Here is a 144179-nt window from a genome sequence, read left to right as displayed (position 1 = left end):
GTCTCTCATTCTGGCTATTCATGTTTGCTCCTTGCTTAGATTTGCCAGCAGTCTGTCCAGTCTGTTGATCCTTTCAAAGAACCAGCTTTTTGCTGCATTGAGTGTTTGCATTGTTCCCTTGTCTTCCCACTCATTAACCCTATCCTGATTTTTATTATTTCTTTTCCTATTGGAGGAGTTGTTCTGTTGACTCTGTTCTATTTGCTGGAGCTTTTGGGATAGCATATCAGTCATAAGCCTCTCTCCATTTTTCATATTCAATAACTAATAACTGCTTTTGCTATATCCCCTAGGTTTTGCTAAATTTTTCCCATTCTCATTCGTTTCTAGAAAATTCCTAATTTCCTCTCTAATCTGGGTGAGTACTCATTCATGTCACAGGAGATTGTTATTCATCCTCTCGTTGTTTGCCCTTGTTTTTCTGTTTGGTCTTTTGTTGATCTCCAGTTTTATGGTGTGATGGTCTAAGAGGGACATCGGTGTGATCTCTCTTTATTTGAATTTACTCAGGCTCAACTGTGTCCCAGCATGTCTTCAAAAATGAGCCATGTGCACTTGATAAATATGCGAATTTTTTTTGCATTTGGATGGAGAGCTCTATAAATGTCTATCAGGTCCAGTCGCCTATTTGTAGTCGTGTCTTAGCTCCATAGCCCCCTTGCTTCTTTCCCAGTGATCTACTTTTCTCTCATAGTGGTGTATTCAAGTCATTACTATGATTGTTGAGTCTGTGATTTTATTTTTACTCTTGAATAGTTTGATGAATTTCACAGGTTTCTCTATAGGCATGTATGTATGTATTATGCTTACTGGTCTAGGTTTGTGGATCCGTTGAACAAATATATAGTGCCCATTCTTGTCTCTTATGATGGTTAGCACCTTCAGGTCAATTTTGTCAGAGATTAAAATTGCAACCCATTTTTTTCAAAGATGCCATTTGCCTGGTGTATTTTCTGCCAGCCCTTTGATTCTTAGTTCATTTTTGTCTGCAGACAACATATTGATAGGTTATGTTTTCTGAGCCAGTCTGCTAAACTTTGTCTTTTACTAAGCGAGTTCAGGCCATTGGCATTCAGAATTATTATCACCATTCATTGTTGTCATCTTGTACCTTTTTTTTTGGATGTTTTCCTATCTCCTGTCTTATCAGTGTGCTGTGTTTATGTGGCATCATTCTTGTCTTCTTTGCCCTCTGAGACAATGTTATCTTAGTTGTCGTTAGCATGTTGACTTCTGGATGGAGTTGCACTATATGGCAGTCTCCTTCTTCTGTTTGGTGGATGTTGGTCTTCTGACTACAGTGTGGTCTGGTGGCTAGTTCTTGGAGGTTATCCATGAGCCTGAGATTATGACCACTTCTGGACAACAGCCTGGAGGAATGATTGCATACTGCAGGGCTTGGATTTGGGACATAGGAAGGGTTGGCTGATGCCATCCCTTTAGGCCTCTTAATTTTCTGATCTAATAACAAGAGCACAGGGCAGGCGATTCTACCTGGACACCATTTTGACTCTCCTCCCCACAAAATAAGTCTTAATGGACAGAATTAGGGTTGTCTTGCAGATTGTGTGTTTACCACAATGTTTTCATAAGTCTTTACTATACTTTAATAATGAGCAGGTACATTGTTGTGAAGGGGTAAAAAGGTGTCAGTACAAATTTCCTGGCCTTTTTTTCACCAAAGCAATTTCTAATTTCTTTAAAACTTGTTTTAAATCTCTGTAATCATCCTGTACCCTTAGAAAAGATCTATCAAGATTAATCCTTTGGTATCCACAAAAACAGTTATTATAGCTTTCTAAGCTGACCTATTTAAACTTAACTGGCTAAGAGATAACCATGGAAGCCTCTGTTTAAATGAACATTTTTTAAGTAACCTAAAAGCTTAAAACAAGAGTATTACTAAGATATGTTGTCCATAGCCATCTTCTGATCACAGAGACATGTCTCAATACATTTTGAAAATTAACCATTGTCAAGAACGAACTGGAATACAAGTAGCAATATTTTTTTGCTTTACTCTCACGCGTGTCCTTTGTTCTGTTCGTGTAGTTTTTGTGATATTTTAAGAACAAAGAGATGGCTGACAAATTGCATGGGAATTCAATGTGAGTACAAGTTGAATATGCTATATCTTTAACTGATTAAATGGGCATTGACAGCACCAACAAGTCATACTTTCTCGTCCAATCAGCACCTACTTGGGATGCAGAAAGGTGATGGCATTCTAAGAAACACAAATATCCCAGAAATTCTATAATATCCTTTCTTACTTTTGTTACTCTCCTGTAGTCAATAACATATTGAAAATAATGATAATAGAAGTAAAAAAGAAAAACACAGCCGTGCTTTATTCCTTGTTCTTTCAATCCTGACTTACTTATTAACTTTTAAGTTGAAAGTAGAAAAAGTAAAATGAACATGTATTAAAAAAGAACAAGAAGTTATTTGAGTTCATTGTAAATAGCATTTACTAATTTTGTAATTTCTGTCATTTCTTATATATGTTAAATGCCTTTAAAGTAATATTAAAACTGGCATTGCAGAATATAAGGATGAGTGTGGTAACACATGCTAAAAATTTTAATGCTTTACTTAGAATGACACTAAGCAGTAAATAAAAAATTACAACAATAAGTTAAGAGAAAAAACAGGAGAAAATTGTTTTGTAGTTTAACACTTTAATGACATTTCCCCTGCTTTTTGAAAGGGGACATTAAATTTACATTTTGCATTTAGCCCCTTAATTTATGGAGCAGGCCTTCCGTAATTAATATCATTACATCATATGTTGTTGATATAATAACAATATGGTGCTGTGGATGAATAAGAACTTGGTTTCCTATAACCACCTATTAAAAACACACATTCATAGATTTAATATTTCTCATTGATTTCTTGATGCAAACATTAAAAATAGTGTATAAAAAGAAACAGTAAATGTTGATGCAGCTCAATATTTGAAAGAAAATACAGTATGAGTGGATCTCAATAGTTTATTTCCTGAACAAATGTGAAGGGTGGGCACTACCTTACAGGTAAGTTCTGGGAAATGGAAAGATTAGTAATTTTAATGTTTCCTTGGTGACAGTTCTTTCTTTTCAGGTTCATTGTCTTTGTAAAGTCACAGTTTAGGCTTTGGATGATGACCACTTTCTCATTTCACTGGCCTCAGATATTTCATGGTGTTAATAATTTAGAGGTCAAAATGAAATAAAGAGAAGGCAACATTAAATAAGATGTGATAAAACTTATATGAAAGAATGCTGAATGCATCAAGTTCTACAGGCAATTGTGGACTCAAATATTATATTTATACTTGAAAACTCAGGATAATTTAAAACTCTGAATATACTTTTCACTCCGACAAAACACAAATTAATTGGATTTAACAGTACAAATTAGATTGTAGGGGGGAAAAATAGGGGATATTCTTCCAATGATGATATTGAGCTTCTCTACCAACTCTTTTCTTTCTGTTTTTATTATTAAATACTCTTATTAGTGGCTCTTACATCACAATCCATATAGTCATCCATTGTGTCAAGCACATTTACACATATGCTGCCATCATCATTTTCAAAGCATTCTCTTCCCACTTGAGCCCCTGATGTCAGCTACCCATTTCTTCCCCCTCACTCCATTACCTGCTCCCCTCACGAACCCTTGATAAGTTATAGATTATTATTTTCATATCTTACATCGTCCTTCATTGCTCCTCACCCATTTTTCTATTGTTCATACCCCTGGGAGGGGGTTATAGGTTGATCCTTGTGATTGATTTCTTCTTTCTCTCCTCTAATCCTTCTGGTATATCTACTCTCATTTTAGCCCCTAAGGGGTCTATCTATCCTATATTCCATGTGTTGCAGGCTTTTATCTGTTACCCTGTCCACATTCTGATTTAATCTAATTTGTAAGGTAGAATTGAGGTCATCATAGTGGGGGAAAGAAGCACCACTAGAGGAAAGTTGTGTGTTTCATCAGTGTTATACTGCACCCTGACTGGCTCATATCTTCCCTGTGACCTCTCTTTGAGGAAATGTCCAATTATCTACAATGGACATTGGGTCTCCACTCCTTATCTTCCCCTCCATTCACATTGGGTATGATTTTATTATGGTCTTAGATGCCCGATACCTGATTCCATCGACACCTCATGATCACACAGGCTGTTGTGCTTCTTCCATGTGGGCTTTGTTGCTTCTCAGTTAGATGGCCACTTGTCTATCTTCAAGCCTTTAAGACCCCAGGCACTATATCTTTTGATAGCCTGGCACCATCAGCTTTATTCACCACATTTGCTTATGCACCCATTTTTCCTTTAGCGATCATGTCTAGAAGTTGAACTTCACAGAATGCCAGATTATTAGAACAAAGTGTTCTTGTGTTGAGGGAGTACTTGAGTGGAGGTCCAATGTCTACCTGCAACCTTAATTCTTAACATATAGATATGAGCACACAATTCTATTCCTGTCTCATTATATGTATTTACATATGTACATGCCTGTATTTAGACCTCTATAAATGTCGTTTGCCTCCTGGTTCTTTCCTCTATTTCCTTTTACTTTCTTCTTGTCCCACCATCATGTTCAGCCTTCATTAAGATTTAGTAATTCCTAGCTGCTACATTGCCATCCATTAGGCCCCCTGAGACATCTTACGCCCTTCTCTCCATTGATTTTAAATCACTTCTTGGTTCCTTGTCCCTGGGTTGGTCCACCCTGGCTTGGTCCCGCCCCCCCTTTTTTTCCTCCCACCTCCCCTTCTCCTACATTCCCTTTGAACTATTACTCCAGTTTTTCCATCTTTGAATGATATATCCAGCCTATCTTATATAGAGACATGCACATACATTAATAAGGGCAAAAACCAGTCAAAGTCAAATAAAAAAACAAAGGAAGTCAAGACAAACAAAACAATAACAACAAAAAGAAAGCCACTGCCAAAAAGGAAAAAGCCTATGAATAGTTCAAGGTCTGTTTGTTGGCCTTTAAAAGTGTTTTGTCCAAGCATGATGGGGTCAGATTGTACACACTTCCCACACTGTGTCCCCCACAGTGCTATGGTTTAGTTAAGGATACCGTGTCTCTTTGTGGGGCTGGCCCTATGGTCAATTCTGCTCATTGTCTGCTCTGAGCAGGAATATCGTCCTTGGAGCATGGTGGGCCAGGATGTCCTCCCCTCCCTCTCCATCCCTTTTCATTTCCCCCATATTCTCTAATCAAATGCACCCCTCTCCACAAGCTGTAGCCCCAGTGCTGTCCTCGGAAGTGCATTCTTCTAGGGGTGGGGATGTCCACATAGTTGGGTTGGGGCCAGCCCCACAGACCTCTCCATTGGTTCCCTGATACATACCAGTATGTGTATTCATGTCTTAGCACATTGGGTTGAAGCCTGATCTATCTCTCCCTCTCCTGTGGAGCTATAAACAATACCCTCCCTAGGGTAGGTTAGTGCTCTGCTCCCCACCTACCAATGTATTTTTCTCTCTTTCTCTTTCCCCCTCCTATTTAGTTGGCTCTCGTATGTATCCCTGGATTGGGTTTGGCCCCTGCCATAGTAGCTGGACCTCACACAAGGGATGTATGTATATAGTAGCTTTTCCCTTATGCCCTATTGTTTTAAGCTTACCTCAGTGGACTCATGTTGTACTTGTCCTTTTGTACTTTGTCTATTTCAGTTAGCATGATTTAATCCAGTTCATCCCATGCGGCAATGAGCTTCATGCATTCATCACTGCTTTTTTAGGGATGAGTATTACTCTATTGTATGTACCACCGTTTTTTGTTTGGTTTTTTTTTTTTTGAGCCATTGATCTGTTGATGGAAATTTGGGTTGTTTCCAACTCCTTGCAATTGTGAACTCTGCCGTGATGAACATCAGAGCACAGATGTCTGGCTGTGGTTTGTATCTTGTCTCTTCTAGGTATATTCCCAGTGGGGGGGATTTCTGGGTCATATGGTAGCTCATTTTCCATCTGTTTTATCACCAAATAGATTTCCATAATAACTGTACATACCTAAAGGTCCACCAGCAGTGGAAGAGAGTTCCTATCTTCCCATAGACCCTCCAACACTTCTTATTTTCTGATTTTTAAAATTGGGCCATCTTTGATGATGTTAGCTGGTATCTCATACTTGTTTAATTCGCATTTCTCTTATGGCTAATGATCAGGAACATTTTCTAATATGTTTATTGGCCATTCAGATGTCTGCCCCTGTAAAGTCTCTGTTTAGGTCCTTTGCCTACCTCCTTAGTGGGCAGTTAGTTTTTTTCCTATTGTAAGCTTTCAAAGTATCATAGATTTTAGTGGCAAGGCCTTTGTCTGATGTGTCATTGCTAAAGAGGTTTTCCCAGTCTGTGGACTCTCTTGTTAATCTCTTGGTAAAGTCTTTTTATGTACACAGGTGTTTTATTTTCAGTATATCCTACTTGTCAATGTGTGACTCCTCTGTATTTGTATCCTTCCCTATTTAAGATAGCCTATGTATTCCTTGTGCCAAGGTCCTCAGGTTTGTCCCAATTGCCCCATTAATGGCCTTAATAGTTTGGTTTTTTACCTCAAGGTGTGTGATCCACATTGAGTTCCTTCTTGTGCATGGAGTGAGTTCATTTTTCTGCAGGTAGATATCCATTTGATCCTGCACCACTTATTGAAGAGGGCATCCACTTCCCATTTGATATTTTGGGGCACCTATCAAAAATCAGTTTTCTGTATGCTGAAGATTTTATTTCTGGAGTTTCAACCCTTTTCCATTGTTTTGAATATCTGTCAATATGCTAGTACCACACTGTTATGACCACTGTGGCTGTATATGTTCAAAATTCAGGTAAAACAAGACCCCCCCCCACACACACACACACTGTCCTTCTTTAGGAGTTCTCTGCTAATTCTGTGTTCTTCCCTCTCCATATGAAGTTGGTAATCAGTTTTTCCAATTTTTTGAAAAAGGATGATGGTTGTAATACCGGGATAGCATTAAACTTATATAGTTCTTTGGGCAGAACTGACATCTTTACTACATTGTGTATTCCAATCCACAAGCATGGGATATTCTTCCATTTGTGGAGGTCACGCTTGGTTTCTTGTAAGAATGTTCTGTAGTTTTCCTTGTACAAATGTTTTGTTTTTTAGTCAGGTTTGTCCCTAGATATTTCAATTTATGCTTGGCTATTATAAAGGGTAATTACCTCTTCTGAGTCTGATAGACTTCTGTTTGTTGATCTTGTATACTGCCACTCTGCCATACTCCTCTATTGCTTCCATCACTCCACGTGGGGAGTGTTGGAGATTTTTGATATATACAATCATAACATCTGTGAATAGTGATAGTTTTGCCTCTTCCTTCCTCAGATGAATATTTTAATGTCTTTTCATTGTCTTATGTTGTTAGCTAGGACCATCAGCATGATGTTAAATAGGTTTGGGAATAAAGGGCATCCATGTCTGGTCCCTTTTTTCAGTGGAATTATTTTCATCTTTTCTCCATTGATTACCATGTTGACTGTTGGTGTTTCATGTATAGCTTGTATTATATTGAGGAATTTTCCTTCCACTCCTATCTTCTTGAGTGTCTTAAGCTGGAAAGGGTGTTAGATGTTGTTGAAGCCTTTTCTGCATCTATTGATATAATCATGTGGTTCTTATAATTTTTCTTGTTAAAGTGGGAAATAATACTAATGGTCTTTCGTATGTTGAACCATCCCTGCATGCCGGATATAAATCCCACATGGTCATGGTGAATTTTTTAATATACTTTTGTATTCTATTGGCCAGTATTTTGTTAAGGAATTTTGAATCGATGCTCATTAGGTATATTGGTCTGTAGTTTACAATTCTTGTGGAATCCTTGCTCATTTTAGGTATCAGAGTTAATACTAGTTTCAAGGAAAGAGTACAGAGTTTCCCATATTTTTCTATGTTCTGAAGAGTTTGTGTAGGATTGGTGCCAGTTCTTCCCTGATTGTTGGAAGAATTCTCCTGTGAAACCATCTGGCCCAGGGGATTTATTTTTGTAATCTCTTGATAACCTTGTCTATTTCTTCTATTGCTGTGTGTCTGTTGAGGTTCTTGATATCCATCTGGGATAGTAATAGGAGGGATTGTTTTCCCAAGTATTTGTCTATGTCTTCCATGTTCTTGAACTTGTTAAAGGCCTTCATAGTACTGTGTAATTATCCTTTTGATTTCATTATTGTCCATTTTAATGTCTCCTGTTTCATATCTCATCCTTGCTATTGAAATTTGTTCCTTCCTTTCTTTGGTTAGGTTTGCCAGTGGTCTATCAATTCTATTAATCATTTCAAAGAACCAACTTTTAGCTGCATTAATTTTCCCATAGTTTTCTTGTTTTCCCTCTCCTGTATCTCAGCTCTGATTTTTATTATTTCTTTCCTTTTGTTATTAGTAGGATTAGTAGGATTGTCCTGTTGACTCTGCTCTAATTGGTGTTAGTTTTGTGCCACCATATCAACTATAAATCTGTCTTTCTTTCTAATGTGTGCATGTATTGCTATCAGTATTCCTCTGATAAATATCATTGCTGTGTCCCAAAGATTTGGTACATCATATTTTCATTCTCATTGGTTCCTAGAAACTTCCTGATTTCATCTCTGCTCTGGGTCATTACCCACTACTTTTGCAATAGAGTTATTCATCCTACAATTGTTTGCCCTTGATTCCTTCATTGTCCTTTTATTGATTTCTAGCCTTATGGCATAGTGGTTGAAGAGAGAAGATATCTGTATTAACTCTATGTGTATGAATTTACTCAGGTTCGACTTGTGTCCCAGCCTGTGGTCTATCTTCGAGAATGGGTCATGTGACCATGAAAATAATGATTTTTTTTTTTTGCATTTGGATAAAAAACTGAAAATATCAATCAGGTCAAGTCATTTAATTGTGCTGTTTAGGTCTGTAGCCCCTTTGTTAAGTTTATTTCCCTGTAATCTGTCTTTTTCAGAGAGGTGTATTAAAGTCACTATAATTGCCGAATCTGTGATTTCTTTTTGCATCTTTGGAGTGTTTGATTTATGAATTTTGTGGGTTTCTCTTTGGGTGTGTATCTAATTATTATGCTCACTGGTTCTTGGTCTACAGTTCCCTCGAGCATTATGTAGTGTCCCTCCTTATCTCTTGTTATGACTTGTACCCTGAGATAAATTTTGTCAGATATTAAGAATGCTACCCTGATTTTCTGCACTGCGATTTACTTCATATATTTTCTCTAGCCTTTACTTCTCGACCCATTTTTTGTCCTCAAGCTTGAGACGTGTCTTTTGTTGGCAGCAAATTGGTGGCTTATGTTTCATAAGCCAGTCTGTAAGCCTTTGCCTTTTAATGTCTGAGTCAGTCTATTGATATTCGGTATTATTACATCCATCTGTGCACTCTGTGAGGTCATCTTGTACCTTTTGTGTTGGGTGGTTTGCTACTTACCTATCTTATCATTTTGCGGTGTATATGTGTTTCATTCTTGCCTTCTGGAGCTAATGCTATCTTGGGGGCTGTTTTCTCCTTGCTGCCCTCTGGTTGGAGTTGTTCTATGTGACAGTCTGTTATCTGTGCTCAGTGAGTGTTGATTTTCTACCTGTACTCGGTCGACAAGGATCTTTTGTAGTGCTGGGTTTCTTTTTACCTATTCTTGGAGTTTTTCCCTTGTCTCAGAAGACTCTCACTTTTCCATCTCTTAATAGATAATTTGGCCAGATATAATATTCTTGGATTTGCCTTATTTTACTTCAGTTTTTGGAATATGTCACTCCACTCCCTCCTCTTTTTCATCGTGTCTGCTGATAGGTCTGAACATATGCTTATTTGGGTAACTTTATAAGTGAATATTTGTTTTTCTCTTGCTGTGTTTATGATTTTCTCCTTTCCCCCATAGTTGTATAAGTTAGCTATTATGTGTCTTGCTGACTTCTCTTTGGGATTTAGTCAGGCTGGTGTTCCTTTGATCTCCTGAATGGTTGCCTGATTTTCATTTCTTAAGCTCAGAAAGTTTTCCATTAAGAATTCCCTTGCTGTTTTGCTGTTGACTTCTTTATTGTGTCTAGTTCTTGTTGCCCAATTATTCTAATATTGTTCCTATTCATAGCATCAGACATGACTCTTAGGTTTTTTTCATGTTCTCTGGTTGTCTTATTTGACTGCCTTTCCCATTTGTTGAAGTCTGCCTATTTATCCTCTAGGTCACTGGTGCAATTCTCTGCCTCCTCAAGTCTGTTAGTACAGTCTGTTACTTTGCTATTGGATTTTGTTATTTCATCCCTTAGGCCTTGTATTTCCCTTTGGTGCGTGGCTTTTAGTGCATCTATCATTTCATTCTTTTCCTGTATTGTTTCCCTCATATCCTGTATGACTCCAAGCAGCATTCTGAAGATGTCTTTTTGTGGCAGGTCAATGTCTGCTTCTTCTATTCACATCATTAGGTTCATGACTTCTTCGGGGATTGTCTTCTGTTTCTCCTGATTTTTTCATTGAGGCTGTTGGGGCTGGTTGCTCTTTACATGTTCTTTGAGAGGAGCCCTGCACCACCTTCCAGAATCAAAGAGCACCGGACTCTCTTGGGAGATATATGTGAGTGTTTCTTCAAACTACATACAGGTAGCATCATTGGGGGGTCAGGCTACCGCTGTATCTTCCTGTAGTTTCACACTTACCATAGTCAACCAGTGTTCTGTTATTTTTAATGTGAGTTGGATAGTCCACTACCAGATGCTGATTGATCAGCTCTGGGCACATGAGGATGGCATTTCACTGGCTGATCTCCCAGAAAGCCATACTGGTCTGTCCCATGTGAGATGGAGCATCTCGGATGGTGAGTGGGGTGTTTCCTTCTGCAACTGGAATGCCATGGAAGGCTGGCAGGTGTACCCTCCTTGGTGTAGAGCATCGTGGGTAACAGGCGGCATTATTCTAGTCAGAGAGATTACCGTGGAGGTTGAACAGATGTTGCCGCAGCAGCAGGGAGAAGCACAAATAGTGGGAAAGAGATCCCCCCAGTCACTTGTAGGTCCTTGGGGTGTAGGCAGGAATTCCCCCAGCTGTTTTTAGTTGAGATCCCATCCACTTGTGGTGTAATGGAGGTCTCGTGTGATTTCCACAGCTGAGTGTAAAGCCAACAGTGCAGGCTGGAGCTCCCCTAACTGGGCCCTGAGAGTTTCCCTAGGCAGAAGGGAGTGGCCTGGAGACTGGTAGTGGCTTGTGAAATAAAATACAGGGAGAAGATAATAAAAAGTGTGAAAGGGGAAAACAAAGACAAGAGCAAAAATAAACAATCTAATACAAACATACACAGACAAAGCAAAGACAAAATAAAAACAAAGAGTCAAAAAAGAAAACAACAAAAAATTAAAACTGCATCTGCTAAGACTTGGTGGGAAAGAGACACGAGATAGAAGAAGAGAAAAAAAGAATAAAAAGTAGAAGAAGAAGAGAAGAAATAAAAAAATAAAGAGATAGCTGAGCCCCATGCTGTGCTTGTGTAGCATTGCCTCGTGTCATGTGCAGCACTGCCACAGGGCGCAGGCTGCTGCTCTCCCTCTGGGTGGACGGAGTTGTCCTTGGCAGAGGGTAGGTGGCTGGATGCTAGCGATGTCATGTGGAAGAAAAAGAGAGGGAGAAAAACAGAAATGAAGAAGAGAGAGAGAAGAAAAACGGAAAAAAGAGAAAGAAGTTGAAAAAACACTATTGCGATTGCTGAGACAGACTATGGTGGGAAAGAGACAAGAAAGAGGTGAAATAAATCAAGAGTAAAGAGGTAGCTCATCCCTGATCTCCTTAACATGGGGCTGGAGGGATTTAAACCCTGCCCCATGGTGGCAGGTTGGTGTGTCGTTTTGATTTGGGGTCACTCCGGTACTGGGCAGAATTTCCCTAATTGGCAAGACCACTGTAGAAACCAGACAGAGGTTTCTTCAGCAGCATGCAGGGCTATAGAGAGCTTTTGCAGCTGCCATGTGTGGTGTCATGGGCTCCCACAGAGGTCTGGCTGGACTTCCTACTGCCACTTGGGCAGAGTTACCCTACATGGATGGTTGTGGCCCGGAAGCCAGCAGTGGCATGTGAAAGGAAAGACAGGGAGTGAAGAGGAAAAAGAAATAAAAAGAAGAAAAAAGAAAGAAAAGGAGGAAAACAACTAAAATAAAACTGGGCCTGCTGAGACCGACTGCAGTGGGAAAGATAGAAGGGAGCGAGAATAAAGGGAGAAGAAAACTCATAGTAAGTAAAGATATAGCTGAGGCCTCATCATCTGACCGTGGAACTAGAGGAGTTCCAAGCATGCCTTGTGTAGCAGGGTGCTGTTCCCACTTGGTATAGGGTCCCACAGATGTTGGGCGTAATTACCCTCATAGACATGATCACAGCAGAGGCCAGGCATCGGCTCTCCCAGCAGTGTAGAGCACTGGAGATCACTGTATAGCTGCCTATGCCAGATGCAGCACTGCTGCAAGAGGCCGGGGAGTTCTGTCAGCCACATGTAGGGCTCCAGGACAGCAGGGGTTCCCCCAGCCATATGGAGGACAGGCAGGACCTCCCCAGCTGCGTGTAAAATCACTGAGGGAGGACAGTAGCTCTCCCCCATTGAGCTTGCGGAGCTGCTCTAGCTTGTACTAAAACCGCTGCTGCCCCAATAGCTCAGAGTTTGTTTACCCTGCCCCCCTGGCCAACCGGGTTTTAATTAAATTAAATTGGTCCCTTGGCTCTGGGCTTTGCATTTGTGCTCAGTGAAATATTCTGAAACTGAGGCTTGTTGCAGAGACTTATTTTGATAGCCTCCAGGCTCTGTAGCTAATTTCTGGCATTCCTTAGCATTGGTTCCCTTATGATAATGTATGTTAAAGGACTTGTTCTGACAATTTATCTTGGAATTAAACAATTAGTCTGGGATTTTGCACCTCTTTCCATGAAAGTATTTTTTTCTTTTTTTATATTGGTCTTATGGGGTGCCCTGATTTCAGGGCTGTCACGCTAACCCCAGGGGAGGATATCTCACTATTAAAAAGGTTGTTTTCTTCTTGGGCAACTGGAACTGAATTCACACCCCAGGGTATGGCTACCCACTTATGCTCTGCCACACTGTGATCTGATTCAGGTAAATTTCCTGATGTCCTTTCACTTGCTCCAAATCGATGGCTAGGATATGAATGCAAGGTAGCTAACAGCGAAGGGAGCGCTGGTGTGGGGTCTTTGAGTAGCTTTCAGAGGTTTTCTTGGAGTCTGGGATAATGACCCCTCTTGGATGTCAGCCTGAGGTAATCACTATTCGCTGCCAGACTATGGCACTTGCAGAGACTTGGTCAAGAACCCAAGAGTCCAGTACAATGAACCTAGAGCATTTCTGTGTATTCTAGGTTTCCTTTGTGAAAGAAAAAATATTAATATAATGGGGGTAGGGACATATTCTAATTTTAGCACTCCATTATCTAGTCTCCTTCACCTTACCTCTTAATTTTCTGATCTGACAGTAGGAGCTCCAGGGGGGTAAGTCTACCTGGATGCCATCTCCATCCTCCTACCACCTCTTTCCCCAGATGTCATTGATTTAACTCCTATTTCAGTTAGCACTGTTGGCATGTATAGCTGCTATTTATGTTGCTGAAAAAGATTTTGTAATGAATAAGTCACCATTTTATTAAAAATTCAATATCATTAGCCAAAACTAGACCCGAGGAAAAAATTGCATTCATTGTTCATATACAAGTTCAATTTGAAATATAAGAAACTTAAATTAAGTCCGAGACCAATATTGAGCATGTATCACCTAAATTTAGAGACTGTGACGAACAGATTTAGTTTAGAGACTATCTTAAGGATAGATTTGACACATTTAACACTAACGACTGAAGGCCAGCGGAGTTGTGAGATGACATCAAATATATCATGTACATGGAAAACATAATGTCCTTAAAAAGATAGGAAAGAAAGAAAAACAAAAATGGATATCAGCGGGCATTCGGTAACTTAGTTTTCAATATAGAAAGCTAAAACAAAGAGGAGAAACATTAAGTAAAAGAGCTGGGGAAAAAAGATTCTAATGAAGAGCTTAAGAAGACAAGTAAAATAATATAATTAAATGTGCTGTATTAGTCTAGGTACTTTAGAGAAACAAATCCACAGAAACTCATGTATAAGAGAGAGTTTATGTAAAGGGTATGTGTGCATCAAGAAAATATCCCAACCCAGTGCTGCCCAAGTCCAACATTAACCCATATGTCCAACACCAATCCACAAAGTTCTCCTCCATCTCACAAAATGTATGCAATGATGCCGACTGCATGAGGAAAGCCGAGTCAGTGAATGTGTAAACATCTCAGAGCTGGCAGGGTTCTCCACACGGGTGCTCCAGCACCCAGGGCTGCATCGGGATATGTCCATGTGACTTCTTGGGGATGTCTTGCAGGAAGTCAGCCTTGCAAGCTGAAGCAGGGATGGTGTGACCATCACAAAGCAAGAGACCTGAGAACTTGAAAGTCAAGGCTTACTGAGCCATTTATCCCTCCACCCTTCAGTTAATCCCACATATGTTTATTGGCCAGGTTGGCACAACAAACTAACTCATGTGCCCAAACTTGTAGTTACATCTCAAATAGAAAGAAAACACGCAAGGCTGAAGTCTATTTTTAAATATTGAATGATAGAGGAAAGATCAAAAGAATATGGAGGAATATAGATAGCCAATGCTCTAAAAAGAACTGGTTGACAGTCAATCCTTTCAATAGGTAGGGTATGATCAAGAACTGATTGTATTAAAGAAATAAGTTCCAGTAGTAATGAAGCAATAGTGAAAAACAAGGATCCAGTAATTGATGCAATGTTAGTTGAAATGTTTTGACCAATTGGTGCAGTACACGTAAGAAATGGTTGTCTATGCCACAAAATTTGAAAAGCAACTGACTTTAAGAGATTTATATTGGGGACCATTCCAAAGAAAGCCTTACAAAACATAAACATTATTGAGCAATATCATATGCACGTAAAATTTTGTTAAAATAATTCAAAAACAGCTATAGCAATACATCTGCAAGGAACTGCTGGACATTAAACCTGGATTGAGGTGAGAACATGCAACAAGGGATATCCTTGCTCATGGCAGATAGCTCTTGGTCAAAAGTTGAGAATATCAGAAAGATATTTACCTACATTCTTTTGACTTCACAAAGGTATTTTATTATGTGGATCACAGCAAACTATGGTTAATTTTATGAAAAATTGGAATTCTGGAACTCTTAGTTGTGTTCATGTTGACCTCTACATAGAACAAGGAGCAGTCATTCAATCAAAACAAGGGGATACTTTGGTATAAAATCAGGAAAGGTGTGTGCCATATTGTATCCTTTCAACATACTTGTTCAATTCATATGCTGAGGAAATAATCCAAGTAGCTGAATTATATGAAGAAGAACGTGACATCAAGATTGTAGGAAGACTATTAACAACCTAAAATATGCAGACAACACAACAATTTTGCTTGTGGAAGAAAAATTAAACACCTATTGACAAAAATAAAAACCTAAAGCCTTTGGTGTGGATTGTACTGCAACACAAGGCAAATAAAAATACTCACAGTTAGACCAATAGACAATGATGACGAGACTTGTCTCGTGTACTTTGGACCAGCCACTAGAGAAGGACATTAAGATTGTCCTTCAGACAAATAGAGGAAAGCCTTTGACTGGGTGATTGACACAGTGACTAACAATAAGCTCAAATACATAAGAACAATTGTGGGGATGGCTCAGGTCATGGCGATGTTTCATTCTATTGTACACAGGGTTGCTATGAGTTGGAACTGACTTGACAGAACCTAACAACAGCATCTTCATTGGATGTTTTTTTCCTTCTTTTTTCCTTTTTCTTTTCCATTGGATGTTTTATGGTAAATAACTTGGTATAAAAATCTCAGTTCTCACAGGTCATAGCAGCCAAAACTTTAAAGCATACTTCTATAGTCTGACCCACTTGTACAAAAAATATTGGAATCAGGCTTTCTGAAAGTTTCCGTTATTTCACAATATTCCCAGGGAGTGTACTTCATCCATCTGGTTTCTTCCATTTTGGCTGTCTTCTCATTTTGTTCTCTTCAATTAATTGGGCTGCTGCTAATACCACCTGTGCCAATACTTCTGGGAAGAAGTACTCAGTGAGTACTATTCACGCCAAAGTCAGATTAATCATTTCAGACATTATCAAAGCTGCCAACACCTGCTATCAGCAGTGGTACAACATTGTGCCGATGTGCAGAACTGAACAATGACTATTATCTTTAGAACCTTGAAGGGAGCTCACCATTAACTGAGCCCACCATTAACCCCACGCAAGTGCTGGGCATCACCATCATCAGATGAGCCCTAAAAATAAGGCAGCACTGGTCAGAAAGTAGAGAATGTTTGGTTCCCCTTTTTGACTCTTGTATGTTTATAAAGGCAATATATCAATTGGTTTTCCATTTATATAAACAGAAACTATTAATATTTAAGACAAATACCCTTAGATTTCCTCAAAAAGTATGAGGCTAAGGACTGGACTGAGATGCTTTATTAATATACAATTACTCTTTGATATAAAATTCTCTCTTACACATATATGAGTGTCAATGAATTTATTAAGTGTACTTTGCTTAAAATTGTCAAAAATCAAAAGAGTTGTTTTTCTCAAAGACATTACAGTGTTCACATTTTAAAGAGCCTTAGAGTATTAAAAAATCTCTCACATAATAATTTCCCACAATAAATGAGAAGCAATGTAATTTTCTTTCTTAAAGCTGCAGAGCTAGTAATTTATAAGGTTCAGAATTTTGACTTTTTGGCTTCTTCCTACAAAGCTGATATTGAGTGTACCATACCAGATTGCCAAGAAATTCTTCAAAGCAAATAACTTACATTTACTTTATTTTCCATTTCATATTTGAATCACCTAGAACACTGTGCACGCTACTATTTATTTTAAAACTAATCATAAAGAAAATAATGATTTGTGTAATTTTTAAAGAGTCATGATCCAATTTAAGATGAAATACCAAATTTAGATATTATGTTTTTGTCTTTTCTCTTTCTTTCATTACCTTGACACTATTGACATGTATGGATTATCTATTTTCTTAAATGTTTCTAAGTTTGGATTAATTTGACATTTATTTTGTTTAAAGTTGCATTATGCACTTTGGCAGAAAGACCACAGATATGATGTAACGTATACCTATTAATGCGTACACAAGATTTTGATTGATAAATACAATTCTTCACTAATATGAGCTAATGTCCTTGGACAAATGTACTATAACAGAATTAATATGGGGAATATTCAGGATAGGTTTCTTAAAATATTGCTATGCCAGGAAGTAAAGAAGTGGCTTAAAGAATAGTGATTATCATATCATTGTGAATGAGGGGGGCTGCGGACAAAGCCCATTTTTAGGCAACTGAACATCCCCTTACAAAAGGCACAGAGAGGAGACGAGCCAGTCTGGGTGAAGTGTAGCAAGGATGAAACATGCAACCTTTCTCTAGTTCTTTAATGCTTCCTCCTCCCCACTATTATGGCCCCAATTCTACCTTACAAATCCGGCTAGACCAGAGGATGTATACTGGTACAGATTAGAGCTGGAAACACAGGGAATCCAGGACAGATAAACCCCTCAGCACCAACAATGAGAGTAGCATACCAGGAGGGTAAGGTGGGGTAGAAAGGAGGAACCGATCACGAGAATCTACATATAATCCTCTCCTTCAGGAATGGACAACAGAAAAGTGGGGGAGACGTTGGACAGTGTAAGACGTGACAAAATAGTAATAATTTATAAATTATCAAGGGTTAGTTAGGGAGGTGGGGTGGGAGGGGGTGGGAAAATGAGAAGCTGATACCAAGGGCTCAAATAGAAAAAATGTTTTGAGAATGATGATGGCAACAAGTGTACAAATGTTCTTTACACAATGGATGTATATGAATTGTGATTAGAGTTGTACGAGTCCCCAATAAAGTGATTTTTAAAAGAAGAAAAAAAAGGAATGGTGATTATAAGAAAACAGAAGCCAGTTTTAAACTGTTCATACTAATAAATTTATGAAAGTTTGAGCATTTTACAGTAAAGAATAATAGTGATGAGTTATAACCTATTTCCTAGATCAGAATTTGTGAATCAGTGACATACAAAAAAGATAAATACCAATACAACAGAAATATTCACTCTTAAACTATGTAGAAAATACTTTTAATCAAAAGTAAAAATATTAAAACAAAAAATAAAATTAATTATGTAGAAAATGTTTTTAATTAAAATTATGAGGCCAAATAATATTTTTTACTAAAACCCAACTACATTTTCTACATATCTTATGAGGACTACTATTCTGTTGAATCTATTTGTCAATATTACTTGATATTTGAGCATCAAATGGGTAAAGGGATGACTAGATAAATCAGCTAAATGAGTATGTATATGTTAGTTGTTATTGAATTGACCACATCTCATGACACTAGAAAAATGGAAATGAATGCTGTCTGGCCTTGAATCATTCCAATGATTTATTATCTATCCGACTAAAGAGTTTTTGTTAAATATTTTCAGAAGCTGATCACAGGCCTGTTTTCCAAATGTGTCTAAAAGACATAAATTATTGTCCTCAACTTTGAGAAGGAGCCCTGGTGGTGATACCGGATAGGTGTTGGACTCTGACTACAAAGCCAACCCTTCAAACCCACCAGCCACTCCGTGGAAGAAAGATGCGGTTATAAAGAAGATGAGGTGATGGAGAAAGATGAGAGTATCTGCTCCTATAAAGATTTACAAAGCATCATAAACCCTAATTAGGTTCACTGTTGACTCTGGGTAGGTTTATCTTTGAAAAGCAGTATATCCTTAACCAAAATTTCACTGCTATCAAGTCAATGCTGGTTCACAGTGACCCCTGTGGGTTTTCAAGACTGTAACTGTTTACAGGAGTAGAAAGCCCATTGTAGCCCAATGCTTAATCACTACACCACCAAGGCATTTTACAGTCCTCACATCACAATTAACTATAGAAAATGAAGGCCAATGACATCTTAACTACTTGAAAACAAGAATCTGAACCACATACTATTTGTGTGTTCTTTCTTTATTTCGAAGTATGCAATACAGTTTGGTCATAACATGAAGATAGATTTTAGCATTCCAAATCAGTTTCTATGTTTTTTTTCATTATTTGAGATATTCAAGACACAAATTTATGCTGAGCAATTAGTTTTTGCACTTTTTATTTAAGTGCAATTGAGTTGCATCTGTTTCTATGGCCAACTGTTAATTTTTGTTGTTGTTCCATTACAAAACCCGTTATGTATTTACATATTTCAAGCCGATTGTTAAGTTCTGAATATAAAATCTGAGCCAACAACAGGATTAATTTTCATTACTTTTTCCTGGCAAAAAGCTACAATATAATTAAAGTCATATATAAAGATGCAGAATTACAAGCAACCATGTAAGTGGTAAAAATCTTGCAAAATATATTCATTAAAGAAATAATTTTACTGATATTTCTAATTATGCTGAGTTTTACATTGAATACCATAAAAATCAATATATTAAAATGTATTCTCTCTTTATGACTTCCATCATGTTGGAAAGTGAGACAGTAAATCATTATCTGAATTTAAAAATGAAAATGTATGAGATATAATTTTTAAGGTAACAAGGAAAAATAAGTTTTAAGACAAGATAATATGATTGGAGTGTAATATTTGGGTTACAAAAGCCAATCACCAGTTTAAACTAACTTAAGGTAAAAGAGAAATTTATGAAAAGAATATGAAGCGTCTTGTGAAGCTCTTAGAACACACACAAAGCAGGTTTGCAGAAGAATTGAATCCAATAAATTAGATATTATTAGAAGTATTTTGGATTTTGATAATCTATATTCATTCTCTCTCCCTTTCCTAGAAACGATAACACACCAAAATCTATGCGATGCAGCAAAATTAGTTATCAGAGGTCACCTATTAAAATACATGCACACATGAAAAAAGAGGAAAGAATCATGTTCAGCGCCTTAACACAGCATCTCCAACAATCAGAACAAAGTCAACAGCATAATCCTTCCAACAGCAAAAAAAAAAAGAAATCATAAAAAAATTTGTCCAGAAATAAATGAACTGAAAATAAAAATGATGGGGAAAAAATCAACAAAGCAAAAAGTTGTTTCTTTGAAAAGATCAACAAAATCTACAAACTGCTAGTAAATTTAACAAAGGAAAAGAAGGAGCAGATAACAATATCTAGATTAGGGATGAAATAGGAGACGCTACAACAGACTCTAATGAAATGCAAAGTTTAATAACATCGTATTACTACAGAACATATTTCAACATATTCAATTTTCTGGTGATATGGACAAATACCTAGAAAACCACTCTCTCTCCAAATTAATGCATGTGGACTTTAAAACTTGAACAGACCCATAGCCAAAGAAAAAATTGATAAGGCCATCAAGAAACTCCCATGTAATAAAAGCTCTAGTCCAGATGACTTCACGGGAGAATTCTACCAAGTATTGAGAGAAGCGCTGATACCAATCCTACACAAACTCTTCTGGAACATAGAAAGGGACATCAAACTTCCAGACTCACTCTATGAAGCCAGCATAACCCTGATGCCAAATTTGGGCAAAGACCCCACAAGAACAGAGAAATACAGACTGATAGTTCTCATGAACATAGATGCAAAAATTCTCAACAAAATCTTGGCCAATCCAATCCAACAACATATCTAAAAAACAATACATCATGACAAAATGGAATTCATACGAGAGTTGAATTGCATCACTTGTGGTTCAACATTCAAAAGTGATTGACATGATCTACCTTGTTAGCAAGAACAAGAATAAGAACCATCTCATCATATCAATTGATTCAGAAAAAGCATTTGACAATATCAAATGCCTATTCCTAATAAAAGACTCAAGAAGATAGGATTAGAGGGGGAAATCCTCAAGACAATAAAGGCCATTTATGAAAAACCAATAACTAATATTATACTCAATGGGGAAAAAAGCTGAAAACATTTCCACTGAATAAGGGAACCCTGACAAGGATGTCCCTTTTATATAAAATTGGAGTGAAAGTCCTAGCCAGTACTGTAAGAAAATAGCAACAAATCAAGGGAGTACAATTAGGTAACGAAGTCAAACTTTCGCTATTTGCAGATGATATAATTTTATATATTGAGAATCTTAAGGTGTCCACAATAGGACTTCTGGAAAAAATAGAGGAATTTAGTAGAGTAACAGGATACAAGATTAACAAGAAGGAATCAACTGCAATCCTACATACCAGTGATGGGAATAAAAAAAAAAGATATCAAGGAATCAATAACATTCACAACAGCCACTCAAGGGCTAGGAATAAAGCTAACCAAAAAAAGTAAAAGACCAGTATGGAGAAAACTCCAGAACATTAACACAGGGAACCAAAAGGGATCTACACAAATGGAAGAATGTCCTCTGTCCAGTCCGTGGACCAGAAAACTCAATATTGTAAAAATGTCAATACTACCTAAAGCAATCTACAAATTCACTGCAATGCTGATTCAAAGTCCAACATCATCCTTCAAATAAATGGGAAAACTGATTACCAACTTCCCATGGAGAGAGAAGAAGCCCAGGATGGGCAACAACTCTTCCAAAAGAACAAAGTAGGTGGTCTTGCTCTATGTGAGCTCAAAACCTACTACATAGCCACAGGTGTCAAAACAGCCTGGCGCTGACAGAGACATGGCCCAGTGGATCACAACCCAAAATCCAGAAATAAAAATATCCATATACAGACAACTGATTTTTGCCAAGGCCCCCAAAGCATTAAATGGGAAGCAGATGCCCTTTTCAATAAATGGAATCTGGAAAAACTAGATATCTACCTACAGAAGAATGAAACAAGAGCAAATTCAAGGTGGACCAAAGACCTAAATCTAAAATCCAAAGCTATCAGGATCATCATTGAAAAAAATTGGGACAAATCTAAGTGCCTTAGTGCACAGAATACACAAAGCTATCAGAGGTAACAAAGGAAAAATACCCCATGGAAGACAGAATAGATGAGTGGGGCCTATTAAAAATAAAATGCTCATGTACATCAAAAGACTTCATTAAGAGTAAAAACAGCCCACATCCTAAGAAAATATATTTAGTAACAGCATAGTAGACAACAAAGGACTAATGACTGAAATCTACAAGCCTACATCTAGAAATCTCCCCCCCCCCCAAAATGAATCACCCTCTGAGGAGGTGGCAAAAGACATGAACAGATAATTCACAAAGGATGACACTCAAATAGCTATTAAATACACGAGGAAATGCTCCTGTAACTGTACCCCAGCTTAAAATTACTGAGAACCAACAACTGTTGGAGAGGGTGTGGTTAGACTGGAACTCTTTTCCACAGCTGGTGGGCTTGTCAATACATACAGCGATTGTGACAGGTGGTCAGGTGATACCGAAAATAGATGGTAATTGAAATACCATACAATCTAACAATACCATTACTGGGCATGTACCAAAAGAAATAAGAAAGATATTATGACCAGATGTTTGCTTCTCCATGTTCATTGCACCACATGTTCACAATAGCAAGAAACTGGAAACAGCCTAAATTCTCACCAGTAGAAGAGTGGATAAAAAACTATGGTGTATACACACAATGGAACATTACACATCCCTAAAAATAGCAATGAAACATCCAAGATATGGAGGAATCTGGAAACATTATGCTGAGTGAACCGGCACAAACTCAGGATTGTAGGGTATCAAGTCTGTGGGCTGGTGAGTCAGACAGCCTGGCAGAGCGCCTGACTGGTGCCAATGTACCATACACCATCTGCTGTAGTTAGTTAACTCTTTCGAAGGTCACTTGGCTGGGGGTTGCTTCTCATCATCTGGGATCAAATAGCCAAGGGAGAGGAAAGGGAGCTTGTCTACTGCGTGGCTGCCATGTAAATCTATGATGAGCCCCCATCCCCACCCCCGGACAGGTAGACAGCCCTATCAGAGGGACGAGGGACACCGATGGGAAAAGCAACATAGGAGAGAGGAAAGGGAACACAAATGTCTGGGGGAACACAACACATGTCTGTTGGTAAGAGCAGAAGGAGGACTCACCCAGTCATGTGGAAGAATGACTGAAAATGCTTTGGGGGAATCATGAGGAGAGTGCCTTTGATATTATGCACCAAATGGGCCACACTTACCTGGGCTTCTTGGTGCATCCCGAGGATCCAGGATGGGTGCCATTGAATTCTGGAACACTGAATAATCTTGGATCTTCAAAGCATTAGACATCTAGAGGTTGCATCAGTGACATGAGGAAACTCTACTGGTCTCTACCTCAGACACACTTGAAACTGGAGGAAAGTATATGGTATTTGAGGAAGCGGAAGACAGCTGTACCAGGATTGTTGAACTGTTGGTACGTGGACAAATATTGTCTTCCTATACCACTACATTATATGCTGTATTCAAGTATGTATTATTCTGGCGAACTGTGACATTCTGTCTTAATTATATTTGCTCATTCAGATTAGGATATATCTCAGAGGTATTATGTAATTGGGGTTCACCCTCTTAAAGTTGTGTTATATGTTTTTTGATTTTCAGTAAATGAAACCGGGGTTGATGAACCTAAAGGGACAGCAAGTAGGCTAAATGTATCTTGGGGCGGAGGTTACAGAGGTGGTGATGGGGTCCAAGGGAAACAATATCAAGGACTCCAGGAAGAAAAAGTATGTTTGGAAACTGTTTGTGGAAGCAATTGTGCAATTCTGCAGATAAAATTGCACCTGAGGGCTTAAAGACTGGTCTCCACTGTCAACTAAGCTCACATGGTAGAAGCCCACCTTCATCAGTCACCAAAGGATTGCAAATCATATAATCTGAAGTCAAAGGAGGGATTAGTATCAGAGCCAAAATTGTGAGAATCTGGTTTGCAGAAGGCTATGGATGACAGTGGGAACCCAAGAATCATTTGTGGAACTATTTAGAAAATAAGTCTCTGGTGAACTCCCTCTGCACAATTGAGGGACAGGGGGAAAGTGGTCACTAAACAGAGTGCATTGGAGAGATGCGTATAGAAGATCAAAGGCATAAATCTGACTGGAACAGTTAAATCTCTGTCAGTTGATATCCCCTCCAATGCACATTGGACCTGATCTGGTTATCAACATTCTCTGTATTTTTGTTTGTACATATTAGAGTGTATCTCAGACGTTTTATGACATTGGTGGTCACCCTCTTTAGGTTGTACTATGTGTTTCCATATATGAAACCCAGGATTGATGAACCTATAGAGACAGTGAATTTTGGGGGAATGGGGTCAATGCTGGAAGGGGGTTTAGGTAGTTAGTTTATTCTACCAACCTGGCCAATAAATACATGTGGGGTTTATTGAAGGGTGGAGGGATAAATGGCTCAGTGATTCTCGCCTTTCTAGTTCTCGGGTCTCTTGCTTTCTGCTGGTCGGACCAGGGTGCAGCTGCTTTAGCCAGTTCCCTGCTTCAGCTGGCAAGGCTCACTTCCTGCAAGACACCCCTGAGGAGAAGCCACATGGACCTAGATTGATGAAACTGTGGGTGCTGGAGCAGCCATGTGGAAACCCCTGACAACGCTGATATGCTTACACATTCACTGATTCAGCTTTCCTCCTGCAGTTGGCATCATGGTGTGTGTTTTGTGAGATGGAGAAGGATTTTGTGGATTGGTGTCGGACATATGGGTTAATGTTGGACTTGTGGGCTTGGACAACACTGGGTTGGGATGTTTTCTTGCTGTGCACTTATCTTTATATAAAACCCTCTCTTCTACATGAATTTCTGTTGATTTGTTTCTCTAAATTACCCAGACTAACACAGGGTGAAGAGGAGACAATATCAAGGCACCCATTTAGGAAAGAATGTTTGGAAACTGATTACGGTAGTAATTGTACAATTCTGCTTTATGTGACTGAACGATGTAATGATATGTATATGTATTTTTAAAATACAAAATTATAAAACAAACAAAGAGAAGGAAAAGATGGTGAATAAACAAAACGGTGAGTGGGAAAACAGGAAAGTAAAAAAATATTGAGAAAAATGGAGAAAAAGAGAAACAGAAGAATCAAGAAAGACGAAAAAGAACAGTAAATAACAATGGGAAATATACAAAATTTAAAGGGGACAGAGAAGGGGTAACAGAAAGGAGAAAAGTAGGGGACATTGCACCCCATATAGGTCAGCATCCTATGTCAGTGATGGGCATCACTGAAAGGAGGTATGAACATTGTGAGGGTGAACTTCCAACTCTCAGCAGAGTAAGAATAGTACAAGTGGTGGTGTCACTGGTCTTTGGGCAGATGAAAGTGGGGGCCTGTCACACTCAGACCACCAGGGTAAGGTGGGGAACAAGGGAAGGATTTCAACTCTCTGGTTGCCAGCCACCAAGGTAAACCTTTATATTGGCCTGGGAGATTATCAAGTCACTGCTTATAAAAGTCCTAAATTGTTGTGCTGTGTCAGAACAGTTGACTGACAATTCGCCATTCCATTTGCCTCTTCTGCTGCTTCTGCTTAGTATCTTCCAGTTTTTAGTCAGTCCATTTCTCTATCCTTCCTTTGAAGTTCAGAAGTCTAAGAGAATCATCTGCCTCTGTTTACTTCATTTTTCATGTCTTTATTATAGGAACTTTTTACCTGCCTACTCCACTATCTTGCCATAAGTATTCCTATCCTTTAAGATGTCACTACTTTCAAATTACTTTAAAATCCAATCAATCAGAAAATTTTATGTTTTCCTCATTTTAAAATATATTTTTTAAAACTTTTAATTTTCTGGACAAGTTTATTTACTACTTGAAGATCAAGACCAGGAATTTTTCATATCAAAGTTAGTAATCATTCAGAAATATGTGTTAACTCAACAACAACATAATAGAATCCCCACCCACCCACAATGAAATAGTTTCTAGTACAGACATAGCCTGAGCCGTTAAATGAAAAAGAAAAGAAAAATATGTTTATATGTTTGAAATAACATACTCATTGCTTCTTCCTTATTAATATTTAAAAGAAAATGTATATTCAAAGTAAGGAAAATGAAAGAAATGTTTTTAAATTTTTTCAATAGAGTTGAAAACAGGAAAACAATAAATTTCATGAAATTAAAAACTGATTTTTTGGAAAAAAAAAGGTCAACAAATTGAAAAACTTCTAGAAATACTGACCAAATAAATAAAATAGAAATAACACATGCATTAACAACATCAGCAATAAAAAGGATATATTGCAGAACTTATAACCATTTAATGAGTAATAAGATTTTATTATTAACAAATTTACACTCATAAATTCCTAAAATATAAAAAAACAAAATAAAGATGGAATTGATAACATCAGTTGTTATATCCTCTTAAAAGTTGGATTTGTCATTCAATACTCCCCAAATTGAATACTTCAATTCATTGAAGAATTTTAGCAGATATTTAAATAATTAATTCCATTTTTACACAATCTCTCCTCCAAATGGAGAGAATATTTCTCAATCCAATGGGGCTAGTATTACCATGATACCAAAATCAGACAGACACAAAAACAAATGAAAAATAGAAAACAAAAGAAAGTAAGAAAGAAGGCAGGGTAAACGAAAAGGACAAAGGAAGCTATATTAAAATTTCACGCCTGAGAATAAAATCATTGACTAATTAGCAAATATAATTCATCAGTAGATGGCTTTAAGAATTACTAGAAGATCACAGAAAGCTTTATTAAACAAGAATGTAAAGCTGTTAAGCCATGTTTTTCTCAATATATCCATCAAGTGTAAACACTTCTGAAGGCAGTGTTTATATCTCTGTAACCCTTCCCTAAAAAATTGTGGGGATCTTCTATTTTTATCATGCCAAATGCTCTTTGGGGCTACTCAGGGATTCACATTAAGTTCTATATCAATGCTCTTTGAATCTGAGGAACAAAAGAACTATGCAGGGCAAGATAATGGCTGAAGGGGGAATAAAGATTTTTTTTGACAAAATTCTCATAGTACAACTGTTTCTATGTTCAAAGAATGAGCAAGTGTATTGTTTTGATGGAGAGCATTTCCCAAGCACAGCGTTTCCATCATGTTTCACCAAAGGAGTTTTCAATTTTCTTTGAATTGCTTTGTTATAAGCCTCTATGACTGTACTATGTCTTTCAAGAAAATCTTTCAAGATCACCCCTTTGTAAAAACAAATGAACAAACAAAACACTCCTAAGGAATCATTAATCCACTTACTGCCTCTATAGATTTGCTTATCCTGGTTTCACAGACAGAAAAACATTAAAAATGAAAACCAAAGACTAACAAAAATAAATATAAAAACTTCAATAGAAAAGATAGAATATATTAAAACTAGAACAATTTTAAATGGATAAGGAAGGTTGAATGATAGAGTCATAAATAATATCTAGCTGCATCTGAAACAATCCTCTTTCCAATGCATCCTGCATGTTCACATGTCAGAGGAGTTCCACCCATGGCTTAATACATGGAAAGACACTTACATGTATTATGCAATACATCTTCTATGTTACCTTAAAATTTGGTTACTTCAGTTTGAATATCCTATAAGGAAACATTGTACTAATTAAATGTAAGCAATTCCTTCATTTAACTTAGAAAACAATTAGAATGTTTGATTCTGCCAAATAAAAAAAGGAAAATAATTGAAGTAAGTGATTATCTGAGTAAAGAAATGCAACTCTAAAACTTCACATTTATATTTTATTTAGTACTAGTGACAATTTTCAGAATTAATCAGATCTCAGATGCAGAGTACTTAATCCCTTCAGATGAAGAAGAGCCAATGACTATAATGTTATTTCAAACATATGAAAATAATTCATTTTACCAGATGTTAAATAAAAAACATCAGATGATCAACTCCAAACCTATTATAAGAAGCTGGGAATAAAACTCTATATAATAATAGTCTAATACAAAATGTGCTCAGGGTTCATTGTTCTCTCCTTCTCCTTTCATCATAATATTGTTAAATAAAAGGCTCAACAACTAAATGTCAAAATGGATTGAAATGGAGAATAGTCAAATAAAATTTGTAAATATGTAGTAAACTGGAAATCATTTGAAATCAACAAGCTACTTACTCTGATATTAGGTTGAATTTGCAACTGTGTCGAACACATTAGTTCTTGTATTGCCTTTTTAAAAAAATTTTGAATTATCAAAGAAGACAATCATATTATCTTCAAGTAGGGACATTTTGATTTCTTCCTTTCTAATTTGCATAACTTTTTGTTTCTCTTTCTCATCGTGCACGGTTTAGAGCTTTTAGTACTTTGTTGATCAAGAGCAGTGAGAGCAGACAACCTCACTTTGTTCCTTACCTTCCAGAGAAATTATCAAGTTTTTCGCCTTTAGATCTGATGCTAATTGGATAATATTGCAGACACTTTCTAACAAATTAGGCTCATATCTTTCTATTCCTAAGTAGGAGCCCATGCTCCATTTGCTTGTCCATGGGGTGTGCACATCTCAAATTTATTTTGGCAGTCATAACTTGACAAAACCAAAACCCTTTAAGACCAACTGTATCAATAGTTGGTTAATTTTTCTCTATCATGAAAATGCACCTTCAGGAGTAGCAGACTTTACATCTATAAACTACTGAATTATGTGAGGCAGCATTCTAAAAACAATTCTAGGGTGACCCAAATAGGGTTGCCTTGAGACAACAAACACATTCAGACGTAATCACTATTTCATTGATTCTCAAATTTATTTAGCCTACCACCTCCTTTTCAGAAAAAATAATTACTAAGCACACCCACCCCTTGCCAATGAAAACATTTGTACTATAGCCCGTAAACCAGGATAAAATGTAGGTGTCTAATTTTTCTTCCCAGTAGAAGGTTCCAGTGTCTTCCTCATTTTGGGGCCAATATCACCCACTTTGGGAAACCCTACACTATTTGAATTTTAATAACTTTATCCAACAGTAGCATATCAGTGTGCCATAATGTAGTGGCTTACATGTTGCTGTGACACTGAAAGCTATACCATCCCTAACAGTATCATCCATGATGGATTAAATTCAGTAAAGTTTCCAGATTAGGACAGACTACTTGTCTATCAGTTTTCACACTTGCCTGTCAGCTTATCCTATGGTGATGACTTTCCCAGTGTTAGGATGCTGGAATCTGTGCTACAGGTATTTCATCACTAACAAGGTCACTCATGGTGAATGGTAAACGGCTTTTAGTGGAGTTTCCAGACTAAGCAGTGACTAGGAAGAAGGAAGAGGTAACTTTCTTATGAAGATTTAGTCAGTGAAACACTACTGAATAGCAGAAGAACATTGGTATAATTTTGGAGGAAGAGCCAAAAGGCTGAAAAGTACTCCAAATGTAGCAAGTAAGACCTACTTTCTCAAAAAGTAATATTTTAATGACATGAATGAAGCAACACTTATAAGATTTTCATTACAAGACTGATATCCTAGGCATTAATGACCTGAAATGAATTTGTTCTTTGATGACTGATACCTCATCCCTCATGTGGGCTTTGTTGCTTCTCAGCTAGATGGCCGCTTGTTTACCTTCAAGCCTTTAAGACCCCAGAAGCTATATCTTTTGATCGCTGGCACCATAAGCTTTCTTCGCCACATTTGCTCATACACCCATTTGTCTTCAGCAATCATATCGGGGAGGTGAGCACACAATGATATGAATTTTTTGTTCTTTGATGCCCGATCCCTTCGGCACCTCATGATTACACAGACTGGTGTGCTTCTTCCATGCGGACTTTGTTGCTTCAGGGCTAGATGGCCACTTGTTTACCTTCCAGTCTTTAAGACCCTAGATGCTATATGTTTTGATAGCTGGACTCCATCGGTTTTCTTCACCACATTTGTTTATGCACCTATCTTGTCTTCGGCAATTGTGTCAGGAAGGTGAGCATCATGGAATGCCAATTTAATAGAACAAATTATTCTTGCATTGAGGGAGTACTTCAGTGGAGGCTCAATGTCCATCTGCTACCTTAATATTGAAGCTATAAATTTCTTTCTTGTTTTTTTAAATTACCTCTTGCTTTCTTCCTGTGTGGTATTCTTGATGTCGTCCCACTGCTAAGCAGGCCTTCTTTCTAATGTATTCAATTTAATTTGTTCCATCCTCTACATTCACATGGGACCTGCACAAGGCAGTATTTTAGCTTTGGTGGGCTGGTTTTAATTTTATTCAATCTCAACCTGAATTTACATAAGTGGAATTGATGAGATGGCTTGTCTTAGTTTTCTCTGGGCCTTTTTTTTGGCACTAATATTTAACTTCCCCATCGTCCCTTCCCACAGATGTAGTCATTTTGATTCCTGTGTGTGGACTCCATTTGGTTTGGTCTATGTATACAATCACTGTTTATGTTGGTTTGGGCAGTTATATAATCTCCTGTCAACTTGTGAAGGGTGAAGCTAGCCTATCAAGAGGACTGTGTGTGGGCAGTCTTTTCCTAAAGGATTCTGGGAACTCCAATCTTCCTCCCTGGTAGCAGGACACACACTCTGTTTTGTCTTCCTACTGACCAGACACATGGAATTACGCTGATGGAGCCAGAATCCTGGAGCCAGAGAAGCCATGTGGAGACCCACACCAGCACTGAGATGCTTCTACAACCACTGGATCCACAAAACTTTTCACCCACTGGCTTGTGATCTTCCTGTACTCCGTGTCATTGTATGTGTTGCATGAAGAAGAATTTACAGACAAATGGGCTAATATTGGACTTATGGACTAGGCTAGAGTGTTTTCTTAATATAAAATTACTCTTTTATATACAGCTCTTTCTTAAATACATATGATTGTCTATGAATTTGTTTCTCTAGTCAACCCAGCTAACACATTACTAAAAAAGTATTTTCAGTAAACAAGTTATTGGTCTTTCAAAATTCTACCCAACAATCTCCAGCTTTAATCCTGTTACCAAGACCTTCTTTTCCAATTATTACTATGTTTCTCTTAATTTTTAACTTTAAAATCCTAGTCACTAATAATTACCTACACACCTTTGTTATATGTTTGATAAATTTTAGACCCAAAGATTTGTTAGAATTATTTAATTCTTTCATCACTAGTTCTAGAGATCAGTTAATACCTTTGAATAATATTTGTACTAACTAGCCTTCCTTGTAGGTGTGTCGCTATTATCCTGAGACAACATTGTATTTCAAGCTAGATTTGGATTTATTTTGTGTGTGTGGATGAATGTGATAGTATTACTCACGAAACTTCCATTCCTGGCATAGTATGACTCTGACTCAAAATGGCCAATAACAGTCCATTTCCACTCACTCATGCCTTTTGAGTTCCATTTCTTTTTATTTCAATCCTTTGGAGTTCAATACTTTTGAGTTCCATTTCTTTTTGACAACCTCCAATATTCCTATATTCATACTTTATACTTTGCACATTAATGGATAATTGCAACCATTTCTGCTCATTTTGAGTCAGGCTTATCAGCCAAAAGCTTTAATACATCCACATCATTCTGGTCAACTCTACTTTGAGAAGGCAGTTCATTCTCAATTGTATTTTGAGTATCCAAAGGAGTATTCTTGATAGATTTTATCAGAGGACATTGGACAAACATGAGGGCTAGTGCGTTTTAAGAAATTTGCGATCTGCATTGATAAGAAAAGGTGAGGAAAGTTACTGTCTGAGGACATTTTCCCCGGCACAGCAATATGCATGCTCCTTAAAGAACAGCAATGAGGGTTTTGTACCGATTATTTTGGAAAACTTTTCCTATCCATCCTAAAATCCATGTCTTGACCCTTCAAATTTGTTTTCATTCTTGAACTTGAAACAAACACTGTAAAGGACTCTGATGAAATTCCCTCAAGGATGCCAAAATTGTTGCTCCCATTGGGGTAAATCAGAGTATAGAAATCCGTGGGGAAGTTAGTGGATGAAAACACACAATCTTCGGATGTATTGATCTAGATTAAGGCAACACCAACAAAATAAATCATTTTGTGTTTTATTACTTCTGTTTAATAAAGGTGTCTATGTTTTCTAGCAACTCTTTTTGACTCAGCCCACTTGAACAAAGTTTTAGGCATGAATTAGTGATTGATGAATGAATGAGTCTTTAAAATAATCTAAACACTTTCCACTCTTTATCGTGCAGATGATAATTAATAAGGGAATAACAAACCAGTGACCAATTTACAGGTGCCAAGAAAATATGGCAATAACAAAATAAAGGGACCAGATGGAGGTGGGAGTGAAAATATGGACATACCTAAGCCTTCCCAATGTTCCACACCAAGCTTAGCATGCTGACAGCACTCAGTAAATGTTAAACAATATTAATAATGGGTACCATCTGTATGCCAAAGTTAGACTGGTACAAACATACAGGATTGACAGCCCCAAAGGCCAAGCTTTGCTTACTGATTATTCGCAACAAGTGCAGCAGTTTTCTTAGCTCATTTAATAGCAGAGACATTCTATCAGTCACTCAGGCAAATAGCCTTTGTTATTTTTAATTCTACCTCTCTAACATCGCTTACACACCTTTTAGAGACCTTTTCCATTTCTAAATTTACCTTCTCATTTTGTTAGTAGTTTTTATGTAAATGTAAGTCTAGTTATTTTAATAGTTTAATCAGAAAAACCTCTATAATTCTTCATTGAATAAAAAGTTAATTTCTTTGTTTGATATATAACATTTCTTAGAGTTAGATTTACCCACCCAGAGCTCCAGGTGCCAGACAAAAAAATTGGGAGGCAAGGTGAAGGGGACTGGGAGGTAGAGTCCTAAAATTAGAATCAGGGTACTAGGGTCTGTCCTGAACCCCATTTTAAAAAAAAATTCACTCACCAAGTAAACTGAGAGCACACTGAAATGGTCTAGGTTCATTGGGAAGGCTCGTGGGCTCCGGAGTCCACCAGTGAGTAGTTATTTCCCCCTGCTGACTTCCACAAGGGGTCTTAATCCCAGACTTAAGAAGAACCTCTGAAAGCTACTCACAGGACCCCACCCCAGCGCTCCCCTGCTGGTCACTACTTTGCACTCATAGCCTGGGGAAGGGTCAGTGCAGCTAGCCATAGATTGAAAACAACACCAGGATATTTACCTGAGTCAGATCAAAGTGTGGCAGAGCATAAGTGGGTAGCCAAAGCTCAGGGAGTGAATTCAGTTCCAGTTGGCCAAGAAGAAAACAATTCTCTGTTAAGCTAGGTCTCCTCCTCTGAAGGGCAGCATGACAGCCCTGGAATCAGAGCACCCCATAAAAAAGAGAAAAAATGTTTTCTCAGTAAAAAGTGCAAATCCTAGGCTCATTGTTTAACTCTAAGACAAACTGGCAGAATGAGTCTTTTAACGTACATTAGCATAATAAAGAGGAGTTAATGCTAAGGAATGTCAGAAATTAGCTACTGAGGATTTCAACATAATAAAGACCCTCTAGAGGGAGCCTCAGTTTCAGAATATCTCACTGAGCACAAACCCAGAACCCAGAGACTGGAGGCCAATTTAATTTCATTCAATTCCAGCTGGCAAAGGGGGATGGAGGTGGGGGGGGGGGAACAGCAATTCAACAAAATGCTGAGCTGCTGAGGCATTAGTGGTCTGGCCACAAGCTGGGGTAACTCTGTAAGCCAAACAGGGGGAACTACTGTTTGCCCTATGTGACCCGACATGCAGCTGGGGAGGTCCTCCCTGTCTTCCTTGCGGCTGAGGGAGCTCCTGCCTGTTCTGGGGTTCTGAGGGAACTTCCCCCACCTGTTGCAGTGATGCATATGGCACAAGGCAGCTATACCAGTCATTTCCAGTGTTCAGCACCTCTGTAGGAAATGTTGCCTGGCCTCCTCTGTCTTCTTGCCTTCGAGGGTAATTCTATCCAGCCTCTATGGCACCCTATGCCAAATAGGCACCACCACCCTGATACCTTGAGGCAGGCTTGGAACTCCGCCAACTCCAAGGTCAGACGAGGAGGTCTCAGCTATCTCCTTACTTACTATTCTTTCTCCCCTCGCTTTATTCTCTCTCCCTTCTGTCTTTCCCACTACAGTTGGTTCAGCACGCTCAATTTTGTTTTGTTTTTTTCTTTTTCTCTCTTTTTCCTCTTTTTTCCCTCTCTTTCTTTTCATTCGCCATAGCTAGCTTCTGAGCCACTATCCTCTGCCTAGGAAAAGTCTGCCAAAACAGCAGGGGGAACTCCAGCCTGCCCTCTGTGGGAGTGCTGCACACCACACAAGGCAGCGTTGACAGCCCACCACAGAGCTGCATGCTCTGAGGAACCCTCTGCATGGCCTCTACAGTGGTCTTGCCAGCTAGGGCAATTCCTCCCAGCTCCGCTGGGACCTTGCACCAAAAGGTCCACCTTGAGGCAGGGTTTAAACCCCTCTTGCCCTGTGGTCAGGCAATCAAGGATCAGCTATCTCTTTACTCTTTATTGTTTCTCCTCTTCTATCTTTCCTGCTACAGGCACTCTCCATGATCATAGTTGTGTTTTCCCCCTTCTTTCTTTCTTTTCTCTCATTTTTTTCTTATTTCCTATTTCTCTGCTTTACCTCTCTTTTCTTCCACACACCACTGTTGTCGTCCAGCCACCTACCTTTGCCTAGGGAACCGAGCCCACCCAGTGGGAGAGCTGGAGCCTGCCTCCTATGGAGTGCTGAACATGACATGAAGTATTGCTACACATGACACAGCGTGGGACATAGCTATCTCTTTATCTTTTTTCCCTTAGCTTTCTACTTTTGTTTTTTCTTCTTTTTTCTCATCTTCTATCTCTTCTCTGTTTCCTACAGTTTCAGAAGATATAATTGATCTTTTCTTTCTGGTCGTTTTCTATTTTGACTCTGTTTTTGCTGTTATTTTGTCTTTGCTTTGTGTGTGTGTGTTTCCTTTTTCTCCTTTCTCTCTTTTTCTTTTCTTGTCCCTCTATTTCCTTGCACAAACCAATACTGGACTCCAGGCCACTCTCCTCTGCCAAAAGAAACTCTGATTGTCCAGTTGGGGGAGCTCCCACCAGCATTTGTTAGCTTTACACATAGCTGGGGAAATCATTCCCACACTCCACTACACCCTAAGTATCAGGGGATCTCCCCTTCAAATGGCTGAGGTAATGCTCACCTATATCCCAATGCCCTACACCTGAATGGGGGAAATCCTGCCCGCTGTTTCTGGTGCTCCATGCTACTGCGGGAACATCTGCCCAACCTCCAGGGTAAGCTATCTGACTAGGGTAATTCTGTATGCCATCCATGGTGCTCTAAACCAAGGACAGTACTTCCACCTGCCCTCCATGGCATACCAGTAGCAGAGGGAAACACCTCACACCATTTGAGGTGCTCCGAGCCCAGTGAAACACACCACTATGGCTTTCTAGGAGCTCATCCAGTGAAGTTCCATCCTTGTGGACCCACAACACTTTACCAGCATCCCATGAGAGGAATATCCAACTCACATTCCAAGTAACAGAATACAGGTTGTCTAGGGTAGGAGAGAAATCACAGGTAGGTACAGCAGTAGGCTGATCCCCGCACCCCCACAGTGCAGCTACCTGGAGGTAGTTCGAAGAAGCACTCTTATGAGTCCCCCAAGAGAGAGCCCAGTGCTCTTTGACTCTGGGAGATGGCGCCAGACTCCTCTAAAACAACACATAAACAGCAGCCAGCACCAACAACCTCAACAAATAACCAGGAGAAACAGAAGATAGTGCACAAAGAAGTCATGAACCTAACCATGTGAACAGAAGAAGTAGTCATTGACCTGCCACAGAAAGAAATCAGAATGCTGCTTGGAGTCATATAGGATACGAGGGTAACAATACAGAAAAAGGATGAAATGATGGAGGATAAAGGCAACACAACAAATTGAAATACAAGGCCCAAAGGATGAAATAACTAAGTCCAGTAGCAAATTAATAGACATTGCCAACAGAATTAAGGAGGCAGAGAATCACATGAGAGACCTAGATGATAACTAGGCAGATTTCAACAAACCAGAAATGAACTCAAATAAGACAATCAGAGAAGCTGAAAAAACCTGAATGTCATGTCTCATGGTATGAAGAGGAATAATATAAGAATAGTTGGTCTACTGGAACAAGACACAGCAAAGAAAACAACAGTGAAAATATCTAGAGAATTCTTAGAGTAAGACCTCCACAGCTTAAATAAATGAAAAGCAGGCAACCATTCAGGAGGCTGAAAGAACACCAGCAATACTGACACATAAGAATTAAATTATCCAACCATGAAGAAAGGGAGAAAATCATAAGATCAGCTAGGGAAAAACAAATAAAGGTCACTTATAAGAAAATGTCAGAGTGGAGTAACATATTCCAAAAATTGAAGGAAAGTAACAAGCCCAAGAATACTATATCTGCCCAAATTACCTTTTAAGATAGATGAAAAAGTAAGAGCCTTCTAAGACAAGGAAAAACTCAAAGAACAAGTAAAAGGAAACCCAGGTGTACAAAAGATCTTTGTCGACCCAGTATGGACAGAAGATGAACACTCACAGAGTACAATTAAGAGACCATCATATAGAACAACTCCACTCAGAGTACGAAAAAGAGAAAACAGCCACCAAGAGAGCATTGGCTCAATAATGGAAAGAAGGCAAGAATGAACCACACACACACAACACAAACTGATAAAATGGATAGGGAGCAAAACACACAACACAAAACTTACAGGATGACATCACAGAGTCCACAGATGGATGAAATAACACAGAATATTAATGGCCTGAATTCAGTCATTAAAAGGCAGAGGCTAACAGACTGGCTTATAAAACATAGCTCATCGATCTGCTACCTAAAAGAGACAAATCTCTAGCTCGCTGACAAAAACAGGTTGTGAATTAAAGGCTGGAGAAAAATATACCAAGTAAATGGCAATGCAAAAAAAAAAAAAGAAGGGGTAGCAATCTTAATCGCTGACAAAATTGATCTCAAGGTACAAGTTATAACAAGAGTCAAGGAGAGGCACTACATAATACTCAAGGAATCTGTACATCAAGAACCAGTGATTATAATATTTATCTACGTGCCCACTGAGAGACCTGTGAAATTTGTAAATCAAACACTACAAAAGACGAAATAAGGGGACTTTATACACCACTCTGAAAAAGACTGATCACAGGGAAAGAAAGAAACTTAACAAGAAGGCTGCAAATCTTAGCAGCATAATTTGATGACAACTTGGTACATGTTTTCAGAGCTTTCCACCCAAACGCAATAAAAATCACATTTTTTTCCAATTCCACATGGCACATACTCGAAAAGAGGTCACAGTCTGGGACACATGTTGAACCTGATTAAATTCAAGCACATAGATGTTATACTGACTTATTTTCTCACCAACCTCTCGCCACAATGTGGGAAATGAACAAAAGGATGATGAAGAAAATAAGGGCAAATAGTTGTAGGATAAATAACTCTCTATTGCAAAAAGAGTGGGTATTGGCCCAGATCAGAGATGAAATCAGGAAATTTCTAGAAACCAATGTGAATGAAAAGATGACATACCAGAACCTTTGGGACACAGCAAAGGTATTTATCAGAGGAAGGCTAATAGCAATACATGTACACATGAAAAAAGAAAAGACACTATGATTGATTTGCTGGCATAAAACTTACACCAATTAGAGCAGAGTCAACAAGACAATCCTACTAATAGCAAAAAGAAAGAAATAATAAATATCAGAGCTGAGATACAGGAGAGGTAAACAAGAAAACTATGGAAAAATTAATGCAGCTAAAAGTTGTTTCTTTGATATGATTAACAACATTGATAGACTACTGGCAAACTAACCAAAGAAAGGAAGGAAAAAATTTCAATAGCAAGGATAGGGATGAAACAGGGAACATTACAATGGACCCTAATGAAATAAAAAGATAATTATACAGTACTATGAAGGCCTGTACTCTAATGAATTCAACAACTTGGGACATGGACAAATACTTGGAAAACAATTCCTCCCTAGACTATCCCAGATGGCCATCAATAAACTCAACAGACCCATAGCAATAGAAGAAATAGACGAGGTTATCAAGGGATTAGCAACAACAACAACAAAAATCCCCTGGGCCAGATGACTTCATAGGAGCATTCTACCAAGCATTCATGGAAGAAGTGACACTAATCCTACACAAACTCTTCCAGAATGTAAAAAAAGATGGAAAACTCCCAAACTCGTTCTATGAAGCTAGTATAACTTAAATACCTAAAGTGGGCAAGGATCCCACAAGAATTGGGAACTATAGACCAATATCCCTAATGAACATCAGTGCAAAAATCCTTAACAAAATACTGGACAATAGAATACAAAAGCATATAAAAAATAACTCACCATGACCAAGTGGGATTCATACCAGGAAGCAGGGATGGTTCAACATATAAAAGACCATTAGTATTATTCACCACATTAACATGAAACCACATGATAATATCAATAGATGCAGATAAAGCATTCAACAACATCCACAGCCATTCATGATTAAAGACACTCAAGATGATAGGAATGAAAGGAAAATTCCTCAATATTACATAAACTATATATGCAAAACCAACAGCCAAAATGGTACTCAATGGAGAAAAGATGAAAACAATTCCACTGAAAAAGAGGACCAGACAAGGATGCTCCTTGTCCCCACTCTTATTTAACATTGTACTGGAGGTCTTAGCTAACAACATAAGACAAAGAAAAGACATCAAAGGCATTTTTCTGGGGAAGGAAGAGGTGAAACTAATGTTATTCGCAGATTATATGATTTAACATTCCACACATGGAGTGTTAGAAGCGATAGAGGAATATGGCAGAGTAGCTAAGCACAAATTATAATATCTAGGGATATACTTGACTAAAAAAACCCAAAACATTTGTACAAGGAATACTACAGAACACTCTTACAAAAAAATCAAGTGTGACTTTTACAAATGGAAGAATATTCCATGATCATGGATTTGAACACTCTATGCAGCCAAGACGTCAATTCTGCCCAAGACACTATATAAGCTTAAGGCTATCCCAATATGCATAACATCATCCTTCTTCAAAGAATAGGAAAAAATTGATTACAAACTTCATATGGAGAGGGAAGATCCCCAAATTATCAGATACCTCTTCAAGAAGAAGGACAGAGTGGGAGGGCTTGCTCTACCTGACATTAGTACATATTATACAGCCATGGTGGTCATAAAAGTATAGCACTGGTATAACTGAAAACCCAGAAATAAAAACATCAGCATATAGACAACTGATTTTTAATAAGGACCCCAAAAATATCAAATGGGAAACAGATGCCCTCTTCTATAAGTAGTGCTGGGAAAAAGATAGATTCTACAGATATCTATCTGTAGAAAAATGAATCAAGACCTTTACCTCACTCAATGCACAAGAAAAAAATTCACGGTGGATCAGAGACCTTGAGGTAAAACCCCAAATTATTAGTGCCATCAATGAGAGAATTGGAACAAACCTGAGACCCTTAGCACAGGGAATACATAGGCTATCAGAAATCAGGAAGGATACAGATACAGCGGAGTCACAAATTGACAAGTAGAATATACTTAAGATAAAACACCTGTTTACATAGAAAGAATTCACTAAGTGAATAATAAGAGAACACACAGACTGGGAAAACATCTTTAGCAATGACATATCAGACAAAGGCCTTGTTACTAAAATCTACAATGCTTTGCAAACTAACAATAACATAAAAACTAATTGCTCACCAAGGAGGTGGACAAAGGACCTGAACAGAAGTTTCAAAGGGGCAGAAATCTGTATGGCCAATAAATATATGAGAAAATGTTCTCAATCATCAGCCATAAGAAAAATGCAAATTAAAACAACTATGCCATACAAATTAGCACCCTCAAAGATAGTCCAATTAAAAAAAATCAGAATGTAAGAAGTGCTCAAGGGTCTGTGGTGAGAGAGGAACTCTCATCCACTGCTGGTGGACTTGTAGGTATGTGCAGCCATTATGGAAATCAATTCGGCATTATCTAAAATGGATGGAAATTGAGCTACCATATGACCCAGCAATCCCCTGGGCATATACCAAGAAGAGACAAGAAACAAACCATGGCCAGACATCTGTGCTCCAATATTCATTGCAGCACAGTTGCAAGGAGCTGGAACCAACCCACATTTTCATCAACAGGTGAATGGATCCAAAAACTGGTACATACATACAATGAAGTTCAATGCATCCCTAAAAAGCAGCGATGAATACATAAAGCACATTGCTACATGAGCAGAGCTGGAAGAAATTATGCTAAGTAAACCAAGAACAAAAGAGCAAGTACAACATGAGTACACTAGGTAAGCTTAAAAAAATGGGGCATAGGGGGAAATCTACTAAATACATACGTACCTGGTATAATGTCCAGCAACTATGGCAGTGGCCAAACCCAATCCAGGGATACATATAGCAACTAACTAATAAGAGGGGGAAAGAAAGAAAAAAAATGTCATGGGTAGAGGGAACGGGACACTACCCACCCGAGAGGAGACCAGGTTTAAACTCAATTCTCCAAGACATGAATACAACATACCCACAAGTACCAGGGAACCAATAGAGAGACCTGCGGCTCCAACCCCAATTCCAACTATGTGGGCACCCCACTTCCAAGTAGAATGCACTTCAGAGGCCAGCACTTGGGCTACTGCCTGGGGAGAGGGGCACATCTGATTAGAGAACACGAGAGACTGAAAAGTGATGGACAGGGAGGAGAGGACATTGTGGTCCACCAAACCACAAGGATGATATTCCTGCTCGGAGCAGACAATGCACAGAGAGATCATAGGGCTAGCCCCACCACGAGACACAACACCCCTCACTAAAGCAAAGTGCATGTGGGACAATACTGTAGACACAGTGTGTGAATTGTGCACATTCTGACCCCAGCACGCTGGGACAAAACACTAAGGGCAAACAATAGAGCAGCAAGGGAGCAAAGCGATGAAATTCCTGAGGATTACCAAAAATACTTTGGAGACAGAGTACGGCGCCCCATCAGATTCTACTGGAAAACACTCGTAAAGACCAACAAACAGACCTTGAACTAATATAGGCCTTTCCATTTCTGTCAGTGGCTTTCTTTTAGTTATTGTTGTTGTTATTGTTTTGTTGGTCTTGACTTCCTTAGTTATTTTATTTGGCTTTTCCTGGTTTTTCAGATTTATAATATATTTGCATGTCTATCTAGATAAGATAGGCGGGATAAATAATTTGGAAATGAAAAGAACGGGGCCAATGTTTTCCGGGGGATATGGGAGAATGGAAGGTGGGAGAAAGGAAGGTGGTGTGGGGAACCACCCCAGGGACAAGGGAACAACAAGTGAACTAAAATCAATGGAGAAAAGGGTATAGGATGTCTAGTGGGGCATAATCAAGGGCCAAGTAGCAGGAAGGAATTACTCAAATGGAATGAAGGATGAACACGATGGTGGAATAAGAGGAAAGTAAAAGAAACTAGAGGAAAGAACCAGGAGTCAAAGGACATTTATAGAGGTCCAAATACAGTCATGTACATATGTAAATATATATATATATATAGCAAGAGGGGAATAAAACTATGTACTCATATCTATATGTTAAGAATTAAGGTTGCAGATGGACATTGGGCCTTGACTCAAGTACTCCTTCAACACAAGAACACTTTGTTCTAATAATCTGGCATTCTGTGATGCTCATCTTCCCAACATGATTGCTGAAGACAAAAGGGGTGCATAAGGAAATGTGGTGAAGAAAGCTGTTGGTGCTCGGCTATCAAAAGATATAGCATCTGAGGTCTTAAACGCTTGAAGATAAACAAGCGGCCATCTAGTTGAGAAACAACACAGCCCACAAGGAAGAAGGACATCAGCCTGTGTGATCATGAGGTGTCGATGAGATCAAGTACCAGGCATCTAAGACCCAAAACAAAATCATATCCAAGGTGAACGGGCGGGGGGCTTGGAGTGGAGACCCAATGACCATCTGTAGACAATTGGACATCCCCTCACAGAGGGGTCACAGGGAAGAAATGAGCCAGTCAGGGTGCAGTACAGCACCGATGAAACACACAACTTTCCTCTAGTCCTTGGTGCTTCCTTTCCCTCACTATCATGACCTCAATTCTACCTGACAAATCAAATTAGACTAGAACATGCACACTGCTACAGACAAAAGCCTGAAACACAGAGAATCTAGGATAGATAAATCCTCAAGGGCCAACAGTGAGAGAAGTTGATATCAGGAGGATTAGGGGAGGGTGGGGGGAAAAAGAGGGAACTGATCACAAGGATCAATCTGTGACCCCTCTCTCCGGGGGACAAACAACGAAAAGTGGGTGTGGGGTGATGGAAGATAATGTGAGACATGAAAATAATAATCTATGTTATCAAGGGTTCGTGAGGGAGTGCAAGTGGGGGAGGGAGGGGAAAGAAATGAGGAGCTGATATGAGGAGCTCAAGTGGGAAGAGAATGCTTTGAAAATGATGAAAGAAGCATATATGCAAATGTGCTCAACACACTGGATGAATGTATGGATTATGATAAGAGATGTAAGAATTCCCAATAAAAGTATTAAAATAATTTCTTGGGGTATTGATTCAACTCATGTTTCTAACATAATACCATATTATATCATTTGAAAACCTATTCCTGACACTACATTAATTGGTATTGTACAAACATGCTATGCAATTTTCCATTTCATGCATATTTTTAAGTATTCTTGTGCTCTCTTCAACATGGAATAATCTTAACTATACATATTGGTTTCCTAGACACATTTCAAAGTCCATTTTAGTTATCTTCTCTATGAGTACATCATTCGCTCTCCCTAATGAATTTGACTTTTCTCTGTCCTTCATGTTCTTTTATACATTATTTTGTTTCTTTTACACCTTTTGTTAGTCTGTATTATCTTAGTGATTACAAACAAAGTTTATTAAAAATGTATCAGGTATTCTTTTTATAATATTATATAATATTACTTATAATATAAAATAATATTTTATATATTACTTTATAGTATTACATAAATATAATATATAATTTGTGAAAAGGAATGAAAAGATAATTTTCCATGAGCCTTATAAAGCCCTTTCATGTATACATTAACTGATATAATCTTAATCAAAACTGTATAAATGTATTATTCACTTTAGAGATGGGAGAGCTAAGGTATAGATAAATTAATTAATTTGCTCAAAGGTAGTAAATAGCAAGTCTGGGTTGTAAACCCAAAGTCTAGGCACTTAATCACTAAACTATTGAAGAACTATCTGCCTTATCAATTGCTCTTGAAGGGATAACAATTAAGGATTGAAAAACAAAACACAAAACCAAATTTCACTGCTACTGAGTTGATGCTGACTCCTAGAGACCCTATAGGAAAGGGAAGAATTGGTCCTGTGGGTTTCTAAGGCTATACTTTTCTACCAGAATAGAGAGCCCTCTCTTTATCTCATGGAGTGGCGGTGATTTCAAACCGCTGATCTTATGGTTAGCAGCCCACTGTGCTGTGTAACCACTACACAACCAGTGCTCCCAAAGGAGTACACAGCTATGGGTCAAAAGACGACCATATAACATGCCATCTTACATTATAAATTGGCAGCAAAAATAAAAACTTGTGCATAAAAGGTACTTTTTAGAGTGAATGGCAGCAATGAAAATAGATAGCAAACATTTATTGATCATTAACTTTCATAAAACAGGATTACATCTTGAAAACGAAAAAAAACAAACTGGTCATAGTAACCATGTTGCTATGAAAAACAGTGGTAATGGTAACCACTTCGTTACATTAATTATATTCTGTTTATCAGAAAATCAAGATCATGCATACACAATATTTATAATATGATAAAGAGTGAAACATAAATTCAGTTCAAATAAAAAAATCAGTACTCTCCACAGGGCCCATAGCAATGAACAAGACCGATTGTGCCTTTATCACACGGAGCTTAAATTGTGGTGACAGACACATGTGACACATCTACAGTGTAATTCCAATCACATAAAAATTGTTAGAATCTCCGTCACTCATTTTAAAAATACAACTAGTACTTGACTTTTATGATAGTAAGTAAATATTGGGTGGGTTTTTGTCCCCTTTACTTAGGTTTTTGTTGTAGTTTTTTGTAACATTGCTTTCCTTTTAAAGAAAATGTTGCCTTAAAGTGACTATAAAGTGTTTACTCATTTAGCTGCTAACTGCAAGGTCAGCCGTTTGAAACCACCAGCTGCTCAGCAAGAGGAAGAAGGGGTTTTCTACTATTGTAAAGAGTTACCACTTCAGAAGCTCACAGGGACAGTTAGTTCTATACAGTTGCTATGAGTTGCTCTTATATCGATTTGGTGGCAGTGAGTTTGGAATTTTGCTTTGAACACCAAAATAGAGGTCTTAAAATCCTACTAATTATTCAAGAAAATAAGCCCTGGCGGTAGTGATTACAGGTGATTAGCATGGTCGGTGGTTTAAAGCGGGAGTGGGAGAAAAACTGGGATTTTACTCTCCTAAACATTGATAGTCTTGCAAACCCACGGATTGTCACTGTGGGTCAGCATTGACTGGTGGCAGTGAGATTATTATTTGAGAATAGGACCTTGCTACAATAAATATTATTTCTTTAACCAGTCACATGTCATTTTCTCCTCAGGATTTTATGATTTTCATATCTTCCTTATTTTTATTTTACCTAACAATTTTTAATTTACAGTCACTCATTGTCTGGGAAAAAGTGAATTTTCTTCTCCCAGTAAATGTGTACAGACATAGTTTAATTCTCCATGCCTTAGTATATACATAACAATATGAAAATGTGGATGAAGTCCTGGCAACTATGCCTCTCATCCAGATGTTGGGACAAATTGCTTAAGTGTTCAGCCCCTCCAGAATCAAACTGATATGACAGAGCTTGGCTGAAAAATCCACCCTAAATGATACTCTCACCATGATCTGTCTCACATGATCTATGGCCATGTATCCAAAGACCCTCTTAGCAGGCAGGTATTCCAAGGGTTTTGAAATTATTACTCAGATGATAGCTAACCCTTTATTGGGAATATGCAGGAATGGAATACTCTAAATCACCTGGATTACTAAACATCAATTAAATAAACTGATTTATAAACCTCTGTGGGAGATATATAATAGTTTGTCAACTTGAGGGGTGGAGTCTATCTTGTCAATCAGATCGCAGTCAATGAGGTCTCTGTGTGGGCATAGCCTTCTCCTGAGAATTATGGGAAATCCAGTACTTCCTCCTTGAAGGTGGGAGACACTTTTCTCTCTGACACACTCTGGGAGACATAGCTGCTGACAAGACACATGGATCCACTCTCTACCACCCCGTGTGCAGAGAGCCATGCAGAGACCCCTGCCAGTGCTGAGAAGTTTCCAATGCCACTGGATCCAAAGTCTTTCTACTCGTTGGCCTGTGATCTTCTACATTTGGCATCATTGCATATGTTGCATGAGTCTGAAGAGGACTTTATAGAATGGTTTCGGTCATAAAGGCTAATATCAAACTTAGGGACTTGATCTGGATTGGGCTGGGATGTTATCTCAATGTTCAATTGCTCTTGTACATAAATCTGTTTCTTATATACATCTGTGTGTCCCTGGATTTGTTTCTCTAGTCTATCCATACTAACACAACCTCCCCTACCCACCTAACCATCTTCTTTTGTCCACTTACTTTTACCCCTTCCCAAGTTTATTTCTTACCCCTACATTTTCATCTGATCCCTCCGAGTGTTGATATAGCTATTTCTTCTCCCTGAAATTAGCTTTTTGTTTCTTGTTACGTTCACCTAGAACATTTTATGTATGCTTCAAGCAAAGGAATCATGCTGGTAAGGCAGCAGGTGGTCTGTTTACTCAACTGGATCCTAAACACTTATGGACACCCTTTGGTCTTTTCTGAAACAGGACAAAGATCTTGGTACATGGCTGTCAGAGATCATTAACATCAGTCTTAAATCTGGTAGCCTGAGAAACCTTACCTAATTGCTTTAAGATCGAATTTCCTATTCTGCAAAAGTATTTTTAAAATAATGCATATCTTGCAGTTCAGTGTGAGAATTAAAGGTATTAATAGGCACAAAAAGGCTTACTATCATGTGATTCATGCTTATTATCAGTATTTCCCATCGCACACTTTGCAAACACACCACATACCACACACATACAGAACAAGCCCTTTAAGATACATATGTTTTAAGAAGACTACTTACCTATTTTCATTTTTTCCCCAGTCTGTGGAAACTACTACATGGAATTGAATATCATTAGGGTTATCTAATACATACATTTGTTCTTTAACTCACATTTTATAAAGATAACTAACAAAACTAGTTTAAAATGACTGAATATATACCCTCTATTTCTTGCTTTGAATAATTACAGTTTTGTTGATTGATTTCTATGGAAGTCTTTCATTTTCTCCTGTGACACTTGACAGTAATGGCTATGTCTGTGTAATGATGGAAGTCTCTGTTTTTCTCCCACTAGCTCTCTATGCCCACATCTATTTTCTCTTTGGTGATTAAAAGACTCTCCACCCCTAAACTCCCAAACTTCACTCTGAGTTTGAATTTTATCAAGAGAAACACACTTGAATTGAGCTGAAACATGAACAAATATTTATATACTAATATAGAATGAAATGTTTAAAATTATCCCCTCTCTAAGCTCCAAAGTATTTGCCTTAATGGTGGTCCATATATTAATTTGATATACATGTTACAGATATCATGTGTGGATGCTTACAAAGCATGAAAATTACTAAACAGAAAAAGGAATGTGTGATCCTTCCCATTTAAGAGAATTTACTAAAGATTCACTTCAGAGAAATGTCTTTGAATAGTGTGAATCATTATTTAAAAATATTAAACAGTCCTTCCTCTGTGTATCTGATAAGATTGCTGAAAAGAGCCATCAAACAGTAAAGCTTAGCATTAAAAAAATTAGAAAGGGACTAAACATGCAAATAATTACTATAAACTCATTTAAAATAGTTAATGGTAATTAAGCATTACATTTAGCTCAGTTTTAAGGAGAACATATATTTTTGCTTCACATTAAAACTTGTATTGAAATGATGTTGACTCCAACTTCTAAAGAAAAATGAATATCTTCTCTGTATTTTAATGGTGACAAAAATCTCTGTTCAAACCATTAAAGAAGAAATTATCTTCAAGTTTTAGCAAACAGGAAGGAAGGAAAGAGATTGATATGTGTGCAGTGAGAGAGTTATAACTGGTCCCAGGGGGAGAGTTGTACCTCTGAGAACATAAATTCTAAAGGTGTCATTCGGATTTCAGAATAACAGAATGCCTTACTCTCATACAAAGTACCATGCTTTGTGCCTTAGATTTTCACCAACAAATACAAAGTAAAACAAATTAGCATTGAACAGTGGTGAGCTCTTCTGGCTCAAGGAGCTGATCTAACGATGGTCATCACATTACAAATAAGACTAATCCCCTTTATCCCGACATCAAGTAAACCCTGACAGTACCAAAATCAGCAATATGGATATTTTTCTCACTTGAGTCTCAGATTCAGGTTTAATTTCCCCTAGAAAAATAAGGTCTTTCTCATACATAAACTTCATAGAATAAATCCCTACATGCTATATGTAAAATGAATTATATCATTATTATTTCCACTGAAATTATCGTATTACATCTACCCAAATGTTTAATCCTCTTCATCTGCATATCTGTTTAAGAATTTTAAAAAACGCAGCTGATTTGGAAGATTTAGAAAATAAAAGCTGAAGGTAAATAGGTTACATGCTTAACCCATTGCCATTGAGTCAGTTCTGACACACACAAACCTATAGTGGATTTTCAAGACTGTAAATCTTTATGGAAGCCGACAAGCTCATCTTTTCTTAAGGAACAGCTAGTAGAATTGAACTATCAACTGGATAGTTTGCATCCCAGCACCTAAAACACCAGTTCAGTGGAATACCGTAGAAATAATAAAAAGAACAGTAAAAATATTGTGGAAAAAATTCCATTATAGTTTAATTCTGTAACTCTTATTTTTCCACAAATGATTTGAAACCTCCTCCTCTTTCTAAAGGAGAGTGATTTGAATATCAACAGTTTTTCAGTTGGTGTTTGAATCTCTCACTGCCTGGTAAATTATTTGCATGACCACTCGCTTCATAATTTCAGTTATAGATCCTCAGACCACTTTTTCCTAAAATCTTTGTGCGGAAACTAAGACAGTTGGCTGTTAGACATCTAAGTGAGAAGATATGAATTCCAGAAACTTGTCATCTTGTACTTTAGTAAATTAATCATCAATATTGACCATCTCTATTCAGTCAGAAAATTGGTAAAAAGAATAATGATCAAAATGTCTCTGATTTTTAGGAGGGGGTGGAGGATTAGTGAAGTTTGGTAAATATTTATGCAAATATATTTTGTGCATGCTACATGTGATACATCATCAAAACATATTATTTCACTGTGTAAGTATACACAAATCCCCAAATCAGTACTACTGAGTCCAGCTGAAGATACCTCATCTATGCCACATCATATATTCCTTTGTTTATGCTTCTGCTATGTTCTCCTAGCAGGTGGTCTCTTCCCTGGGTCACGCTCTTCTTGTTTTCTACTCCCAGATTTTCCTGTTGATTAAAAGATGTGGAAAGCAATGCAATCCAGCTAAACATGCATAAAAAGCAACTGAGAAGTATTCATTTTGGGGTAAATCTTGATAAGAGGGAATTGGAAACCTATAATTCTTTTCCCACCATTCTCTCATATAATCTCTCTTGAGATGTCTTATTGATGGCTGGGATATCAGCAATCAGGTTCATCCAGCAGCTGCCAAATCAATATCATGTACCTATACTGGCTTTTTGTCTTCTTTCACTTACTTAACCTGTTCACTTCTACTCTTTAGTATTAGACTTCCAAAAATGCACTTGTGTGATGATCCTTCACCTCTGTGGAACTCAAAACTTCCAATCAATTTTTTGGTCATGTTTTTCATCAAATTATTCAGTGTCACTATAATATAAAGTATATTTTGAATTTATCCTTATTTTTTAACATGCTACGTGTATGTATTACCTTGTATTAGGAATATTAATATTTTTTAAAAGATGGCTTTTATTAACAATATATGAGTACCATATTTTGATGTGGGCCTTTTTATATGAAGTTTTAGTTTTTTAAAAGTATGCTTTTCTTAAAAAGTGCTCGCTGCTTTTGCAAGAAGTTTCCTTGACACTCAATGTCCAAAAAATGAGCGAGGTAAATAATTAATTATTATAATATCTTTCATCATCCTTTCAGTCATCACAAACAACCACAACCAAAGTAATAGCGTGAGAATCATAGGTTTCACTTCTCAGGTCTGTTTATTCTTTCTCTTACAAAAAAAAAAAAAAGCCCCAAGCTTCCACCAGTCTGGGGCCATTGTAACAAACATTGCTTCTAACGCCAACTATAAAAAATGATGCGTAGTCCCCGTCCTGCCTCCTGTGAATTCATACGAGGGAAGCACAATCAAACTCAACATCCATCTAAGGCAGATTGCTATGAAGTAACCACAGTCAGACCTGTCTTCTTCCTTCAACTCTCCCATCACACGCTCTACTTCTTTGCCAGGTTTGGTATTTCATTGCAATGGCCACTCAGAAATCACAGCCAATACTGGGTATGATATTTATTAGGGAAGTTAACAGATTAAAATGGAAAGTCATAAATGCTCAGGATATAGTTCTTTAGGAAGGACAGCCTCTTCTCAGCCATGGTCTGTCCAAGGCCTGTCTCTCTCGGGCCTCATCTCCGCCTTGCTTGGGAATTGTTACCGAGTTCTTTTAGCGCTGCGAACGAACCTCCTAAAGGTTCTTTACTGAGCCTTGAACACCTCTGCTTGAAAATGCTCAGATCTATCCCTGGATTGGGAAACCTTGGTTCCCATGATTAAGGTTTAGAAATATTCGCCTCCTGCCCAAAGGCACTTACTTGCCTTCACTAGGGAATTCACCTCTGTGTCTTATGCTCTCTGGTCTGCTGCTACCACTCCTTTGTCACTGTTGATTGTCGCAGCTGTCTCATTGGTTGAGGAGGTTCAATGTGCAGGGATCTCAGGATTCAAATGAAGTTGTACACCGGACACTTTTCTCTCTTTTTTTTCTGGGTACAGTGTACTTTATTGATGGTGCATGACAAGGTTGGGATCTCTAAGCCCCTCTCCTTCCTTCAGGGGTCTGGATGGAATATTCTCAGTGTGTTGGGGGATTGAATTGGGGGCAAAGACTCCTCAGCAGCTGAGGGTCTCTCTTCCTCTAGTGCTGTTGCTGGGGATGGTGGTCCAGGGGGGCTCTCACTCCTTGGAGGCCTTGTGGACCATGAGGTCCACCACCCTGTTGCTGTAGCCAAATTCATTGTCATACCAGGAGATGAGCTTGACAAAGTGGTCGTTGAGGGCAATGCCAGCCCCAGCATCATAGGTGGAAGAGTGGGGGTCACTGTTGAAGTCACAGGAGACAACCCGGTCCTCAGTGTAGCCCAGGATGCCCTTTAGGGGACCACCTGACACCTAATCCATCACCTTCTTGATGTCATTGTACTTGGCAGCAATCTCCAGATGGCAGGTGAGGTCCACGACAGACACATTGGGGATGGGGCCACGGAAGGCCATGCCAGTCAGTTTCCCATTCAGCTCCAGTATAACCTTGCCCACAGCCTTGGCAGCACCAGTAGATGTGGGATAATGTTCTGGGCAGCCCCATGACCATCACGCCAGAGTTTCCCAGAGGGGCCGTCCACGGTCTTCTGGGTGGCAGTGATGGCATGGACTGTGGTCATGAGTCCGTCCACGATACCAAAATTGTCGTGGATGATCTTGGCCCAGGGGTCTAAGCAGGTGGTGGTGCTGGAGGCATTGCTGACCATCTTGAGGGAGTTGTCGTACTTCTCGTGGTTCACGCCCATCACAGACATGGGGGCATCGGCAGAGGGGCAGAGATGATCACCCTGTTGGCACCGCCCTTCAGGTGAGCCCCAGCCTTCTCCATGGTGGTGAAGACCCAGTGGACTCCACGACACACTCGGCACCAGCCTCACCCCACTTGATGTGGGTGGGATCTCCCTCCTGTTTTTTGCCAAGGTCTTCCATAAAGCTTGGACTTTTTCTTTCAATACTATAGGTTCTTGATTATATGCCACTTTCTGACCAATCATTTTTGTTGTGACTCTATGCATTCCTTCCATTGTTTTAGTTTTGTTTTAAAAAAATTCCAGTGTCATTAAGTATTTACCCATAGAATTCTCAATAATGAAACAAGGTGTTTGAATTTTTCTTCAGCTCTTTCAACTGCACTATAAAATTTAAATAATATTTTAATGACATATCTTACTCATTCCAATACATCCCTTCCCTTGCCATTCAGTTCTATTGCTTAATCCCATGGGGTGGGCGATACAATCATCAATGCTGTCAACTCCTCTCTCCTCCTCCCTCACTTCCCGTACCTTCAGGGAACCCTTACTCTGTCTCTGATGGGTACTCTCACTTGACTACCATGTACCAAGTTATCTTGAAGGTACAAGTGAACATATGCAAATCTAACATGACTAATGAGGTAGATCACATACGGGCCTTAATAAGAAGGGAGGAAATTTTTAAAAAATGGAGAATAGGATAGTTATGTGGTTCATCATTGTCATACCTTGGATTTATCCTCTGCTTCATGAGGCTGTTTTAAGAGAGGTGAACAACAGACAAACATAATAGTGGGGTAGGAAGAAAACACAAATACACACATATTTGTATGAATATATGTGTATTTGTTTATATATGCATTTATATGAAAATGCAACAAGGAAGCAGATGGACTTTGGGCCTCTACTTGAATCTTAACTCAGCAGAAGAAGGGTTTGTTCTAATATTGTGGCTTTGTAGTACACCCACCTTCGTGAAATGATCGCAGAAGACAAAATGGGTACATAAGCAAATGTGGTGAAGAAATCTGATGGTGCCTGGCTATCAAAAGACAGAGTGTCTGTAATCTCCAAGGCTTGTAGTTAAACAAGTGGCAATCTAGCAGGGAAGTGACAAAGCCCACATGGAAGAAGCATGGCAGCCTGTGTGATCATGTGGTGATGGGAAGAAGTATCAGCAGTTCAAAAAACATGCAACCAAATCAATATGAAGTGGAATGGATGGAGTGGTGACCCAGTGTCCGCCAGCAAGATAATAGGACAGTCAACGTCACTTCTGATTTTCTAACTATACGTTGTTCCCAATTCCTTATCATATACTATATGTTTCTTCTCATGTCACCTTTTGAGATCACTTGTGTAGCTCTTCATCATTTCTTCTGGTTAATTTGATTATGCTATGTTTCAGAGGAAATTTGTCTCTTCGGATATTTATTTGTTTTTTTCCCTTCTTTATTGTCTTTTTAATGACCTTTTCCTTTCTTTGTGATGGATGTTATCCCACAAAGGAGCTGATAGTAAAAGAATTAGGTTTGAGGCCTGCAAGAGAGATATTTGCTTGTCTTCGTGCCTTAGAATCTCAAAGCTGTAGGTTTCCTGCACTCTCTAGCCCCCTAAAAACAGCTTCCTCCCTCTTCTAAGAAGAATGAGCCTCTTCTAACCTGGAGTTCTTGCAAAGGCACTTGATCCAAGTGCCCAACAAGATGATGTTTGTTATCATTAATAAATGTCCCTGCCTCCCTCCATTGGTTCAATACTAATAAATGCAGTCCATGCGAAAATTATACCATTTCAAGAGAAAAGAGGGTGAAACAGAGGGAAACAAGAAAACAAATGCATTAAAATTTAACAATAGCTTATCCCAGGTAAAAATGATATGGATATTCTTTTTTACTATTTTCATGTTTGCTGTTTAAGCTTATTTTTTTCAAATAAAAATTAAGTACTTTGCAAATTTTACTTGAAACAAATCATGAAATGAAAGATTTTCCTCTTGAGATTCCTAAATGCTGAATTTCTAAGAAGAGTCAGATAAGTTTCCTTTGATTAATTTTAAAGGGATTTAAAATCTTTGGATGGACATCCACATACAATATCTTCAAACTCATTTTAGGAATAAGTCTTAGATGATTAGTTGAATGAGTCATTCTTTATTACAAGTGAAGCCACTTTCCTTAGACATGCCAGAGCAGGGGATTGTGAAATTAGTAGGAACTGGTTCAAAAGTAATCCGAATCCTGGCTTGCATTATAAAGAAGTAAGATTTAAAAAGTAAGCACAAAGAGCAAATTCTTCTTTCAAGTTTTTAAGTTATTTGACTTTAAGGAATAGCTGGACTAGAAGGCGAAAGAGTCTGTAACCAATGCCTTCAGTGAAAGAAAGATGCAAAATATATTATATTCTTGAAGCCCAATTTTTAAAACCTTTACTCTATAGGACTTGACAGAAATATTCAGTGTGAATCTACTCTCCTAGCTTTAGCTAAAAATGGTAGGTAAAACGCTTTAGATTATTTTCATTTATATGATAGCAAAAAATTATTTTAAAAGTCTGTCTGAGGTGGTTTTATTATGCCACCTGATTCATTATTTTCTACACACCTCTGTAATTTCATGCCCAGGTTAAAATGATAAAAATCCTTTAATTAATGTGTAGTGTTACTCTATTGTAATCCTTTGGGATTACTATTTATTTCTGTGATCTGATCACTTTCTGCATCCCCAGGGAAAATAAGCATTCTATTTGTATTGTAGCACTAAAGAGATAGTTTCCGTAACTCTTTAGTTGGGCAGAAAGCCTTGTCTTTTTCCCGTGGAGCGGCTGATTGTTTTTTTTTGCTGACTTAGTTTTAGTGCCCGGTGTGTAACCACCAAGCTCAGGAATCCATTTTCACAGTTCAACTCTGTCTTATGGGGTTGTTATTAGTTGGAATCGACTTGATAAGAGTGAATTTTTGAAGAGACACGTAAAACTTCTTTGTGTCTCATCTGGCTTACCATGCAGATAGGGAAACCTGTTCTCTGTACAGAAATGTACAATTCTTGAGAAATTGCTTAAGCTTTAAATTTCATGCCCCTTTCCTCCACTTTCCAGAAGCTGCAGCATAGAATTTTGGGGTTTAATCATGCAAGGCCACCATATTATCTGAGCTCTCCTTGAAAATTAAGACTCTTAAATTTTTCTAGAATTACCTATCTGATGTAGATTTATCATATGTGTCCTTCAGGTCATGTTTTCAGGGACTAAACTTTATTTGAACTACATACATATTATATCATAATAGCGTGTGTTTTACTGTGTGTTCTGGGAGCTATGCCACGAAGATTTCAAATACCCGAAAGATCATTTAGCTCAGACAGGTTTCAGTAGCTATTAAAAACTCAGAAGAAGATTATAAACTTCAGCACGAAGCCTGGTGTTCTACTTCTGTAAATTCTCTCACCACCATCAAGTCCCTGTTGACTCATATTGATCCTTTAGGATAGGGTAGAACTGCCTCTGAATTTCTGAGACTGTGACCATTTACAGGAGTAGGGTGTTAGTCTGGCTTGACTAGAGAAACAAATTCAAAATACACTCATATGTGTATAAATGAGAGCTTTATATCAAAGAGTAATTGTATATTTTTAAAAAATCCCCACTGCTGGTGGAGCTATAGGTATGTACAGCCACTATGGAAATCGATCTGGCAATACCTAAAACAGATGGAAATCGAGCTACCATAGGACCCAGCAATCCCCTTACTGGACATATAACCAGAAGAGGCAAGAAACAAACCACGGCTAGACATCTGTGCTCCAGTGTTCATCATGGCACAGTTCAAAATTGCAAGTAGTTGGAAACAACCCAAATTTCCATCAACAGACAAGTGGATTAAAAAGCCGTGGTACATACATACAATGGAGCACTACACATGGCTAAAAAGCAGAGATGAATGTATGAAGCACATTGCCGCATAGGAAGAACTGGAGGAAATCATGCTAAGTGAAGTAAGCCATGCACAAAAGGACAAGTACAACATGAATCCACTGAGGTAAGCTTAACAAAAGGCAAAAGGGGCATAGGGAAAAAGTTACTATATACAAACATTCCTGGGTGAAGACCAGGTAGAATGGCAGGGGCCAGACCAAATCTAGGGATACATATGGTAGCCTGTCAGGGAAAAGTCAGCCCCCTCAACTAATTGCGGGTTTGATAGGCACAATTGTATGGTTGAAATATATATAGAGATTATAATATCGTAATAGACAGCATGAGAGTTAGAAGAGATTGACATAATGGAGTCAGACACATTTCATAGTAGCATGCTCACTTCAGACCCACTTGGTGGTCCACTTGGAGATGGGAGACCGGAGGGCAGGAGAGAGGGGGAGAGGAAAGAGGACAAGGGAAAGCGAACAGGGGCGAGAGGACCAGAGAGGAGAGGGAGCCAACAAGATGCCAAGGGGAATCTTTATTGCTAACCCAGGCTTATATATCTTTGGGGGAGTGCAAGCCCACTAATTACGGGTAAAGACATACATCACAGGAAGGGGTAGTACTATAGGTAATACAGCAATGAGAGGGGGCTAATGTAGGGATATACACACAATAGGAAGAGGAGGGATTTGGGGTATACATGTGACAAGATGAGCGGATCCCAGATTAAGGATGGCAGCCTAACTTTGGATGGTACTGAGCAGGTTTGAACTGTTCTCTGGATCTCCATAGAAACCATTATCTGTACTGTGTAAACCCCACCTACAGGGACCAGACTATTGGTCACAAACCCTTAGGGAGAAGTAGCCCATTGTCCTTAACAGCAGGGAGTGAGCCCTACCTGTGATGGAACCAGACAGTAGTTTGGCAACTGACTGCCTTCAGGAAGATAACTTGACAATCATTTACCATTAGCTACAAGCAGTGTCCTAAGCCTAATATGTATTTGGGGAAGGCGACTTTGGAGAAATCTTTCTGTTTCCCACAGTAGCCAACTAAAAAGGAGGGGGGTGGGAGAAAAAAACAAGAAATCGGTAGTGGGGGAACAGGGCACTAACCCACCCAAGGGGAGGGTATTGCTTATATCTCCACAGGTAAAGAGGGACCAGACTTCAACCCAGTGCTCCAAGATGTGAATGCAACATTCCAGAATGAAGTAGGGAACTGGTGGAGAGGTCAAAGGGGCCACCCCCAATTCCAGCTACATGGACACCTGCCCCTCCCCCCAGAAGAATATTTCAGAGGACAGCACTGAAGTTGCAGCTCAGGGAGAGGGACATAGTCTAAGCACATGGGAGCAAATGAAGAGGGAGAAAGAGAGAGTGGAGCACAACATGGCCCACCAAGCCTTGATGATGATATTCCCGCTCAGAGCAAGCAATCCACAGAGAAGAATATATGGGAGGCCCCACTATGAGACACCACATCCCTCACTGACCCACAGCCCTACCCACAGAGGACAACAGTGGAGACCCAATGTGGGAATTGCGCCTAATCTGATCCACCACACCAAGACAAAACACTAAGGGTGTGCAACAAAACAGCAAGGGGGACAGAGCAACAAAGTCCCAAGGAAATACCAATAATAGACTTTGGGGCCAAGGCTTAGCACCCCATCAGGCTTGACCGTAAAACACCCCTAAAGGCCAGCAAACAGTCTTTGATGTCACTACAAGCTTTTCTTTGTTGTGGTGTTTGAGGGTTTTGTTTTTTTTTTGTCATTGACTTTTTGATGTTGTTGTTTTGTTTTGTTTTGTTGCTTGGTTTGCTCTGTCTTATTTTGTGCATGTTATTATCTCCGCAGGCCTGTCTAAATAAGATAGGCTGGATGAAAAATCTGAAGGCGAAAACAACCGGATTGACAGTTCAGGGGGGACATGCAAAAGGGGGAGGTTGGGGGAAAGGAAGTGTTGTTAACAAACCCAGAGACAAGGGAACAACAAGTGATCCAAATCAGTGGTGAGGAGGGTGTACTCCTACTCTGGTAGGATGTGACCAAGAGTAGTGTCACGAGAGGAATTACTGAAACCCAAATGAAGGTTGAGCATGATAGTGGGGCAAGAGGAAAGTAAAAGGAAATAGAGGAAAGATCTAGGAGGCGGCGAAGGGCATTTATGGAGGTCTAAATAAAGGCATGTACATATGTAAATATAACTATATATGAAGTCAGGGTGATATATCTATGTGCATATATTTATAGGTTTAATACTGAGGTAGCCGATGGACATTGGGCCTCCACTCAAGTGCTCCCTCAATGCAAGAATACTTCCTTCTATTAAACTGGCATTCCATGATGCTCACCTTCCCAACATAATCACTGAAGACAAAGTGGGTGCATAAGCAAATGTGGTGAAGAAATCTGATGTTGCCCAGCTATTAAAAGATATAGCGTCTAGGGTCTTAAAGACTTGAAGGTAAACAAGTGGCCATCTAGCTCAGAAGCAACAAAACCCATATGGAAGAAGCACACCAGCCTGTGTGCTCACCAGGTGCCGAAGGGATCAGGTGTCAGGCATCAAAGAACAAAAATCATATCATTTTGAATGAGGGAGTGTGTGCAGTGGGGACACAAAGCCCATCTGTAGGCAAATGGACATTCCCTTATGGAAGAGTCATGGGGAGGAGATGAGCCAGTCAGGGTGCAGTGTAGTAACAATCAAACATACAATTTTCCTCTAGTTCCTAAATGCTTCCTTACCCACCCACCCCCAATATCATGATCCCAATTCTACCTTACAAATCTGGCTAGTCCAGAGTATGTATACTGGTAACAGATGTGAACTGGAAACACAGGAATTCAGGATGGATGATCCCTTCAGGACCAGTGGCAAGAGTGGTGATACCAGGAGGGTGGGTTGGAAAAGGGGAACCAATTAAAGGGAATTACATGTAACATCCTCCCTGGGGGACGGACAATAGAAAAGTGGGTGAAGGGAGATGTCAGACAGTTTCAGATACGACAAAATAATAATTTTTAAAGTATCAAAGTTTCATGAGGGAGAGAGTGCTGAGAGGGAGGGGAAAAATGAGGCATTGATGCCAGAGGCTTAAGCGGAGAGAAAATGTTTTGAGAATGATGAGGGCAAATGAATGTACAAATGTGCTTTACACAATTGATGCATGCATAGATTGTGATAAGAGTTTTATGAGCCCCCAATAAAATAATTTTTATAAAAAAAAGACACTCTATGAGATTAAGACAGGTGCATTCCTGGAAAAATGTGTCTGCAGTCCTGCACTCATCACAGAGCCATGTTTAAATATGTTTTCTTTGTAATAAACTTAGACGTGAACTGGAAAAGAAAACAAACAAAAAATCCCAGCCCAGTCCAGATCAAGTCCATAACTCCAATATTAGCCCATGTCTGATACAAGTCTATAATTTCCTCTTCAGAATTACCCAACGCATGCAATGATATTGAGTTCAGGGAGATCACGGGCCAGTGGGTGGAATGTCTTGTGGCTGCAGTGGCAGTGGGAGCATCTGAATGCTTGTGTGGGTCTCCACATAGCTTCTCCAGCTCCAGGAATCTGGCTTTATCAGGGTTCTCCATGTGGCTTATCAGCAGGAAGATAAGCAGAGTGTGCCTCCTGCCTGCCAGGAGGAATACAGGAGTTCACAGAATCCTCAGGGGAAGGGTATGCCCACATGGAGGCCTCATTGGCTATGGGAAGATTGACAGGTTAGATTCCACCCCTTCAGAAGCTGACACCAGATTTTGTAACTACCACAAGTAGAAAGCCCCATATTGATCCCTCAGAGTGGCTGGTGCTTTCAACCTTTTGGATCGCAGGGCCTTATGTAATCACTACAGCTCCCAGGGATCCTACACTTTTGTGTTAGGCCAGGTTCATTAGAGAAAAAAAATCCAGGGACACACACATATATATATGAGAGTGCTATATAGAAAAGAGTAATTGCATGTCAAAACAGCTCAGTCTAATCCAGATTAAGTCATCAAGTCCACAAATTTTCCCATAAGTCCAATATGAGTTGTGATAGGTAGGTTTGTTGTGCCCACATGGCCAATGAACACATGTGAGATTAGTCGATGGGTGGAGAGATAAATGGCTAGGCGAGCCTTGCCTCCCCCCCTCACCCCCACCCCTTGCTGTTTGATCATCAGACAAGTGTGCGGCTGCCTGGCTTGTTCCGTGCCTCCATTTACAAGCTACACTACCTGTGGGTCAGGCCAAAGTGGAGAAGGGTTTCATGTGAACAGCTGCAGATGCTATGCGAGGAGTAGGAGCGCCACTGCGGTGAGTCTTTGAAGCCTAGGCAGCAGGCCTGGGTGGGCCACTGCGGGTGCAGATCTTGGTGGTAGTAGCAAATATTCAAACGAGACCTTTGAACCGACCTGTGGACTGTGTCGCTGTAACTTGAGGTTCCTTCAAAACCTGCTTCGCCACACTCCTGGAAGGTACATCTCTTGAGCTGAGGACTGTCGGAACCTGTCATCTGGCTGACTGTTGGTGACCTGCTTGCTGTTTGCTGCCTGTGGCCGGACACCCTGAATTGCTCCATGGAGGACTACCCCTCGGCCCTCAATACTTGAAAGACTGCCAGAGTACTAGCTGTCTCACGGAAGTGAGTTGCACTGAGCCATGTGTACTTCTCTATAGATTAATGAACTGTTTATTTCTTGTGTTTTCTATCATCTATCTATCTATCTATCTAGCTATCTATCTATCTATCTAAATATATACAAAATTATTAGTGTTCTGGTTTTGTTTCTCTAGCAAACCCTGTCTTACACACTAGTCCATAAATTCCTCTTCAGACTCATGTAGCTACTTGCAAAGATGCCAAATGCAGGAAGATCACAGGCTGGTGGGTGAAAGGTCTTGTGGATACAGACTTGTGGAAGTTTCTATGCACTGGTGCGGGTCTCCACGTGGCTTCTCCAGTTCCCAGAATTCTTATGAGAAGGCCACATCCACAAGGAAGCATCATCAGGCTGTGACTTAATTGACAGTCCAGACTCCACCTCTTCACTCTTAATATCCTCAAGTTGACACAAGATTATGTAACTACCACAACTTCTGTAAATTAGCCAATGGGGCGGAAAATACTAAAACATCACAACCGAACATTGTCCAACTAAGTTGCTACATATACATTATCAGGAAGGATCAATTTCAAAAAAATGGCATCATGTTTGGTGGAGTAGATGGTCACTTGAGACCAAAGAAAATCCTCAGTGACATGATTGACACAATTGCTAGAAGAATAGACATGAACACAATGGCAGTAGCTGTGAAGATGATGGAGGACCAGAAGATGCTTTGGTCCATGGAACATTAAGTGCTCATGAGTTCAAATCTACAATTTGTTTTAATCCCATAATAACAAAGAACAGGGTAAAAGATTGCCCAAAGCAGAGTTATACTTTGAAGGTATTTTGCTCTCTCACAATCCAGGGTTTTTGGCACAGCACTGGAAAATTCCTTTTGTTTACCCTGGGTTACCTTGCTGGACTGGCCACTTCAGTGGCGATGTTCAGAACCCATTCCCATGAGTCAATTCTGACTCACCGAAAACCTATAGGACAGAATAGAACTATTCTGTCGGTTGCCAAGACTGTAACTCTAAGAGAGAAGGAAGGCTCATTTGCTCTCCAAAGGAGTAGCTGGTAGGTGTGAAATGCTGACCTTGAGGTAAGCATCTCAATGCATACCCCATGAAGCTACTACCATGGTTCCTTGAATTCACAGAGGTAGGTTGAGAATTTCACAAGGATGATTGTCTGTGTCAGTTTTAATGTGAAATAAGGATGTTTCCTGGTGAAATCTGGTTGTTTCTGCAGACCTTACATTTCTTGTAACTTTTTGATTGGCTGATCCTTGACTTTGGCTCCAACTATTAAATATATTTTCTTCATTCCATGTGTTTGTTTTCTGCATGCACATATAGTTCAAAGATGATGCCTACCTTTTAAAAATGTATTTCAATCCTTAGTAGCCTTTGTTATTGTTGGTAGTGCCTTCCCATCGGTTCTGATTCACAGTGACCCTGCACACAACAGGATGAAACACTGCCAGGAGGTGTGCATCCCTCACAAGTGCTCTTCTCTTTGAGCACATTATTGCAGGCACGCTGTCAATCCGTCCTTGAAAGCCTTAACCTTTTCCTGTTGTACCTCTGTTTTAACAATCATGATGTCCTTCTCCAAGGACTGGTCTCTCCTGACAACATCTCCAAAATAATGTGAAATGAAGTCTCATCATCCTTGACATTGAGGAACATTCTGGCTATACTTCTCCCAAGATCCATTGGTTTGATCCATTGGCAGTCCATGGTACTTTCAATGTTCTTCATCAGCACCATAATGCAAATGCATTAATTCTTCAGTCTTCCTTATTCAATGTCCAACTTTCACCTGCACTTGAGGCCATTTAAAACACCATGGTTTGGTTCAAGGTGCACCTCACTCCTCAAAAGAACCTCTTTAATTTACAGCACTTTCAACAAGTCTTGTTCAGTAGATTTACCCAATGCAATGCATCCATTTATCGCTCGACTGCTGATTCCATGAACCCTGATTGCGGATCCAAGGAAAATGAAATTCTTGACAATGTCAAACTTTCCTCAGTTTATCCTGCTGTTACCTACTGGTCTGGTTGTGAGGATATGAGTTTTCCTTACTTTGATTTGCAATCTGTACTGAAGGCTACAATCCTTAATCTTCATCAGAAAGTACTCAAGTCTTTCTCACTGCCAGCAAATAAGGGTGCGTTTCCTTTATATTGCAGGTTGTTAACAAGTCTTCCTCCAATCCTGATGCCACACTCTTTATATAATCCAACTTCTCTTATTATTTGTTTCACTTAGAAGTTGAATAAATATTGTGAGGTTACAACTGTGACACATACCTTTCCTGATTTTAAACCATGCAGTAATCCCTTGTTTGTTTTTTACAATTGCCTTTTGATTCGTTAACAGGTCACATGAGCCTAATGAAGTGTGGAATTCCCATTCTTCTCAAGACTATCTATAATTTGTTGTGATCCCCACTGTAGAAGGTCTTTGCATAGTCAATGAAACACAAGTAGATACCTTTCTGGTATCCTATGCTTGGAGCCAAGAATCATTTGACTGCTGCAATTGTTCTTGGATGATTTTCAACAAAACTTACATTTTACTTACATATGATAGAAAAACATTGTTTGATAATTTTGAATGATGTTAGATTACCTTTCTTTGGAATGGGTACAAATATAGATATCTTCCTGTCAATTGGCCAAGTGGCTGTCTTACTAATGCTTTAAGTACAACTTGACATGCTTCCTTCAATACCATTATTTCTTGCTCATATGCTGCTTATTGAAATGGTTGACACTGCTTCTGATAATGTTGAGCTTCTATGAGGTTTTAATCATTTGACAATATTTCAATTCTACTCATAAGGCTTTTGGTGGTTAATTCCAAAGAAGTGGAATTAATTTGTTCGTAATTTGAAAGCTTTGCTGAAATCTGTTCAGCTTGAGTGGTCCTGCTGAGACTTAAAATACCAGTGACACACTTTCTAGCATCATTGCAACACACAAACCAAGCCACGGCAGTATGACACAATGACAGAACTCTGTTGGCAGTATGCCTTCACTCAATCACTTTTCACTTCCATCAAGTCAACACTGACTCAGAGAGAACCCTTGTGAGTCTCCTAGACTGTAACTCGTTTTTTTTTTTTTTTTACATTTTATTAGGGGCTCATACAACTCTTATTACAATCCATACATATACATACATCAATTGTATAAAGCACATCTGTACATTCTCTGCCCTAATCATTTTCAAAGCATTTGCTCTCCACTTAAGCCCTTTGCATCAGGTCCTCTTTTTTTTTTCCCCTCCTTCCCCACTCACCCTTCCCTCATGAGCCCTTGATAACTTATAGATTGTTATTTTGTCATATCTTGCCCTATCCGGAGTCTCCCTTGCCCTATCCGGAGTCTCCCTTCCCCTCCCTTCTCTGCCGTCCGTCTCCCAGGGAGGAGGTCACATGGGGATCCTTGCAATCAGTTCCCCCTTTCCAGCCTACTCACGCTCTACTCTCCCAGTATTGCCCCTCACACCACTGGTCCTGAAGGTATCATCCACCCTGGATTCCCCATGCCTCCAGCTCCCATATGCACCAGTGTACAATCTCTGCCCTATCCAGTCCTGCAAGGTAGAATTTGGATCATGGTAGTTGGGGGGAGGAAGCATCCAGGATCTTGGGGAAAGCTGTGTTCTTCATCGGTACTACATCGTACCCTGACTGACCCATCTCCTCTCCTAAACCCCTCTGTGAGGGGATCTCCAGTGGCTGACAAATGGGCTTTGGGTCTCCACTCTGCACTTCCCCCTTCATTCACCATGGTGTGTGTGTATATATATTACATGTGTGTATATATATATAGTGTGTATATATATTGCATGATGCCTTATACCTGGTCCCTTTGGCACCTCGTGATCACACAGGCTGGTATGCTTCTTCCATGTGGGCTTTATTGCTTCTGAGCTAGATGGCCGCTTGTTCACCTTTATGCCTTTAAGACCCCAGACACTATCTCTTTTGATAACCAGGCACCATCAGCTTTCTTCGCCACATTTGCTTATACACCCATTTGTCTTCGGCGATCGTATCATGGATGTGTGCAGCCAATGATATGATTTTTTGTTCTTTGATGCCTGATAACTGATCCCTTCGGGACCACGTGATCACACAGGCTTCTGTGCTCTTCCATGTGGACTTTGTTGCTTCTGAGCTAGATGGCCGCTTGTTTATCTTCAAGTCTTTAAGACCATAACTCTTTGTGGGAGTAGAAAGCTTAGTCTTTCGCCTGCCAGGCTGCTAGTGCTTTCAGACTGCCAACCATGCAGATTCCTGCGCAACATGTAACCACTACACCACCGAGATTCCTTAGGACTTGAAAGTTTTATTCTTTCCCATTTGTGCAGTTTCCTGCTTTGAATTTAATCCAAAACAAGAGACAGTTATAGATTCTAAGTTAGAAATTCAAAATTATGTTTAAAAATAGTTTAAGACAATAAGAAATACACTAGAACATTAAAAGATCACACACACACACGTAAGCCAAAAAGCGTTGCATCTGGGACTGCAGTTGACACATGAACAGGTATAATGAAACAGTGACTCCTTAGGGGATTTTCAATGCCTGGTGAATTCACGGTAGAGAAGTCAGCTCCGAAGGTAATCTTGATAGATTTTCTCAAAAGACATAGGCTAATCATGGCCACTAAATTTGAGAAGTTTTAAGAAAATTGAAAATTTTTTTGATGAGATAAAGTACAGGAAATTTGTCCAAAGGGGGATGGGGGTGGAGGGCATTCCATCATGACAAGGCAGTAAATCATTCTTTTAAGATAGCAAAATTCATCTGAATAGAATTTTGTTGGGAAACCTTCCTCATCCACCCCACTGTCTTCCCCTAATCCTTCCGGGCTTCTTCTTTGCTCCTACAAACTCAAATGATATTTAGAAAAAAACCTAATTTGAGTCTATTGAGGATGTCCAAATTGCTGTTTTGACATGGCATAAGTTGAAACCGGCAGAATTTTTGGAAGAAGATTAGAGAATGCAACATTGCCTTTAGTTAGAAGTGCATACAGATGGAGGATATACTGAGAAACAATAATTTTACATTTTGATATATTTAGTTAATAAATATTATGAATAGTTAGAGCAATATTTTGCAATGTACCTTTATGTTTGTGTGTGTAGAAATATCTAAACTATTTATAAATGTGTGTATGCATTCATATGCATATGTATATAATGCACATCTCAATCTATGCATATAGATACATTATCTAGATACATACATGCATATCTAAATATATACATGCACCTTCAAACTCTTTATAGGAAAAAATCCATTAATTTTCATTCTATATCTCCCTAGTTTTCTGAAGTGCTCTCATATAAAAGCATATTCTCAATAAGAAATGTCAGTTATTCCGTCAACTAAATACAAATACTGTCACGTGAAAGCAAAGTTTGCAAAGCATTGAGTCAGATTTATACTCAGTTACCCTATAGTGTATCTGCACCTCAGTTTATTTTGAACTCTTTATGGACCACAGTTTGAGGAATAACGATAGAAAAATTGTATAGGATTTATGTGTGGTGGCTCTCTTTGCGGGAGGGGGAGCAATGATTTGAAAAGTGGTGATAGTAGCAAATACATTAATAAACTTCTTAATCTATTTAATCATAGCTTTAGTTTAAGTAATCTAATCTCATTTACAAAAGGCCAGAAAGAGTATCATGTTATATATTTAATTTAGCTCTCAAAGAGTTAGCATTCTGGAGAATAAATCTTTTGTGTAAAACAACTAAATCCAACCTTCAAAAACAGCAAAATCATACATTCCAGATATAAATTTTTTCAAAATACTACAGATTAAAGATCCCTATTGATAGTATGATTATGTTGTTCCTAACATTTTATCTGAGTTTGGATGGAATCCAATTCATTACTCAAAGTAGTCATAAATTTCTATGTATTGATTTTATTAACCAAATACCTTGAATTAATTAATTTGGGAAATTTCGTTCTTTCTAATATTTATACAATGCAATGATGTATGCCTGTATGCCTACTTGAATTTAATTCTATTTTCACTAAAATGAATAAAAATATAGTCTAATATCTTCATTAATTTTAATATAATCTAACATTTTCAATAAATTTTATTAAATTTATATATAATTAACATATATTTAATTATACATTTAATATTATGTAACACAAGTTTAATATAACATAATTATAAAATTATGCATTATAATAAATGCATTTAGGTTTAACTTTTCTGAATCAACAGAACAACCTGCCATAGAAATGTTTGATTTTTAGATTATATAAAAAGATACAAAAATCCAATATTCACTCCTTTGAAACTCAGTTTATAAACAACTAGTTTTGGAGATAGGGGTCTTTTAAAAAAATCATTTTATTGGGGGCTCTTACAGCTCTTATCACAGTCCATGCACCCATCCATTAGGTCAAGCACATTTGTACATATGTTGCCACCATCATTTTGAAAACACTTGCTTTCTACTTGAGCTCTTGATATCAGCTCAGTCCCCAACCCACAACACTTCTTCACTCATGAACACTTGATAATTTATCTTTTTTTTTCATGCCTTACACCACTGTCTCCTGTCACCAGCTTTTCTGCTGTTCATTCCCCTGGGAGGGGATTATATATTGACCATTGGGATTGGTTCCCCCACCTTTCCCCTACCCTCCGGATATGAATACTTTCATTGTTGGGCCTGAGGGGTTTATCTGTCCTATGAAGGTTGAACATGATAGTGGGACATGCGGAAACTAAAAGGAAATGGAGAAAAGATCTAAGAGGCATATGTTTACATATAAGGATGGAGAAATAGATTTATGTACATAATTCTTATATGTTACATATTAAAACAGAAGATGGACATTGGGCCTCTACTCAAGTAATCCCTCAATGCAAGAACACTGTTCTAATAACTTGGCATTCTGTGATGCTCAACTTCCCAACACGATCACTGAAGACAAACTGGGTATATAAGCAAATGTGGTGAAGAAAGCTGATGGTGCCCAGCTATCAAGAGAAAAAGCATCTGGGGTCTTAAAGGCTTGAAGGTAAACAAGCAGCCATCTAGCTGAGAAACAACAAATCCTACATGGAAGAAGCACACAAGCCTGGGTGATCATGAGATATTGATGGGATCAGGTACTAGGCATCAATGACTCAGAACAAAAAATTATATCGATGTGAATGAGGGGGAGGGCAGAATGGAGACCCAAAACCCATCTCTAGACAATTGGACATTCCCTTACAGTAGGGTCACAAGGAAGAAACAAGCCAGTCAGGGTGAAGTATAGCACTAATGGAACAACTTTCCTCTATTTCTTTAATGCTTCCTTACCCCCACTATCATGACCCCAATTCTACCTTACAAATCCAGCTAGACCAGACCAGGTACACGGGGGTATAGATAAGAGCTCTAGACACAGAGATAGGAGTCTTGGTGGTGTAGTGGTTAAATGATGGGTTGTTAACTGCAAGGTAACACTGAAGCTCACAGGAGCAGTTCTAGCCTGTCCTATATGTTCATAATAAGTCAGTATCAACTAGATAGCATAGAAGTTGTTTTTGTTTTTGAAGTATTGGAGATGCAAAGAAGCAAATAATACAATGTGTCATAATTCTAGTAGCTCACTTTTAATGGAAGTGACAGATGATCACAATGTAGTTCATTAAGTGCCTTAATAGTAGTATATAGAATCATCAATGTCAAAATGAGATTAGAGTAATTCACTCAATCTGGTGAAATTTGAATTGTATAATCTTAGAATGCTCCATAATGGATATGATCACTGTACTGAAATATTTTTTAAAATAGGAATCTTCTATATTCATAGTAATGTCATTTTGGAAAAGGGTAGATACCAGGTGTGTTAGTCTGGGTACTTCCGAGAAACAAATCCATAGAAATTCAAGCATATAAGAGAGAGTTTTATATAAAGGTTAAGTGCACATCAAGTAAACATCCCAAACCCAGTGCTGCCAAAGCCCACAAGTCCAACATTAACCCGTATGTCTAATACCAATCCACAAAATCCTTCTCTATCTCTCAAAACACACACTAAGATGATGACTATAGGAGGAAAGTTGAATCTGTGAATATGTAAGGATCTCAGCATTGGCAGGGGTCTCCACGCAGCTTCTTTAGCACCTGGGGCTGCATCGGGGTAGGTCCATGTGGCTTCTCCTCAGGGATATCTTGCAGGACTTGAGCCTTTCCAGCTGAAGAGGGAACTGGCTAAGGCAGTTGCACCCAGGTCCAACCATCAGAAAGCAAGAGACCCGAGAATTCAAAAGGCTAGGCTCATAGAGCCATTTATCCCTTCACCTTTCACTTAACCATATGTGTTTATCAGCCAGGTTGGCACAATAAACTACCATACTAGGTTTGGGGTGCTATACCAAGGAATTTTAAGTTTATTCTCTATAGGAAAGATAGAGTCCCTGGTTTAAGTATTTGACTACTAGACAAATGGTGGTTCAAATTTACTCAGAGGCACCTTACAAAGTTCTGGTAACCTGTTTCCAAAAGGTCATATCCTTGAAAGCCAATGGAGTGTAATTCTATTCTACAATGCATGGGTCTAGTAGTAAGAATCTAGTGGACAGGAACTGGTTAGAAAAGGTGGTGAAATTTAAGCTTAATCTATAGGACTTATTATTATTATTATTACATGCCATTGACTCAGTCTGACTCATACTGACCCTGTGTATAACAGAACAAAACACTAACTGGTTTTGTGCCTTACTCATAATGATTGCTGGTTGAGCCCATTGTTGCAGTCTCTCTATCCATCTCTTTCAGGGAGGAGTTTCATCTTGTTCTCTGATTTTCTACTTTAGCAAGCGTCGTGTCCTTTTCCAGGCACTGGTCTCTCCTGACAACATGTGCAAAGTATGTGTCTGGAGTCCCTGTGCTAGAAACCTCCTAGGTCCTTGGGGAGGATTGATTCCAAGGGACACGTAGAGATCCAAGCGAGGCCAAGGCCACAGTTGTTGAAAGGAGATAAGGAGTGTCATCTAGAACAAAGAGAGAAAACCTTCTCTTATAGCTGGCACCTTGAATTTGGACTTGTAGCCTTCCAGACTCTGAAAGAATAAACTTATGTTTGGTAAAGTCTGTCACTTATACAAGTATCTTTTATAGTAGCATGAAATAATTAAGACAGCAGTTGGGCTCTTTTTATGCTTGTCTTGCTCAGGTATGTGCTGTAAGTGGTTGGATTATGCCCAATATCCTCGTGTCCCCTCAGGGCCTGCTTGGGGCCTGCACTTCTAGGGCTCTTGGCCTCTTGGTCTCTGGGGATTCCCAAATTCCATATGTGTGGCTTTCAAGCTCCTGTTCCGGTGTTCTGTCAGCGTGTTTTATCGTGTCCAGTTGTGAACCCCCATTCAACTTCCATGTGACCTGTCCTTTTTTCCATACATAGCATGTACCCTTTTGAAACTGTAAAACCTAAAACTTGTCCGTTCCTTCATAAAATCTCACTTGGAAAAAAATACCCTCACTTGGATTGCCAAAACAAAACAAAATAAGAAGACAAGTGTTGACAGAGAACTATGGTCAAATGTATAGTCACTGTACCCAAATGATATGAACAGTTGCTAGTGGGTCCAATGGACTAGGCTAAGACAGCTTCTGACAATAATCGTGTAGCTGTGGATTAGAACACTGTGCTCTTAATCCTCATCAACAGTAACAAAGTTGTTTTCCATGGAACAGATTAGTTATTTTAATCTGCACTTTATTTTTCTTCCTACTTTTTTTTAACACAATAGTTGGCAGAAACACTAATTAGGTTAAAATTCTACATAAGATTTTGCTAGTTCAGCCAATATTAATTCATTGGTAATTGGACCTGCTAATGTGGAAGTGAAGGTACTCTGGTGGGATGATGGCTGTGCTTTGAGCCGCTTATTGAAAGGTCCACAGTTCCAAACCACCAGTCACTTCTGAGAGAGAAAGACAGGGCTTTCTACTCCTGTAAACAACCTCAGAAATCACTCGGGCAATTCTACCATTGCCTTATAGGGTTGCTGAGTTGGCATTGATACAATGGCAGTGAACGATGTAGAAGATGAAAGTACTTTTGGAATATTATTATCACATCAAAATTTTAAAATACTATGACTTCAAAAATGTATTCCATTTTCTTTCTATATATATAATCCTTTTATGTCCCTGTGATAATTGTTTTTTTGACAGCTTAGCTGGGCCAGGATTCTCAGTATTAGCAATTAAGACATAGTAATCTCCATAAGGAAATCTAATATAATATATTCACTTCAGGGGGAAAAAAATGAGGAGCCGATTCCAAGAGCCCAATTGAAAAGCAAATGTTTTGAGAATGATGGGTGCAACAATTGTACAAATGTGCTTGATGCAACGGATGTATATATGGATTGTGATAAGCGTTGTACAAGCTCCTAAGAAAATGATTAAATTAAAAATATATATTCACTTCCTGATGAGATCTACTATGAGCAATGAATCAACTGAAAGGAAGTTTCATCAGAGATGTAGCCTGTGTGCCACATAAATTGATTCTGTGAAAAAGCTTTTTTTTTTTTTTTTTTGCTGAGTTTGGCTCCTAGATCTGCCTCTTCCTCTGAACAATGGTTCTTTGGAATTGAGCCAGTCTGCTGTCTTCCCTGCCCAAACTTGGACTCCTCAGCAGCCTTCCACTTCACACGCCAAACTTAGATTCATTCACCTCTTCAGCCAGAAGATGTATTAACTGCCGATCTTGGGTTCAGCAGTTCCTGTGGCTATGGGAGTCAAGAGGAACCACTGGCCTGATATTTGACCCATCAATTTGGAACTTGCTTTCCTCTATGACTGTGAAAGCTATTTTTTAAATATATTAACCTATTTCTATCTATACATCCATAAATGTTATCAGGTTCTCTAGAGAACCCAGCCTAAAACAGTAATCAAATAAAATTTTGGTTTATCTTGTGAAGTTAAAATGTTTTACTAAATTTCTAAGAATTTATCCCATATCTATTATTAATTCCACAGCATCTACTGATTTGAAAATGCCTTCTCAAATATATTAAACTCATATGTGTTCTATTGTCTGTTTTCCTTTTTATACACATTTTTACCTTCTATAATTTTCCATTTGTATACTTAAATATATGTCTATTATTCCTGCTTAAATGTCCTTTACTTATCTTTTCTGTTTATATTTCCAGATGAAGTCTCTTACCACATTATGTAGTTTTAAAAAGTACAGTGGATTTAGTGACATTGCATTTAGTATAAATTTGGGGGGAAATGAAACCTTTATAATTATTTGTATTTTTGTCTATAAAATGTCTCTGTACTTATTTTATAATTTCAATCAATATATTTTTATTATTTTAGGTTAATTATACATTTGAATATATGTTTATTTTCATCGGCTTATCACTTAATATGTTATTGTCTTTGTGAAAACCATGTGTATTAATTAATAATATTATTTTATTAAGAAATATCAAATAAGGAAGACCAGAACATAAAACCTGTAAAAATGTGTTGTATAAACTTTTCAAACATAGATCTACTTTAGGAATATCTTTATACATATACTTGGACAGTGTACTGAAATCACAGAAGAGAAGGGATTGAAGAAAATAAGATAGATTAGCAAATGGTTTCTTCTTTTGAGAAGTATTTCATGTGGTAAAAATAGATATTTTTGTGATTATGAAATATAAATGAAAGTAGGATATAAATTTCAAGGCTATATATAGTAACAAAATATTGTTACAAATTCACTTAAAGACAACATAAATTATTCTAAAACATAATGAGTTATTTCCCTGCACTTGCAGTTATGCACAGGAAGGCTGAAATCAGTTGGAAGACTCTCTGTTAAACAAATAAGGTGTTAGACAGTGATATTTCAAATTTCTTCCAGTGATATGTCCTTGATAATGTGGGTCCTGTGGTTTTCATCGACAATGTGTGGCTTACATTGTTCATTCATTCTTCATTTTGATGGTCTGTTAAACCCACATGCAAGAATTATAATCTAAAATTATGGGAGATCATCCTTCCCATGACTGTATTGCTTCAAGTCTTTGTTTAATAGGTATATGGTCCACAGATATAAGATTGCACCGGAAATATAGGGAATACTTTATAAAGATAGCATTTATTTAAATTCCCTCATGATTTACTTTAAAGCCAATGGCTTCAGCTGATGCCTTATTGATTTGGCTCACTTTGTTAATGCTTTAATTCAAGTTGGAAATGCCAACTTGACATTCTTTTGTTGTGAGGAGAATAAATCCCTCAAGATAAAACCCAAGAATGATGACTGACCTAACTCAGCTTCTGTGTCGCTGTTTGTTGAGGAAGTTGAAAGTGCCACGAGATTGATTAAATCAAATAAATAGGTGGGGTTGAAACTTCTGTAAATTGTTCATTCTTCTTTGTTTTGTCCCTCACCTAGGTGCTGCCAAGCGGTTGCCATGCAGACCAACACGATCATTTGCTGGTAAATTATGACTTTTTGGAAACTGAGCTAACACTAGTTCCTCATTTTTACAAAAGAATGTTAAGTCTAATGTAAACACCCAAGGCCCTGTTTGTGTTTCGGTTGGGTTGCTTAAACGGTTTATGAATATTGTTTTCGTCACATTCAGAATCAGCTGATTCTCTTTATTAGCCTCTAACTCCAAACGGATAACTTCTATTCCTCAGAACACATATAGAGCAATTTGAATCTCTTGGCCCTGAGCCTAAGAAAACATTTTTATAGTTACTTCTTGCTCACATGTTTTCAAGCATTTTCCCTATTGGTACAGTAGGCAGCTTAAAAAATATATAGTAAAATTCAGAAATCTTTCAAAAACCTATTATGTTCAAGGACCTATAGTGTCTTATGAGAACACAGGATGAACAAAATTTCTTAAATAACATTTCCAACAAAGTTCTGGACGGGAAAATGGGTATGCTTATTCATTATCACTCAAAACAAAATAAAATGCCGCAAGAGAAGGAAAAGGGTATCACAAGGTTTCACAAGAGGGGACAAGAAACTTTAGGGGAAATTTTGTGAGTTCAGAAGGTGAATAAGGTTTGAACCAGGAGCATAAAAAAACAAGTTGAATCAAAACTCAAAACCTAATACATAAGTAGTCTACTTCTAAATGAAGCAAATGCACTTGTGAATTTTAAAGGGACGATGCTTTCATTGGTGTAAAGTGATAGCATCCTTTACAACAATTATTTTTATAACTAAATTAGGTCAACCATAAAGGTTTGGCTTTTCAGGGACACTGGAAGATTATATCACTGTAAAATCTCCAGAGAATCCTGACCTAATACTGCACATAATTGAGACATTCCACCTTCCTTCAGGGAGTAAATCAGTTGATTTTCAACTCTTTTATTCACCTCTAATTTAAGTGTCCTCTTTCTAAATGGTAATTTGACCCAGAACATCTCTGAAATGTCTAAGACATTTAGCTAGTCCTCAAGGGGCTGTTACACCTGTGAGCCATGATGAATTTAGAAGGTAGAAAAAGTTAATGACTTTCAGATAGAAAAAAAAAAGTATCTTGGGGTAAGATGCACTTCCAGGAAATCAATTAGCATAAAATCTAAAGGTCAGAAAGATGGAAAGAAGTAGCACAATTGCTGAGCACTCTAAATAAAAGAAACATTCTGGGGACTAGCTGGAAGAGATGCTTGTACAAACCATCATAAAAAGGCAATGTGCTACTGTAGAAAAAGGCACTGGGTTAAGAATGAGGGATCTAGATTAGTTCTGGCTTTGATACACACTTCCTGCTTGACTTAAGCAGCAGTTTCTTCCCAGAGTCCTCAGTGTCCTCCTTCTCCAAGCAATAAAAGGGTTGGGCGAGGTCAATTTTAAGTTTATTCTGGCTCTTGCAATGCTGTCATACCTCATCACTTGACCGTCTCATATATTTAGCCATGGAGATGTAGATGCAGGACCGCTTTGACTTGGCATGCTTGAAAATGTGGAGGCTACTCTAGTGTGAAATTGAAAAACAACAAAAAACCCACATAAGAGATGGAGCTAAGAATATCAGAAAAAAAATCACTGGGTCAGAAATCAGTGTCCAAGAAGATAGAGGTGAGTGAAAAAGAATACATAAGTAAGTAGGGTACTTTTATGTTTTGCAGTCCATTTTAAACTTTGCTTGAGAATCTTGAAAGAGAAGCTATATTTTCAAAATCATAAGTATAGAAAGAATTATAGGAAAATTAGTTGAGCCAAACAGAGTAGTTTAAAAAGAATGAAATAATAACAGTCTCCATTCTAATGATAAAAGAGAAGGAGCACTGATTACAAGGATCTACATGTGACCTCCTCCCTGGGGGACGGACAACAGAAACGTGGGTGAAGGGAGACGTCGGACAGGGCAAGGTATGACAAAATAATCATTTATAAGTTATCAAGGATTCAAGAGGGAGGGGGAGCAGGGAAGGAGGGGAAAAATGAGAAGCTGATGCTAAGGACTTAAGTGGAGAGCAATGTTTTGAGAATGATGAGGACAATGAATGTACAGATGTGCTTTACACAACTGATGTATATATGGATTGTGATAAGAGTTGTATGAGCCCCTAATAAAATGATTAAAAATATGTAAGTTGATTATATGCTCAAGATACACAAGAGTGAGGGCAAATCACTATCATCAGCATCAGCTGCACAAAACTTATTTTTAAGAGGTTGAATGCAAACGTGCATCTTCTATCCCTTTTAACACTATTCTGACACCAACCATCCAACTCAAGTTCCTCTACTTCTGTGTCTGGGTTCAAAAATGCCTTAAAATCACCCCACAAATCCACAATGTTCATAATTATGGAATTATTAAGGAATTTAACAGGTTACAATTCAAGATCAGAATTGCTTAGGATACAGGGGTTTTTTTAAATCAGTTTCTTCTATGCCATACCTACAATCAAGTCACTCTCTGGCTCTCAGCCACTTGATTTGGCTTCCACTCTGCTTAGGCAGTGTTAAAAAACTCTTTCAGGACAGCTAATATTGCCCCAAGGGCATGCCACCCCATTATAAGCCTCAACCCCAAAGTCCTAAGCTTCAGTACTGGAGGTCAGCAATCCCACCTCCCCATTTAGGTTACCAGAGGCACCCCTGTCCACCAGCCACCCCCCTGTCACAAAGTACTCAGCTTTTCTTGCTCTGTTGGCTCTGTCCACCACCACCTTGTCTCATGCTTGGGTCCCTGGTTCTACTGTTATACATCTTGGCCACTCTGCTCCAGTCAAGGCTGTGTCCGCGATAAAGAAAAGTCAATGTGGAGGGATCACATGGTCCGAAAGACAAACCCCAATCCTAACTCTTCTCTCTTTCCTCTTTCGGAGATGACTCATTCCTGTAAGATTGTAATCACAATTAACAATGTAACCTAACATTTACTAACAGCTGAATCATATAATTCATTCAATACCTCCCCAGCTCCACCCCAACCCCCCTTATCAAGATCTATCATGGAAATGTCACTTGGCAGAGGTAACAAACACCATCTTTGTCAATAAAATCCATAAACAATTAATTTCACTGAAACATACAATTACCAAGAAAGAAGAGCAAAACATGTAAGATCCCTGCCTGAAGTGATGGAGGCACCAGAGGCCACAACACAGAGACCATGAAACATTGTGAGTGGAGGCAAAGGCTAAGGGACCACATGACAAAGAGGCTGAGGACCAAAGAGAGACATGTCAGTCAGCATAGATTAGAAGTGCTGCAGACAAAAAGAACTGTATCCTGACCTTATATTAGCTCTTAGCTTCCCTAATCAACCTCATGATCATAAGTATTGTGTGTTCTTTATAAGCCAGCAACAAATTGTTGCTGTTGCAATAAGTCTAGCAGAGCACTTGCTGTAGAAGGGACCACTGTTATCAGGATAGGGCAAACGGAGTTGGAAGCTGGAAGCTGACCTCTGATTTATTGGAATCATCCTTTCCCTCTGTGCAGCCAAGCGAGGTCCTATATAATCCTACATCATTTCTGTGTGCCATAAATACAAGAGTTGAATTCTCATATTTTTCCACATTCTCAATGTTATGTAAACACCTGGACTTCAGCAAACTTTCTGCTCAATAAATGTCAAAAGTGTTGTGCAAAGATCAGGTAGCTCAGGCTTAGTGCCCCAGGTCGAGGTCTGGTCCCTCTCTCCCTTTCCTGTGGAGACATGAGCATACTGGCATGAAGCAGTGAACTACCAGAAAGATCTGCAAGGTTGGCCCCCAGCCCAGCTATATTGAACCCCACAAAGAATGGACTACAGAGGACAGCACTGAAGATATAGCCCAGGGAGAGTGCCAAGTCTGCCAGGACCACATGGGAGCAAACTAAGAGAGAGAGAGAGAGAGAGAAAGAGAGAGAACCTCATCCTGGCCCACTAAGCCTCAAGGATGACATTCCTGCTTGATGCAGCCAATATGCAGAGAGGACCACAGGGCTGGCCCCACAATGAGATATGATCCTCCTCACTGACCCACAGTGTTACAGGGGACAGCACTGGAGACACAGTGTGGGAATTGAGTCCAGTCTGACCCCCGACACTGGGTGAAGAAACACAAAGGGCGTGCAACAGAGCAGTGAGGGGAGCAAAGCAACGAAGTTCTAAGGAATCCCCAAAGTCGACTTTGGAATCAGTGGGCAGGGATTGGCACTTTACCAGACCCAACTGGAACACATTCACAAAGGTCATCAGACAGACCTGGAACTGTTTATAGGTTTCTTCCCCCACCCCCTCTCCCCTCAGATCTGTCCATATAAGATAAACAGGCTCAACAATCCTGAGGAGAAAATAACGGGGCTGAGGGCTGCAGAGGGGACATGGGAAAGGAGGAGGTTGTGGAAAGGGAGGGGATAGCAAACAAACCCAGGGGCAAGGAAGCAACAAGAGATTGAAAATCAACGGCAAAGAGGGTGTAGAATGTCTGGTGGGGTTTGATCAAGTGCAATGTAGCTGAGAGGAATTATTGAGAGCCAAGTGATGGTCAAACATGATAGTGGGACAAGAGGTAGTAAAAGGAAATAGAGGAAAGAACTAGGAGGTAATAGACAATTATAGAGGTAGAAATATAGGCATGTACATATGTAAATGTATTAATATATGATGGCAATATAGGTCTATGTACATATATTTTACTGTTAAGTATTAAGTTTGCAGACAGACATTGAGTCTCTACTCACATACTCCCTTAATGCAAGAACATTAATGTTCTGATAACCTGGCATGCTGGGATGCTCACCTTCATGACACATTGCTGAAGACAAAATGGGTACATAAGTGAATGTAGTGAAGAAATTTGATGGTGCCCAGCTATTAAAAGATATAACATTCAGGGCCTTAGAGGATTGAAGTTAAGCAATCAGCCATCTAGCAGAGAAGCAACAAAGCCCACATGGAAGAAGCACACCAGCCTGTGTGATCATGAGGTGTCAATGGGATCAGGTATCAGGCATCATAAGACGCAAAACAAACAATTATATCTATGAAAATGATGAGTATAGGAGTGGAAACCCAAAGGTCATCTGTAGACAATTGACCATCCGCTCACAGAAGGGTCACAAGGAAGGAACAAGTTAGTCAGGGTACATCATAACACTGATGAAACACGCAACACTCCTCTTGTTCTCTAGTGTCCCCCGCTTCCACTAGCAATACCCCAATTCTACCTTACAAACCTAACTAGACTACAGAATGTGTACTGGTACAGATAAGAGCTCTCGACACATGGAATCCAGGACAGATAAGCCCTCCAGGGACATTATTGGGAGTAGCAATACCATGAATGTAGGTGGAAGGTGCAGCGAGAAGGGGGAGAAATGGGAACCAATTGCAATGATCAACGATACATAATACAGCCCCCCTCAGGGATGCACAACAGAAATCTGCATGAAAGGAGACAGTGAACAGTATAAGATATGAAAATAATTATAATTTATGAGGGATTCCCAAGGGTGGGAGTTTGGGGGAGGAAGGGGGAAAGAAAAAGAAGAGCTGATCCCAAGGGTTCAAGAAGAAATAAAATGTTTTTAAAATGATGATGGCAATATAAGTACAAATGTGTTTGATACAATTGATGTATGGGTTGTCATAAGAACTGTAAGAGACCCCAATAAAATTATGTATTAAAAGAAAAAAGACCAGGTAGCTCAAACAACCAATCTTTCAATCAATGTTTTAAGCAAGAATAACATAATGAGGGTGGATTTATGGAATTAATAGTAATAATGGTCAATTGGATTTGCCAACACAATCCAATCAAATTGTGGCTTTCAAGGGAATCGGATGTGGACCTACTTATTTCAAGCCTGAGAGGTGAAGTCAGAAGAGTATGGTAACTGTTTTCAATCTTCTGAAGAGATAATACTGATAGATTTTCTCTACGCACACCAGGGAGCCTTAATACAAAGAGAATGATCAGGGAGGCTTAATATAAAGAAAATTTTAAGAAAATTAATAACTTCATAAATGAGAAAAAAGGCCAGGAAAATTGCACCAAGGAATTTTGTTTATATCCTGACAATGTATGGGCTCATCCTTCAAGGGTGGATTTTGTTTTTGGTTTACTTTCTGTGAAGTAAGTAATTTGTTTAAACATGTATGTTAGACAGGGTTCTCTTGAGAAATAAAACCAGAACATTTATATATATATGTATAAAATTATATAGATATATACAACATAAGAAATAAATAGCTAATTAGTCTATAGATCAGTACAAATGGCTCAGTGCAACTCACTTCCATGAGACAGCTAATACACTGGCATTCTTTCAAGTCTTGAGGGTTGCCAGGTGCAAGTCAAGGAAGTAGACAGCTGAGTCTTCTATAGGCAATTCAGGCAATCCACCACAGGCAGCAAACAGTAAAGTAGGTCACCAGCAGTCAGCCAGATGACAGGGTCCAATAGTCCCCAGCTCAAGTGATGTATAATCCAGGAGCGTGGTAAAGCAGATCTTGAAGGAAACTCAGACTACAGTGACACAGTCCACAGGTTGGGTGTCCTACAAGTAGTGTAGCTCGCAAGTTGAGGCAGAGAACCAACCAAAGTAGTCACACACTGGTCCCATCATCAAAGAGCAAGAGATCAGAAAGGCAAGGCTCATCGAGCCATTTCTCTCTCCTCCCTTCAATCAATGCCACATGTGTTCATTAGCCAGGTTGACACAATAAATGTACCTATCACACCACACAAGGCATGTCTTTTTATTTGTACCTAAAAATGTTTGAATTAGAGTTTTGGGAAACCGGGCCTTTTAGCCCTCCCTTCTTTAAAATTTTGTTTCTTGTTTTGTTTCACATGTGTTTCTGATATGCTCTACGTAGTAGAAAATCAAATCCAAATATGTAATTTGCTAAGTCAGCATCACTTTCTCATTAAAAAAAAAAATGAGGAAAAACGAAGTTTCTGTGATAGTGCCATAGGAGTACCTACCTGGACAGGTCTCTCACTGATCTATCTCTTTAACTTTTAGTGGTTCTCTTCCACATCAATTTTAGGTAGGTCATCACATACCTAGAGTTATTACTGTAAAACAACAACAAAAACAACAACACCTCATCATGGTATATGTAATTTTTAGAAGTTTGAGTTATATCTCAAGTGAAAAATGGTTTCAAAAACATTGAAACTAAAATAATTAATTAAAAAACCCAGGGTACTCCTAGATACATTGCAATTTTTATTTGAAGACATTTTTGACTTTTAAGTTATCTATAGATTTTCCTCTGTCACTTTAATTTATATTTTAATTTATTATCGGAATCAAAACTCATAAGCACACACTACAGGGCTCAGTTGTATAGGCATGCTAGTATTACTTACCCTAGTCAATGTACTTTCCCTGAATCTAAGCATTAACTCCAGTGTAGCTCACTATCAGCTCTTACCTTCCCTGGAGTCCCTGAAGAAATTCAGCAGCAGTCCACTCAATTAAGTTAGGTCTTTACTATCTTTCACCTTTTTCATCATTTACTCCTCAAAGATAATGAAATTGAAGTCATGCATTTCAGCTGTGAAGGAAACTCATGATGACCATCCCAAGGCCATGGATTTTGATGGCCCAATTGCAGTATCCAGGCAAGCTATGGACCCATGCTTTATGTGTTGCTTTGGCTCAGAAACATTGAGATTTGAAATGTTAGGCTGTGAAAATACTAATCATGGACTTCTTGGGCCAAACTTAATTGTTTGAAAGTGAGATTTCTTATGATGTGTTGAAAAGTCTAATAAAACACCTGAGGCTTCTGTGGATAAATTATAGAGCCCTATGGCACTGTGAGTTAATCATGTGTCTGTTAACATCAAGATCAGTAGTTGGAACCCATCAGCCATTCCTTGAGAGGAAGATAAGTCTATTAGCTCCCATAAGGATTCACAATCTCACATATACAAAGGGCAGCTCTCTTTTGTTTACAGGATCATTAGGAGTTTGAATTAGTGGGTGTTGATTGGTAGCTAAGTACCTGTTAAGAGTTATACATTTATATTTCTGCCCTTCTCACCAGGTATACATTTATTTTGAGTCCCTCTCAATTTCTACTGAAGGGAGAGAATAAATGGTCCTGTCAACTTCACAATATCCAGAGAGTAAACACTTGTCACTATACAAGAGCTGTTCTTTGAATATAAAATTATTTCTTATTGTATAATAAATTTGGAAGTAGTGATCATTGTTGAAATATGGTATTCACATTATAAAAATACTGTCATTATTATTGTAGTGACAATTATAGTAGCTTTAGCCAAAGTACAATTTTTTTTCACAAAGTGAATATTCATCTTAAGAAGGCAAATCTTGAATAAAAGTCAAAGGTATACAGTAAATTAGTATAATTTTGGATCTGTATGATTATTGAAAGTGCTGTTATAGCACACTGGACAATCACCTATTTAAAGATAAGCCCTTCAAGTAGTTACTGTATCTTTCTGAAGTCTTTTGTTTATTCCCTGAATAGTATCATTATCACTATTATCATTCCGCTTCGAATTTGAAAACATTCATTTAGCAGTATATAACTATTTTATATACTAGAATTTAGATGTTATAAATTTAAATTATACACATTAAAAAACTTAGAATTTACAAATTTAGGGTCTGGGAAGTTGGGGCTGATGCAGGATCCCCCGAGTGAAGAGCTCAGTTTCATTACCAGATTTGCAGGTGAGGTAGCTGTGGTCAGGGATTAGGCCGTGAGACCATATCTCTCAGCATCCAGTTCTTCTGTCAGTTTTACCACTGAGAGCACAGCTGTGCTCTGTCTTTTGGTGGCTCGGCAGTATGGAGAAGTAGACAGTATATACATGGGACATCCAACAGACCCCTATGCAGACTCTTGGGTACCCTGGATGCTGAAAGCCATTGCAGCCTGATGAGTAGAGTTTAGAAGGTGATAATCCCTAGCCAAAGTCCAGCACCCCCTAACTCATGGCTTTGCAGATAAACAGCCCCAGATATTTGGCAGGAGATCCAACACTGGGGGGTGGGGGATGCAGGGGAGCTGCTGGAATCTGCAGCACAGAGAATTCCAGGAGGTTGGTATAAATTGTTCCTATTTAGCTTTGAGAAAGGAAACACAAACTCCTCACTCCACCAGAGGAAATGGAACCCAGAATTTCTGGGTTTTCAGAGGCTTTCCTTCCCCAGACTAGATCACCCTCTGATCAGAAGCCCCTCTTCCTTGTGGCATCAACTCTATAGCCCATTTATACCCTATTGCCAAGTGTAAGGAGTTGATAGTTCTGAGATGTGCACAAAACTGTTGTTATAAGCAAAATAACCAATGGACTGCATTCTCCCTACAAAATGCACAGGGTTGATAAGGAACTCAGGTAGATTCATTATGCCACTCCCTTACCCCAAACACAGGTGACCTCTGGAACCTGTTCCTTCCAACAGAGCAACACCCACTCTCCTTTAACTTACCAAGTAAAATTCCATATCCCAAAACCTTCTCCAACTCATTGAAAAGTACTATTCTTTAGGGAAGGCTTCCTATGGTTAATACCAGCACTTAAAACCTACTCCAGAGCACATAAACCCTGAACATCTTAAACACCCAATAACAATCCCTCCTCAGCTACACATATACATTTCCTCATCTAAAGAGCCAGCCCCTCCCCCTTAAAAATCCCAGAAGATTGCACTTTATCATCAGCTCACCCAAGATACCATGCAAGCAATAGTCAATACCAACAGCTATCATAAAAAATTCTAGAAAAATGAAGGTCAATTACTGAAAATGACCCAAAGCCAACAGTTTATACAGAAGCAACAGCCCTTGAACTGCCAGTGAAAGAATGCTTGAGAAAATTATTTAGTGCCATACAGTAAATTAGGGGATCAACCCTGAAAACTAATGAAAAAATAGATATACTAAAATCTTCACATTGAAAGGAAGTCCAGAGGCTAAGTGATACCATAGCAGAAATAGATAAAAAGATGAGTGACCTCAACAGTAGAATGGAAAAATGAAAAATCAAATTGAACAATCTTAAAGATTCAGCAATCCTGAGATTTAGCAATCTCAAAAATAACCAAGCAGAATTCAGCAAAGGAGAGAAACAGTCAAACAAAAAAGCAAAAGAATCTGAAGAAAGCCAGAGGATGATGTGGTATTCCATGAAGCGAAAGGAGAGTCGAATTATTGGGATCCCTGAACAGGAAGAAATGAATAAAGCTACATTTAAAAAGTAAGGGAATTTTTGGAAGAAAATTTCCGCAATATCACAAAGGAGCAGTTGATAACCATTTAGGAAGCAGAGAGAACACCAGTTAAATTAACCCCCCCAAAATCCATCAAGACATATAGTAGTTAAATTATCCAATTTCAAGGAAAAGGAGAGAGCCATAAGGGCAAGTAGATAGAAAAAGAATCAGTCACATATACAAGTTAACAGATCAGAATAAACTCAGACCTCTTTGCAGAGACAATGCAGAAAAGAAGAAACTGGAGCAATGTGCTCCGAAAGTTGAAAAACAATGGCAATCCAAGAATTCTTTATCCAGCAAAGCTTTGGATCAAATTTAAAGAATTTTCACTAATAAGGAAACGTTCAGAGTATTTGTAAAAACACAATAAGCATTATAAAAAATCATTTCCAGGTCTTTATCAGCAGAAAACCAACAACTGCAGCACGCAAACATGGGCCCACAACAGTGGTGTAATGTCACTTAGGGACCAACACTGAAAACAATACCCCAAACATGATAGATGTAGGGGAGAAACGAAGACAAGCATAAACTCCTCATACATACACCACCTTATAAAAGGGAAAATAGAAAATATCAAATACAAATAATACAAGATGTCAGTGACTAATCTACATTTAGATTTAATGACACTGAATATCTCTGGACTAAATGCACCCAATCTAAAGACAAAAAGTAGCAGAGCAGTCTAGTCAAGAAGATCCATCAATCTGCTGCTTTCAAGAGCTACATCTCAAACTCGGGAGAGGCAAGGAATACCTCAAGAAGGAAGCACAGTAGGTGCTCTCGCACTGACTGACCTCGAAACACCACAGTTGCCAAAACAGCCTGGTACTGGAATACTGATGGATACATGGACCAATGAATCGGGAGAGAAAACTCAGAAATGAAAACATCGACATACAGATAAATGGCTTTTGACAAAGACCCCAAAAGCACTAATTGGGACACAAATGTCCTCTTTAGCAAATGGTGTCGAAAATGCTGAACACCCATGTGCAGAAGAATGAGAAAAAAAAGCCCATTTATTACTCCATTCACCAAAACAAACTTAAGTTGGATCAAAAACTTGTATATAAAACTTAAAGCTTTCAGGATCTTTAGTGAGAAATTGGGAACAAAACTAGGTGCCTTGGTGCGGGGAATAACGCACAGGCTATCAGAAATAACAAAGGGTAGTGACCATATTATCCATTTTTTTTGAGGATTACTATAAGTGACCTTCATGGGGCCCTTAGTAATTCTAAATATAGTGTTGTTTAACTAGATCCTGGTATGGAAGTTTAGTTAACTATTGAGATAGGATTGGTATATGAGAAAGCTCTGAAGGCTAAATTATATGTAGTGGTGGGATTAAAATAATTTAAAAACCAATTTGCTTCCCTAATGACCATTTTATGTATAAGAAAAAGATATATTAAGAGTAGTTTATCATTTCATAGAGTTAACACTTAAATTGGCACAATAAAAGAGATACACAATATATAAAAATAAATAAATAACAAAGGAAACTCTTCATGGAAGATAAAATAGATAAATGGGACCTACTAAAAATAGAACACTTGTGTACATCAAAAGACTTGATTAAAAGAGTAAAAGGAGAGCCAACAGACTGAAAAAAAAAAGGTAGTGACAACATGGTAGACAAAGGGCCAATTACTAAGATCTACCAAAATATACAAGTTTACAACAAGGGGGGGAAATAGCCCTCTGAGAAGGTGGGCAGAAGACCTACACAGATGATTCAGAACGGATGATACTTGAATGTCTAATAAACACATGAGGCAATGCTCCTTGTCATTAGCTATCTGGGAAATGCAAGTCAAAACAGCCATGAGATACCACCAAACACCCATTACTCTAGCCCAATTTTTAAAAACTGAGCACAACAAATGTTGGAAAGGGTGTGGTGAGATAGGAACTCTTATCCATTGCTGGTATACTTGTAAATACATACAGTCACTGTGCAAGACAATATGGCAATACCTAAAACAGATGGCAATTGAACTACCATATGATACAGCAATACCATTAATGGGCATATACCCAAAAGAAATAATAACAGACTATGAACAGATGTTTGATCCCCATGTTCATCAAAGCACAGTTCACAATAGCAAGAAACTGGAAACAGCCTAAATTCCCATTAATAGAACAGTGGGTGAAAACAAACAAACAAAAATTCTGGTATACAGTCTGTTTGACCATGAGACGTCGACAGGAAGAGATATCAGAAGTTTAAATAAAAGCAGCCAAATCAATGTGGAGGAGCATGCATGAGGTGGAGACCAACCTCCCACCCCCCTCTAAGATAATTGTACAGTCCCTCCCAGAAGGACTACCCAGAAGGGATAAAAAATCCAGTTTGCAGTATAGCACTGATAAACTACATAATTATTCTCTAGTTATTTAATATTTACTCTCCTTACTATTAGGGTTTTTGTTTGTTTTACCTCATTAATCATGTTAGCTTTGCCTATGATCATTTGTATACTTAAGACCATTCAATACACGAAAGCCAAGATAGATAATCCTTCAGAAACAATAACAGGAGTAATGGTTCTCTTGGGTATGGGAAGTGGGGTGGTGGAATGGGAGTAATAGGGACTTGATAGCATTGACGATTGTATAACCCCACCTGATGGGATCAAACAACAGAATTCTATGTGAATGGATATATTGGATCATGTAAGGTATCGCAAAGATAAAAAATAAATTATTTTGGAAAAAAATAAGGGTCCATGGAGGGTAGGTTGGGGGAGTGAGGGGATAAAGGAGAGCTGGTATCAAGGAGTTCAAGAAGCAAATGTTTGGAAACTGATTTTGGTAGCACTGCTTGATGCGATTGAACTAAGGGATATTATGATATCTGTAAGAACTTCCAAGATAATGATTTTTAAAAAGAAGAAGAAACAGAAAAAAAGCAACTCTGATATAAACACACAATGGAATACTACGTATCCCGAAAAACAACTGCGAAACCATGAAACACCTGAAGCTGTGTAGGGGTCTGTAAGACATTATGCTGAGTGAAGTTAGTCCATCACAAACGGGCAAATACTGTATGAATCCACTGCTGTAGAATAAACAGCAGAACTGGCACAAGTTCAAGCTTGCAGGCCCTCCAGTCTTCCGCCTGGGAATCAGAGTCATGTGGAGCTGGATTAAGTGCCAAAGGCCCACACATCATCCAATCCAGGTAGTTTAGTGTAGATCACTTGAACGGAGGGTACCTCATAACAGCAGGGGCGGGGATGGGGATGCTGTCTGCTGAGCGGTAGGCCTGTGGGACTGGGGTAAGGTCCGCAGGAGAGGGAGGCAGCTCTGTCAGAGGGATGAGACTCATTCATTGGAGGGACGGAGTAGGAGAGGGGAAAGAGCACAGTTAAGTTTGGGGGAATATAGGAGCATGTCTGTTAAGGGGAGGGAGTAGCTAACCTCCAGGTGGACGGAGGAGAGACTAAGAATGCTCTTGGGAACATTGGGTGGGGAGGGTCTTTAGTGGCATTCAGTGGGAAGGCAGAATTGACCTAGGATGTCTGGGGCTATCCTGGGAACCCAGGCCGGTTCTGTAGAATGCTGGGACACCGACTCCTGGACCTTCACGGTGACGTCATGTTCCAGAGGCTGCACAGGTGAGACCCCCACATGGAAACTCCACTGGGTGAGCTTGTCTGTACCCCAGATACACTTGTAATGTGAGGACTTAGTCAGAAATTACTTAACAAGTGTCTGGTGTCTGAAGAAGCAGAAGACAACTGTACTAAGCGTGGTGTGCTGCTGGTTGGCCGACAAACAAGGTCTTGCTACACAATACCCTATATGCTATATGATGCTATATTATTCCTGGAAGCCTATGAGGGATGTTCTTTTAAAACAGCAAAGAGATCAAGGGTTTGGGGGCAGGGGGCTAATGAGCGGTGCGAGAGAGAAGAGGGAGAAGATGTCAAGAAGTCCAGGAAGAAAAAGTATGTTTGGAGACTGATTATGGATGCAATTGTACAAGTCTGTTGGAAATGATTGAACTTTGGAATGCTATGGCATATGTACGAGGGTGTACCCTCCAAGAAAACAAACAAGCAAACAAACAAAACAAACAGAAAAGGTTCTTCTAGGTGGAGATTTCATAGTATGCATTTCTCTCTGAGTTAGTGTACCCAATGGTTTTGTCTGGATAGGTTCTCTCTGGTCTCAGTGTATTTTTTCATAAAAGCCGTTTCTATCAAACCTCATATTTTTGTGATGGCTGATTTAAGAGACCAGCATGCAGCTGTGACAGGTTGTTTCCTGTTCAGGAAAAATACCGCAGAAACTGTTGTGATATTACAAGGACAGCACTATGGGAAAAACTCAAGTGTACAGGTGTTTTTTCTCATTTCAAAAAAGGTGAAATGTCAATTGATGGGAAACTTCATTCTGGACGTCCATCTGCTTTCCAAAAGGAAGAAAATGTCAACCAAAATTTTACATTTGTGCTCAAAAACTGACGATGAATCATTGAAGAGATGGGAAGATATAAGGACTATCTTGGAGCTTGGTTCAGTGAATTTTAACAGAAGATTTGGGAATGAGAAGGGTCACTGTGAATTTGTGCCTCCAGTTCTGACTAAACAGGAAAAAGAGCATTGGGTGGAAACATGCTGTGCTTTGAATGAACAACTCCAAAATTACCCAGACTTTTTTTCTAAAATGAGGAGAGATGGTGTTATTCATATGACCATGAAAGCAAATATCAATCAAGCCAGTGGAAGATACCATCATCGCCTCATCCAAAATAAGCTCATTAAAGGTCAAGATGATGCTTTTTTTTTTTTTTGATGGGGAACAGTGAATTTGGAGTTCATTCCACCAGCCTGGCCAATAAAGACAAGTAGGATTAATTGAAGGGCGGAGGGATAAATGGCTTGGTGAGTCTCACCTTGCTTGTTCTGTGCCTCAATTTAAAGGGGTACACTACCTGTGGGATGCCTAGCCTGTGGATTTTGTTGCTGTAAATTGAGGTCCCTTTAATCCCACAGGATTGGAATGTTCGTCTCTGGAGCAGGGGACCGACAGTTGGTGACCTGCCTTGCTGTTTTGCTGCCTGGGTATATATAGCCCAGGTCTCTCTACAGAACGGGACTGGCAACTGGCGGCACTCAAGCCTTAAAGGCTGCTAGTGTCTCACTGCTTTATAATTTAACTGTTAATTTCTTGTATTTTCTATCTGTATATAATTTAACAGTTCATTTCTTGTATTATATATCTATCTTTATAAATATATTTATATATAATTACTAGCAATCTGGTCTTGTCTCTCTAGAGAATCCTGTCCAACACATTTTGGTACAAGGAGTGCTTCTAGAGAAATAAACCATAAATATGGGTTTCTTGAATTGACTTTCCAACCTAATTAGTCTTGACGTGGATACATCTGCTACCCTTACTAATCCATGGTGTGAAATAGCAAAGATAATACCTAAAGTAGCACCACTGGTAGATGACGTGCTGGATAAAGGAGATGCTCTAGGAGATCGTATGTTTGATATTTTCCAGGAGTTTTGTGATAATGACAAGTATAGGGAAGCTGGTTGACTGGTCCTTCATACAATGGAAAAGTGTGATTAAGGAGAGAGATGATCTCAGAGCCTCAAAAGCACGCCTCAGGTGCAGACTAACAGATTTGAAAACTTCCATCTGTGCTACAAAGGAGAGCCTTCTCTCCTCTAGTAAAAGAGCTGACATTACTGAGAACCAGGTCCAGAGTCTCATTATACGAGTGGCTGAATTATAACGGCAGCTGAATTGCAGATCTAGAGTAGTGTCTGAAACCAAAGTAAGGGCATTATTTGGGAAGAGTTGGGACCCTGAAACATGGGATGGGAACATATGGGCTGATGCTACAGAAGAAGAGGATATTGAGCCCTTAGAAACACCTGAGCAGATTAGCCAAACTATTCAAATTGATATGCCAGGTGGGGCTGCATCAGTAGCATTACCTGTGGAAGATGCCTCACAAGATATTGCTGAGAGCACTCAGGAAACACCCTCACCACCCATTATTTCCGCTAGACCTGTCACTAAAATTAAGTCTCAGAAACCTCCTAAAGTTGAGGTTGAGATGATTATCCAAGAAGAAGCACACTACACACATAAAGACCTGCTCGAGTTCTCAAATACGTACAAGCAAAAGTCTGGAGAATATCCCTGGGAATGGTTACTCAGGGTGTGGGATACTGGTGCACGAAATGTAATATTAGATCGGTCTGAGTTTCTGGATACGGGACCCCTAAGCACAGACTCTTCTTTCAATGTCTCTGCGAGACAGGCTAAAAAAGGATCTAAATCTTTATTTGGTTGGTTCAATGAAGCATGGACTGCCAGATGGCCTAGATTAGACCAACTTGAAGTACCTGACCTCCCTTGGTACACTGTAGAGGAAGGCATCCAAAAGCTTAGGGAAATGGTATGTTAGAATGGATCTATCAAGATATTCCCATAGACCCAAAAAGAGGGGGTCCTGAGGACATACCCTTTACCACAACCATAAGGAACAAGTTTGTGAAGTGGGCCCCAGCATCTCTTAAGACTCCTGTAATTGCTATTTTATGTGCACCAGGATTAACAGTGGGCACTGCCCTGAGCGAACTCTGACATTTACCCACAATGGGGTTGATTGGTCCCCGTGAAGGTAGAGGAGAGGTGTCAGCACTGAATCAACAGAGACAGGGTGGGCGTGGTTATAATAGACAACAAGTTTTCAATAATAAAGCAACCTGTCTCATGTGGAATTATGGCATTGGCTACTTAGCCACGGTGTCCCTAGGAATGAAATAGATGGGAAGCCTACTAAATATTTACATGATCTGTACAGGCGAAAGAATGGTAGATCAGGTGAACAGCAGAATAGACAGTCACGATCGCTCAATCAATTCCCAGACCTGAGCCAGTTTACAGACCCACAAACCCTTGAATGAAGGGGAGGCCGGGTCCCTTGGAAGGAGGACCCTGCTACATCACTGAAGGTTTATACTGTTAGTCTTCCTTCTAGCCTTCCCCAAAGGGACCTGCGACCTTTCACAAGAGTGACTGTTCATTGAGGGAAAGGAAATAATCAAACTTTTCGGGGATTACTAGACACCAGCTCAGAACTAGGCCCACCAATCAGAGTGGGGGCTTATGAAGGTCAAGTTATCAATGGTGTTTTAGCTCAAGTATGCCTCACTGTGGGTCCAGTGGGCCCCCGAACTCATCCTGTGGTTATTTCCCCAGTTCCAGAATGCATCATTGTAATAGACATACTTAGTAACTGGCAGAACCCCCATATCGGATCCCTAAAATGTGGAATAAGGGTTATCATGGTAGGAAAGGCCATGTGGACACCATTAGAATTGCCATTACCTAGGAAAATAGCAAACCAAAAGCAGTACCGCATTCCTGGAGGGATTGCAGAGATCAGTGCCACCATCAAAGATATGAAAGATGCAGGGGAGGTGATTCCTACTACATTCCATTTAATTCACTAATTTGGCCTGTAAAGAAGACAGATAGATCCTGGAGAATGACAGTGGATTATCGTAAACTTAACCAGATTGTGACTCCAATGGCAGCTGCTGTCCCAGATATGATTTCATAGCTTGAGCAAATTAATACTTCTCCTGGTACATGGTATGCAGCTATTGATCTGGCTAATGCTTTCTTCTCAATACCAATCTCAAAGGACCACCAGAAGCAGTTTGCCTTCACCTGGCAGGGGCAACAATATACTTTCACAACCCTCCCCCAGGCGTACATCAACTCTTCTGCCCTGTGCCATAATTTAGTCAGAAGGGACCTTGACCACCTGTCTATTCCATAAAATGTCACATTGGTCCATTATATTGATGTCATTATGCTGATTGGACCCACTAAGGAGGATGTATCAAAGACTCTAGTTACATTGGTACAATATCTGCATACAAGGGGTTGGGAAATTAACCCAACAAAGATTCAGGTAGCCTCAATCAACATCAGCAATATTTCAGGGGTCCAGTGGTGTGGAGCATGTCGAGATATTCCTACTAAAGTGAAGGATAAGCTATTACATTTACCTCCCCCAACAACTAAAAAAGAGGCACAACGTCTAATGGTCCTCTTCAGATTTTGGAGGCAACATATTCCTCACTTGGGTGTTCTACTTCGACCTATTTATCAAGTGACATGAAAAGCCTCCATTTTTGAGTGGGGACCAGAACAAGAAAAGGCTCTTCAACAAGTTCACCAGGTGTCGATAGGATCAGGCATCAAACATCAAAGAACAAAATATCATATCGTAGTGAATGAGGGGGGTATGTGGAGCGAAGACCCAAAGCCCATCTGTAGGCAACTGGACATCCCCTTACAGAAGGGTCTCGGGAGGAGATGAGCCAGTCAGGATGCAGTATAGCACCAATGAATCATACAACTTTCCTCTAGTTCTCTAATGCTCCCCACCACACACACACTATCATGATCCTAATTCTACCTTACAAATCCAACTAAATCAGAGGATGTACACTGGTACAGATCAAAGCTAGAAACACAGGGAATCCAGGACAGATAAACTACTTAGGACCAATAATGAGAATAGCAATACCAGGAGGGTAAGGGGAAGGTGGGGGGAAAAGGGGGAACTGATCACAATGACCACCATATAACCCACCCCCTGCGGGATAGGCAACAGAAAAGTGTGTGAAGGGAGACATTAGACAGTGTACGATATTGAAAAATAATAACAATTTATAAATTATCAAGGCTTTGTGAGGGAGGGAGGGTGGGGGAAGGAGGGGGAAAATGAGGAGCTGATACCAAGGGCTCAAGTAGAAAGAAAGTATCTTGAGAATGTTGATGGCAACAGATGTGCAGATGTGCTTGACACCATGGATGGATGTGTGGATTGTGATGAATTTTATGGACCCCAAATAAAATGATTTATAAAGAAAATAGAGTAAATCAATGGTTTCCATACAGTCAGAAAGAACTTGTCTGAATAATATGAAAAGATTTGTTGGAGGATAAAACTTATGAAGAAGTTGGATATTTGACGGAGGGATTTCTAAGCAAGATCTTAAAGGGGGGTGTAATTTGTTCTTGCTGCTTATAGTAAAATAGAAAGAGATGTAGTTAACAGAAAACAACAAAATGAAGACAAGCTTAAAGATTTGGAAAATTCTGTTATACATATTAAGGATGTATGTCCTAGAACTTTTTACATCCCAGCAATGCAATCTCTTTAAAGGAATTATGCTTGTGACTAATGAATCTAAGCAACTACCATAGTAAAAAATGCTGATCAAAGAGAATAGAGAAAGAAAAATATGATAGATATAATAAGCCTTTGAAATCCTGGAAGCAGAAACTGGTAAAAGAAGTTGTGTTTGGTGTCCTCCAAAAAAAAAAGGAAATGAAAAAACAATCCCCTGTTCAGTAGATTTGTTGAAAGTAACAAAGGAAGCTGAGTTGCCTCTGTCTTAAGGGGTATGGCCATGATCTCTGGTATCAAAGGGTAGGACCATGGTCTAGGTTTCCAAGATTCAGATCTTCATCAACTTGGTTACATAGTATGAAGCTGTCATTTGGTCAAGAGGATAAGACATTGCCCCAAATTTACAGGCAGGCTGCCATGGAGAGGGGCAGAAGAATAAGCCCTGATAGAGGTATTGGAAGTGTGGTTGATATTCAGATGGACCAGGAATTTGGGTCTACCCAAATTAGGAACAGAGTTGCTGTTGTACTGGATCTGAAATATGAAGCTGATGTCCAGAGACATGGACATCCAGTCATATTCCAAGGACATGCACAGGCCTCAGAGTCTGGAAGGCAGTGTCATTGACTAGGATGGTCTCAGAAAATGAAGAATTATTTTCAATCTTTGAGACCCGATTTAATTTGTTCTGTATAATTTTGAAATTGGTTGGTGCCTTTTATTCCTTCGTTTCCTTCCATTTCTCTCATTTGTATTGGAAATATCTACCTTGGCCTTGTTCACCACTGTATTTTGGGAAAAGAGAATTTATAAGTCTAGTTTTTACAGAAAGAAAGAAATTTTGTCCCAAGATAGAACATGACTAAAAACTCACTCATTTTTGTTTTAGATGATTCAGAAGGTGAAACTGAGTTGGATTTGATTCAGGATTTCTGTGTGATGTGATGGGGTGAGTGTTTTGCAAATGTGTTGAAAATTCTAACCTCTATGTCTTTGGTTAAAATCCCATAGGGAATGGGGTATGTTTAAGTCATTCTCTTTGTAGCTTTAAAAGTAACTAAGGAAACAAGCCAAAGACACAGAAATGGAAGAAGAAAAATGTCAAGTCATATGACGATCACTCAGAAACTGAAACTCAAAAGGACAAGGGCTCTCCCCAGCAACAGAGAGAGAACACTTTTTCTTAGAACCAACATCCTGATTTCCGACTGTTAGCTTTCTAAAGTGTGAGAAAATATTTTTTTGTTTGTTTAAGTTATGCATCTGTGGTATTTTTCATGGAAGCACTGAATGACTAAGACATGGCCCTATTATTCATAAATTTAACAAAATATTCATATATATTGTTTCAAAAGTCTCCCTTTCTAATTTTGGTCAATGTAATTTTACCTGTGCAGAATGTGTCATTTGCTATGCCACATATTATTTGCAGAAAATATTTAGGGAACTTTATGATGAACTATCATTATCATATGAGAGGTTGAGTCAGTTAAAATGAGTAGATGTTTACTGTAATAGAAGGTCCCATTCTGTCGGCCAATGGGAAAAAAAAATAGAAGGCCCCATTCAACAATATGCATAGCTAATGGTTCTCTGAAGTTCCTCAGATTCTTCCTAGAACTGAATCTAGGTTGTGGTCGTCACAGTCTGTAGGGAAAAAAGTAGAGGTAGGGAAAGACAACATCAGAGTCTGTAGGGAAAAAGTAGAGGTAGGGAAAGACAACGTCAGAGTCTGTAGGGGAAAAAGTAGAGGTAGGGAAAGAAAATGTCAGAGTCTGTAGGGAAAAAAAGTAGAGGTAGGGAAAGACAACGTGCAGCCCCACAGGCACCTTTCTAGTAAAAAACAAAAAAGTCTTTTAAAAAATATATATTGGAAAATAATATTGGAAAAACCCACATCCTCCCTTAGAATGTACTCAAATTCAGCTCTAACAAAAAAGGAAATCGATATCACAAATATGGTCACCTCATCTAAAGAGATAGCTGTGGTATGTGCAAGAGAAGGCCGAACAAGAAGGAAGCAGTCTGTTTGTTCTGAAAGGATGTTTGCCATGTCACTAAAGTAGATGTGCTGAAACCAGATAACCATCTGACAGCTGAGGTCAGACAAAAGAAAATAAACCATGAATTTATAGTGTTCTAATGGATTTCCTTTTTGTTTTATGGTCTAAACTTGAGTCTAATTCATTCAGAGATTCTTAAAGTCACAATTAAAAAATCACAGTCTCTGCTTTTTAAGCCTGTGCAAATGGATTGATTGTTTTAATGTGATTTACTGGCAGATTAGACACCAACTCTTTTCATATAAAGACCTCCTCATGTCTGTTCCATGTTTCATCAGCACTTACCAACTAACTACTGACCTGGAGAAATACTATCGTTTCCAATTTAGGGAGTTGTGCTATTTCCAATGAAACATTTGGATTAATTAGATGCTTATATGTATGGAAAAATCAAGTAAAGCTTTTCCAGATAGGATAGCCATTTTCCAACCAGTTCATTTGCCAGTAATAGTTTAGCAGTTGGAGATTTTGTCAACATAGTTTGACAGCAGATTGAGCTTGACTGAGCTGTTGAGTTTTATTTAACATGCTCTCATGGATTAAATAAAAAATTAACATTCTGGATTAATTTAACCAGGATTATGTATAGCTGCAATAAGAGATTAAAACATGAAAGTTATGCAAAACTGGCAAGTTTCATGCTGTTAAATGTAAAGTCTGGATGATTTGGAGCTGACTTGATGGCAACTTATAGCAACATGAATTCAGATGGTTACTTAGTCATATGTAAACTGAAATCTCCCTTCATCCTATGGCAGAAATGAGAAGGAGAAAGATTTTTGAAAGGAATGAGTCACTTGACTTTATTCAGGCACAGAAGTCTCACATATATCCCAAAAGGATACATTAAAACAGGAACTGGTCACTCCTTTTAATTAGCAGCTCTTAGTACTATGACTAATAGTGAAGGGCTGAAATATTGCGTTTTGGCCTGTAGAGATATTTTTATCCCCTTCTTAGCCCATAATTTTCACTTGTTTGATAAAATTTTGATATAATTAATTCAGGAATGTTTATTGCATTTTATAGCAAAGGGATTTGGATGAACAAATTTATTAAAAATAAATAAATAAAAAGTACATTAGCTCTCCCAAATAACATCATCACAAAACTGGATTTACCTCATAAAAGGGAAATAAATAAATGTAATATCAAATAAATTACATTTTTGTAATTATTTATGAATTCAGGCAAAAATTATCATCAATCTATATAGCATGAGTTCCTTAATATGAATCTTGCTTGTGCCCCTTTAATTCTTCCACCTCAACTAAATATTAGGTTATTTATTCGTCTGAATAGGACTAACATAAACTCATTAAAATACCTTCGCAGAGGAAAACATAGTTGTTATAACTTTTGAGCAATATCAAAGGTGAAACCACAGGGGACCATCATGTCGATTCTGACTCATGAATCCTCACGTGTATCAGAGCAGAACTATGCTCCATAGGACTTCAATGGCTAGTTCTCAAATTACCAGGCCTTTCCACTAAGGCGCCTATTTTGTGAATTTGAACCTATAAACCTTGTTAGCAGCTGATATTTCAAATGACTTACTATTTGTAGATACATTTTAAAGAAGATAAGAAGTTTGATTTTACTATTAAAATTATATATTGTACATTAAATGGATCGTTCTACCTCATCCTTTGGGGGTTCTATGGATCAGAATCAACTTGAGGGTAGTGATTTTGAGTTGAGAACCCAGTAGCCAGGAGGCTAGGTGGTATAGTGGGTTATGTGTTGGACTTTAAACCACACGGACAAAACCACCAGATACTCCCAGGGAGAAAGATGAAGTCTGCTATTCCCCCAAGAGTTGCTATCTCAGAAACCCACAGGGCAGTTCAAGTCTATTTCACAGCCTCACTGTGAGTCAGAATAGACTTGACAGAAGTGAGTTTGGAGAGTAAATCTCTTGCATTAAAATAGCTTATTTTGGTGTTCTATGCTTTGATATTGGTATTTGACCATCTTAGGTATTTCGTTACTTACTTTCCTTGTGTGGAAAAGTTAAAACACCACTAACCACTCACTCAGTTCTTTCACTCGCTCACACTATCGAGTCTGTGTCACGCCTAGTGACCCTATAGGACAGGGTAGAAAACTGCCCTGTGAGTTTCTGAGAATGTAATGCTTTACTGGAGTAGAAAGCCTCATTTTTCTCCCCTGGAATGAACAGCTGATCTTGCAAATCATAGCGCAATGCATTATCACGATGCCACTGGGACGCCACTTCCATAAATCCCAAGGGCTTTGTAATTTCAAGTACACCTGTTAAGTATTATGTGCCCAGTATTATGCTAGCCGTTGGGTCCCAGCAGTAGAAAATCACTCCAAAACTTAGTATAACCCCATTTTAAACAAAACCTGCTTTATAGTCTAAATCCTAAAGCACAGCTGATCTAGTCTACCCTTTCCAGTCACTGAATATGACAGAATCTCTAGTTACTCCGTCATTACTGCACTTCCAACCTGTAAGGTGGGGAAATTGGAGAGCAATAATGAGAGCAATCATGCCACTCCAACTTATACATAGGTTGGGTCAAAGCAGTGGACGATGACAAATAATATTATTGTGACAGGTGGGCCAAGAGTCCAGCAAACACTTCAAGATAAGTGAAACATCATGCTTGATCCACCGTGAGAGGAGGAGAGCAAACACCAGAGGTCATGGTTGACTTCTCAAGCATGACAGATTATTCTTTCATGGGTTTGTTGTCTTTCTGGCTGCACAGTACAAAAGAACCGAAGCTCCAGTAGCAATGTGACTTCCTGTCTCTATTCCTCCTTAGCTGAAAAAGGCTAACTAAGATGATGGTATTGGGAAAGACATTGTTCGTTTGCATTTATATATTTGTTCAATAGGATGTTTCATCAGAAAAACAAAATGTGTTACTGAGATAACATCATAAAATGATATACCTTACTGTCGTCCTAACTTAATAATCCTATTTAAAATTATAAACATTTACTGAACATCTACTCTGCACATGGCATGTGTTAGATTTTATATAGATTCCCTGGCTTAATTCTAATAACGATTCTCTAAGACAGTTATGAGGAAAATAAGAATTGGAGATAAGTGACTTGTCCTAGGTTATATAACTACTGAGTAAGTATTGCAAATACTTCCCTTTTCAACAATATTATTTTACAATTCTCAGTTGACCATTGTGTCCAATTTTTTTTTATTCTTGTCTTTCCCTTCAACACACTCAGACCAGAACTGTTCTCCTTTCATTGTCACCAGAATGATCACATTAAGTCTGATATGGCTATCCCCTAATTATTGTTTTGAAAATATGTTTAGTGACCCGCATTTCTCTATCCTATTTTAAAAAATCAATAGCTCTTGAGAAAGGGGTCTCTGGATGGTGCAAACAGTCAATCGTTGCTTGGCTGCTAACCAAAAGATTGGAGGTTTAAGTCTATCCAGAGACATTCCCAGTGAGCTAAAGTCAATGGGAAATCAGACGATGACAATTCTATGCAGCTCAGCAGTTACTGGTGGCTCTTGGGAGACAGCCTCCAGTTGACATTTAAACTCTTCCTAATATAGCCTCAATCTAAGTTCTTTCCTTTTCAGGTTAGATGCCCATAACCAGGCCTCTCAACCTCAGTTAATCCTTGGAAGTTCCTAACCTCAGGTCTGTTCACCTTGCTTAAATTCAGAATACTCTTCTCCCAGTTTTATATCTAACATTCCAGTGCATTTATCTGTCAAGACTCAATTCAAATGTTATCTAACTTAAGACATCACAAGACTGAAGCAAGATCCAAATATATTTTTCAAATCTTCAGAGATAAAGAAAAAAATTTGAGCTGACAGTTTAAGTCCCTGTAGAAAAACAAAACAGAACAAAACAACCCCTAAATTATGTTACAACATTCAGAGAACAAAACCTAAGAATTGAAAAAAATAAACCTCAGTTGACACTACTCTTTAACCATGTAAGAAATGTATTTGTAAATCACTTCTTATAGATATTCAAATAAAGATATATGTTTCTTAATAAGTTCCATCTATGCAAATGTTTATTGTTATCTGCAGGATTTTATTTATGCTTTATTAAATGTTAAAATATTAGAAACAGAGATCTTATTTTTATCTTGATTCAGTTTGTTAAAATCACTGACAAATCACTGAAACCATTTCTAGATATATCCACCTATATACTAATATTTACCTATGTGCTTCACATGGTTTACTGATGGACTCAATTTCATTAACTTATCAAACATACTTTCATAGCATATGTGTACATGTGAAGCGTTTTCATGTGAAAAAAAGTTGAGATATTTTGTACATCATTTATAACAGTAGACACGAAAGCCCTTTCCAACTGCTAAAATGTTTCACATTTATAAAGAATCTTCATTTATAAGGGTGCACAAGGAATACCTACTATAGAGCCACTAACCTTTGTGGTTAATGTCATAATCTTTGTGCTTTCCAGTGAGTGGATCTTTTAAAAAGTCCCTATAAAAACAAGAGTCCAGTTTGTGCTGTTTTTCTTAAATTATTAAAAGGACTTCTTTGCTTAGTTTTGTTTTATTAATGATATTTTCTAGAAAGGTTTAATTAGTATATCAGAGGCAGTCAACATCTAGTTGGTGTAAAGTTTTTAAATTGATGGGGTTTTTGTTTGTTTGTTTCTTTTTTACATTTTCCTTAATTGCTCTCTAAAGTCTTATTTAAAATGCAAAAATCTAGATCCTTTCATGATTCTCCTTGATATGGTTGCCCACGGTACTAATTGGGTGGGGGAGGGGAAATGGAAGGTGGCTGCCCAAAAGCTGTCAATCACTGAATAAAATTTAAACCATTCTCTAGTGTCTTTATTTAGGTTTTTGTTTCAGCATTGTAGTGGAGAAAATAGTGCTCTTCTCAACCCCCAATTTTTTAAAATTAAAATATCATTTTATTGGGGACTCTTACATAATTCTTGTTACAATCCATACATCGATTGAATCAGGTATGTTTGTACATATGTTGCCTTCATTATTTTCTAGACATTTACTTTCTATTAAGCCATTGATACCATCTCCTATTTTTCCCCTCCCTTCTCTCCCACCCTCATACCCCCTTGATAGATCATAGGTTAGCATTATTTTCATATCTTACACAGACCGCTGTCTCCTTCCCCCATGTTTCCTGTTGTTCTTCCCCCTGTAGAGGGGTGTATGGTTATGTGTTGATCATTGTGATCAGTTCCCCCTTTTCCCCTTCATCTCCCCCTGTTCTCCCAACCCTTCTGGTATTGCTATTCCTACTCCTGTTCCTGGGTTCCATGTGTCGTGAACCCCCTGTGTATATGCTCTGGTCTAGTGTGACTTGAGAAGCAGCACTGAGGTCATGCTAGTGGGGGGTGAGAAAGCCTCAAGGAACCAGAGGAATGTTGTGTGTTTCATCAGTGCTTTACTGCGCCCTGGTTCACACATCCCTTCCCCTCTGTTGGGAGATTGTTCCATTGTCTACAGTTGGTCTTTGGGTCTCTACTCTCCCCAACCCTCATTCTCAACAACATGTTTTTGTTTGTAATGTATCTTCTGATGTCTAGTACCCAGTCCTGATGACTTCTCATGATCGCACTGGTGGTGTGCTTCTTCCATGTGGGCTTGTTGCCTTCTGCTGAATGAATGCTTGCTTAACTTCACGCCTTTAAGACCCCAGATGCTATATCTTTTTATAGTCAGGCACCATCTGCCTTCCTCACCACACTTGCTGATGCGCCCATTTTATCTTCAGCGATTGTGTCAGGAGTCAACCACTATTTTAATATTGGTTCTTTATCAAGTTGGAGTCTGCCTCCACACATACTGACAACTGTAGATACAGATGGTATTTTTTCTTCTCAGGGTTTTGCAGAATGTTTTTGCAAGCTTTCACTTTGCCCATTCAGCACACATCTAGTTAACATGTTTTCTTTCTGTTTTTTCCTTCTTGCTTCCTGTTGTTTGTTTAGACTATTACTTAGCTCATAGCAGCTGTCAAGTAGTCATGAAACACAGTCTCATTTTAATATTGGATTAAAATCAAAACAAAAATGTTATGAAAGGAAGTCTGTGTCTGCTCTTAGAAGTTCATTTGATCAAAAAATAGAAATAAAGTTATATGTATTATCTTGTATCTTTGTAGGATTTTGTGCTTTTGGCCATAATTGAATACCATTCTAAATGTAAATTTTAAGACAGAGGACTATAGGATATGAAAGTAGAGAGACTCATAGGAATTGTTTCAGTCCAATTCTGAACTTCAGCGATGACGGAAATAAAGTTCATAGAAACAATTTGATTTGATTAAGCCAGGTTGCAGAGACTAAGTCTCCTGATGATTTCTCACTTCAACTCACAGTCTCATATAAACTACTAGGTTTTCAAAATCCTCACTTTATAAATTTACTTTGGCAATTGTGGTTGTAATAAAAAGGTACAAACACACACCATTAAAAAACATGACTTTTCAGATACTTGAGATTAATTTCCTGATAACCTAGATAGCTCACACTAGTTGTAGAAAATATGAAACATTAAAAAATTAAGTTATTCAGATAGTGTGTATGTCACAGCACACCTCCTGAGGAAGTGGTATTTAAGAAGCCTTCTGAAAGAAGAGTATGAAGTAGTCATAACAGTATAAGTGGGAATATGGGAAGAGAATTTTATGTAGATTAGGCTGGATTCTCTACAGAAGCAAAATAAGTAATGCTTGTATGGATATGGAAAGAGATTTGTATCAAGAAATGGTTCAAGCCATTGTACAAATACAATGTGCTCCCTGCCTTTATTCTAGCCCACCCATGGCTGGGGGAAGGCGTAGTAGATGATATTGGTTGCCCTCCTTGGCTAAGTTAAGCCCACCTGGGTGATGTCATGAGCCTAGGCCTAGTTTGGGTGCCCAGGTGAACCTCCCACCTGGCTCAGGGGATTGAGTGTGAGCATGCTTGATTTGGGGTCTTCATCAGTGTTCAATGGTTGTCTGATTTTTTTTTCTAACTCCTTTCATGGGAGCCTTTGCATGAATTGAAGGAGTAACCCCCTGTCCGTAAGCCAGCTACCTACCATTGACCACGCTAGGTTAGATCTTATCATGGGAGAATCCTGGCTGCCCTGGTTGACAAAACTTAACTATCACAATACACAATGTTCTTAAAGTTGGTCACTGTTTGGCATTCAGTTTTCTCACTTTGTGGGCTGGGAAGCCCAGTACTCTCTTGTGTGCTTGGTTCAGTGTCTGCTGCTGCTTCTCTTTTACTTTCCGACTCTTTCTCTGGTGTCACAGATAGAGGAGGTTGAGTGCAGTAATTATAGAGTTCAAAGTTTTCACTCGAATCCTAGTTCTTTTCCCTAGATATTAATATGTTCTATCATTTTACTTCTGAGATGGCTCATTTTAAATGTAGAGAGATGGCAAATTGACTAATTCCCTTCGTTAGGGCTTTATATGTTTGTATGGTTTCACACCATATGGTTTCCATATATCTTATTCACATTATTAGCAAGCTATCCAATCCCCTTAAATATCCACAAACACCTTTACAGTCCTACCCATGCACTTGGTAAATGCAACAAACAAAATATGGCCAGAAGAACCTTATGAAATAAATTCAGTACCACACAGAAATCTTGATGAAGTTAGAAAACTTCTCAAACTGAATTACCATGGGATAAAAGTAGAACTTCCCAAATTATAGTTTGCTCTGAGACCTAATCAAGTCAAAGGGACATAGTAATTTGGGTGGGTGGGGAAATTACAGCCTTACAGGGGTCTCAGATTTCCAGACCAATCTACCCTCTCAATATGCTTCTGAAACACCATAGCTTTGAAAACTCAATGGGACAGTTTTCTATTTTGCATGCGTGGGGTTGTCATGAGGCAAAATTGATGCAATTAACAACTGTGAAGCATGAGCAAGTAACTGCAAGGTACAGGAAAGTGCCTGAAGGGAAACTCTAACATTAGAGAGAGGGAAATGAAAAATAGGGTCTAGAGAGACCCTATTGGAAGAAAAGAAAACTTTCATGATATCTGTGTTAGTCCCGGTTGACTGGAGAAACAAATTCATAGACACTCATGTGCGTATAGGAAAGAGCTTTATATACAAGAGCAATTGACTATTGAGAGAGCATCCCTGCCCAGTCCAGATCAAGCCCATAAGTCCAATATTAGCCCATATGTCTGATACCAATCTATAAAGTCCTCTTCAGACTCAACACAACACATGCAATGACTCTAAAGGCAGGAAAATCATAGGCTAGTGGGTGGGAAATCTTGTGGATCAAGTGGTGTTGTAAGCATCTCAGCACAGGTTTTTCTAGCTCCAAGGCTCTGGCTTCCATCAGCTTGTCTCCATGTGGCTTGTAAACTGCAATGTATCCCAGGGGGTGAGCGTGTAAAGAGCTATTTATCTCCTTACCGCCTTCAAATAAGGTCACTGAGCTGTTACTTGATTGACAGCTCCATCCCCTCACTATTAATCCTTTTAAATTGACAACAGATTATGTAACTACCACATTATCTGTAATGGAAAACTTCAAGGATATAAAAAATACTTCAGTCATGAAATGAGAAGCAGGATCTATATAAAGTAACATTTAGAAAACAAAAAGAGTGTTACATTTCAACATGTAATTGCAGAAATGAGAAAGTTCAGTAGAATGGGTAAAGAAACAAATTCAGGAGTGACAAAGAATGGAGAAAACAACCAGAAGAAAGGGAAAGATTTTGAAATTAGTAAATGAGTTCAAGAGATCCAACATAAAAGGGAAAAAGTTCTAGAAGAGATCTAGAAGAGAAAAAAGGACAAATTTATTTGTAGTTTGCTTTCGAAACTTTGACAAAAATTAAATTACAAATTCAAAATGGATGCAAAAAATGCCCAAATAAAGGAAATATAAGAACTCGGGGTATAAGGAGAAAACCCTATTGGCTTTCAGAGAAGGCAGAATAAAACTAGATAATATATATTATTGGGATTTAGAATGACTTTGAACTTTTCAACAAGCAATTCTGGGAATAAAAGATAAAACTTGATTAATATCTTTAAAATGACTAGTGAGAACTTGAATGTTTTGGAATTTTAACCCAGTAAAAATGACAAATATGAAGAAAAAAAATTTACTCCTCTGAAAATTTCCAATTGACTATTTTCTGAAAACTTTTAGGAATTGTCCTTCACGTAAGTATGAGTACCGGTTACAGGGAAGGGGTGTTTCCAGAATCGTGGTGAAGGGAAATCCCAGTAGAGAAACTGTAGAGAAAAAAATTAAGAAAAACTCAGGTCAATTCTTGTTTACCTGATCACGTGCGAATAAAGGCATGACTCTCTCTTCTCTGCGCTATGGTCAGTTGTACAAAACCACGAATCCCAAACCACAAATACAACCACGAATTCAAAACCACGAATAAAACCACGAATCCAACACCACAGAAATTTGTATCTGCTCTACTCCTGAAGGCAGAAGACCGATCACAGTGGCCTTACAATCAACCAAACAAATAACAAAAATCATATTATTCTGTTCCCCAACCATATCTGTGCCAAATATCCAGTATCTGACTTGTTTTATAGATCTATACATATCTACCTATGCTCATGTACTGTCTTCCACACTGACTTTTTCAAAAGTAGGTCTTGAAACTTCAAAGGGAATCAGAAAACTAGACTATAATTCAAAGAGTTCTTTTAAATTATATTCTGAATGTGGCTCCTTTCTTACAAAGTTGTTTATGCTTTCTACTGTTTCTATACATATATGATTTTATATTATCTGTAAATTGTTTTGAAACAAAATCATACTTGAGGAACATTATGAGATATGAAATTCCATGCCTAATGTCTAATACAAAGGTAAGTAAAACAGAAAAAGAAAATATTGTTACTAGGATTCTTGTTCATGCATGCATGAGTTTTTTCCAAACAAATTGTGTTCAGTCGTGTCTCTGTGATCAGTAGATAGCTGTTGATAAGTTATCTTATTAACATACTTATCTTCATTAATATGACAAGAGAAAAATCCAGATCTAGTAAAAAAAAAGGGCTTTGGACCACTTCAGTGTAAGGCAGAGAGGTCAGCAGAAAAAGGTAGAAGGCTCAGGTTGTTTTTGATGTTTGTTTTTTTTTTTTTCCATTTTAAAGGTATAACCTTTAGAGATCTCAAAGGGAGTGTTAGTCTGAGGAGACTAGAGAAACAAATTCATTGACACTCATATGTGTATAAGAAAGGGCTTTATATATAAAATCAACAGAATATTTAGAAAATATCCCATCCCAGCCCAGATCAAGTCCATAAGTTCAATATTAGCCCATATGTTTGATACCTATCTATAACGTCCTTTTCAGACGCACACACCACATGCAATAATGCCAAATGCAAGAAGATCACAGGCCAGTGGATGGGAAATCTTGTGGATCAAGTGGTGTTGTAAGCATCTCAGTGCTGGCAAGGCTCTCCACATGGTTCCTTGAGTTCCAGAGCTCTAGCATATCTCCATGTGTCTTCTCAACAGATCTGTCTCTCAGGAAGTGTATATATGTGCCACCTGCAGCCACCTATTTATCTCCATGGCACCTCCAAATGGGGTCATCAAGTTGATTGCCAGGCTTGACTTCACCCTTCCATAAATTGACACCAGATTATGTAACTACCAAGGATTCATGAGGGAGTGGGAAGCGGGGAGGGAGGGGGGAAATGAGGAGCTGATTCCAAGGGCACAAGTAGAAAGACAATGTTTTGAGAACGATGATGGCAACATATGTACAAATGTGCTTGACACAATGGATGTATGTATGGATTGTGATAAGAGTTGTACGAGCCCCAATAAAATGATTTTAAAAACTTCATTGGTGAGGGAAAATACATGAATATTGTGCTAAGGATATTTTCCCCCATCACCACAATGCACCTGCTCATCCTTAAAAGGCAGAGTGTTGTCCTCTGAGAATTTCCTTAACAACCCTTTACTTATCTACCCTTCAGACCAATTCTTGGACCTTCATATTTCTTTTTATTCTCCAAACTCAAAACTCCATTTTAAAGGAACACATTTGAGTCACCCAATGGTGATCCAACTGCTGTTCTGATGTGGTATAAATCTAAGATCACTGAATTCCTTGGGGAAGTGATAACTAGATGGGAAAGCCACCTTCAGAAATGTTGGATGATATGTGGAGAAACAGGAGGTTCACATTTAATATTTTTGTGGGATAAAAGTGATATGATTTTGTAGCAGGAATTTTTTTACTTACTATCTTAGAGAGTTGAGTATAAATTTATAAATCTATTACAATTACAACTAGTATAAATCAAGGCTGTACTTCCCCTCCAAGATATAAGTTATTTTTTAGAAACACCATTTGGGTGCAAAACCTTTTAAATAGTATCAGATAATTTGATTATGTAGCAAAGGTTTAGCTAGCATATGAACCCAAATTGCCCTTTCCCTATCACTGGAGAAACTAGAAAAATTCAAACTGGGGATCTTCCTTGAAATGTTCCACAAGGGCTGGATAGGACAGAGGCTGTACACTGGTGCATATGAGGGCTGGAGGTACAGGGAATCCAGGGTGGATGATACCTTTAGGACCAAGGGTGTGAGGGACGATGCTGGGAGAGTGGAGGGTGAGTGGGTTGGAAAGGGGGAACTGATTACAGGGATCCACATGTGACTTCTTCCCTGGGAGAGGGACAGCAGAGAAGGGGGGAAGGGAGACTCCGGGTAGGGCAAGATATGACAAAATAACGATGTATAAATTACCCAGGGCACATGAGGGAGGGGGGAAAGGAGAGGGAGGGGGAAAAAAAAGAGGACCTGATGCAAGGGGCTTAAGTGGAGAGCAAATGCCTTGAGAATGATTGGGGCAGGGAATGTATGGATGTGCTTTATACAATTGATGTGTGTATATGTATGGATGGTGATAAGAGTTGTATGAGTCCCTAATAAAATGTAAAAAAAGAAAGGAGAAAAAATGATTAGGGCAAAGACTGTACAGATGTGCTTTATACAATTGATGTATGTATTAGTATGAACTGTGATAAGAATTGTATGAGCCCCAATAAATTATTAAAAATAAATAAATAAATAAAACTCTCTCTTAAAAAAAAAAAAAGAAATGTTCCACAAGTTAATGAGCATTAATTCTCATGCATGAATTACATACTCACTCCAATGAAAAGCTTTGATGAATGACCTACATAAAAGTTTGTGCTAATCAAGGGATTATCTTTGTATAATCCATTGAAAGATGTAAACCAGGAAAAGACGGAATGGGAGAAAAAAATTAACTCAGCTTTAGCATTCTGGAAAATGTTCAATCTAGGTGTGGCTATGTCTCTATCTCATTAAGCTTAGGAGAATGACTGCTCAAAGCAGCAGTTTGGTGTTTGTCTAATGGGAACATAAGCTGCTGCAGCGGTGATAGCATATCAACTAAACTAAGGCTGGGATCTTTGAATGCCAGAATCCTTGGGGTATGGGCTACAGCTGCCAAGATAGGATACTGCCTGACATCTGGAAGGCCAAAATAAACCAGAAGCCACTATTTTTGAGAGGCTGGCTGTCAGAAGTGGTGTCAAGGAGATGTAAAGGTGCTGGTGAGCCTTGGTTTGCATGCACTTTCTCTGAATTCTAGTCTTGCCTTTCAAGCTGCAAACACTGCTTCCCAGACTCACCAGCAGGCACTCACTGCAGCCCCACAGAACTTGCAGCCTCACAAAGGCAATAGCTTCGCTCGCAGTGAAGATTGGCACAATATATTCCTATGGGATCTACTTTTATGATCCTACCTAAAAATTAGACATGTTTAACTTGTTGAATTTCCATTAAAGTGTTGGTTTATACGCTCACACCAGGGCCTAAAGCTCAATGATCAGGGACCCTGGTTTTCAAACTCTCCGACTCCCCTCTAGATTTTCATTTCCTCAATTGCTCCTGCATTCAAATTAGGTATAATTCTGATAGCAAACCACTATTTATATATGAATTCTAGTGTCTGAATCCCCGTTTGCTCTTTCCATAGTTGACATTTTAGAGTCTCCTAGTTGCCGTATGTATCATATTTATTGCATGATCTTTCCATATACAGTAAATCGCCAAAAGAAGATTCAAGCCCATTCATTTCTTTCCAAAAGAAACAAGGAAGTTAGACAATATTGGAAGCTTTAATGTGACTTCCCAGAATACCACCAAGGAATTTATTTCTCAGATTTCAAATATCTAACCAATTGAAGGATTTACAATGGCTGTATATGGATTAAGTAGACACACAGGTTCAGCTGCATAATATTATATATTTAGACCCATGCGCTTAAAAATGAATTAAGTAAGAAATAACAAATCCTCCTATTCGTGCTTAAGTATACAAAGATGAAGTGCACACTAAAGATTTGTTCAGTGGTCAAGGCCACAACTGAGTCCCCAATCACACTCCTTCCCAGCAGTCCTCAATGGTTGCACAAGTATTTAGTTTGTACCTAAAGAGAACAATATGTCAGAAACTATTTCAGGACAATACATCAAGAAAGCTGGTTTGTTCACATTTTTCTCTTTTCATTTCACCCTTGAGGTAAACCTCCCACAGAGAAAGTTATATCACAGAAGGGGTTCACAAAATGAATGGAAATGTATTTAGGTTACCCATGGATTCCTTTTCAGTGGCACGGTTCCAGTCATCAGTCCTGAAGGGGGTGGGGGGAGTGTGTGTGTGTGTGTGCTGGTGTGCACGCGCGCGCATGTGGTGTGTGTGTGTGTGTCTGTATGTGTGTGTGTGTGTGTGTGTGGTGTTGTATGGGTCCTTAACTTGATAACTGCAGCTGTTCAAACATTCATCACTTCATGTTACAAAATAAGGAATTTACTGAGGCACAAACAAATGGCATTATCTTCCATCAGGGTAGCATTTGTTCCGGGATTTAGACAAAATAAATTAAGAGCCCATGTGGTTTTCACATAACAAACTAGTTCGGTTCCTTCCAATCAATTCTAAAATTATCCTCCTTTCTCTGCAGTCTTCTTCTGTTGAAAGCATTTTGATTCCATCTCTGCTCACCACATTAATTATAAAGTTAATATTGATATGTTATTTTACCATTTAGAGAATGCTTTTGCATGCAGCATACAAGGAAGCAAATTATTATAGCAAAAGGCACTAAATTTAGAATCCAAAGGCCCTTAACATCTATGGAAGAATGAAGTAAGGAAAAATCACCACCACTCTGAATCTTGTGTTATTTACAGAGAGATAATATATTTGAAGATGAAAGTTGTACAATTAAACTAATAAAAAGAATTACATCAATTTCCATTTTAAAGAGACATAATAGTCATTAAATGGTTCACTCAGAGTTAAGGAGTGAAAAATCTAAAGCCAGGGTGAGAAATCCAAATTGTGATTCCAAAGACAATATGGCAACCCCTGTACCTAATTGCCTTTGACGATCTTCGTCGATTTATTTTAGTCAAGGCTTTATCAATTTATGTAGAAAGAAAAAGAAGCCATATGCTCATATTTCAAAAGTTAAGCAGAGTACTAGAGTCCAGATGATCTGAGTTTAAATTCAAGGTCTTCCTGTCATTGATTTTGTGACCATGGCTATCTTGATTGACTTCCCTGGGATGAAACTTCATCATTCTTAAAGTCAGGATAAAACTAGCATCTACATCATACTACTCCTTTCTATCTAGATCTGGGCAGCACACGTCAATCACCACTGTCTTATAAACCTGACCATCATTGAGTCAATTCCAACTATATAGTGTTTCCAAAGCTTTTTAGATCTTTATGAGAGCCTCATCTTTCTCCAGTGGCGGTGCTGGTGGTTTGAACCCCAGACCTTGAGATTCGGAATCTGTTGTTTACTCAATAGTGCCACCACTGTTCACTATAATAAGTCAATCTTCCATATTGGGCTTGATATTAATAACCTTAGAAATATTAAGAGTACTACAGAATTATAGGCAGAGGTTGAGTGAAAACTCATTAGTAGAAGCTCCTATTTTACTGCTGGAAAATACATAACACATGGAACAGCAGCTATACTTGAATAAATCCAAGCGTTGCTTATTTCTTTGCTACTGAATCAACAAGATGCTTGACACATGTTGGCCATACTTTAAAAACATATTAGATTAATTTTTGTCCTATTTTTGCCAGCGTTATTTGTAAGTAAGCACAAGTACTAGAAGAGTTTTCGAAACATTAATTGCTCTGGCGGTGTAGAGGTTATACATTGGGTTACAAATTTCAAGGTACGCAATTGCAAACCAGGAAGGAAGACAGGTCTTCGATTCCTGGAAAGATATACACTCTTGGAAATGCACTGGGGCAGTTCTACCCTGCCCTGTAAGGTCACCAGGAGTCAGAATTGACTCGTGGCAGTGAGTTGGAGTTTGTTTTTGATTTGTTATCTATAGTAAGTGTTACACACTGAGGGGGAAAAAAAACCCAAGTCTAGAATTTTAAGATGGGAACAAATGCTTAACTTTTTTCTGATTCCCTATGTCTGTTAAATTCACTAAGCAAGCAACCCATCTAAGTACTTTTTAATTCACCATTTAGTTTTGAGGAATAGGAGAATTTTACTTCCAAAAAACAGTCCTTTAATTATCTGAAAGTTTAGATTCTTAGAACGTATTTTCTTTTTTAAAAAAATCATTTTATTGGGGCTCATACAACTCTTATCCCAATCCATACAAACATCCATTGTGTCAAGCACATTTGGCCATTTGTTGCCATCATCATTCTCAAAACATTTGCTTTCTACTTGAGGCCTTGATATCAGCTCTTAATTTTTCCCCCTCCCTCCATGCGCCCCCTCCCTCATAAACCCTTGCTAATTTATACATTATTATTTTGCCATATCTTACACTGTCTGATGTGTCCCTTCACCCTCTTCTCTCTTGTCCATCCCCAAGAGAGGAGGTGATATGTAGATCCTAGTAATTAGTTCTCCCTTTCCACCCCTCCTTCCCTCCACCCTCCTGGTATCACCACTGTCACCATTGGTCCTTAAGGGATCATCTGTCCTGGACTCCCTGTGTTTCCAGTTCCTATTTGTACCAGTGTACATCCTCTAGTCATGATGGAGGTGGTGGGAGGAAGCATTTAAGAAGTAGAGGAAAGTTGTATGTTTCATCGTTGCTACACTGCACCCTAACTGGCTCATCTCCTCCATTAGACCCTTCTGAAAGGGGGTGTCCAGTTGCCTACAGATGGACTTTGGGTCTCCACTCTGTACCCCCCCTCATTTACACTGATATGATTTTTTGTTCTTTGATGTCAGATACTTGGTCCCTTCGACACTTTGTGGTTACACAGGCTGGTGTGCTTCTTCCATGTGGACTTTGTTGCTTCTGAGCTAGATGTCTGCTTGTTTACTTGAAAGCCTTTAAGATCCCAGATGCTATATCTTTTGATAGCCGGCCACCATCAGCTTTCTTCACATTTTCTTATGCACACATTTGTCTTCAGCGATCGTGTCGGGAAGGTGTGCATCATGGAATGCCAATTTAATAGAACAAAGTGTTCTTGCATTGAGCAAGTATTTGAGTGGAGGTCCAATGACCATCTGCTGCCTTAATACTAAACCTATAAATATCTGCATGTAGATGTATTCCCCACCATCCTATATAAATATATTTACATATATACATGCCTAAATACATAATTGTATTTAGACCTCTATAAATGCCCTTTGCCTCCTCATTCTTTCCTCTATTTCCTTTTACTTTCCTCTTATCCTACTATCATGCTCAGGCTTTATTTGAGTTTCAGTAATTTTTCTTGGTTACATTGCCCTTGCTGAATCCCTACCAGCCCTTTCACACCCTCCTTGCCACTGATTTTGGATCACTGATTTGTTGTTCCCTGGTCCCTGGGTTGGTCAATACCACCTCCTTTCCCCCGCCTCTCCCTCTCCCATGTCCCCCAGAATCATCAGTCCCATTGTTTTCTCCTCCAGACTGTTCATCCAGCCCATCTTATCTAGATAGATCTGTAGAGATAATAAAATGCACACAAAAATAAGGCATAGCGAGACAAAGCGACAAAAAACACAACAATGACAACAACAAGAAAAGAACATATTTTCTTATTGTGAGCATAAGTATCTTTCTTAGTAAGCTTCATCTACCAAAATGCATTAGCCATCCTCTAAAATTGGCCTAAGGACAATTGCAGTATTTTTATTAAAAACATAAGGACCATTTGATAAGAGTGAAATAACTCACTGCTATCAGGTTGATTCTAACTCAGAGTGACTCCATAGGACAGAGTAGCCCTAGCCCTGTGGGTTTCTAAGGCTGTAACGATTTATGGGAGTAGAAAGCCTCATTTCTCTCCCATGGATTAGCTGGTGGTTTCAAACTGTGAACCAGCTTGTAACCTACTGCACTACCAGGGCTTCCTCCTTACTAAACTGTCATTAGCTAGCATTGTATAATAAGCTGTATTTAGGTTCCATTATATGGGGCTGACATTTACAATTGGACATAATCTTCTTGTAATTACATTGTTCACACTATACGTGACCCATTCCTATTCTCAGGAATATGGTCTAATATTCCATCTTTGAACACAGTATACTTTCTGCTAGGATTTGTATGTTTCCACCCCATCCTATAAAGAGCTTGGAAGCTGTTGTTTCTGTTTTCACAAGAAATAAACACAAAACAAATACCTATCAGAAAACTAATGAAAACATTTCATTTGAGATCTGTCAAAAATTGAGGTCACGGGGAGAGCGGCTGTCCCAAAATTTGCAGGAAAAGCAATGACAGTGTACCTGAAGCAGAAGGCCATCTCTAGAGGAAATGCTGACAGAAACACCAAAGCTATCGCTGATACAATGTTGGAGACTCGGTCTGGATACTCTGGAGAGAGAAAAATTCTAGTGTCCCTGACATTTTCTTGAATTTTGCCACCAGGATCCCACCAGGTTCAAACTATAAAGATCCGACAAATCTACTCTTATATTTCTGGTGAGGGAAAATATCACAAAAAATATGTCCCTAACATTCTATTTTTTCTTAACATAGTTCTGCCCTTAAGTGAAACCACTGGATTTTACTAGACCATAAAACCAAAACAAAACTCACGCTGTCCAATGGATGCCAGCTCACAGTGACCCCTCCAGGCCACCACGGCTTTCTGAGGTTGTACCTCTGTGGGAGTAGAAAGTCCATCTTTCTCTCAAGGAGCATTTGGTGGTTTTGAACTGCAGATCATGCTGAAATATCCAACTCCAGCCCCCACTAGCCTGTAATGTGGGGAAGGAAAATCACCTTACTCAATCCACCTATGAAAATCTCATTTTAGGATGAGGGAAGTTGAGTAGGAATCATGATTATAGGATTTTTCTCCTATACCCACACCACACCACCAAATCTGTAGGACTCCTGTGTAATAGGAGATTTCAAAATAAAAAATGAATAGGCTTAGACTCTGCTTAAGAATAAGTTTCTAATGATTTATAAAGACATAGGGCAGATGTGGAGAGATAAGCACACCAGAAATATCTTAACCTAGAGTTCCTACACTAAAACAACCAGTAAAATGGGTGTTAGGTGCTGTGGAGAGGTTTCAACTCATAGAGATGATATTCAGGGGGAAAAACAACCACCATCCTGCGCTGCATCACCCTCACGATCTTTGTGAAATCTGAGCTCATTGTTGCAGCGACTGTGTCACTCTGCCTTGTTGAGGGTATATATATATTTTTTGCTGACCCCCTTGCTTTACTAAGCACGCTGTTCTTCTTTCGAAACCAGTCCTTCTTTATAACACATCTAAAGTACATTAGACGACGTCTAGTCATACGCCTTTCTAAGGAGCATCGTGGCTGCATTTCTTCCAGGAGAGGTTTGTTCCTCCTTTTTGAAAACCAGGGTATATTCAATATTCTTCATCAACACCGTAACTCAAATATACCAATTCTTCTTATTCAAGGTCCAGCTTTGAATCTGAAGGGATTGAAAATACTATGACCTAAGTCAAGTACTCTTTAGTCTTCAAAGTGATGGCTTTGCTCATTAATACTTTAAAGAGGAATTTGTAGAGATGGAACCCTGGTGACATACTGGTTACATGTTGGGCTGCCATCCTCCAGGTTAGCCGAAACCACCAGCTGATTTTCAGAGAAAGACAAGGCTTTCTACTCCTGTTAATAATTAGCATCTCAGAAACTCATAGAAGCAGTTTTACCTAGTTCTATAGGGTCACTGTGAGTCTGCATCAACCTGATGGCAGTGAGTTTGTTTCATTTTGTTTGCAGAGATCTGTCCAGAGAAATATGTCACTTGATTTTTGACTACTCCTTCCTTGGGTGTTGATTATAAATCGAAATAAAAGGAAATCCTTGACGAATTTATGCTTTTCTCCATGTATCCTGATGTTCATTGTTGTTCTAGTTTTAAGGGCGATTGTTTTTGCTGTTTTTGTACTGAGGTGAAATCAATACTGACTGCGCTACTATTTGACATCCATCAATATTTGTTTCAAGTCCTTCTGATGGTGCTGTCAGATAACCATTGCTAACCACAACGTTGCAGCCTCCAATCCACCAGGTGTGGGCTGAGAGAAAGAGGAGGCTGTCCACTCTCACAAAGTGTTAAAGTCCCTTGGAAACTACATAGTGTCACTATACGTGGGAAGTGACTCAATGGCAGTGTGTTCGGAAGGTTGTCGATATGTCTTCATCCAATTCTGGTGCCCCCTCTTCTTCATTTAGTCCAGCTTTTCATATTCTTTGGTCATCAAGTTGAATTAAAATATCATGAAATAAATACGGGACACACCGTTCTCTGTTTGAAAAGTAAAAATCTTTCTTATATTCTCCGCTTTCAACTAGGATCCATCTAACTCCGCAATCATCACTCACTCCCCATCCTCTTCAGTCTCTTGCTTGAATTTCTTTTGTTGTTGTTATTGTTATAGCACATCTGGTATATTTCAAATGGACAAAAATTAGTATCATGCACAGTATCTTAAGATAACTTACCCTTGAAGAAGAGCTTCCTTTCCTTTAAGGTCTACAAGATCTATCTAACAAATGTACCACTGTAGAAAATAAAGAAAATCGAAAGCATGCTGGGGAGGGCCTGGTTTTTTTCTCGGTAATTAATTAAGCACTGTCCTACAGGTGGTTGAGGGAGTTTCATATTTTCTTTTATTTGTTTCTGTACTATAGTTCTTTTAAAAAAATCATTTTATTGGGAGCTCTTCCAAATATTATAACAATACATAATTCAGTTAGAACAGGCATAATTGTACAATTACTGCTACCACCATTGTCAAATCATTTTCTTTCTTGAACTCTTTGATATTACCTTCTTTTATACCCTCCCTCCACCACCCTGCCTAATTATAATATTTATTATATTATAAATAGGTATTATAATATTTTGTAATATTCACATTTTATAATATTATATTTATTATATTACAAACAGGTATTATATTATATATAGGTGTTATTATAATATTATTATGATATTTATACATATTATATTTATTATATTATAAATAGGTATTATGATTCTTGCCATATTTTCCACCATCCACTGTATCCATTCCTCTATAATTCTGGTATTAGTTCCCCTCAAGTGGGGTTATGCAGTCATCTTTGCTATCAGTTCCCCTTCCTCTCCCTCTGCTGGTCTCTTCCTGTCCATACCCCCAGGGAATCATTACCACCATTACTATTTCTGACAGGTTTATCTTTCTTGGATTTCATGCATCAAACGATCTTCATTATACAAATGAATATTCACAAGTTTAATGAGGTAAAACTGGGGCCATAATTGTAAGAGGAGGATACATTAAAGAACTAGAGGATAGTTGTGTATTTCATCAGTGCTATACTCCACCCTGGATATATTTTCCCTCCCGTATGGCCCTTCTACAAGGGAGCGTCCAATCATCTGACAAGTGGGTTGTGGGTCTCCACTTTGTCTATGCTTCATGTCAACTTGATTACTTGTGTTTGAACTTCGGATACTTATTCCCATTGACAATGCATGATCACACAAGTTGATGTGCTTCTTCCATGTAAACTTTGTTGCTTCCTCGTTAGATGGCTGCTTGTATAACTATAAGCCTTCAAGACAACAGATGCTGTATCTTTTGATATCTGGGTACCATCAACTTTCTTCATGACATTTACTTATGCACCCATTTTGTCTGCAGTGATCAGTGATCAGTATCATATATTGCCACATTATTAGAACAAACCATTATTGTACTGAGGAAAGATTTTAGTTGAGGCCCAAAGACCCAAAAGCAAAATGTCTCCCTCCCCACACCTTCTCCTCTCCCATGCCCCCCACCTCCGAAACTTCTGGTTCTGCTGCTGTGTCCTTGGGATGGCTTTTCCTGCCTAACTTATAAGGACAGACACCAAAAGAGAAAGGGAAAAAGAAATGAGAGAGACCATATAAGTAGTTCCAAGTGTGGCTGTTTTCCTGATCCAGAGTTTCAGTTTCCCCCTGTTAAATAGTGGGCAGACCCTGGTATAATTCATTGGTCCAATCCCTATTTCTTTCAGGGGTCGCTTTCCCAAGACCCATTTACCTAACATCCCTTATACCCATTGTCCTCAGCATTCTTGTCCAAGGGATGCACCTTCTACAAGACCCCGTTGATCTTCTTGCAGTCAAAGATGGAGGGGTCCAGTGCCCCAACCCCCAGCCCATTACACCTTTAGACTTTCCATGTGGCCCCCTTGTGAATCTCCTACAACCACCTCAGATGAGGTGCCAAGTGCTTCCCCTGAGTCCAGATGGTGCTTCCTCAGGGATTTCTTGTTGCTGGTCTGCTGCACTCCCCTCTTGGTTTGCCCCATGTGGGCGGGCCAAGCTGACCACACTCCCCTAACTGTGTCCAGTGCATTCTCAGTAGTGCTCTAGCACTGGAAGGACATCATGTCTTGAGTTAAGGCCAGACCTGTAGTCCTCTTTGTGATTGAGCTGCTCTGAGTAGGAGCGTTGTTTTCAAAGAATGGCACACTGCAATGAGATCTATTCTTTCTCCCCTTTCTGTGGAGACATAACCAATATCCTCCCTTTGGGTGGATTAGTGCCCTGTTCTCCCATTGTCAACCTTTCTCTGTGACCAGCCCTCTGTGGGCCATAGAGGTATGGGGGTGTGGGTGTCTTTCCGCACAGGCCCTATCTGCCTCTTTTTAACCTTTTTAATTTTTTTTAGTTTTGGATGATATATGCATCATTGTGTTTGATCTGGCTCTTGCCAGAGTATCTGGTCCTCAGCCCTGGAACTGTGCAATATGTACATTTTCCCCGGTTCCCATTTTGTTGTTTGAACTTACCTCAGAGGACTCATGTTGTACTTGTCCTTTTGTGCTTGACTAGCATAATATCCTTGAACTCTTTCCATGAGATGACGTGCTTCATTGTCTTAGCACTGTTTTTTAGGGATGCATGGTACTCCATTATACTGAATATATATACACCAGAGTTTTAAAATCCATTTGTCTACTGCTTCAAATTTAGTCTGTTTCCAATTCTTTGTGATTGGGAACAGTGCAGTGATGAACTTCGGAGCACAGATATCTGGTCGTGGCCCATTTCTTATTTCTTCTGGGTGTATTCCCAGTAGTCCGTAAGGTAATTTGATTTCCGTCTGTTTTAGGTATCACCAAATCTCATTCCACAGTGGCTGTACATAGCTAGAAGACCACCGGCAGTGAATGATAGTTCCTACCTTACCCCACCCCCTCAGACATTTGCTACTTTCTATTTTTTGAAATTGGGCTATCCTTGTGGGTGTTTGGTGGTATTTCATGGTTGTTTTGATTTGCATTTCCTCTGGGTATTGATCAGGAGCATTTTCTCAAAAGTTTATAGGCCACTCGGGTTTCTTTCCTTGTGCATATTCTGTTCGAGTCTTCTGCCCACCTCCTCAGTGGGCTATTCATTTTTTCTTATTGCAAGGTGGAGGGTTCTGTAGATTTTAGTAGTATTCCCTAAATTTTTCCTGATCTGGGAAAACCATTACAACCCTGCTGAATTTGACGGACAGCTTGGTGGGTCGGAAGATTCCTGGGTGACCGTTACGCTCCTTCCACGTTTGGAAGATGTTATTCCATTCTACCCTCTTCTGCATGGTTTGTGCTGAGAAGTCTCACCATACTCTTATCTGGTTACCCCTATAGGTGACTGCATTTTTTTCTCTAGCTGCTCTTAGGATTTTCTCCTTTTCCTCAAAGTTGGATACATTGACTACAATATCCCTTGGTGTGTTCTTGGTTCAGTCTACTTGGTGTCCTCTCTGCTTCCTGGATAATTGTCTGATTCTCTTTCATTAAATTGGGCAGATTTTCTTCTAGGAATTCCCTTGCTGTATTAGTGGTTGATTTTTTCCCATTGTGTCTTGCTCATAGCACCATAGTCCTCAGGTTTTCTTCATCTTATTTATCTTGTTTGATAGTGTTTCACATCTTGTGAATTCTACTTGGCTATCTTCGAGCTTGCTGATAGGATTGCTTTTTCAGCCTGCTGGTTAGGTCTCTTACCAATTCTTTACTTGTGCTGTGTTTTCTTTTAGCGCTTATATTTCCTTTCAGCGAGCAGACTCTCTCTTTTCTATTTTTTTCATGCTTTTTCTGTGTTGATTCCATCATATTCTACATGGTTTCCTTTAACTCTTTTATTTCCTTTCAGCAAGCAGACTCTTTTCTATTTTTTCATGCTTTATCTGTGTTGATTCCATCATATTCTGCATGGTTCTAAGCATGCAGACTGAAGATTTCTCTCTGTGGTGGTTCAAAGTTTGCTTCTTCTGTGTACATCACCAAGTTCAGGTCCTTCTCAGATACTGTGTTTTGTTTCTCTTGCTTTCTTGTAGTGGCTGCTGATGTGAGTTGTTGGCTCTGGTGTTTTGGAGGAGCTTGGTGTCATTTTTCAGGAGCCTTGTGATTTCTTTCTTAGAGGCTATTAGGAATGATTCTAAGGACAACCTGGAGCCAGCTGTACTTCAGGTTCAAACTGCATCTCTCTCTCACTTGGGTTGACTCTCTCCCTTGACAACTGGCGTTATCTATTTGGAGGGTGACATGGAGGGGAGAGGTGTGATTGCAGGCAGCAAGGGTAATGGTGTGCAGGCTGACCACTCACTGCATGGGTCAGTGCTCATGGGCCATAGTGGGGAAGGGAACTACTCAAGGGACTTGTGCACAGACCAGTAGAAGGCTTCAATAGCTAGTAGCCGTGCCAGGTCTGTCGTGAGCTGCAGGGGTGACACTGGGCACGCTAAACATCTGCATGGGGACAGGCATTCATGATGACCTGGGTACGGCAGAGACTTAAAAGGGGTATTTAATTGGTAGGTTGAAGGAGAATAAGCATTATTAAGGTGTGGGGAGTAGGTTCTAGATGTTGTGGTGGTTGAGGGTGTGTGAAATCTACCAGGGCCACTTACTGACCCTTTATAATGCTAAAGGGAGGGGGCAAATGTTTAATTATTTATGTTTCTAACAGAAGGCCCCTTTAAAATAGGTTGCTACTCACCTCCACATTCTTCTCCCCTTATGTATAATCCCCAATAGATACAGCTTCTCATTGTGGGTGTCCTGGTGAGATGGAGCTTCTGCTCAGAAGGTGTTCAGGTGAGTGTCAGTGGGACCCTGTCTTTGCTGGCTACCTTGCCAGGGGTGGGGAAGGTGGCCACGTAACCAGATGTGAAATGTCCCATTTCCTGTGGTGGAGAAACAAACGCTGTGTTTCCTTTCCCAGAAGGTCATGGGAATAGGACTACATCTCCCTGGAGCTAGCTCTGCCACAAGTTCCCGTCTCTGTCTCCCAGGAGGCTGGTTCTCTCCCTAGAAAGCTACAATTATGCTTGCTAAGTTTAAATGAGATTGTGTGTTGCTGACATGAAGGGAACAGGTTCCAGAGGTTATCGTGGTGGTGGCAAAGGAGGAGGAGTGAATCCTGCAGGGTTTCTTGTCGGTCCTGTGTCTTATATAGGAGCTGTGTTTGGTGGTATGAGGATTTACTACCTTGTGACAATCTTGTAGGGTGTCAGAGAGGGGGTGAGACAGGCTATGGCTATGTTTTGGTGTCTGGTATGGCTGGGAGAGCTGTATTGCTCCTGGGTTAGTTGTCCTGAGAGGATGTATCTCTGGTAGAACATGTCAGAGGGGATGGTGGGGGTGGGGGGTTGGGTCTATTCTTGTCCCCTACCTAAGTAGCCTAGTGCGGTGGAGTATAGCAATGTCTATTCAGCAGGCCAGTTGCTTATGTTGAAGGCTGGTTTTGCTAATTTACAATTGTGTGGTTTCTTAACAGACTTTCAAAGCCCCTTTGTCAAGATGAAAACTGGTAAAACCTGGTTTGGGCTGGGGCAAGGACTCTAGCTATGGCTTCCTTTCAATGTTACTAAAAGGAACACAGCCTTGGAATGAACATGTTTTTATTGTTTAAAGGGGCTTGTAAGGTGTCCTGTATCAGGGCTCTGCCTTGCCATTCCCCAAGGGAGGGGAATTAGACAAGCTCCCTTATATTTTCTTCAGACATCATGAGGTGCCTGAACTCTTGCACGACAACTCTGATGCTGTAAGAATTCTGCTTTATGCTAACACTGATCTAGTCATTGGGTCCACTCTTCCATTAGAACTATTAATTCCACTCATATTAATTTTTGTTACAAATCTTACAAAGGAGGATGCTTCTGGCTATTTAAGTCTACATTCTATGTCAAACTGTATATCCTGTTTTCATAAATTGTTCTTGGAGGCCCAATTTTCATCCCCATTGTCACGTCTATGTCAGACCCTAGGTAACTCTGCCATGTCCTACTCCTTTCTGACTATCTTTGAGCTTTCCAACAGGTGGACATTGCAGGAGATTTCTACTACCGAGCCTGTGTGACTGCCATCTTGCATCACCAGCTCTTGAAAGCCGCTCTTGATTGAATTTCTGGCAACTCCCTATCTAGGTACCGCTGCAACTATTTTTAAGTATAGCAAAATTGTGTGTGAGTTAATGATACTATACAACAATTTCCACATTCTGTTGGGTTATTTATTTTTTGAATGGGTACAAATATGAGTAGTTTCTAGTTTATTCCACAGGTTGGAGTCTTCCAAATTCCTTGGCATAGGTGAGTGAACCTCATCAGGTAGGTGAAGCACTTCATAGGTATTCCAGCAGTTGCTTGAACCTTGTTTTTCAGCAATACCTTCAAAGCAGCTCAGTCTTCTCCCTTCCACCCCATTGGTTCTTGACTGTGGTATATTCTACCTTCTTAAAGGATTGGACAGTGGACCCATTCATTTTGGTACCAAACTAATTGAGTCTATGCTGGGTCTACAGGGCAGGGTGGCACTGCCTCTGTGAGTTTCCAAGACTGTGAATTTAACGTGAAGAGCCCCAGCTTTCTCCAGTTGAGCTGGTGATGTTTAAACTGCACTTTGACATGAGCAAGCCAATGCATAACCACTGTGCAACCAGAGATCCTGCCAGTTTTTGTACAGTAGTCTGTAGGTCTTCAAGCTTTTTAAAAAATGATTTACTCTTTGTTTTCTTTCTTTCTTTCTTTTTCTTTTTATTGAAAGATCACTTTATTGGGGGCTCTTAACAGCTCTTAGAACAATCCATACATCAATGGGATCAAGCATGTTTGTACATCTGTTGCCCTCATCCTTTTCTAAACTTTCGCTTTCTGTTGGAGCCCTTGGGATCAACTCCTCTTTCCCCTCCCTCCCCAGCTCCCCCTTGTGACGCTTTGATAAATTGTAAATTATTATTTTCTTATTTTATACCAACTGCTGTCCCCTTTCCCCTATGGTTTCAGTTGTTCATCCCCCTGAGGGTGGTGGTGGTGGTGGTTATGTGTCAATCATTGAGATCAATTCCTCAATCTTTTTTGATGGTTCCTGAATCATCAATATTTTGCACAAAGGATGCTTCAATATTGAAATTTGAGTCTTGAATAATTTATTAAAATTTTTCAGCTTGAGAAAATATGAACATATTTTCCCTTTTGGTTTTCTGAGTCCAAGATTTTACAATTTTTTATTAGGATATTTTATCTTGACTTCTTGAGTTGCCCTTTGAAATTTTCTGTTCCTCTCACATACTTCATAATTTCCTCCAGTCACTTTAGTTTCCCTTTGTCTAAAAGTAAGACCCAGAATCTCTTCTGCCATTCGTTTTATCTTTTCTTTCTTTGTTTCTTTCTTTTTAAAATGACACTGAGCTTTCTTCATGTATTAGCATCTGAATGCTAATCCACGACTTGTCTGATCCTCTGTCATGAGTGCACTATTTTTGAGATGGTTAGCACAATATTTCTATGTTCCATTTTATTTTGATGACTTAAATTTTCCTAGATTCATATTTCATCATTCCATGTTCGGGTTATTAAAGTATTTTTACAGCTATTTTGTCATCTACAGTCATTACACAAATGAAGATCTTGAAAGGATCAAACTCATTAAAACCAAGTCTACTTTGGAATTCTTCTTCAGTGTATTTTGAATGCCTTCCAATCTAAATGGCTTATCTTCTGACATTATGTCAGATGACGTTTCACTACATATCAGAAGGTTTTCAATGGCTAAGTTTTCAGAGTGGTTTGCCTCAGCCTCTTTCAGTTATGCTCTTCTGAACCTGTCTCTTAGTCTTGAAGCTCTACTGACACCTGTCCCACTATGATGAGTGGCCTTGCTGGTATTTCATATAAAAGCGATGTGGCTTTTAGCGTCACAGAGACACACCACAACAGAATGACAATTTGTTAAGTGGTTGCATAGAGAATTAGGGAAAAGGAGAAAGGCAATGAGCAGATAGATTGATGCAGTGACTATAAATACAGACTTCAATATAGATATGGTTGTGGGGATGACACAAGCCTGGGTAATGTTCCATGTTGTACATAGGGCACCTGTGAGTTGGGACCACCTCAACAGCACTTGGAAACCACAGCTTCAATAACAGGAAACCAGGTAAAAACAGCCAAGTAAGTCTAGCACAACAAGAAAAGAAACATAGAGATTGGAGCATACATTTTAAAAAATGAAAATAGAAGTCTAGAAGCAAAAACCAGGATATCCAAAATCCAGTTCATTGATAAAATCAATAAATTTGATAAAATTTAACCAGATCAGGTAAGATCAAAAGCAAAAAGACACACATTACTAATATGGAACATAAAAGAAGAGGGTCTTCACTACAGATCCATGGATGCATGAGCGTTTAAAGATAATAAAATTCATTTGGGGAAAAAATAGAAAATAAATTTAAAAATTCATTTGTGGATAAAATATCTGTTTCTCTTTATTCAAATTAGTCTCATAAGTTTGTTTATCTTCTGCAGCTGAAATCAGAGATTGTTAATCTTAAATTTTTCTGATTTCTAATCATTGTATTTGTGGGCAAATAATTTCCTTTATATACTACTTTGGCCTTATCTTACATATTTTCACATGTACTATTATCAAGTTCAGTAAATATTCAGCAGGTCTAAGAAAGTTTAGGTGCTACCCTAAATATTCCTTATATTAAATACTACAAAATATTGTAGTAATTCCTTTTAAATTTAGTTTGCAATTCTTCTTTAAGTCAACCTTTGCCTTTTAATATTTAACTGAATTAAATAATTTATAATTTAATAATTTCCCAGAAAATAAATTATCTTTGACTATTTTAAACCATTAACTTATAGTATCATCAAATAATGATACACAAATCTGATATCTTTATTTGTGAATTTTAAATTTTATTGAACTTTTATAAATATTTCAGGAATTGAAAAAATGTAATTTATTTTAACTTCTTTTAACCTAGATATTTGGCCTTCAATTATACTTATTCTTCGATTTTACACCATCTATGTTTTGTAATCAGCCTTTATTTTTATATTAAATGTTTTTCAATAACCTGTTCATTTTTATAAACACAATCTCTTCAAAGGTTCTTTGAAGCTAGGATTTACACATAGCTTGTTTCTTGTTTCCAAATTAAGACTTTGGAGTTTAGTAATTGGACTGTTTGAAACATAAATCTCTTGGTTTTTTGAAATTGAAGCTTGAATACTTAAATTGAAGATTTTTTTGGCAAATACTTATATTAAAAATGATTTTTTCCTCAGTCTAATAGGAATCTATATTACCTTGTAATTAAGAGTAGATCAAAAGAAAATCTATTGGGTGACTCGTTCCTTTGGATCTCACATACTATGGGCATGTTGTCAGAAAAGACCAGTCCCTGGAAAAAGGCCTACTGCTTTGTAAAATAGTGTGGCAGCAGCAGAAAAGAGGAAGGCAAGATGGATCGATAAATTGGCTACAACACTGGGCTGAAACCTAAGAACAGTTATGAGAATGGCAGTCTGGGAGTGTTTCCTATTGCTGTACATAAATAAGGTCACCACGAGTCAGAGCTGAACAGAGGGCACCTACCAACAACCATAGTGGAAAACTTTTCAGATGTAGAAATGCTTTTAGGATGAATAAAAAGAGTCCCTGGGATTTAACACCAGACCGTGTGAGTTTAATAACTCCATAATTGTATGACCTACAATTAATTATTTAGCTTTCAAGAGACACTGCTTTTGTATACTTTAAAATGGAGAAGAACTATCTTATCTTTCTACCTATCCAAGTAGGGAAGGCTGAATACCAACTGAATAAGAATATGTAAAAAGACTGTGTAAACTATAAATCTGTGGACAATTACATGAAGCATTACCTTCACCACATTCACATTCTGCTAGATCATATCAGTGGTACCCATTTCTCTGCGACCAACTGGGTTCCTATTGAATTCCAAATATACTACATCCTTATCTTCATTTTTATTTCACCTGTATCCATCTTACTGTCTTTTTAGTATGTGAGTATACCCAAATAAAACCCTCACCTGCCTTGACTGTGTACGCATACCCTTCATAATGGAAAAGGTAATTCTGGTTGGTATATTCAGAAGAGAAGAATGAAAGAGAAAGAAGGAGGAGGAAAGTTATTATTTCAATAATGAGAGAGCGAGAGTTATATCCAAAAGAAATATGCATACGGAGGACAAGCAGCGTCTCATTCTGGGTTTGATTCTGGATAGACCCTAGATTGCATATACAAACACACAGAAAACCAGACAAGCCAAACCTCACTGCCATTGGATCAATGCTGACTCATAGCAGCCCTATAGACGGACAGGAGAGAGGTGCCCAGTGAGTTTCGCAGACTGTAATTGTTTATGAGAGGGAAGCTCCTCTCGCGCTCCAGGCTGCAGACAAGCTATGAGAAAAAGAGAGGGCTCCACATGACTTCAGTGTTTTCCACCCGAGGTACTCAAGGATGCTACAGTCTGAGGCGGGGAAGACTATAGGCTCAGCAGTTTTGTTTTAGGCCTATTAGGTGTGAGGGATCGATTGACACACTTGTGAAAAAGTCACGTAGAGAGTAAAATACAAGAATTTGGAGTGTATTAGAGAAAAGTAGTTTGGAGATGCAAATTTGGGAATTGCTGGCCTAGCCATAGAGTTTAATGTCTTGGGATTGGATGTGATTGCAATGAATTGTAGGAGGGTGACCATGTCTGCCCTCCTTTGGCTTCTCTATGGCCACTAGGGAGAGGCAGACATGCCTACATGCTCCAAGCTTCTTTATCTATTCTGATGCCAATTGTCCCTCCCATACCATTTTATATCTATGCTGGGTTTGAGCATTTGCTTCACTGGCTAAACAGAACTCACAGATAATATTTAGGATTAAGGGGGTTTATTAGAGACTTTAATAGGCTACCATAAGTCTGGACCAGTAAATAATAAGGATACAGTCACTGGTCTAAAGCAGCACCTCTCCTCAGCCAGCATGTGATCCCTTGTTTTTTGCCTTTGTGGGCCGTGAAGGCAGCCTGCTTTCCACTCTGTCTCACTATCTCATCGCCTTAGGGCAGATGAGTAGGTCCTCCAGTGTATCAGTGCCAATCCTCTGAGTCCCATACCACGGTCTCTAGTGCCGTGGTTCTCACCCTCCCAAATGCTGCGACCCTGTAATACAGCTCCTCATGTGTGGTGACCCCCAATCGTAACATTATTTTTGTTGCTACTTCATCACTGTAATGTTGCTATTTTTATGAATCAGGCACTTTCCTCCTGAGAAATGACTTTGAGGAAGGTGTGTTTTGTCTTTTAACTGACCATACCCAGGGAAAACGAGGGCTGGTGTCGTAAATCACACCCTCTAGCAAAGGAGTCTTAAAGAAGCTACCAAGGAAATAAAGGGGTTGACTCGGTTCACACCCTCTACGAAAGCCAGGCCTAACCCCACTTTACCCCTGCAACAGAGAACACCCTCAAACATGGGATCATTGATAGAAGCACAGAGTCCAGATTTATTATACATCACGTAAGGAAGTATGGCCAGAGGGGGTGTATTAATGGACTACATCTCAGTGATTACCAAAGTAATAAATGCAGACACAGACAAAAATAGGTCCAATGAGGGATCCCCAGCCATGCTACTGTCCAACCAGGGAAGAGCAAAACTGTCCATATAAAGGAAACTGCTAAGGAGCAGCCAATGGCGTCAGAGGCAATCCAAGAGAGTAGATTTGGAGAATTAAGTGATACACAATTAATGCAGAAGCATACGATTAGAACGTTTCCTTAGTACTATTTAAAACGGAGACGGCTGAGCTCCAATACCCATTCAGTTACACCAAATACAAGAGCAATCACATGCCACTCCATTGCCAGGAATATATGCATGCATTAAAAAAAAACAACGTGAATCTGCTTCTCTAACTACTCCCTTCACATATGCACCATTTCAAAAATATCCTCTCAAACTTGAAATATTAGCCTCTCCAGATATATCAATGAGGTGGAGTTGAAAAACTGAAAATAACGAAGGTTTTCATACAGGCACAGATTCAAGGGAATCGGGGAAGCACCAATGGCTAATGAGCAGGGCTAGTGGATAAGCTAAATGACATTTAGAGACTTGGAAGTCTACTTCACACTTTTCCATTGGGTCTAATTGGGGAAGTTTCTCAGCCTAATGGCTCAAGCCTGAAGTTTCTAGTGATGTGGCACAATTTAAGCCAATTTAATAAGAGAATGTACAGGCATGTTCAAATGTTAAAGCAACATTGAACCTTTTCTTATTTGAAAATTAACTGCTGAAGTTTTTTGTTTTTAATGGTAAGATGCCCATTATTATTAAAATGTGTCTTATCACGAAAAACTTAATCTATACCCAACTCTCAGATAACATGTGAATCTCTATGCAACCATAAAGCCACATGTCAATTATAACATAAATGCTAACCTCAAGCATGTAGATAATAAAGTCTAGAGTAAACACCCACCATTTTTCAACAACTTCTTTTCTACCTATTTTCTGGGTTCTGGGAAATCTTGCTTTGGAACATTCAGTTGTATCTCAGGTTTGTGTTTTTGTTTTTCCAGGTAGGCCTGGATTGGTCTGACTCCATTGCCACCTGTCACCTTTGTAATACCTTTGTAACTCTGCTGTCCACCTCCCTCATTGCTGACTGGCAATGCCCTCCAGTGGTCATTGTGAGCAAAAAGAGACTAAGGTCTAATTCTAGAATAGACTCTGGGGAGATAAGGGTCTAAGGGATGTTAAGAAACTGGTAAGCAATATTTGTTTCACACTTGTAGTCCATCCTTGTGTCTGATAATCACTTGATATTTTTTCCAAATAATCTTTTTTCCTGACATATTCTTGAAACATAAATCTGTACCAAATAGCAATGCCATTTGGTATAGAGTTCTATATTTAGAAGAAAAAAATCATATGCTTAATGGACAAGCAAAGACAGACAGTTTGAAGGCTATTTTAAGCTGACTTGGATCCTAGAACAAAGTAAAAGATTATTTGGAGGAATATTTATTGCAGGAAAACAAATCAAAAATATCATTCATCTCACATGCCTTTCCCAAAGTATGTTGCCTAGTAACCCATTTGAATCAATTGTCCATTGATCTGGCGGACTCTCAATAGCTGGGCTGTTTAACTGCTGGTGAGGAAGAACAGTGATTGAGCTTGTGAAGCCTTCTCCAGGGGAAAGGGCTCAGCAGCAAGCGAAGAGTAGAGCTGGAAGAGGGGCCGAGGAAAGGAGAGTGCTATGGTAAAGACTGCCGGAGGAATAGAAGGGTCTGAATTAGCAAACTGAAAAAACATGATTTTTAGTAAAAAAAAAAAACAAGAAGGAGTAATGATACCACTATGTAACCATAATGAGAGAACACTTTTATTTTCCCCAATGTTTTTATTAATATTTTCCACTCTCTAAACAACCGTATGAGGAGAAAAGTATTGGCATTGTCCTTTTAAATTTGATAAAATTCAAGAAGAGAAATGTATCAAAACAATATAATCCTAGAAGCCATTGTCTTATCAAAGAAAGAACATAAAAAGGAAAATATAATAATGTGTAAGTCATTTGCAAGTAGATTTTTAAGAATCATTATTAAAAGCATCTATGGTTTACCTTATGAAAATAAGCTTATGGAGATACCAAAAAAATAAGACCTGAAAATATCAATGTGATTAGATTTGAACCAACAGCGATGATATAATCCAGAAGGAATCCAGCATTCAAGGAGAGCAAGTTGGATTTCCAGTTGGTTTCGACTCACAAAAACTCCGTGTGACAGAACAGAACTGCTCCATAGAGTTTTGTGGGTTACATTCTCTTATGAGAGTCGCTTGCCAGACATTTTTACCAAGAAGTAGTTGAGTATGCTTGAACTTCTGGCCTCTGCCTTTGCAGTGCACACTTACTGTACCACTAGGGTTCTGTTAGTAAATAAAGATGACTAGGAGTTAGAGCGAAGGTTTAGAAAAATAACATCTGGAAACAGGTGTTTGACAAGACAGGTTCTTAAGAATTAGGTTAGAAAAATAACATCTGGAAATGGGTTTTTGACAAGACAGGTTCTTAAAAATTAGATTAGAAAAAAATTATTTTAAGAATTAGATTAGACTGGCTGGAACTCAATCTTAACAGATCACATTCATCCCAATAGAAAGTTACTTTCTAGTAAAAGACACTGTTTTCTAGGCTACCAATCCCCATGGTGATATAGACACAAAAAGTCCAGTGAACTCGGGAAACAGCAATAGTTGGCTTTACTGTTAAAAAACACTCCCCAAATTCACTGTCATTGAGTTGATACCAGATCACAGTGACTCTAAAGGGCAAGGTAGAGGTTCCCTATGAATTTCCAAGATTGTACCCTTTTATGGGGGTAGAAAGTGATCAGCCCTTAAGTTGACTCCCAGTTCATTGTGACCCTATGTGTTTCAGCGTAGAACGATAAGATTTTCTTGGCAGTAATCTTTACAGAAGCAGTTTGCCAGGTCTTTTCTATTCCGGACTCATCGCATGGGCTCAAACCCCCAACTTCAGGAATAGCCACTGGGAAAAATAGCAAACAGAAGAATACCAGCAAAGGGTACATTCGCAAGCCAGCTACTTTTATTGTCAACTGAAGTTAAATCCCCTAGGGACCTCTAAGAGTTAGGGAGAACATACTTTACACTGCTCAGATGAGGAACAGTAATCTGGAGCATTGATCTGTCTGTTCCCTCTATGTCATTGAGTAATACTCCCAGGCTCACTCTAGCAGTTCCAGGTGTCCTGGCGTATAGATCTAATATATTTCTTTAGCCATAAAATAATACTAATAAAATTATAACCCTCAAGCAAATAGTTTTATCTGCCTCCCCCAACACATAAAAAAAGTGACTTCTTCCTTCAGCATGCTTGTTTCCAGGAGAAGCTTGATTAATATAAAATACAAATTTGGCCATGCATTTTCACCCACTTAAAACACTATGATGTTACCTCAATGCCATCTGGAAAAAGTCTAAACTTTTCAACATTGTTGGATTTCTCAGCATATCACGAAGGTTAATTTCATATACCTATAGCCCACGGATCCACAGCTGCATGTGCACCAAACATGTGCTGACCTGATATACACCTGACATTTTTCTGAGGATTCTTTGTTGTGGGTAAATACGCTCTTAACACTATATAGTAGATCTTTATCACCTATCTTTCAGGGTAATTATCTACAGGAAAGGGAGTAGCAATTCCCTATACAATCTATTCCTTGAGTGATATAAGTAGAAGGCACCCTCACACCTCAATAGATTTCTGTACTGTCACTGTGTCTATTGATGGTGGTAACAAGTTCCATCCTTCCTCTGTTGCTTGGACTCCAGAACAAAATAATCTTCTTCTTCTAGAACTGAGAGTCGTTTCTGCTGAACCATCTAGTCAAGATGATGTCAGAGATTACATTTTGAGACGTCCCTAGTGTGACCAAAATTTTAAATGAAATTTCACAAAGAATTTAGACAGTCAATCACACTACAAAAGCAAAATACCAGTATCAGATTCTCATAATTTGGCTGGACCTGTCTTATCTACTGTAAGGCAGAGAGAGTGGGGACATTAAACATGGCAGAATCATAGCACAATCATGTTGTAAAAAAAATCCCCTATTCAAATATTGAACATTTGACTTGTTGGTTGCATGAAGTATCAATAAGAGAAAGTTGACTCATGTGTTAAAGAGAGAAGGAAATCAGTTCAGAACTGAGAAACAGGAATACTTTTTCTTTTCATCCAAACAGAATAAATGCCCATTAGCCCTTTTTAAAAGTTGACATTCCAGCCATCAAAGATACTCATAGTTCTTGAAGATTCTTTAGATTTTTCTTGAACAGCTTAGAGAATTTTATTTTCTACTTCCAGTGTCTTCGGGTTGTACTTTAGATATCACCACCTTAGGGAAGGTGTTTGAAGTCTTTATTTCCGGGCTTTGCCTCCTCCTTTAGGCACCAAGCACCCATTAGTTTGTCACAGTGTGGTGGCATGCATGATGCTGGGAAGTTAGGCCACTGGTTTTCAAATACCAGCAAAGTCCCTCGAGATTAACTGTGGAGCTTCCATAGTAACAACAGACATTCTGAGCGGCTAGCCACCGAAAACCTTATGAATACCAGTGGAACACTGTCAGATATCATGCAGGAAGATGAGCCCTTCAGGTTGGAGGCCACTCAAAATATGACCAGGAAAGTGTTGCCTCCTAAATGTAGTACTCATCACAATGAAGTTGGATAAAACAAAATTTTAAAACCTTCATTTACTAACTGGGTACGACTCAAAATGAGGACAGTTTCAAACATATGTTAACAATTTAATATAGAATGTACAAATATGAATAAAGGAGCATTAGAAGTGGTCAAACATGAAACAGAATGCATAAAGATGAATATTCTATGCATTGGTAAGCTGAAATGGATTGGTATTAGCCATTTCAAGTCAGCCAATCATGTATGGTTGTTATTTAATTCTAGGAATCAAATATTCATGAGAAATGGGTTTTCTTTCATTGTTAAAAAGAATATTTCAAGATCATTCTTGAAGTACAATGTTGACTGTGATAGAATAATATCTATATGTCTATAAGGAAATCCAGTTAATACAACTATTATTTAAATATTCACACCAACCACTAAAACTAATAGTAAAGAAATTGAAGAATCATATTTACTTACTGAGTCAAATTAATCAACTAAGCAAGCAAGGAGCATTGATAATTACTGGTGACTGGCATGTGAAGGTGGGAAACCCAGAGGAAGGATCAGTAGTTAAAAAAAGATGACTTTGGTTATAGAAATAAAATTGGAGATCACATGACTGAATTTTGTAAGGACCAAAGCTGCTTCATGCAAATATCCTTTTTCAAGAAAATATGGAATAAACAGTTAAAACTGATTCTGTGGGAAGGGAAGAAGGAGACATCTATTATCATCAGTCAAAACAAAGTCAGGTCTGATCTTGAAAGAGATCTTCAATTGCTCATCTGGAATTTTAGATTGAAGGTGATGAAAATTAAAACAAGTCCCCAAGAACAAAGCACAGCCTTGAATAGGCTCCGCCTGAATTTAGAGAGCATCACAAGAACAGAGTTGACCGATCGAACACTGCTGAAGGCCTGACAAGCTTTGAGGTAAAATCAAGACCATCACACATGAATAAAGCAAAGGTCATTGAAAAGACAGACAGGAAATAAAAGATCAAAGTGACTGTAAGGGGAGACACTGGAAGCTACCTTTGAACATAGAATAGCTCAAGCAGATGGAAGAAACGATTATGTAAAAGATATGAACAAAAAATTAAAAGGGCAACACGTTATAAAGAAATGTGCAAAGATTAGGAGTGAGAACACACTCAGCAAAAGAACAAAAGAATCTAGCTTCAAGCTTCAATATTGAAGCATTCTATTGGCAATGTAGTGAATGTAACAAAAAACATTACAGAAAATGGAAGGAATACACAGTCACCTCACCTCCCCCCCAACAAAGGCAGATATTCAACTATCTCAAGAGATGAAGTATGATAAAGAAGTAACAGTATTGAAGGAAAAAAGTCTAGTTGCACTGAATGCATTAGCTAAAAACAATGATCCAAGAATTGATGAAATTTCAGTTGAAATGTTTCAACAAAGTGATTCAGAGTTGGAATAATTCACTGGTTTATGCCAAGATACTTGGAAGATTGCTAGCAGGATAACCAATTGGAAGAGATCCATATATGTGCCCCCTCCAAAGAAGGAGACCCAACCGATTATGGAAATTATTTTATAATATTATACTTAAGTAAAACTTGCTGAAGGTTATTTAAAAATGGTTGCAACAGTACATTGACAGACAGCTATCAGGAAATCAAGGCAGATTCAGAAGAGGATATGTCATAAGGAATATCATTGAAGAGGTCAGATGGATCTTGGTTTCCTGTGAATAAACTCTGATTGTAAAGTCAGGAAAGGTGTTCATCGGGGTTGTATCCTTTCACCATACTTAGTCAATCTATATGCTGAGCAAATATTTTGAAAAGCTGAACTAAATGAAGAGGAACATGGCATCAAGTTTGGAGGAAGAATAATTAACAATGTAATATGCATAGGAAAACTCCTGTTTTCTGAAAGCAAGGAGGCTTGAAGTACTTGCTGTTGAAAATCAAAAACTGCTGCCTTCAGTATGGATTAAAGTTCTATGGAAAGAAAACAAAAAATCTGCGCAATAAAACCAATAAACGACATCTGAATAAATGGAGAAAATTGAAATTGTAAACTATGTAATTTTACTTGGATCCACAATATACACCCAGGGAAGCAGCAATTAAGAAAGCAAACAATGTAGAGCATAATATCTCTTTAAAGTGTTGAAGAATCAGGATGTCACTTTTAGGACAGAGGTGTACTTGACCTAAGCCATGTTATTTTCAACTACCTGATATGCGTCTGAAAACTGGAAAATAAGAAAGACAGCAGAATGATCACTGCATTTGAAGTATGGTTTTGGTGAAGAATATTGAAAATACCAGAGAATGCCAGGAGAACAAACAAATCTGTCTTGGAAGAAGTACAGACAGAATGCTCCTCCGCAGCAAGGAAGGTGAGATTTGGTCTCGTGTCCTAGGAAATGGATATGATACTTTGTAGAGGGCGAGTAAAAAAGAAGAAAACCTTCAAAGTGATGGAATGACGGAATGGATGCAAAGATAAATTCAAACCTAACAATTTTGAAGATGACACAATGCTTCATTCTGCCATGGTAAGGTTTCTATGAGTCAGAACTGCCAGGATGGCACCTACCAACAACACAGGTGACATGGTTATCCGATTTACCCCGCTCTGGAATCTGCCTTGGTTTTATAGGCTGTTTTCAAAGTTCCATTAAAGTCATGTGCTGCCACCCTTTTTTCTAGGCATTAACCTGAGATCAGTGACTTAAACAGAATGTTTAGTTTAACTGGATTTTTACTAGAAATCTGAGTGGTGGTGTCAGTCACTGTGGGCTCCTGGGGTCTTGTTGGTCTCTCTCTCTCTCTCTCTCTCTCTCTCTCTCTCTCTCTCTCTCTCTGTCTGTCTTTCCTGGGATCATTTTTGGTTATATGTTTCCCAAGATGGTTTCTTGGAAGAAAGATACTAAATATGGAACTGCAGGAGGAGGCCTGGACTGAAGTTCAGTTTGCCAGGGGAAAGTAATTCCTAGACCCAGGGACCAGAGGCTGGCATCCTCAACGCCTCCCACTCTTCACCACTCACACTCTCTATGAGCAAACCTTATAAAATCGATTTCAGAAATGCCTCTAGAACCTCATTTAGCACTCCACCTCCACTGCTGCTGCCCTGGCTAATGCACTTTTCTTAAAATACTTTATTTCTATGACCTTGGACTGGTGTTCCTTCTGTCATCCAACCCCCACCTGCTTCTCATTCTGTGTCACCTCCTACTTTACAGCCATCTGTCCATTTAAATAAAGATATCAAGTTATTGCATTTTATAAACATGTGTCACAAGAAGTGCCTTTCTCATCTCCTATGAGACATTTCAAAATTGTCTTCAGCAAAAATATTTAAACATTAATAGATAAACTGCATTGTTTCAGATTGTCTCCATAGTGATGTCTGCTTCTGATTTCCCAGGAATTCGCAGTAACATCACTCTAAAATTGTTTGAAATACATGTTTGTTTATACTTATGAGGTCCCCTTCCTTTTGCTAGAAATATGTATTTTGTGACCCAGTTGGAATGTAACCACAATTCTATTTCCAAGTTAATAAGGTCTGCAAGAAAGTCCACAATAATATAAGGAAGCTGCTTAGGAGGTATCCGTTGGTCTCATATACCAGGCAACAAACATGAGGGAGAGCTAGATAAATCTTCCCCACTACTTATAGCCCCTGTCAGAAAGAAATAGGATAATAAATGTGACAGTGTTTTTTCCTGCCCTGAATCCTTGATTTTGTCTGTTCCTCAGTTATTCCAACATGTTTAACTTTCAACAATGGTATCTTGTCAACACAGAATGCAGGTATTCATTCGAATTTCCCAGTTTTCCCTAAATGCTCCTAAAAATTGGAAGTTTTAAAATTGAGTTAGTGATTGTCAGAAACTTTGCTGTCTCTTTAATTGCTATGATGGAAATATTCCTAGAGGAGGTGCTACTTTTCCAATATTGTAACAGAAATTTTCTCTGCCAGGGAGCTAGGACAGGCTAAGCTCACACAGTGATCGTGCAAGTTTACGACTGAGAATGCGGTAGTTTTCAAGCCCATCCTACGAACCAGGACCACAGAAGCCAAGGATGAAATTCTGGAAGAACACTGGGACTTAAAGTTCAGGATTCCTCACAGAATTGCCACATCAGAAAGCTGAAGCAGGACCTACACAGTGGTTAAGAAGCACAAGCTGAACAAATGCATGTACTACATACACAATCCTGCAATGATAGCAACAACTAGAGATAACTAGTAGTAGAAACACAGGCAAGCTGATAGGACAGAAGGAGTTGATTGGCAGTATACTTTGGAGAACATGTAGGTTTGACATGGAATATCTCTACATATGTGTTTGTATGTAAGCAACTATGCCCAAGGATATTATTGAACATACAATGGGCGACGTTTTATACACTTATTAGCCAAAACCATATTCCTTGAATAAATGAGTCTCTGATATTACAGGTTTACAACCATCTTCTCAAAGAACATGTAGGTTCATTGGCACAGTATGCCCAAAGCCCCTAAATTTTGACATCCAACTTTAGTAAGTAATGACTGGGATCTTAAAAGTTTACAAGCAATTATCTGAAATGAAACTATTGATCTATTCTCTTCTGAAACAAAGAAGAGTGAAGAAAGCCCCAACCTCATGGAAACAATTAGTTCAAAGGAATAATGGGCCGTGAGAATCACAGCCTGCACCACCCTAAGACCAAAACACTCGATGGTTTCTCTTACTGACCATCCTGATGAGGATCAGACTGGACAATCCTGGGCAGAAAGGATGAGGAAAAAATAATAATCAGTGTAGGACAATATTCAAAATAACACATAAAACATTTAAAATCATTAGAAATAACAGATGTACCAGTCTTAGAGAGCCTGGTGGAAAACTTGAGACTGTGGTCCCTAGACATCCTTAAATACTGGAATCAAACCCACCACCCCCCAGAGTAAATTTCCGCCTAACAATAAACATATACAGTGAGTCATAACCTCAGGGAGAGAAGCACTTCTCTATTCAGTCAACCAGATAAAGCCAAACTGCAGCATTGCCCCCAAGCAAAAGGAGGACATTTTAGAAACTGGGGAACTGGAAAGGGCAAATCCAGGACGGGAGTGGACAGACGACTGTGACAGCGAGGAGAGGGCAGCCAGCGTTATGGATTAACCATGTCCTGATTATTGAGTGGGAAATTGATCTGCAAACTTCTAACCATCCTATAATTAATGCAAACAAAACAAGAACAGTGGTTTCAAACTGTCCCGTGAGTTTGTTCAAAGGGGTAAAGAGGTAGGGCAGAGTTGGGCAGAAAGGACTAAATAAATGACCCTCCGGTTCTTTATCCAATACAATTAACACAGGGACACCCAAAGGGTAACTGGCACTAGGTCAAGATGATGCTTCACCTCATTGCTTGCGTATTATGTTACCCGCTTATGATATTACCCACTGCGTATGTAGTATGTTCACTGCATGACTTGTATGCCTTTTGAACAATCTGTAAGTTCCATTGTATATACTGATTGTAAAATACATTCACTCTCTTAGGCCTGACAAGGGAGAAGGACCCCCTATGCCCCATTGTCTGTGGGTCTTTAATATTTTCCACAATAGCAAAGTTGCTCCTGAGCACCACTCGAGTGTGGGGACTCCCTCATCCTACACCCACCTGCTTTTATTTCTACCTGACAACACTATATCCTTCAAGTCTCAGTACAGATATCATCTTCAGGGAGTCATTTCTTCTCCGCTTAGCAGAAGCCATGTTTTCTTCCTTTAAGAAAAATAGCCAGCAAAGTTAATTTATGTATGTAAGACACTTTAGAGATTTAGAGGATCTCACATCCATGTCTTACCTGAAAGGAGCTTTGCTGGTGCAACAGTTTAAGCAATGGGCTGATAAACTAAAAGTTAGTGGTTTGAATCCACCCAGTACTCTTAGAGAGATCGAACCTAATAACAACACCTTGTCTGAAACCATAGCTCTTTGTTTATACGTATCTATTCACCTTATCCTATTTTGGTTGTCATAATAATTGAGGTGTATCCTACTATAACATTAAAAATCAGCTTTTAAAAAGTTTTATATTATCTGCTTACTACAAATAACACAGCCCCTGGCTCACAGTCGGCCTCCGGAATATTTAGATAATACAGAATGTTCCGCGCCTTAACATGTAATAGGTGCTCCAAAAATGTTTGTATGTAATTTGTTTAACTGAAGCATTATGACAGACAGACAGCCAAGCATATCCCTTTTCCTGCAGCAGTGTGAGTCATTTCTTTGATTCTTCTAAAGTAGGTTTAGCTAATATGCCTGCTCCAAATGTTCCCTTTGCATGTAGGAATAAGGAATCTATTCCTGGAACAAACTGAATTCAGAGGATCTGTGAGGGCAATGGCTCTGCCGGGAGCCCCTCACTGACATTTAGTCACAGAAAGAAACCACCCTAATATCAAAGTGAGCCGAGAAAGCCGTAGGTGTTGCAATGCAGGATTCGTTGGGAAACCCACACAGCACACACCACCAACCCCCCGCAGGTAGTCTTCAACCAAATGCACAGCTTTTTGTGGGTAATTCCTTAAATAGCAGGGGTGGATGATACATTTAGACTGTGATATCTCAACAGAGAGCTATGGGGTGTGGATAGGGGAAAATAGCTAAATGAGGACTGCAGGGTATTTTCAGTTGGAATCATGATAGAAGGGGGACCTACATAGGCAGCATTTATAGAATATCCTATTTCTCTTGATATTCCATTTGGATATTACATATTACACGCACACACCACGAAGCTTAAATTCCCTCTGGGACTTTCCTTATCATTGGATTGAAAAAATAGTTTAATTTATTTGGATTTCTCATTTCAAGAAGAAATCCTTTTAAATACCTGTGAAAGCATACATGATTGGAATTAAAACAATGAAATAATATCTTCCTCTGTTACTGTTGTTGTTTTTTATCCTTTTAAGCGATAGATGAGTATATAGCACTCTATCTTGAAACCAACGTATTTGAGGAAATACGATTTTCCCTGTCCTATTATTCTCTGCTGTCCAAATGGATTATTCGTACTGCTTGTGACTATAACCTCAGGGATTTCTAGGTTCAAGGATGTTGTTTGCTTTCTGGGGACAGGAATTTTAACATGGAAAACCCTTAGGGTAGACTTACCCCCTGTCATCTGCACTGACATGCATTTTGGAGTTTGTGACTCCTAGGGAGTCTGCTACTAGGAGTCACAGCAGAGGCTCCAGTGGACATAACGCTGCACCAAACTTCTTTCTTGATATTCTTCAGTCAGTGGATCAGTAGGCAAGATAAGGAATCGATACAATATTGGTGTCGACTGTGATCATCATGAGAAAGATGCTTTCAGCTACTCAGTGAAGACAAGAAATAAAATGCCTGGAACTAGCAGGCTAGTTCCGTATCCCAGCCATAGAAGTTAGGGAACAATGCCAGCAACAATATCCCAGGAAGAATGTGATAAGGACGGGCTCAGAATTCACCAGGCAACACCCACACAAGCCCATATACTGGCTGAGATGAGGTATCTACGGAATGAATAAATAGTAGCAGGAATATGATGGTGACTGCCATCCTGACTACTGGTGGAGGCATCAGGGACTGAGGTTTTTCACTAGCCATCTTGTCTTATGTCTTCAGCCAATGGAGTAATCAAAATCTAGAGGAGGCATAGGGCCCAGCGGTTACTCATTGGCTGCTAGCCACACGGTCAGCATTTAAAAACCACCAGACACTGCACAGGAGAAAAACGAGGGACGTCTACCCTCTCCCGTAGGGATGCTAGGAGGCAGACTTGACTTCATGGTCGTGAGGGTTGTTTTGGAAAATAGACTGGGTGAGAGATTGACCTTAAAGACTTCTCAAGACAAAAGAGAAGGCATAGTTTTCATCAAAATGGAGAGCCCATACTGTGCCATGGCAGCCAAATGTAATAGCAGATATCAGGGCTGTAAAGGGGGGTCTTGATTGGATATTTTCAAGCTCCACTCCAGTACCTCTCAATCTCAATCTGTCTCTTGCTCCTTTTATAGAATCCAGCTTCTTGTGACTCGGTCATCTTCAAAGAAAGTGAAATTGACGATGCTTCCTTTTCTTCCCATACTATATCCTTCTTGACATACATGTTGGAACTACTGTACAAATGGGAATAACAAGCTGTGTGATCTCACATGGTGGGTGTATATGTATAAACCAGAATATGGGGAATTTAAAACAGGAATGAAAAAAAATTACCAAACTGACCGTGGTGATGATTATACAACTCTTCTTGATGTGACTGAGCTATTGAATTGTATATGAAGAAAAAATATGATGGAAACATTTGACCAATAGAAGAAACAACTAAAATATAAACGAAGCCCTTTTCCTCTCCCTGAAAAAGTTGGTATGTAATATAGCTTATATGACTTCTCAGAGGACAATCCTTGGGATTGACCAATCAGGGCCATTCAGTGGCAACCACTCAGTGACCACTCCATATCTTGGTGCTCTTTCCTTGTGGTCATCTCTGCCTTTGTCTTTCACTCTTAAGTGTTTCCGGTTCTCCTGCCCCATAATGAAATAAATTACAAATGTTTATATCTGGTTCCATTTTATGAGTCCAGGCTAAGACACATGGACAGGTAAAGCAGTCAAAAAATTGGAATGTTTAAACCTTTACAAAATTCTAGACAGCAGTTGGAAGATGTCGCCTTCGCATTGGAAGTCAGAAACCTTTTTAATCTTTCAAGAGCCTTTCCTATTTAAAAGCTATTTTAACTTTTGGTGAAATCTAAAACCATGTAACACAAAGACCTTAACCCAAACCAAAACTCTACACCAAAATTATATCTAGTATGGCACCACAAAGAATCTCTCATTTGACTTCTTATTCAACCTGGTGTTAAAAAGTTATTTATTTCTCCTGTTTTAGAGTAAAAATAAGACAGATAAAACAGATGCAGAGTCAAGACAGGGAGATCATTTTTTACTAAGTGGCACAAAATAAATGTTCAGGTTCAACTAGTGTATGAAACAGGATCATCCCTTCCATTGTGAGTCAGCTAGTTACATGAGTACTTGAACCACCTGAAGCAATCTTCAGACTAGTTAACAACAACTTCACGTGTTAGAATAATATGAAGGGTACAATCTCATATAATAAAATGTAAATCATTTTGTAGATGACTGCTGTTCAACTATTCTTGGTGTCTCCCTGGAATGTCCAAGGAGGGGATGTGAGTTTGTAGAAGAGACATGGAATTTCTGCAGACTTGTGTCTCATCCTATTACTGCTAATTTCTACTTTATCTATAACATATCATTTCATTTCCTTAAGCCCCATGTTCTTCGTGTATCAAATAAGGATAAGAATAATCAGTTCTTAAATACTTTCTCAGAGATCAGCAAGAATGCATTTGTAAAATAGCTTTATCAACTGTAAAGGACAGGATAAACACTACTCATTATCAATATGGGAGGCAAGTCAGAAAATATTCTTACAAAAACATAGAAACTTTTCTTAAATAAAAATACCCAAACTAAAACTATTATTTCTTGAAAAATCCACAATTGAGGCCTATACTTTTGAAGGGGTGCTTCTATCTCTAAGCCTCTGCTGAAGAATTCTGTGCTCTAAGATTTAATGACATTAAAATGACAGCCTGGCACCTCCGGGGACTCAAGTTACATTCCTTTAGATGTCCTTTGCATTTTGAGGGAAAAATTGAAAGTATGCTGACAGGGCAGGATCAAGACAGTAGGGTGAATTTTCCCAACAAAATTTTATAGGTAGGCGAGAAGCAGGACGCAGTGTGGCTCCTGCTCTGCAGGCGGCCAGAGGTGACGAGTCGCGAGACGGGGATGACATGGAATTGTGTTCCAGTTACTGCCGATCTGAAAGAGCAGTGTAAAGAAAGCGGGAAGAATAAGCATAGCTCCGGGCAGCAGAACCTGAATACCATCACCTATGAAACATTGAAGTATATATCGAAAACACCGTGCAGCCATCAGAGTCCCGAGATTGTCAGAGAATTTCTCACAGCGATGAAAAGCCACAACTTGACGAAAGCTGAAAAGCCGCAGCTGCTGAACCACGGGCCTATGACTGCTGTTGAGATTCAGCTGATCGTGGAGCAGATCGAGGCCCTGCTGCTGCACAACGTCACCAGCATCCTGCCTCCTCACCCGGCCCCCCGCCAATAAGCGCCACTTCGGGGCACCGAGAGGGCTGTGGCTGGGTTTCCCTCGCCACCCCAGCAGGCCTGATTCTCTTGATTACTTGGTGGAACACGAAAATTCACCTATCTCCAAAAAGGAAGCTAAAACTGAAGACTTGTGCCTCCGGGAGAAGACAGGCTGAGGTAGTCTGGGCAGGGAGCTGGGGAGAGGAGAGAGTATGGGATGACAGTGAACTTGGCCCTCACTGTGCTTGGAATACTGCCTGCCCGGCCTTGATGGCCCTGCAGGAGGTCCTGACACAGCTGCTCCTGGTAATTGGTTCCATGTGCTGCCCGAGGCCCGTGCCAGGGCTCCGAGCTCGGCAGCTGAGAGCGGCCCGAGGTTACCTAGGGGCCCTGAGTGTTGGTTGCTTCCCTCCCTGGGATGGTCCCTCATTGGCAGGCCGCCCCGTCTGCTGGCCCATCCTGGTGGATGGCACCTTGCGAGTCTTCCACGACACACCAGTGGAGCAGCAACACCCATGTCCCCAAGGCCAAGCCACTTGCCTCTCTAATGGTCCTGGTTTCTGGAGATGGGAGCCCTGGGAGGGGCCGCCCTCTGGAGCAGGTGAGCTTCGTTTATGTCCTGGGCAAACCCTCCCTGCAGAAGAAACCTAGGGCGCCCTGACCAGCCCCAGCCTTGGCCAGGGTCGGAGAACTGGAGGCGATCCCAGAAGCACTTTAATTCGCTGGCTGGGGCAGGGTTGAGTCGTTGAAGACACTGGACGCTGACCATATGGAGAGCTGGTGACTTCTTCCCGGCCATGCTGCGGCTCCAGGTCCCCAGGAGATGGCTGCACGCGTGCTTTCTGTGCTCGCTCTATGTCCTGTGTGCTGGGGGACAATGTCCAGTGGCACTGCCTTTCTTCAGGGGCACTGCTAATTGGATTGCTCCCCCTTGCAACTCTGAAGCTGTTGCAGGTTAGACCCCCTCCGTTATAAGCAACTGCCTTAGGGCGGTCTCAACCTCGCCATGCACACACGTGTGCAAAACAGGCCGCACGGGCCTCCTAGGAGCCTGCATCTGAGGTCTGGTTGGAGCATCGGGCCCTGGCTTGTTGATGTGCCCAGCAAGGTATACCTGTCCCCAAGTCTTTGGACCGCGTTTTGACCTAGCATGGGATGGGGTGGGGTTTCTGAACTGACTTGGGGCTTCCTCTAATGAATAGTTTCCTGGTGAAAAAAAATTTTATAGGTAACCTGTTACCCTGAAAAAGGCATTGCAGTGAAGGGAAAAGGAATTTCTTGACACGACTTTTTTGGCTACATCTCAGCAAAGCAGCTTTTAATTTTTGGTAACTTCTTTATAATAAGTTGCCATGATCATTTTGTTTCATTGGAGAAAATTTATCAAGGTTGCACCATAAAAATCCAAAAAAGTAGGCGCCCAAATCTTCTGAGTTGACCTTACTACTTTTAATCTAACCGGAACAGCCGAGTCCCTCTGAAACTACTGTGTTGGATTTTGGTTCTGTTTTTGAAAAGCACCCTAATGGGTCTACGAATTTCACATCAGAAGCATCATACAAGAAGAACGCAGAAGGTCATTCAAAAGAAAGGGAAGACGAAAAAGATCAAAGTAGATTCAGAAAGGACTCAGAAAGGTACTCTCTAAAGTGATTGAAGAAACAATGGAGTAAAAGTACTAAACTGAACATTGCAGATGGAGCATGACAAGTAACAATGTTTTATAATGAAATGTGCAAAGACATGGAGCTAGGAAGACAAGAAGGAAGAACATACGCAGCACTTCTGAAGAGGAGAGAACTGAAGAAAAAAATCCCAAAATCAAGGTATAATATTGAAAAGGACTATGGAGAAAATATTGAATGAAACAGAAATCATCAAGTGAAGAGGGCAGTAAAACCCAGTCACTCTACAACAACACTTCCTTAAACTGCTAATAATAGAAATAACATTTTTAAAAATCATCTGATGCAGATTATCAGATGTAACTGTCTTTCTACATTAGTCCCATAGAAACTTCAGATCACTAAACCTTGCTGAGCATCTCGAATCCCTTGAGAACAGATAAATTCAGTTAATAATGTGTGATGTTTTCAAATACTACATCCTTTGCTATTGATAAACACATCAATGTAAATCTTCAGCCCAGAGACAAATATAGCAGATTTTGAGCTGAGTATATTATAAAATTATCTTTGGGACTAATAATCTGAATTTCTCTGTATTTAAGATTTTATTAGCTTGAAAATATGTCTAAAAGACATAGCTTGAAAATATGTCAGATTTATAAAGGTTAGAGGGAGAATACCATACAGAGGTATTTTGTAAAAGGATGAAACCACACATTAAAAGATGCTCCCCTTTGTAACATTTTTATTAATTACCTCCAAAGTACTTTTCCTAATTATGCTTAGATAATTTTTTAACAACAATAAAAATTTCACCTTTGTTTATGGTTTTAGAAAAAAATATTCTGAGGTACAGAGAAATCTTACTTCAACAGAAGATAGGAACAAATTTCACTTAGGCTAACAATAACTTTCCTTTAACTAAACTTCTGATATTACTTCAATATACTTATAAGCAGCATTTTATTCTTAAATAAATACCTTTCTTTGGCCTTTGGGATACAAAATTATTAGTTTATTTTCCAATCTCTATGACACGTCTTCTAATATCCCTACTTCTTTCTTTAGTCAATATCTAGAAAATGGAAAAATTCATGACAGTAAGAAGCACCATTTTATTTTCTTCCATTTTCACTTACTTTTAAAATTATCTTATTTTCACCAATTTTGATTACTCCCAGTAAATAAATTCAAATCTGTCCTCTGGAAAACAGTATTCTAAAACTAGATGTCAACTTGGCATCTCTACATAGGTGTCTTGGAGCCACTAAACCGCAATATGTAATTCATGATACTCCCAAATAAAATTTTAAAAACTCAAAAATTAATAAACAGAATCAATATAAATTGGTTCTCTTGATGTTCTTTACCTTGAAGAAAGGCAACTCTTATTTAATTGTGAGGCATAAGCTAGATTGATAGTCTTATTCATTAATTTGACTTCATTTGAATCAGATGCTGTTTTAAAAGGTGAGAATAACTCATCAGTAAAGCAGACAGACCCCCACTCATCTGAAGGATAACAATTTTATTCTCTTTCCCATGTTCTTAACTATCAAAAGTCCTTACTCTTTTACCATCTGTCCATTAAATCTATACATTATTTTACAACATGAGAACTGACTAGAAGTCTAAGTTGCCATAAATTCTTATTTATACCATTATTAAAATAAGCTTCCTGTTGGTTTTCCTGCATCAATTCTTGTCTGCTTCCATATGACTTTTCATATTATTTTCAAATTATCATTCCAAAATAGTAATCCCATGATGTCATATTCTAATTGGAATTTTTGATGGCTCATCATTTCCCTTAAATGAAATATCCGAATACTTAGTGAAGTCTATAGCATTCTGCTTGGTTTGACTAGTTTGTATATCTCTAGTCTAAGTTTACATCTTGCTTTCTTCCCTCTATGTGCTGTAGTCACACTGTGTTTTGTAATTTCTGAAAACTATAACAATCCCTCCCTGTATACTATTTGCACATGTTATTTCTTCTTTCAGGAATATACTCAAAATTGGTCAAGTACCTGTTCAACAAGTTAATTTAACATCTAGCATATGATGATGATTTTAGGAAATTGGTTTGTAAGTCCCTGCATTAATAATTTAAAGTTCATAAAGCAATACAAGGAGATTTCAAAAGTTCATGGATTAATTCTACCATCTTTTAATTCTATTTTTCCACAATCTTTGAAACCTGTTTGTATAGATTCCCTTATCCAGTACCACATGCAAGTACTTTATCTACATTCTTCTCATATTATTTATATGAATGACTCTCCTATTAGATGATAAACTATATGAGATTAAGCTAGCAGCTTCTGACCATGTTTGTTTCTACGGTTCATTTCCAATACACAAAATTTACATAAGATGGGACATGTATACGGTAGAATCCACAGAACTCATATGAAAACATGAAATGACTGAGCAGAGATTCCATCTGCTGCCAAATAGAGTGGAAAGGAATTTGCTGGTGTAAAGGAATTTGTTTGTATGTGCATGAAAATAATTGCCTACTAAACTATAATCAGCACTTGCACTATGAAGATAACAGAATCTTATATGTTTCAATGTATCAGAAAAATATCCAACAAACTAAAAAACTGAGCACAACATGGTATGAAAATTAGACCAATGGCTAAAAAGAAATAACTGTAAACTAACCCCAATATGATCAAAATACTGAAATTAGCCAACAGAACCTTTAA

The 144179-nt window shown here is 38.8% G+C and overlaps 1 protein-coding gene and 1 pseudogene across 1 annotated transcript; one reads left to right on the top strand and one right to left on the bottom strand.

The window, feature by feature from the left end:
- Window positions 1-50381: 50381 nt before the first annotated feature.
- LOC142454695 (glyceraldehyde-3-phosphate dehydrogenase-like) lies at window positions 50382-137796 on the bottom strand (annotated as a pseudogene).
- Window positions 137797-139514: 1718 nt separating this feature from the next.
- LOC142454694 (DNA-directed RNA polymerase III subunit RPC9-like) lies at window positions 139515-139856 on the top strand. Its single transcript, XM_075555883.1, has one exon. The coding sequence runs from the start codon at window positions 139515-139517 to the stop codon at window positions 139854-139856; it is 342 nt and encodes a 113-aa protein (XP_075411998.1).
- The last annotated feature ends 4323 nt before the right edge of the window (window positions 139857-144179 follow it).

This window comes from Tenrec ecaudatus, chromosome 8, assembly GCF_050624435.1.
Source record: "Tenrec ecaudatus isolate mTenEca1 chromosome 8, mTenEca1.hap1, whole genome shotgun sequence".
Taxonomy (NCBI): Eukaryota; Metazoa; Chordata; class Mammalia; order Afrosoricida; family Tenrecidae; genus Tenrec; species Tenrec ecaudatus.
Note: the sequence above shows the minus strand (reverse complement) of the source record. Positions and strands in the feature narration are given on the sequence as shown.

Excerpts from the sequence above, each read along its gene's own strand:
- LOC142454694 (XM_075555883.1), top strand. The coding sequence starts at position 139,515 with ATGACATGGAATTGTGTTCCAGTTACTGCCGATCTGAAAGAGCAGTGT.